Genomic DNA, 144,179 nt, shown 5'->3' with positions numbered 1-144,179 from the left:
GCGGCAGAACACCCGCCGCCATCCGCATCAGATGACGCCGCGAGCGGCAGACACGCCGCCACCCCCGGCACCGCCCAACGCGTCTGCGCGAGCGAGGCCGCTCGCCGCCTCCTGCTGTCTGTGCGGACAGGTCAAACGTTTATGCCCGACATCCCCGCACTCAAAACACTTCATCTGACCTGAGCTCACGTACACCATGTATGAGCCATTCCCGTGTTTGACTCTGAAGGACACCTCCAGCGTTTGAGTCAGAGAGTCCAAGAACATAAATAGCTGCCTTCGCAGCGACTGAACATGCTTCAGTTTAGGATCTTTGCATCCTAAACTCACCGTTTTAATCCCGCTGGCAAATTTGCCAAACCTGCGGAGCTCTTGCTCCAACAGCACAGGTATGAACGGTGGAAGACCAGATATGGTGATTCGCGTGGAGGGCACCGACAGCGGGGACACCTGCACAAACAAATCGCGGATAAACACGCTGCTCTCAATCAGCTGATTCACCTGCAGCTCACCTTTCAAAAACACCACCACAGCCTTATTCATGCGGGAGGCATAGCTTAGCTGTTCGTGACCCACCTGCTCTCCCACAGCCAGCAGGACCTCCTCCACCGACACACTGTTGTCAGGCGGGACTATCCTCACTCCCTGCCGGAGGGACGGAGGTGGCGTCTCGGCGGACGCCATCCCTCCGAAAAAACACTCCCTAACAAGTGATCAAACAAGCAACAGTTCGTCAAAAATAATTCAAAAACCTTACCTGATCAGCACATGCAGTGGAGAGAAAAGACACCTGAGACCCGTGAAAAGGAAACAAATTCAAACTTCCGCGCCACTCGCACTCCGCCACCACCATTGCAACCACTCACACTCACGCTGGAAACGGAAGGAGAGGAGAGGAGAGGAGAGGAGAGGAGAGGAGAGGAGAGGAGAGGAGAGGAGAGGAGAGGAGAGGAAGAGCAGATGAGAAGAGAAGAGAGGAGAGGAGAGGAAGAGCAGATGAGAAGAGAAGAGAGGAGAGGAAGAGCAGATGAGAAGAGAAGAGAGGAAGACAGCAGAGGTGAGGAGATGAAGACAGGAGAGGAAGAGCAGATGAGAAGAGAGGAAGATAAGAGAGAGAGGTGAGAAGGAGCAGAGGTGAGGAGAGGAAGACAGGAGAAGAGAGGAACTAATGTCAGTTATGAGATGTTCATTTGGTTTTGAAGTTACAGAACTGACAATTCTAGCATGACGTTGAACTGATAAAGTTTTCATTTAAAGTTTGATATACATGCATATTTACTGTATTATCAGTTGACAAAGAGAAAATTCTTCAAACTAAAATGCCTAATTTATTCTTCCCTGGTCTATTTTTCCTGCATGTATAAGAATTAGAAAATGTGTATGCATAACTCTTAATAATATTAGCAGGTCCTTTGTGACAAGTATATAAATGTCATATTTAACAAAAATCTCAGCTGCCATGGAGAGCTAAGATTTTCCCCTCGTATAAAATACCTTATTTATTGCATTATCACAATATATCAAACATAACTGGTGATGTTTAGTGACAAAAAAACCCGGTGGTGGTGGAGGGGAGGGCCCATCTAACATTATCTTGTCACGGGCCCAGACAAGACTGTCAGCTGGCCTGCCTGCAACCACCATCAGGTCCTTCTGTAAATATGCAATTAGATTTTGTACATTTGCCAAACTGTCAAGGCTACAAGTACTTGTTGGTAATTGTAGACATGTTTTCCAAATGGGCCGAGGCCTATCCCACATGGAGAGATGATGCAAAAACTGTCGTGAAATGCCTGTTGAAAGATTTGTCTGAGATTCGGAGTGCCACAAGGAATAAATAGTGACAGAGAACCAGCCTTTGTGCCAAAGATAACACAGGGGGCTCTATTTTTGACTCGGCACAGTGGTATTTTTGTGCAGCGCAGGCAGGCGCATGGCTCACTTGGTATTTTGGTAAACCGAGGCGTACAGAGGTGCGCCAGGATGGGCGTTGCAGCGCAGTAGGGGGAGGTGTCGGCATAATGAGCCTGCGCATTAGATTTTTGTCCATTTTGGTCCACACCGGCGGCGCAAAAGTGCACTGAAAGCTCGCCACCCCAGACCTGGTCAACTCTGTGCACCAGTGGCACACCGCTGGGCAACTGGATTTTTGTCAAGTCATGCACTCACGTCACCAATACCTCACAGGTTTCCACAGTGTCTGGCATTTCACTGCGATCAATAATTAGCAACAGCCACAATTGAATGCAACTATCTGAGTCAGCACATACAGTCAGACCTAAATTTATATATTTTGATCCGTATCTCATCTGACCACATCGCAAGTGCGTTCGGCACGCGTAATGGTCACTCACCCTGACCAAATGTAACAGGGAGAAACAGGGATGCAAACTAATCAATTAACGTTGCTGTGCCAACCAGAAACAGCCGTGGCATTCTACAGAGCATATATACTGCACCTATCTCAGAGCACTCGAGAGACAGACACATGGAAAAAACATGAGTGATGATCATTGTACGCTATTACCCACGTCATTTCATTCCAAATACAAATGTTATCATATATATATATATTCAATTCAATTGTTGTGGCCATGGTTTGGTGATCTGCTCTGACTCTGTTTTGTGTGTTTTTTCAGGGCTGGAACAAGGCAGGGGCAGGGCTGATCTTTGCAGGGGTTGAGCAGCTCCTGACACACCTGTCACCTATCTCCCCTAATCAGGACTCTCCTTCCTAAGCATGCTTCTCCCACACTCTGATGCCAGATGGTCACTTTGCTCATGCTTGTGTTTCTCGCCTCAGCATTGATCTCCAGGTTCCTGCCTTGTGTTCTCCAGCCGTCTTGCCTTCACGCACGCTGTGATTTCGTGAGTTTTGTTTTCCTGCCTGTGTGCTAACCCGTTACAGAGTTTTTTGTTCTAAGTGTCTGTCGAGTGGTCCTCCAGCACCTGAGTTTCATCCTACTTGTGAGTTTTTCCCCAAGTGGAGATTTTTGTTTTTGTGTGGTGGCTGTCGAGTTTTCTCCAGCGTTTATTTTTGGACTTTAGCCTGTGTGCTTTCCCTAAACGGAGTTTTGTGTTTTTTCACTAGAAGGTGTTGAGTGTCCTCCAGCAGAGACTGACTTCTCCATTCCCGTTATTTCGGCTCCCTCAGTTGTTACTTCTTTTGTTGTTACTTTTTCTAAATAAACTGTGATTACCGTCTCTGCATCTGAGTCCTACTTCCAGAGTCCGTAACAGAACCATCTGGCCAAGAATGGACTCAGCAGAGACAGATAGGATGAAACAAGCCCTCTCCAGCCAGGGGCTCTTGATCGGTCAGCATGAGACCACGCTGCGCCAAGTCATGGAGCATCTCCAACAGCTCACCACCAGCGTGTCTCAGCTGGGAGGCCAGCTGGGCGACATCCGAGACCGGCTCACGCCTCCCGCGGCACCCGCCGATCCTCCGCTTCCAGCGCCAGCTGCCGACCCTCCGGTGAACACCACCCTTCAGGCTCGAGAACCATACATACCCATCCCGGCCTGGTACTCAGGTGATCTGGGAACGTGTGCACAGTTCCTCCACCAGTGTTCACTGGTTTTCAGCCAGCAGCCTACCACTTACGCCACTCACCAATCCAAAATAGCTTTCGTTATGAGCTTACTGACCGGAGAAGCGGCAGCTTGGTCCCTTGCCGTTTCCAACCAGAATGCTGAGCCGGTAACGAATTATAATCTCTTCTCTGCAGAGATGAAGAGAGTTTTTGACCACCCTGTTAAAGGCAGAGAGGCACTGAGTCGTCTGCTAGACTTACGACAGGGCAATCAGTCAGTTTCCACTTATGCTATTAATTTTCGTATTTTGGCAGCGGAAAGTGGGTGGGGAGAGCCGGCATTGCAAATGATTTTCTACAAGGGTTTAGCGGGGGAAATCAAAGACGAATTGGCAGTTAGAGACGAGTGCAATTCACTAAATGATCTCATCGATTTAGTGATTTCCCTGGATAATTGAATCAGGGAAAGACATAGGGAAGGCTATGATCGCCGGGGATCGCGACCACAAATCTTCCCTCGGGGCGGATCGGGGCAATCAGCGCCTCCCGCTCCCGTCCTTTCCTCCGCAGCCTCTGAAGCACAACCTAGCTCATCGGAGGAGCCCATGCAGCTGGGTCGAGCTCGCCTAACTCCAGCAGAGCGGCAACGGCGCCGCCGAGACCAGCTGTGCCTGTACTGCGGGCAGAAGGGGCATTTCCTCGCCCAGTGTCCGGAGGTGCCAAAAGGCCAGGCTCATCAGCAGGCAGGGGGGTGCTGGTGAGCCGAATCTCTTCTTCCTCCTCCTCGAGATTAACAGTTCAAGGTATGGTACATGGCTCACAACAATCACTCCCTCTAGAGGTGCTAGTGGACTCCGGTGCTGACGATAATTTCATTGACTTTGAATTTGCAAAAACTCACAATCTCCCTCTGAATAGACTTCCCACTCCCAAGGAAGTGGTAGCGATCGACGGGAAGCTGCTGGAGGTGGTCACCCATAAGACTGAACCCATCCACCTAATTCTTTCTAATAATCACCATGAGTACATAGAACTGTTTGTAATCTGTTCACCTATGTCCTCTGTCATATTGGGAATCCCTTGGTTGCAGAAACACAATCCGCTTATTGACTGGTCCACCTCCACCATCCGAAGCTGGAGCAGCGGCTGCCACACACACTGTCTAAAAGCCGCTGTCCCCGCTAAGATCCCTGATGCCGACAATCCTCCTGAAGAGGTGGACATAACCGGCGTTCCCCGTGAGTATCACGACGTCAAGGAGGTTTTTAGCAAAGAACAGGCGTGTGTTCTCCCGCCACACCGCCCTTATGACTGTGCAATAGATCTCCTCCCAGGTGCGCCTCTCCCCACAAAGCGGCTGTACAACCTCACCAGACCCGAGAGAGAGGCGATGGAGAAATACGTCAATGACTCAGTGGCGGCTGGCCTAATCCGTCCATCCTCATCTCCAGTGGGAGCTGGCTTCTTTTTTGTAGAAAAGAAAGATAAAACACTTCGCCCATGTATTGACTACACCGGCCTGAATGAAATTACGGTAAAAAATAAGTATCCTCTTCCCCTCATTGACTCAGCTTTCAGTCCTCTCCATGAGGCTGGGATCTTCTCCAAATTAGATTTAAGAAACGCTTACCACTTAGTAAGGATTCGGGAGGGGGATGAGTGGAAGACAGCATTCAACATGCACCTAGGCCACTTTGAATACTTAGTGATGCCGTTTGGACTAACGAATGCACCGGCTGTCTTCCAAGCCATGGTCAACGATGTGCTCAGAGACCTGCTGAACCGCGTGGTGTTTGTTTATTTAGACGATATCTTGATTTTTTCTCGCACCTATGAGGAACACGTAGGTCATGTCCGGGATGTGTTGCAAAGACTAATGAAAAACAGACTATATGTCAAAGCTGAAAAATGCGAGTTCCATGTAAAGTCTGTAAATTTTTTGGGTTACGTGGTCGAAAAAGGGCAGATCAGAGCAGATCCGGCCAAGGTCGAGGCAGTTAAAGGGTGGCCTGTTCCAACCACCCGGAAGCAGCTACAACAGTTTCTAGGTTTCGCTAATTTCTATCGCAGGTTCATTAGAAATTACAGTCGCTTAGCTGCTCCTCTCACCCAGCTCACCTCCACCAAAATTCAGTTTAAATGGTCACCCGAGGCTCAAGCTGCTTTTGAACGATTAAAACATATGTTCACTAACGCACCTGTTCTGATTCACCCTGATCCAGCCCGTCAATTTGTGGTTGAAGTCGACGCCGCGGATTCGGGGGTCGGGGCCGTCCTCTCCCAGCGCCTGCCTACGGACAATAAGATCCATCCCTGCGCCTTCTTCTCACGCCGTCTCACTCCGGCGGAGCGAAATTACGATGTGGGGAACCGGGAGCTACTGGCGGTGGTCTTGGCTCTCCAAGAGTGGCGGCATTGGTTAGAGGGGACAGTTCAGCCTTTCATAGTGTGGACAGACCACAAGAATTTGTCATACCTGCGTTCAGCCCCTAGGCTGAACTCTCGGCAAGCACGGTGGTCATTATTTTTAGGCAGATTTAACTTTTCGCTCACTTACCGCCCAGGTTTGAAAAACCAAAAGCCAGACGCCCTTTCCCGACAGTTTTCCCCGGTGGATAAAAAGCCTTGCACCGAGACCATCATCGCTCCTTCCTGTGTAGTGGGCGCAGTCCGGTGGAGGGTGGAGCAGGAGGTCCGGTCCGCTTTAAGGGATCACCCCGCACCAGAAGGTTGCCCTCCAGGACGGCTATTTGTTCCACCTGCAGTCAGATCTTCAGTGCTTCAGTGGGGCCACGCTTCCAGAATTGCTTGTCACCCAGGCGCCCACAGGACCCTCTCTCTGATCCGACAACGCTTCTGGTGGCCGTCGATGGCAGCCGACACCCGTGGCTTTGTTTCCGCCTGCACGGTCTGCGCCCAGAACAAACCGTCTCACCGAGCCCCAGCTGGTCTCCTGCAGCCACTGCCCATCCCACCACGTCCCTGGTCCCACATCGCAGTGGATTTTGTCACCGGCCTTCCCCCTTCAGACGGTAACGACACTATATTGACAATAGTTGATCGGTTCTCTAAGGCTGTCCACTTTGTCCCCCTCCCCAAATTGCCCTCAGCCTTAGAGACCGCAAATTAGTTCTGCATGTTTTCCGCCTTCATGGCATTCCGCTAGATATCGTTTCAGATCGGGGACCCCAGTTTACGTCTCAAGTTTGGAAAGCCTTTTGTCTAACGCTGGGAGCGACAGCCAGCCTCACCTCAGGGTATCACCCTCAGTCAAACGGTCAAACGGAACGGGCCAATCAGGCGCTGGAGGCCTCCCTCAGGTGTGTGGCATCCCGTCTCCCTGCCTCCTGGTCCGCACATCTTCCTTGGGTGGAATATGCGCACAACTCTCTGATCAGCTCTGCCACGGGGTTGTCACCTTTTATGGTGATGACGGGTTACCAGCCTCCCTTGTTCCCCGCCCAGGAGGCTGATGTGGCCGTACCGTCCAGGCGCAGTTTCGCCGGGCCAGACGGGTTTGGCAGGAGGCCCGGGCGGCTCTGGAACAAACGGCTGAACGTAACCGGCGGCTCGCAGACCGTCATCGCACGCCGGCTCCGGATTACCAAGTCGGCCAACAGGTGTGGTTGTCGTCCAGGGATCTCCCTCTCCACACAGACTCCAGGAAGATGTCTCCCAAATACATCGGTCCATACACGGTGGAGAGGATAATCAACCCCAGTGCCGTCCGCCTGAAGCTTCCCTCCGCCCTGCGTATCCATCCTGTGTTCCATGTCTCCCTTCTCAAGCCAGTGACCGGCAGTCCCCTGCATCCTCAGGCCGCTCCACCACCGCCCCCCCGCCTCATCGATGGCCATCCTGCCTTTACCGTCTCGCGCATTCTGGATGTCCGCAGGCGTGGCCGTGGTTTTAGGTACCTGGTGGACTGGGAGGGGTACGGCCCTGAAGAACGTTCGTGGATTTCACGCTCCCTGATTTTGGATCCCCAGTTATTACGTGACTTCTATGCTGAGTTCCCTGGTAAACCTGGTAGGGCGCCAGGTGGCGCCCCTTGGGGGGGGGGGGTACTGTTGTGGCCGTGGTTTGGTGATCTGCTCTGACTCTGTTTTGTGTGTTTTTTCAGGGCTGGAACAAGGCAGGGGCAGGGCTGATCTTTGCAGGGGTTGAGCAGCTCCTGACACACCTGTCACCTATCTCCCCTAATCAGGACTCTCCTTCCTAAGCATGCTTCTCCCACACTCTGATGCCAGATGGTCACTTTGCTCATGCTTGTGTTTCTCGCCTCAGCATTGATCTCCAGGTTCCTGCCTTGTGTTCTCCAGCCGTCTTGCCTTCGTGCATGCTGTGATTTCGTGAGTTTTGTTTTCCTGCCTGTGTGCTAACCCGTTACGGAGTTTTTTGTTCTAAGTGTCTGTCGAGTGGTCCTCCAGCACCTGAGTTTCATCCTACTTGTGAGTTTTTCCCTGAGTGGAGATTTTTGTTTTTGTGTGGTGGCTGTCGAGTTTTCTCCAGCGTTTATTTTTGGACTTTAGCCTGTGTGCTTTCCCTAAACGGAGTTTTGTGTTTTTTCACTAGAAGCTGTCGAGTGTCCTCCAGCAGAGACTGACTTCTCCGTTCCTGTTATTTCGGCTCCCTCAGTTGTTACTTCTTTTGTTGTTACTTTTTCTAAATAAACTGTGATTACCGTCTCTGCATCTGAGTCCTACTTCCAGAGTCCGTAACATCAATTTCAATTCAGTTTTATTTGTATAGCCCCAAAGATGACAGCATCATGCCATTCAGGCTATGAAGCAATTATTTTCAATTTTCAATTTCAATTTTATTTGTATAGTGCCAAATCTCCACAAAAGTTGTCTCGGGACACTTTCCATATAGAGCTGGTACAGACCAAGCTCTTTTATCTACAGGGAACCAACAATTCCCCCATGAGCAAGCACTTGGCGACAGTGGCGAGGAAAAACTTCATATATATATATATATATAATGCTTAACGTTATCTACAAAGATGGAGTACATCATTGCTTTTAGGAGGATGAGGAGGACGCCGAGGAATAACCATCTAAGGACCTCACCTCATTAGACATCAGAATCAGAAATCCTTTATTTACCCCCGAGGGGGAAATTGTTTTTGTTGCAGTGCTCCTTACAAGAATAGAATTAGAATAAAATTTAAAAAGAAAGAAAATAGAGAACTATATATATATATATATCAAGCAAATCTAAAAACAAACTATAACTATAAATACACACACACACACACACACACACACACATACATAAATACATATATATATAGAGAGAGAGAGAGAGAGAGAGAGAGAGAGAGAGAGAGAGAGAGAGAGAGAGAGAGATAAACATATATATATAAACGGGTGTGCAAAGTAATACAAACGGCTGTCATGAGACATGAGTGACGTCAGTCTCCTCCTGGGAGAAGTTTGGACGTCGGACACTTTCCTGTGCGGTCTCAGTCATCCGCGAAACTTGCCATGCGCCTTGCCAGCGGCATTCTTAAAGGTGAGGCAAGGAGCTGCTGTGATTGGTGAAAATTTGACTCGGCTGTGTCAACCCCACTCCACGCCTTCCGTTGAAAATAGAGCCCTCTAAGTTAACAGAAGAATGGCTCCTCATCGTGATGTGCATCTAGTCAGAGTACTAGAAGGAAGATGTTTAAGAAGCGCTAAGGGTTGCCCATGTGTTCAAGTTGGGCTTGTGTGTGTTTGGGATGAGAAATCTCTCTCCCTCTCTCTCTCTCTCTCTCTCTCTCTCTCTGGTACCAATTTTACTTAATAGATTCAATGCCTTTTCATCATATTTTCTTAAATATATGGAAAAATAATGACAGATATCTTAATTGAAAGTATTTCATGGAACTGCAGGGGCCTGCACAAACTTATCAAAGGGAAGCAGGTTATGAACAGGATGAAACAGTTAAGAGCCAAGACAGTATTCCTACAGGAAACTCATCTTTTAGCTAATGAGACATCTAAGATAAAGACAAAGTGACACCTAGCGGACAACTTAGTGTCACACACACACACACGTTAACAAAATGGATGCAGGATTCAAAGTTCTTACAATTTCTAGGTGAACAAATTGACATTTATTTTGAGATCCCAAACTTCTGCCACAATTAGGTGGGAGGCCTTTAAGTCATTTATTAGGAGGAGATTATAAGTTATACAAGCAGATGATCAAGAGAAACACAGGCAAAATGTAGGGAGCTGGAACTCCAAATTAAAATTCTTGTGAACACGAGGTTTCAGGAGGGGCAGAATGACAATGATGTGCACAAGCAGTTATTATTACTAAGGACTCAATATAATATCAAGGGGAAAGGTCTGGTAGGCTTCTTGCATGGCGCATTAAACAACAGAGAGGACAATTACAAGGATAGAGGACAAGAATGGGAACATCACTATACCCAGACCAAATTCTTAGACCAACTTAACATTCCAAAGGTTTCCAAGCAAAGTAAGAATGTGTTAGACAAACAATTAAGTACAGCTGAAATTTCTGAAGCTATAGGTACATTGAAGGCAGGAAAAACAGCAGGACCAGACGGTCTTCCAATTGACTTATATTCACATTTCAAAGACAAATTGATAACCCCCTTATATGAGATGTATTTAGAATCCTACTATAATGCTACTTGCCTGATTCTATGAGAGAGGCTCTGATTGTCCTGCTTCCAAAACCAGGGAAAACTAATACTAAATGTGAGAATATGCATCCTATAAGTTTACTAAACACAGGCACAAAAATTCTCAATAAGATTTTGGCAAAGAGGTTGGAGGGAGTACTTTCAAGCATTGTGGGGGGACAATCAAAATGGCTTTATAAAAGGAAGACAAGGGTTTCACAATGTAAGGTGTGTTCTTAACATTCTCTACAGCCAGAAGGAAGAAAGGGATACGGCTCTTCTATCACTTGATGCTGAAAAAGCCTTTGATAGAGTTGAATGGCGTTATCTCTTCGATGTCATCACCCGACTTGGATTTGGAGACTCATTCTGTAGTTGGATTAAACTATTACATCTTAAACTTGTAGCTGAGGTACTAACAAACAATGCGACATCCAAACCTTTCAATATCATAAGAGGTTGTCCACAGGGTTCGCCTCTTTCCCCACTTTTGTTCATACTAGCTATAGAACCATTAGCAATAGCAATTAGGCCTAACAGGCAAATACAAGGAATTACAATTGGTAACAAAGATTACAAAATAGCACTGTTTGCGGATGACGTAATTTTATTTTTAAAACAATTAGACACCTCCATATCTACACTGTTAGATCCTGTTCAGTGATATCTCTGAAAATAAACTGAACGCTTCAAAATCTCCATTTATGTTGCTTAATGAAAATGAGGGACAAAATCCTGATCAACATTTATCTTCTTTTAAGCTCTCAACTGGTTTTACCTATTTGGGCATTAAATTAGTCCCTCAATTACAAAATATATCGCCTATAAATTATGAACCTGTATTAGACTTGGTATATAAATCTTTGGAAGGATGGATGTCGTTGCCTATCTCTCTGATAGACATAATAAATATTTTAAAGATGGACATACTACCGAAATTCTTATATTTATTCCATTATTTATCCCCTTGGCGCCACCTAATGGAATGTTTGAGAAAATGACACCACTCATCAGGAAATTTATATGGAATAAGAAATGCCCCAGAGTTCGCCTATCTCTTTTGTATCTTCCGTTTGATGCAGGGGGGGTTGAAATGTCCAAACCTCTATTGGTACTATCTTGCAGCACAGCTGACCACTTTGAGATTCTATATTTCTGATGTCAACATGACCCCATGGATGGATATAGAAGCACAATATGCTCAGATACCACTTCATTTATATTTGTACTCAGCTGAATTAAAATATCTAAGAGAGAATACAGTACATCCTGTAATATTGAATATGGTTAATGTGTGGTGCGAACCCAATTTGATCCAGGCAAGCTGGATGAACTGTGGGCAAAGAAAAGGCAAAATAAAATATCTGGCCTGTATAAGGGAGATGTTTTATTGTCTTTTGAGGAAATTTCTCACATATTTAATATCCCAAAGAAACACTTCTTCAAATATTTGCAATTATGGAGCTTTATTTCTGCTATGCAAAACAAGTCATTAGCGATTCCAACACTTACACCTTTAGAGGTAATTATTACTAACAACTGTATTAACAGAGGTTGGATTTCATTAATATACAATTGGCTGACATCTGGCTCTAATGAATCATCAGCACCCAAACTTGATACATGGAGGACAGAATTAAAAGCGGACATTTCAAATAATGATTGGTCCACAGCCTGTAAGGAGGCACAATCACAAACAGCCAATACTAATTTAAATTACTCCAATACAAGTGGTTAATGTGGACCTACATAACCCCTGTCAGGCTTCATAGATAAAACAGTGACATGTTTTAAACGCAGTGAAGTTAAAGGAACATTTATGCACTGTATCAGGGAATGCGACAAGATTAAGAAATTCTGGAGGGAGGTGATGGATAAAATTATGGCTATTCTGTTGGTAAATATTTCACTCGACGCCATTACGATGCTGTTACATTTGTATCTACCAGACCTCAATCTGAGAGCTAGAGAATATACATTTATTAATTTTGCTGTATTACAAGCAAAACATCTGATAGGTCTGAACTGGAAAACTGTGGTGCCTACAATAGGAGCTTGGATCAAATGTATGGTACAGTGTATGTCCATCCATCCATCCATTTTCTATACCGCCTATCCCTTTCGGGGGTTGCGGGGCTGGAGCCTATCCCAGCTGTCAACGGGCGAAAGGCAGGGTACACCCTGGACCGTTTGCCAGTTGATCACAGGCAGACACAGACAACCATTCACGCTCACACCTAGGGGCAATTTATAGTCACCAATTAACCTAATGAGCATGTTTTTGGTCTGTGGGAGGAAGCCGGAGTACCCGGAGAGAACCCACGCATTCACAGGAAGAACATACAACTTCACACAGAAAGGCCCCGCCCGGGGATCGAACCGGCAACCTTCTTGCTGTGAGGCACGCACACTACTGCGCCACCGTGCAGCCCACAGTGTATGTCAATGGACAGAATGACATATATTTACAAAAAAATTGGCTGTCTATGAAGGAATTGGGAAACCATTCAGAGCTTCTACAGTTCGAGAATTCAGGTTGATTTTGCTATTTTTTGTTACTATCTGTATTTATTCTTATGTTTATCTTTCTATGTTTATTTTATCTTTGCTAAGGTACCATCAATTTGTATTCTGTATCAACACTGTAATATATTTTTTATAAATTCTAAGCTATAAATATGAGAGAGAACGAGCATGTATGTGTTGGGGCGGGGGGGGGGGGGGGGTGTGTAATGTTACAGTTTCAGTCATTGGATAGTTACTTGCCTTTGTACCTCACCTGCACTGTAATAAGTAATGCAAAATAAAATAAAAACATTAAAAACATTATATGTGTGTGTGTGTGTGTGTGTGTGTGTGTGTGTGTGTGTGTGTGTGTGTGTGTGTGTGTGTGTAGCATAGTGTATAGATATAGATATATTTATGTCTGTAATATACATAGTAATAGATAGATACAATGATGACTAAAAAGTGAATTTCCCAAAGTATTGTAAGGTTCCATTAAAATATTATATCTTAACATAACTTTAGACAGGGTTTTATATAACTCGTTTCATTTGTGAAATTGTTGCTTAAATTGGTTTTAGATACAATACTGCACTTTGATGTTTGTAAATACTGACTTTTGTTAATATTAATTAATATTGTTATGATTATTCATCCATGCAAATGCAGGTATATCTAGTGATGAAGTATCACTTTTACATGTACATGGTTTGGCAAGTAATTCCTTGACAACCTGGGGGGGGGTATTCCTGCACAAAGATGCAATCCAGACATAGTCGCATGTGAAAATGTATGTTCAGCCCACATATAGATGATGATGATGATGATGGAGCATGAAGAGGCATGTCAGAAGTTGTAGTCACTGTTCCTGTTGGATGAAGGCTCTCTGCTGTCACTGACTGCCAGTCGCTCCAGAGCTGATTTGACAACACACAGAAAGAGCAGCCAGATTTAAACCAATAGAGTGACAGCTAGAGGAGCAGTGGGCTAACTATATGACTGCAAGTTTGGTTTAACATTCTGCATGTGTATGCGTGTGTTACCAGGGTAAGACAGTCTCTTCTCTCCGTCATTGTTTTTAAGTGCAGTTTTTCCTCGATGGTAAGACACTGAGAAGGAGACATAAACAGATGAGAAACAAACATTAAAGGGACAATGCTGTTATTCTTGTTATCTTATCTTCTTATTATCAACAAATCTAATGTGCAGACAAATAAGCAATGTGTTGTGTGTCTGTCTGGTCTCAGCTGCAAGCCCATTGGCTCCTACTGAAGAAGTAAATACATTTTTTTTATTTTTTCAAGGTATGTGGGCTTTAAAGGAATCTGTTGGTAGAAATGTTTTCATTAAGGTTGCCAAAAAATAAGAAGTGCCAGAAGTTGCCAGAAAATAAGAAGTGTGTTTTCATAATCTTAGAATGAGCCCTTCATATCAACAGAGAGCAGGTCCTCGTTCACAGAAAACACCATGTTTCTATAGTGGCCCAGAGTGGACAAACTGGACCTTTGTTGTTTGGGACCTTGGTCCTCACATTGTTAATGTTGTGAAATGCAGTTTGTTTAGTTTCAGGCACCAAAACTACTTGGTGAGTTTTGGGGAAAGACCATGGTTTTGGTTAAAATAACTATGTTACTGTCACTGACATGCTTGCACTTTGCTTAGATTTAAGCACCATAACTACTTGGTAAGGTTTAGGCAGCAAAATTACTGGGTTAGGTTAAGGTCATGGGTTAAAATAAGTATGTTGCTGTACTCGATGTAACTTAAGTTATAGGTCAGCATTGACTTTTTTGTTTCACATGGGACACAAACAGCTATCTACTCCATGAAAGTCCTGTGTTTATTTGACCCATTCTCACCACACCACCTTCCTCCAAATGCAAACTTTGTTGCTTTATATGTCACGGGACTTCTTCCTTCACACTCGTAATTACTATGGCCACTCGAGATCTGTGCCTAACAGTAAACATAAATATAATGTTTTTAACATTTATTTATTTTAATATTTTAAAGCAGTCTAAAGCAGCTGATGCAGGAAGACTATTTTTTCAGTGGATGATGGAATGTATCTGGGATTGAGTCAAAGTATCACAGTGTGTGTGTTCATGGTAATTAAGGAATATTTCACCCAGTGCAACATTGTGGCTCAGTGTTGTGCTTTTAATAGTTTTTGGACAACAGTGCAGGTCTATACCTTCTCTATGAGGAAGAAGATATGTCAAAATATAGGAAGAAAAGGTTCAAATAACCACATTTATTCTTGAAGACTGTATGTGTGCATATATATGCTGTTACATGTACCAAATATTCTGCCTTTCAGTAACCCAATGTAAAGTCTGTGTGTCCCAAATGCTACACTGTGAGATGCATGTGTGTGTGTGTGTGTGTGTGTGTGTGTGTGTGTGTGTGTGTGTGTGGTGTGTGTGTGTGTGTGTGTGTGTGTGTGTGTGTGTGTGTGTGTGTGTGTGTGTGAGAGAGAGAGAGAGAGAGAGAGAGAGAGAGAGAGAGAGAGAGAGAGACAGATAATGAGACTCACCACTGTGACTCTGTGTAGGTCCAATCCAGCGATTTTGCCTCCTGTCTGATACTGAAACCAAAAACATAGCAATCAAAACGCTGACTATTCATGTAAATACTACAAAGATAATTCATAGAACCATCAGCCTGATTAATTTATCTTATTGTGAAAGTTGTAATCATTAGCAATAAACTTTGGGGTGCTCTGTTTTTGTGAAATATGGTAAGGCTGTATTTTTTCCATAGTGCAATGATTTGCTGTGAATGTGTACATCTCCTGAAGCCTTTTCTGTCAATGGTATGATAGTTTGTGGTTAATGTAATTAATGTAAAGGGTCAGTTCACTCAATTTAAAATATTTTCTACATACCCTTAGTGCTAAGTGTTTTTTCTGTGTTCATTATAGAGTAGACAGTACAAACAGACAAGAAATCAGGGAAATGATGGAAATGAAGGAGATTAAATGCAACAAAGGTCCCAAGATGGACTTGAAATGGGGCTGTTGCAATTACAGGTCACCCTACCTCTTGTCTATCTGGGCTGGACATATAAAAGCAAAGCTATCTTTGTGGCTTTATATCAGTAGAGGTAAGTGCAAAAATACTTTTCAGATTTCTGTGATTGCCCTGAAAATCTATTTTCTAAGTCATCTGCTTACTTGAATAATGGGTGTCCACATGTACACAACATTTTCTGCCAAACTTCAGATCTCAGTTTTTTTGTGCTCAAACCAGTGAGCACTGGTTTGAGTAGGTAGGGCTCCATTTACCTGTTGGATCACTGTCACTGAAATTTGACCAAGCCACCCTCACACTGATGAAGCGGATTAGCTAATATTTTAAAAGTTAAAATCTTTAGTAAATAATACCTTAATTTTCATTTTTTTTATTAATTTTATTTATTTATTTATTTGGTTTTGATTGCTCCTTATTTTGTGTGTTTTACATAGAAAACAAGGATTTTTCAGTTTGCATAGCTTTAAGCATGAAGATAAAACATTTTTAATTGTAGTTCTTTACATGTGGCATAGAGCTGGCAATGTCCAGTCACCTCTGGACATCGGTGACTGACTGTTTGATACCAGCCGTCCCTGTCAGTTCTGTTAAGCTCTCTGTCCATCATTCAGTCATTTCAGACACTGGGTTATTTTTTTCTGCTTGGACTGAAGAAACACAAAAGTAAATGTGCCATGTCCTTCTGAGCTCGCTGGATTTACAATAGTTCTGCACCTCCCACAAAAGGACATCCTTTTCTCATGGAGAAAGAATCAGACTGTTCTATGGCTCACTGAAAGATCAGAGCACAAGACCCATTGCCACTGACAGGTCAGAATTGATGCCAAAAGGGATGAGTGATACAGACTTGATATAGTGTACATCTGATCTTTTGTAATCAAACCCTAACACTACTTACTGTAAGTCCCTCCCCTTTTTGAAAATAAGTCCTCCAATGTAGATCTGGTTACTGTCGCTTTCAGCACTTTCGCTTTCATTACATCTACTTTCGCTTTCATTACATCTACAATATCTACAATTACATCTACATATATATAATATTTGGAATATTGCCATTATCACAACATGATTTTTAAAATTATATTAAAAATTACAGATATTATGGTGAACACTAATATATGGCACACCCCTAGATGCCAGTCACCACTGAAAATTAACAGACGCTGCACCTGTGCCCAGTGATTTAGATCACACCTACAGAAACTTGACTTCTTTCTTCAAACCAAATTAACATAGATGTACAACGAAAATATGAGACCTGAGAATGAATTCTATTCTATTCTATTCTATTCTATTCTATTCTATTCTATTCTACCCTTTTCGTTATTCTGTTCTGTTCTATTGTGTCAGTCAGGCAGAATCCTTTGGATTTAAGGCATCAGTCTGTTTTAGACATAATCTGTAATCTGATGTGCCTTAATCTAAAAATATCAGAGTTTTTTAGGTCAGTAAATACTGATGATGAAAACAGGTGTGCATGTGCACATATGTGCAATGTGGGTAAGTGACTTTGTGTGTGTGTACTCACGTCTCTTCTGTAGGACTTTGATGGTGGGTCTGGTGAAGCACATCAATACCAGGACCAACAGCACACAGCAAAGCAATGCTGTCACCACTTTGTAGGCCTTCAACTGCCCCTGTACATCTGCAAGGGCCTCAACTGGACACACAAATACACACACATGCACGCATTCACACACCTCTGAGATGAGAAAAGCCAACTTCATCATGATGATAGGTCATTGTTTTCTGTTAACTGATAGGGAATCTTTTCCAAAGGTCATTACCAAAACTTAAAGGACAGTTCCAATGTAATATACAGGATATGCTAATTTCTTCCAACCCCCACTCTTTAATGTTGTGTAGGCTCAATTGTATTCCCAGAGTATATAGCAGGCCATTACATGTCATAAGCAGCACTGCACATGCAGGCCTAGGGTGGTTTTCCTACTTACATTTAAGTTGTCAGCTCTCACATAATGCTTAAAACAAAAGAATTATGTGAGGCCACAAAGGCAGCCATCTTGGCACTGCTGGAAATTGGCATGAGTGAGAGACAGGTAGCCAAAAAACTGAAGATCTCAAAGACAGCCATTCATTACACCAAGAAAAAGCAAGCCGAACATGGTACTACCCAATTGCTAGCTGGTCGAGGCAGGAAACGCCTTTCTACCCCACGAGAGCACCGTGCACTCATCTGTTCATGTGTCAGGAATTGTCGTCAGACCTCCAGGAACCTTAAAAATTAGTGGGCACTGTCGAGAAATGTGACTTGTTCAGCAAGGACAGTTCGAAACCAACTTCTTGAAGCTGGTCTGAAGTCACGCAGGGCACAAATTTTTCCAGATTTGAAATCAGAAAATGAGAAATAATGATCCTGCTTCTGTTCAGTCAGCTAGACATGAAACAATGTCTGCCCACCCTCAAAAAAACAAAAAAGCAAATGCTCATTGAGTGGTGTGTTGACATTGAGAGACTGTCAATTAAATTAGTTTCAGTTTGTGTTAAAGCTTTTGCCACCAGTTGCCTCTCAGTTTGACAACACTAGATTAACAATAGATCAGTCCTGAGTTGTATTTTCAGATGAGAAAAGAAGAAATTAGAAAAGCAGCAGGTAAATTTAAAAAGCCACAGAAGCATGTTGCATGAGGCATGTTCCCAATGAAAAGGATTGGAGACATTCAGAGATCTTTTGTAATTATAATTTTAAGTTCATAATTGTCATCTTATCATTGTAACTGTAGTGTAGTGGTTGGCCAGTTTTGAAGGGGCACACAGAAACAAACGCAGACAGTGTTTCATTGTTTGTAATGTGTTATAAACGTGCCATGAGCCATTGAAAACGCAGATATCTGTTCTCCAGTTTTTTTCAGAGGGATCTACATGCAACAACTCTTCAGACGATACACTATTAGCTACTCTTAGTTATCAGTCTTACTGCTGCTGGTTGGACTGGGTTGCTATGAAAATGGCTTGGTCACAAGTGAACTGTCAGATGTTGACGAACACTGAAAAAGCAAGAACCATCCTAAAGAGTGATATCCAGAGGAGTTGGACTGGACCGACAATAAGTCAATAAGATGTGCTCTGTGCATATGACAGTGAGATAACCATGCTGTCAGTACCTTGTGTTTCATAATTAGAAAATCTTTTATCATAATTATGAGATATGGGAACGTTGTAGGTGAATTTACAGTGGTGTTGCACACTATGAAAAAATCAGGGTGTCTGTTGACAAAATATGTCCTGTGGTTCTGTCATCATGTTAGTCTCTGAAAAGTTTGCTGAGTATAAAATGACAAACAAGTGTTCTCACTGACACACACATCCACACACAAAAAAACAGCACACAGACTATAGACCAACCTGTGCATTGGATCTGCAGTGTCTCACAGTTTCTTCCCTTCTCTGCTCCATTCTCTCTGAAGTAATAACCACTTTGCGTGCGTTTGCCTTTGTCCCACTGTGGTGTGCCTTTACAACCTTTTTTGTTCTGACACACATTACTCAAAAGAGTTTGAACATTTGTCTCACTGTTGTGACACACAGGTGAAGATGAGCTGGAGGGATGGTAGAGCACCAGGTTAATGTCTCCTTCACATTCACTTGTCCATCTGATTGTGAGGAGGCCCAGGGCAGGTGTAGAACTGCTGGGACTGACAGTGGGGGCAACAGTGGCTGCTGAAGCAGCACCTGGGCATGAACAGTTTTTGCTGGTATTGTAGGTCTTTGTGGGGAAGGAAGCCTCTCTGACGTCTGGCCCAAGTGTTGTTTGGTCTGATCCTGGGAGACAGACACCAGTTACTAGGGAGAACACATAGATCAACAGTGCTCACTGTGCTGAGCTTTTGTGAAGCAATGTTGAGTCATTCTGGACTTTTTTACTGTGTTTCTCCACTCAGAGGCTGCATAAACCCCCAGAATGTTCGGAGTTTATGCTGAATAATGTTCCCTTCCTCCTTTCCATTTGCAGTTTAAATAATCTGTATATATTTATTGATAATTCACATAAGATAAAAAGAGGATTGGGTTCTGTGTGATATAGGATGGAAATAAAATATTTATTGAGTTAACAGTGGGTAAACGATCTCAACTTTTTCTTCTCTACTTCTTTCTTCCCCCTGTACAGTCCTCCCTGCTGCAACCCCCATTGTGTACTGCCAGGTACACAACCAGGTGAGGAAAGAGGACTGAGGTGAGTAAGACAGTGGGCTCTATTTTATTTAGCCGCCGGCGCAAAGTCAGGTCTGCTACGCCGATGGGGCGTGGCGACGCAGACTGTGGTATTTTCGTGCACTGCTCCGCCGGCGCATCTACTCCCCCTTCTCATCTCAGTCCTATCCAGCGGCGCAACTCGGAAAGAGGGAGGAGAGAAGGCGTGGAGTGGGTTTGACACAGCCGAGTCCAATCTTCACCAATCACACCAGCGCCTCACTTCACCTTTAAAAAACGCACTTGTGATGTGGTCAGATGAGATACTGATCAAAATATATAAATTTAGGTCTGACTTTATGTGCTGACTCAGATTGTTGCATTGAATCATGGCTGTTGCTACTTATTGATCGCAGTGAAATGCCAGACACTGTGGAAACCTGCCTGTGAGGTATTGGTGATGTGAGTGCACGATTCCACCGGTCCACAGGGTTTTGTGCTTGGACCAATTCTATTCACCTTATACTCATCAGCCTGTAGACCCACTTCGTCAGCTTCACCTCTCCAGCCCCTCTCCTCTGGTGCCGTCTCACCTAAACCACCTTCTGAGAACTGAACAGTTACCTGCTCACGAGTCCCTCTGCATTCCCTGCTTGCCCTGTTGGTCTTGTGGTAACTTGCCTACCTGCCACACGGGAGACCTGGGTTTGAATCCTGCTATACCCACCTGCTCTACTCTTATGCATGTGGTTAACTGTGTTCCTGCATTTACCTGCTGAATAAAGACTGTTGATACTACTACCTGGTTCATTTGTGCTGCAATTGGGTTCACTCTACACCTGTTACACTGGCAAAAGCCATCCATTGTCACCTGGTTTTGACGAGGAGGCAACGGAGAATTCGCATTCGCTGTGTGTTTGGCCATCAAGTGGTATTTCAGACTGGATGTGCTGCGGTGATAATACAGTTCACACCAACAATACACACAGATAACTTTGGTTTTGTCAGTCGAACCATCTGGCAACTTTTTTAAACTAAATTCAGATTCATTTAGAATCTTGTTCGCATCCATTTCGGCGTTTCGCGCTTGACATTCACACAAACCGGTAGCCTATTCTTTCACAACTAGCGAGCAGGCAAAACCAAACACGTGTGTGGGGCGTGCCTATTGTTTTGTTTCTGGTTTACAACCGGATCCTGTAGTTTTTTTAACGTTACTAGCAGTGGCCACAGCTTATAAAAAACTACACGTTCACTAGGTCACAACGAACGTTAATCTCACAATAAAAAAAAAAATGACACCGTTAAAATTGATTTGCGTTAACGCGTTAATAACGCAATATTTTTGACAGCACTATTTAGAATAGAATTTAAAATCCTCCTCCTTACTTACAAAGCCATAAATGGCCAGGCACCTTCTTATTAGACTGTCGGGGGACCTCCAAAGATACACTGAGCTCCTCTGTCTTTCTCTCCCTCTCCATCTGCACGCTTTCATGTCCTATCATGGCGTGTTGATAACTTAGCTCCTTCCCCGGAGTCTCTGCGCTTTGTTGTCTTAGGTTCCCATGGATAGCGGCTGAATCTGGATTGTGGATTACAGCTGCATCTCCTGCCATGGCCCTGCCTGACATCCACTGCAACTGCTAGTACTATTATTACATCCACTGTCAATGTTACTATGATTGCATTTCTGTCTGTTTCTTTTCTTCTGTCTCACTCTCTCTCTCTGGCTGCATTTCTGTCTGTCTGTGTCTGTCTCACTCTCCCTCTCTCACCCAACCGATCGAGGCAGATGGCAGCCCACCCAGAGCCTGGTTCTGCCTGAGGTTTCTGCCTGTTAAAACAAAGTTTTTCCTTGCCACTGTCACCAAGTGCTTGCTCATGAGGAAATTGTTGGGTCTCTGTAGATAAAAGAGCTCGGCCTGTACCAGTTCTATATGGAAAGTGTCCTGAGACAACTTCTGTTGTGATTTGGCGGTATACAAATAAAACTGAATTGAATTGAAATTGAATTTTAGGAAATTACTAAACCTTTTCTTTTAAAAAAAAGAATTAAAAAATTAAAATATCCACTAGTGAGGTGCTTGTAATGATTTACTTTCAATGCTTTACAGTCATTTAGGTGGTCACTGCTGCTTGAGTTCAGCTGCAGAAATTCTGACATCCAGTCTTTGACTGTCCCAATGTCATAAAGTGAGAACTGATCCAGAACCTGATCCTTGAGGCACACCATTTGTTATCTGTAGTGGAAGAACTGAATTAATGGAAACAAAAAATATAGATTGAACAGAAAGGATTTTACCTTACAAATATATGCATTTACGATGGGTAAGTGCAGATAAACTAGTTTTCACCGGGAGATATTTTTTACCAATAAGGTTTTTCAACAAATACAGTCACAGCTCTGTCAGTATGTCACGTTTTGATGCTCTGAGCACCACTAACACATTTCTGTGGCATTGTTTTCAAAGCCTCTGCAAACAGAACTGAAACTGTCTGCATGGCTAGATACAGTGGCTAAAGTGTTATTTCAATTTCGGTGGACAAGTTCTTTGAAAAGCTTTAGAAACTACCAAAGGTTTGCTTTTTTTTAAGAGTTTTTGGCTTGATTAGGTCAGTGAGCTGTTTCTTTGTCTTATTTTCCCTGTGGCTCTCTTCTGTTTCTGTGCCATTAGGCAGCTCTTATTATACACTTTAGATTTTAAGTGTGGTCATTAGTCAGACTGCACACTGCCGATCATTTCATGCCCATCATTTCAGCACAGTATTGATTCAGTGTATCTAACTTCTTTTATTGATTCTTAAAGGAAAACATGAACCTCTCAGCTGCAGTTGAGGCTTCACTTAATGTCAGCAAGCACACACCATTTGGTTTGATGTGTTTAGCTCATAAACTACACTCCTTTACTTTCTCATGCAGCCCCTGGACAAGCAGGAGGAGACTGACACTTGCAGGATGATTTTTTGCCCTTATAATGTACATTTGTACATGTCACATACATTGATATGTGGATGTCAGCATTTCACTGTAATTTATACAGTGGACAGTGTGGCATAGCAATCCACACTTTTCATTTTTGTTTTCATTATAACATATTTTCATATTAACATTTCATCACCTTATTAAAATAATTGCCTAAGTCCATCCATCCATCCATTTTCTATACTGCCTATCCCTTTTGGGGGTTGCGGGGCTGGAGCCTATCCCAGCTGTCAACGAGCGAGAGGCGGGGTACACCCTGGACCGGTCGCCAGTCGATCGCAGGGCAACATACAAGACAAACAGCCATTCACACTCACACCTAGGGTCAATTTTAGAGTCACCAATTAACCTAATGAGCATGTTTTTGGTCTGTGGGAGGAAGCCAGAGTACCTGGAGAGAACCCACGCATGCACGGGAAGAACATGCAAACTTCTCACAGAGAGGCCCCGGGGATTAAACTGGCAACCTTCTTGTTGTGAGGCATGCACACTACCTGCTGTGCCACCGTGCAGCCCTAACACAAACATCCAACAGTAGATCAGTCCTCGTAGTGTAATATAGCATCATTAATGATTGTTTTTGTTTGTTTGTTACAAATCATAATGTCACACTGAATCAATAATGCCTTCAGTGCAGCTGTTAAGTTTCCCCAACTATCAAGGGGCCCTGTGTTCAGCCCTGTACTACAAGAACACAAGTGCAGCAGTGAATGTGTTATTTTAACGGTGAGATGATGAAATATGATCCATTGATGATGCCATTATTAGAACATACCAGTGTATACCAACATTTAAAGCAAAAAGCACAGCATATTTGCCTCAATGAATTCTGTTGAATCTACATTTCCAGAATTGAGCACCATGTGAATCAAGCCCATTTTATATTTAAATGTAGCCCAATTCTTCATTGGACATTGGTCTGTAGAGCTTGGAGGCCACACATGAGAAAACATTTTACTACTACTATGCTATGATCAACATAACAGCCAGCTCAAGCTAGCAGCCCTCAGGCTAATGTCAACACCCAGAATTCATCAGATATTTAGCATAAACTGACAAACAGTTGACAGAGACACATTTTGATTTGCCTGATTCTTCAATTTATTCATTATTCTATATGTCCTGAAAATAATGTGCACTTACCAGAAATCACGAGTAAAAGAGCTGAGATGGTCATAACGGTAATGAAATCCATACCATTAACAATGAACAACCAGTTGTGGAAGACAGAAGGTGAACAGACGACAAATATCAGATCAAGCCGCCAACAACAGAAAAACTGATGAAAAAGGAAACTGTGCAGAGGTGTAAAACTCCTCAACCCCCCCCAACCCCAGAGTGAATCACTTCATCTCCAGGTTGGTGCTGCTGCTACTTGTGCAAAAATGCAGATTTCCTCCCTTCAAAGCAAGCTGGGTGAAGAGAGGCAGAGAGGGGTGGGGAAAATAAGAAATGGTTATAAAAAGGGAGGAAGGAGGAAGAGGTAGGAGGAAGAGGTGAAGGAAAGAGTTATGTGACTCGTATAAATTAACTTTTTTCAACATGTTTGTGAGCCACAAGCCTCTGCTAAGTTACATGAGTACATCCATGCTTTGACAGTAGAGCTGGGTTGAAAAGCAACATGCATGATGGACTTAAAAACTGTGTTAGCGAGTTAACAAATGAATGATTTAGAGATGTTATTGTTCATGTGCAAATCCAGAAATACACTGTTGCCTGCAAATCTACAGAAATTGCTTAAAATTAATTGAGGAGGATCATAAGATGAAATTTAATTTCAAAAGTGTGTATGCATGCACATATATGGACATATCCATGGCATATGAGTATGTATTGTTGAATTTTATGTGAGCTGTGAAAAGAAAAAAGCAGAAAAAAAGAGATGGCCATCTGTATTTATGTTATGTTATTGTTAAGAAAGGGGCAGGTAAGGCTTTTTCTTCTTTCTACCCAATTTTAAGTGAACTATATGGTCAAGGTTGTTGTGTATGTGTTATAATGAAAAGTGGGATTGAGTAGGTAATTTACTGAGGTTGTTTTGAGGGACCTCGACATAGGTGATCCTGAAATTTTACTACAGTCCCACATATAAAGAAACAGAGTTCCTTTACATTCATTACAGTTTGTACATATGTTTGGTATACTGTGATCAAATTTTACAGGTGTTACATACAGTATAAGCACATAAGCCAGGTATATTGCAATATTGTTAAACAAGTGTTCGTAGATAACTTCTGTGCATCTCCACAAACCATATTCTAATCCTTCAATGTTATTTCTTCATTCAAATCTTTCCTTTGTACCTCTAATTTCCTCTCAGAGGGTATCTTTTTTTTTTCTTTTCTTTTTTTTCTTTTCCATTTTTGGATGTCATACCAGACATTTATCATGTTCAGTACAACAGGATTATTTGCTGCTTTCTTCAAAGCCTTCAAAGCCAAATTGTGATTATAATTGCAATTGTAAAACATAATCGTTCACATTTGAGCAGCTCAGTATTGTCACTGCAGATTTGGACATTGAAGTTCGCCTGTATCATATGGGAGGAACAGCAAAGATAATTTGAGCCTTGGGCGTCTGATAATCCAGATAAAATTTGTAAAAGATTATTCAATCTCTTAAAGATGTTTTCTTGCGGGGGCAATGCTATATTCTGTAATATGTAATGGAATTTAGGAAGTATGTTTATTTTTAGAGGATCAATTTTGCCAATTAAGAAAATATATGCTCCAAAATGGGCTGTACTTGATCAAGACATTTTTTTCTATTTCAGTTGTTATTTTTGTACCCAAGTGTGTGAGATTGTTGGATGCTAGTTAGGCTTTCCGCTCTCTTTTTTATTAAGTAGAATAACGACTGATTTTTTTAGCGGTGCAGTATCTGATGCATCCTTCTCAATATATAAGACATTCATTACCATCGTAACGTTATGAAAGCCCTGTCTACAGAATCAGAATCAGAATCAGAATCAGAAAAAGCTTTATTGCCAAGTGCGATTTTACACATACGAGGAATTTGCTTTGGTGGGGTTGGTGCATGCCACATCTATTAAAAAGAAGCTATTATAAAGGTAAAAAATATAACAATATAAATATATATACACAAGTCTGTTTTTGTTTTTGTTTTTTTTCCAGAAACACAGTCTGTTTTTTCAGGAACACAGTCTGTTTTTTCAGAAAGAAGTCCAAGCAGAGCGTTAATGTAACACAGAGGATTATGGCAATGCCAATGTGACAATTAGAGGCAGAGGTGGAGTATGAAGAGTGTCGGGGGGGGGGGGTTCCGGGCCTTGTTGATAAGGCTGACAGCAGATGGGAAAAAACTGTTCTTATGGTGTGAGGTTTTGGTCCTGATGGACCGCAGCCTCCTGCCAGAGGGGAGAGTCTCGAAGAGTTTGTGTCTGGGGTGGGAGGGATTTCCTGTACACCTCAGGGTCCTAGGTGTCAGAAATTTATCCTTAAAATTTCTTACAGATGTATCTATATATATCGCTATCAGTGCCTGCAGCCTTTCCTGCTTTCATCCAAATATTCTTTATTTATTATTCAAAACTAAACAGGCAGGGACTAGAGCTGCAAAAGAGGAAAGAATTAACAAATCACATCAAACCAATAAGGGGGGGTTAGAAATACTTTTATTACTATTTTACCATCTAAAAAAGGCCTTAACAATACAATCTAAAAAACCAATGGATACATGTTAAAATATCTAAAACCCAGTCCAACATAAACTAAGCAAACTGAGAATACAGTGGGCAGAAGCCACTAGTGGAGAGGCAGACTACACTGAGGGGTGCCTAGGGGTGCTACCACTACTCACCTCAGTGAAACACAGCAACACTGCAACCCTCACAGCAGATATAGTATAGTCAAAAACTGTGCCCCAGTGCTTTTACTCACATACATTAGGTGTACTGTAGGAACCTCATCCGGGGTGCCTAGCCTCCCAAACAAAAAATGTGCACTAGGAGCAGGAGTCAAAGGGAGTGATCACCTGCTCACTATATGGTGTGACCCTGATTGGAGGGAGTGGTTTGGGTGGAGTGCAGCCTGGAGGTGCATTCACAAACACTTCTTAAAATGTAATACGTGTATTCCACTACACTCTGTAGGCCTCCTTCTTCAGCCCGATGGCTCTCCTCACCCCTGGTGTCCACCAGCGGGTTCAGGGGTTACTGCCTCGATTTGCCCCAGCAACCTTGCAGCCACAGCTTGCAACAGCCACCTCAACAATGGCAGAGCAGAACAAGGCCCATTTGGACTCAATGTCCTCGACCGCCCCGGAGCAAGTTGAAGACCAACTTAACAGGTTGTTCTGCCAGGCGTTCCCAGCAGACCCTTGTAGGGGAATTAGGTCAGTAAAACTTTGGGTTTAATGTTTGCAGTCATTAATATAGAAAGAGGCACCAACCTTCATCAGATCGGAAGGTTTTTATTTATTCTTTTCTTTTAATGCTTAATTGATAACAATTAATGAATGAATTAATGATAATTAAGATCAGTCTCATCATCTGAAGCATAAGGTCTCGATACAGTGATTGTCTTTTCCCACCTCAAAGGACACTGTCTGACAACGACTTAAGTGAAAAGTATTATTTATCTGGCACAATATTGAGAATGGATATGAAGAATGAATGATACGATGAATAATATGGATTATATGATATAATAATATAATAAAGGGCTGCACGGTGGTGCAGCAGGTAGTGTGCGTGCCTAACAGCAAGAAGGTTGCCGGTTCGATCTCCGGGTCAGGCGGGGCCTTTCTGTGTGAAGTTTGCATGTTCTTCCCGTGCATGCGTGGGTTCTCTCCGGGTACTCCGGCTTCCTCCCACAGACCAAAAACATGCTCATTAGGTTAATTGATGACTCTAAATTGTCTGTAGGTGTGAGTGTGAGTGTGAATGTGTGTTTGTCCTTACATGTGGCCCTGCAATCGGCTGGCGACCGGTTCAGGGTGTACCCCGCCTCTCGCCCATTGTAGCTGGGATAGGCTCCAGCCCCCCGCAACCCCGAAAGGGATAGGCGGTATAGATAATGGATGGATGGAATAATATAATAAAATAATACATAAATATAATGAATGATTTTGGCAATAGTGAGAAGTAGTTTTGAAGATAATGAGGACACAAATGTAATATCAATTTCTTGAATTAATGACTAAGCGAGTCTAATGAGAACTGAGATTGTTATAGCCTCTTATCAACTGCAGCGTGGAGGATGTCTACTTCTGTGCCAGCAGTGCTCCAATGATCTGTCACGAACTGACCCAAATGGACCGCCGCTGTCGCTTGTCGCTCTGATCAGCACTGCAGTCAAATGCAAAGAATCATTCGAGCCGCGGTGTTGAGAGCCAATATTGGACAGAGATGTTTCAGGGGCTGGTCCTTTGACATCGGTAACAGAAGAGGAGTGGCTCTTTCGGTGGCTATTTGACCCAGACAGAAGGGTTGAGGCTGGCTGCAGGACTTTGGCCCAGCACTCTGGTGCATGTCTGTGACAAACAGGCCTTTGCTCACTTTAGAATGATTTACAGGTGAACGCTGTTATTTCATCCTAAAAAAAAACAAAAAAAACCCCATGAACTTATGGTTGCGTGTGATGGACTCATCTGATTCTCACTATGGTCAATCACAGAGTTTAAATGATTAATTTTCAGTGAAACTTCAACATTGTTTACAGCATGCATGTTGACACAAATATGCATACATCAGACACATTTTGCTGATTAATGGCAACATTCTTCAATACTAATGCTAACCTATATGGTAACTAATAGTATAACTAACTAATAGAACAAAGAAACAAGGAAAGGCAGATCATATTTTGTGAATTAAGCATTACTGATTTTTACTGTCTCATGTCGCGTATCTGAAACCTAACCGCTACTAGTCTCTAGATGGCAGTATGGTTCCATGATAGAAACCCGGACAGAAATGGTTATGAGAATTAAGATGATAGTTTTGTCATTTTACAAGGTAGAAACACGGGAAAAGCATTGATACCATACAAATTATGAGTTTAGTGCTGTGGGAACATCCAAAGTTGAATCAAACATATTGTTTGCATTTCCCTGATGTGGTAGAAAAGAAAGCACACATTCCTGCTGCAGGAATGTCTGATTTACAACTTGTCAGTGTTGTCCGGCTCTTGAGACCTGTTAACTGTCCATCCTGATGGTTTTATGCCTTTATCTGGTGTGGAGCTGCAAGAAAGGATTAGCATCTCCATGAAAACAATTTAACTGATAAGTAACCTTTTGTAGTTGAAATGTCTTTCCTCCCCAGCTCTCCTGAAGGAATGCAGGAGGGAAAGGTTAGGTGCAGGTCTCTTGTTCTCCTATACCCTCACTACTCGTTTGGGCGTACCGGGTGTCCTCCCCTGCCATCTGATCCAACTCACTACCAGGTGGTGATCGGCTGACAGCTCTACTCCAGTTGTCCAAAACTTGCGGCACCAGGTCAAATGATATGACTATAAAGTTGATCATTGACCTACAACCTAGGGTGTCCTGGAGCCAAGTGCACTGATGGACATCCTTGTGTTGGTTTTTGACAAACTATGACTCGCAGAGAAGTCCAACAACTGAACACCGCTTGGGTTCAGATCATGCAAGCTCTCCCTTCCAATCACACCCCTCCATGTCACGCTGTCATTGCCCACGTGAACTGCAAATCACCTCTTACCTCGTGCCTCACCTGCTGTTCACTGGATCTCCCTGCTACAAGCTACCACCTTGCACATTCAAATAAATTCCTTTTACACAATTCCCTGTCTGTGTTTCTGCTCTTGAGTTCTATTCCCATCCGAACTATAACAGAACAATCTGGCCTATGTATGGACTCAGTGGGGAGTTCCAATTGGTGAACATGATCAACTGTTATGTGATATTATGGGCACTCTCCAGGAACTTAAAACCAGCATAACTGTCATTAACAGTCAGCTATCTCAGTTCCCCAGGTGGATCATCCCACTGCTTTGGCCTCTCGTAGTGGTCCTGTGCAGCAACTCAGCCACTCTGCTACTCCTCCTACCTCCAGAGAGCCTTTTCTTCCTCCCCCTGAGCACTACTGTGGTGACCTAGGGTCCTGTAGTCACTTTCTTCTCCAGTGTTCGCTCTAGAATTGCTTATATGACAAATTTGTTACGAGGTAAAGCAGGTCAATGGACTACAGTTCTTTGGGAGGCTAAGTCCTGGGTTTTAGACTCATATGACACTGTCTGTAGAATTCAGAAAGGTTTTTGATCACCCTGTGCTGGGTCAGGAAGCTATTATGTCTCCGCCAGGGAGCAGCTTCGGTTGCCTGATTTCCACATTCACACAGCTGGGAGGGGTTGGGATAAGAGAGTGCTGCAGGGAGTCTGAGTGAGAGGTTGAAGAATGAACTAGCTAACCGTGATGAGCCAGGGTCTTTTGAGGAACTTAAATCTAGCACAGAGACAAATAAGATACTCCTGCTTCCTGGAGTGAACCGCTTCCTTGAATAGAATATGCACACAACTCTCTCACTAGCTCGGCCACTGATATCTCCCCGTTTATGGCTGCATATCTGTGGTTCCCTCTGTACAGGCTCATCTCGAACGGGTGCGAAGTGTGTGGAAAGCGGTTAAAGCAGCACTTACTCACTCCTCAAAAAGGAACCAATGTTTGCCTGACAAGCGCCGCTCCCTTTCTCCTCAAAACCAGCCAGGAGCGCAGGTGTGGCTCTGCTCTGCTCCTTTCATCAGGCCATTTGAGGTTGAGAGAGTCATTAATCTCACCGCTGTGAGGTTGAAACGTATTGAATCTATGCATGTACACCCTGTTGAAGCCTGTTTCCTCCACTGTTCCTTCTCACCTGGAACTCATCTTAATCAGCACAGTATAAAGACTGTGGACTGCTGAAGACTCGTCGGCAGATTGTTTCCACTACTCTATAGTATTGCTGGCCACGATTACCAGTGTTTTCCTCTCTAGTCTTCTGTTGCCAGTGATTAATTATTTGCGTCTCAGTTTGCTTCTCCTGGATCAGTGAGTTCACCTGCATCCATCTCCAGTTTCAGCACCTCTGCCACCACACCGCCCAGCCTCATGCCTCCAACCCTCCAGCACCACCCTGCTCCACCTGTGCCTCCATTGCTACGTGCCACGCAAGTACTCTCTCCACCTGAGCGCTGTGTACTCCAGAGTATCTTGGAACTGTGAATTTCCTCTTACCACTCACCTGCTGTTCACTGGTTCTCCCTGCTACAAGCTACCACCTGGCACATTCAAATAAATTCCTTTTATCCAATTCCCATTTCCCCAATTGTCTGCGTGCCTGTTCTTGAGTCCTATTCCCACCTGAACCATAACAGCTTGTCACTTCGTGTACATGTGCAATGTGATAAGAGGGAAAGAAATGTGATTAAAATGTATACATGCCTTCATAATGCAAGTAAAATTGCAGTACTCCAAGCTTTATTTAATCGAATTATTAGCGTCCATGTAAACATAACCACTGACACATTTCCACATGCTGCAGCTGAGCTGTTGCCTTACACCTGCACAGGTGTTACAGGGTCAGTTCACCCAAATTTCAAAAATCATATTTTCTCTGTACCCCCTAGTGTTACCCACAAAGAAATGGTAGTCTGCATTTGCATGGCTAAAGGGAAGTGAGAAAAGATGTTGGGTTTTATCATTTGTGTAAGGTGACCCTTCACTAAGGTACGTCACTGACAGTTGTCTCATTGTACAGATAACACAGATTAGAGTTTGTAAATGCTATACATGGGCTCCCTGAACCTGATATGCTGCCAGAGGTAGAAGAGAATTTTAGGCTGATACACTGAAATGATTTTGATCTATTTCTTTGGGATGTTGTATGCCTTTATTTCAGATTTTGACAGTAGAGAGATGAAGAAGAACAAAGGACAGAGAAAAGCAACAATGCTGCTGCTGTTTGTCACCTTAACCCCAACACCCATTGGCTCTTTTTCTACTTCAAATAAATGTGGCAGCTTGTAAATATGGCATAAATTCTATACAATCTATTTGAAGTTGCTTCTTTCCTCTTGAAAATAGAATACAAGTGAGCAAAAAAGAAGATTCCTAAACATCTTATTGCTCTACTATTGAACACAATTATTTGATGAGAACAAGTTTGATTTGATAGATATCAAGGAAACAAATTTACTTTGACAAGGATAAAATCGAAAATTATCCTGTTTGTACTTAGATTATTAAAATAATATATTCTGATGTTGTATATTATACATATATTTCAATCATATATTAAAAGAATTTGTGATGAAGTAACTGAGAAAACCTGCATCTATATTTAGAAATGAAGACTCACTGTAATCATATAGATCAACTTCTGTTTATTCACAACCCCAAAAAGGGACAGAAAACCAAAATGGCTCTGACAATCCACAGTCATCATTATCATCATTTAATTCACCACATCTCAACGTTATTTTCCTCTGGATAACATTAATGCTAGACTACATTCAAAAATCTTTCTTGTGCTTCTTCTAAAACACTGTACTATTATTAATCATTCTTTCTCTGGGACACAAAAGTCTTTAGTACAAACCAACTAGAATCACCAAATTAAAGTTGGATACGTAAAGCTTGTTGTGCTCAGAGTGTTTCATTATCTTCATATGAAGTGGATTCGCCTTGTTGTCTCTCTCTCACACACAAACACTCACATTAGCCTGTGTGAGAGTGGTGAATAGACTGAACTAAAACACAGGATATATAAGTAGCACCATACAGTAAGTAGTGCAGCAACGCGACATCAACAGGCCCTCTGTCCTTGGCCTTTTATTCTTCATGCACATCATGTCCTGTGAGCAGATACCTAAATGATCTTCACTTAACATGACACAGAGCTTCTCAGACAAGTATACCACATGACTGACTGACAACAGGTGACACTAAATGCTCAAACCAGTTGGTGTCAGTCTGTTTTTGTGTTTTTGTCATGGTGTCGAACTCTGTGGCAGAAGCAGTGAGTTCAGGTGGAGCATGCACCATCACATGCGTGATATTAGTCTGATTATTGGTATGACCAGCTGATAAATAGCATGTTTGGTTGTGTATTGTAGATGGACAAGACTAGTAAAGCACCCCTTCATAAAGGGTTTAAAAACTGTAACTAATGGCTTATTAATGGATAATGAATATTTACTAATGTATATGTATTGGTAATAAGTCATTAATGAGAACACATTTTGGGTTGGCAAGTTGTGAAAAATCCCACTGACCTATATTTATCCATCCATTTGGTAATAATGCAATTATAAATGTTAATCCATTAATAAATGTCCATGGATTTATCACTTTGTACAAAGCCAGGAGGTCTGCAACTGTAAATGTTAATAACTAATTATTAATGGCTTTTGGTCCAGATGGTCAGTGATCAAAGGTGGACTGGTCCCGATAAATTACAGAACAAAGAAGACGAAAAAAGTGTCCTGCTGGGAAAAACACCAGCAGTTCGGCAGAACGTATTTAGTTTTAAGTGGTCATTAAGTGAAGATTTAGGCATCACTAAATGAGAACAGGTTTGCCACACAAACTTGTTCTTATATAAAGATCTTACTAAATATTTATATCCACTAACTGCAGGTGTAACTGTTGTTTAGCTAACTGACAAAAGTAATATTAACCTGCTAACCTATCTGCCATTTGATGAAAGAATAAAGAGGGTATGGACAATATGCCTGACCTGACACTTGATGAAAATGTTGTTAAATAACTATGTAAACAAGGAAGAATTTAAATAACATTTCACAAATATAATGCAATACCTCAAATGAGGAAAAAGAAGTCATCTCACACTAAGGATATTGCCGACGTTAGTAATAATCAGAAATTTCCTGCTCATTCTGAACTGCTGGAATACTACAACTCTGAAACAGACACATTAATTCATGTATGCATGCATAAATAAAAAATAAGAAAGAATTCCTGTTTAATAGCTTTTGATTGGGCAGCATTACAGATCAATTTCCTGGAAACTTATTTACACATTTCCAAAGTCTTTACTAGCTAAGACTCTTATGTTTTACTGGTGCAACCTGATTTAGTTAATCATAAGTTTGAAAGTAGCTAGCAGTTATCAAGTGAGTGAGTGAATGACATCACTGATTGCTGGATTCATGAGGAGGGGTGCAACCCAATCTGGAGTAGCTAGCAACCCCAGAAGTTGTTGTTCTGTATGACTTATAACCCACATTAGGAAATTTTTGACAGTAGGGGTACCTCAATCAAAAGACCGTTTGATGATGTCATGAAATAGCATGGGCTAATGGGAGTTGTCTTCACTGTTAAACAACCACCATTGCTGAAGACAATCTATGTGATATGATTGGGCAAAAACTTTCACAGATGAAGTAACAGGTTAAAGTTTTATTTATGCTATGTTTAGTCGCGTGTACCATCTGGGGTTTCCCTGGACATTACAGTCACTCGAGGGGGTAAAAAAGATATGATGCCATTGACAGGAGACCAAATAAAATGCACCATTACTTTGAATAAAATATTTCAAATAAAATTACAGCTATGTTTCAACACTGTTGGAAACAGTGTAGGTACAGTGTAAGTTCACAACTCAACAAAGCATGTAACATTATGTAATCAATTTTAGATTTTGAATTTATGTTACTATACCTTTAACTATTCATTAAGCCTTTAGTCACTGCATATAATGCTTTCAGTGGCATTGCTAGGGTCTCTTGGGGCTCCAAGCAAGAAATCCCTGGGGCCCCCACCCCACACGTGCACGCCGCAAAAAAATATTTTTTGCATACATAAATGCACAATTTCTAGGATATTTGAGATGAATACTGAAAAAATAGATTAGTGGTTCGCAAAGTGAGGTCCAGGGACCAACAGAGGTCCCTGAGGGCCTATTAATAACCATTGTTGTAAGTAAGTGGCTAGGGCCCCCCTAGTGGCCGGGGGCTCCACGCAACTGCCTGGCTTGCCTGTCAACCGGCCCGCCCCTGAAAGCTTTATATATAGTGCCTTATTTGAAGGTGGTGCCCCTGACATCTGTCCAAAATAACTGTTTGCGCATATGACTAGCCACAGAACACTAGCGTAAAAGCAAACTGGCATCATTCTCGGGCAAAACAATTCTTCTTTTTCTTGAACTTCCAGAGGGTATTGGCCTGAACACATGCTAATGTATCACAGCCTTTATGCTCTGACACTTTATGTAAAAGCAGCATTATAAAGCTGTGGTTATATTATTCTACATTTTATAGCACTTTTTCAAAATACACATTTTGCTCTGAATATAAAGAAAAACATTGTGAACAGAAAGTGGGCCTGAACTTTTTGAAGTGAATGTCTATGAGCCCTTTGTACTGGAGATGTTGCCAATGAAAAACACTTGGGCCAGATGCATAACACTGTACATTCACAACTAAACTGTGTATGCACAAACACAGAAATATGCATGTTTTTTTTCCATCAGATTTATGAAGTTGTATGCACGCCTCATTTTGTTTTAAAAAATCTCAATCATTGGGTGCATGTGCAGTAGCCTCATTTCCACTTGCAGGCTTAACTAAAAATTGACGAAGAAATGCCCTTAGTCATCTGTTTGCCTATATTTGTGACCACCCTACCAAAATCAGAGAACCAATGAGACCCGTTGAACAGCAAAGAAGTGCAGCAGTAAGTATGTACGGCTGTGGCTATTTGTATGGCTGTATTATTAATTCATCACATGTATCAATAAACAAAAGTTATGTTATTGTGCAGTATCTCAATCATCATTATTAAACATAAGAATGAGAAATGATTCCTTTAGAGCTAATATTGAAACAATGTCCTTTAGAATTTAAAATTAAATGTACCATTGTTAGAAATTTTACAGAAAGTTGTGTAGACTGCAAATAATAATAATGATAATAATAATAATAATAACAACACAACACCAGTGAAACTGGCAAAGAACCTTAAAAACAATGATTTACTCAAAGGTTATGTGTCTCACCTCATATTTCATGGCCACCTCAAAAGACCAGTTTGTAAGATTTAGGGGGATCTATTGGTAGAATATGGCAGAAATGGAATATTCATAATTATGCTTCATCTGTATCTTGTTTACATTTTTATTCTGACCTCTTTATGCCACTGTGCTTACTTTTTGCAACTTGCTGGCTGTAACGACTAAATTTCCCCAGTGTGGGATCAAAAAAGTCCTATCTTATTAGTGAGTAATCACCCGATTTGCATTTTCCTCACATTAGAACGAGCTCTTTATATCTACAAAGGCAGTGTGTCTTCTTCCATGTTGTACCAGCATGTTTGTACTGCAGCCCAGAATGCACAAATCAAACAGAGGTTCTAGTGAGTGCTTTTTGCAAACTTCACCTCTACTGTATGTTCTCCTACATGCTTGGAAAGGGACAGGTGAAGCAGGATTATTCAGTTGGCTGCAATTTGCAACCTCACTGCTAGATGCCACTACATGCTACAAATAGGACCTTTAATATTTCACCAGTAATTATTCAAAGAACATCTTGAATGGTGTATGCATTGCTTTTGTGCACATGCATTGTTAATACATCTGGCCCCAGGTCTTTTTTTCATCATGTTGCTGATGATCACATATGGTAACTGCCAAGAATGCCGCTGAGATCTGTGAATGGAAGATCAACTTTTAAAATATAGTCGTTTGAGCCAAACAATAGAGGAGGTTTTAAACAGGAGAAAATAAAAGCAGACACACCTGTGCCCAAAAGGTCAGTTAATACTATTTCATGGATTTTAGGTGATAACTAACAACTGAAACCAGGAAACTAAAGGTAAGATCAGAAATAATTATAAAACAAAATTCAAATACAGAAATTTCCTTTACTAATGGCAACCATGGTGGTATCCTTGGTGCTGAAGTCATCTAGATGTACAGGACACAAAAACAGAAAAGGGGCTATCATTAGATAACTGACTGGCTGCTGATCCGCACTGCAGAGACACACTGTGGGGCTCCTGATGAACTTTCAGCTGTGACAGGGCACTGAAAGATTTCCGTTTTTTACTGAGGCTCAGGCACCAATGACAGCTCTGTTTAAAAAAAACCCAGCAGGTAAAACTTCTTTGACATAAAAAGGAAGAAAAGTGTTCTCTTGGATTCTCTAGGCAACACTTTTGGACATGGAGTGACAAGGAATAAAAATGAACTCCGGATGAAACCTGTGTGTTGTTGCTCTGTCCTTGTGTATACAGTATACAGCCCACCCTTCAATCACACAATTAACTGCTTTAAAAAACTACATTCTAACTTTATTCATCCCACTGCATTTAGACTTTTTAAACTGTATTTTAATGACCAATTCAATTATGACTTTGCAACAGTAATACAATTGAGCTCCCTGCAATGATTCCCTCGGTTTGATTTGGCAGAGTGTTTATAGCAGTACAAAGAGTCTCGTATGTGACAATATTGTCTCTTAAGTTTAGAGACAAATTTCCTGTTTGTTAGTGCACCCCTGAATTCCCTCCAATCTCTAGTCTGCTCACTTGACTGATGATGTTGTGAACTGGGGGAAATTTTACAGTACTATAGCTGCTTTTTAGCTAAAATAATAATACTAATAAAGTGCTCCGAGAGGAGATGTAAAAGATAAAACATGATTAGTTTGATGAAATGTTACATTTCAAGGAAGTAACTTCATGTGATATTCTAGTTTGGGGGTTATTCCAAGGTGTAAAACAAATTTAGATATGTGGTGTCTACCTCTAAACAATACATAAATTATCCTTCATCAATTACCTATGTTGGAATTTCAATTATACAATTTGAATTGATTCAATTGACACAGAGCTGCTTGCCAAACTTTATATTTTCACTCCATTAAATTATACAGACGATATGTTTTCTCAATGATAGCATAAACTTAAAAGAAAGAAAACTTTTCTTTTGATAATCATTGTCAAGCATCAGTTCATGATAAAAGAGCAGATGTGGAGAGGAGGAGGAGGAGAGTGATGGAGAAGAGGTGAGGACAGAGGAGTGCTGATAGGGAGGGTACAGACAAAGCGGGAACAAAGATCTCAAACCACGTTTGGTTCTGTGTTAAATCAAACTGGTCTGTGAATGACAGAGACTCAAGCAAGTATCATTGTCTCAAATCTGGGTGTTGCTATAGGGCTATAGTGCTCCCAACTCCCCCTAAATCTCCATCGAATAATCTGTATTCCATTGCTAGCACCAGTAACCCACATAAGCCTTTCATTTTACTTGCTTGGAACACAAAAACCCAATACGCCTGTCTGTCTCTGTATTTGCTGGAAATGGTCCAATCATCCAAAGACCCCCAAACAAGCTGTTCAAAAAGGGATTTAAGACTGTGAAAAACTGGAAACTTTAAATAGCTTTAAGACTCTGAAAAACTCCTGATGTGGAATATCTGTTGGACAGGTGGGCAATCTGTTACATGACCCATTTAAACCAGCTAGTTTTATGTTGTAGCAAATATCTGTCGTCCACAGTAGCACATTCTGCAACATTTTACAGAATGTAAATACTCCTTTCCTGACTAGTCTTGCAAGTTATTTTTTGTGGAATAAGCTATACACATGAAACCACAAATGTAAGACATGTTACCAAAGCCTGCCCCCATAACCCTCGTGTTGTAAGGCTAAAAAAGAGCTGCATAAATACAGACCATTTATTGAGAGACATTTAACTTAGATATTAAAAAGGGATGGGGGTTTGTTTGGTTGCTTTCATGCAAATTTTCTGCCATGCATTCGTACCATGTGGAAGAACGCCAATTTTTTTCTGAGGAGGGTAAAGGAATGACCCACCTTACTCAGCCTCCAACTGGCTAGTACTCCTTGCCTTTGTTGATGGTTTGGTGCCTTTGTTGATGGCATGATGAGTGATGATTGGTTGGGGTTATGGTAAGAATATCAAGGCAAACAAATCTGAGAGCAGGGTGGGTCATTCCTTTGCCATCCTTGGAAAAACAATATGCTGGAAAAATGCAAAATGTCGTCCAAATGACGAAAAATACTGAAAGAAAGAGTGTGACATGACACAACCAAATAAACAACAGAGCATAATACCAATGGAGAGACATTTTTCTTCCGTCACATAGCATTGTAGATAACATTGCACTGTTAATATGTTTGTTCCCTTTCCTGCAAATCATTTAAAATCCTGAAAACAAAATGCCAGGGGGAATAGACCAGTGGTGAGAAAATAAATCAGAAGCTTGGCTGACAACTACTGTTCCCAACTGCCTGTCCTGCATGTTGTCAATGTGTCACCAAGCTTGAACAAAACACTTTACTGTGCTACTTTCTGGTTTGACCAGGCTCTTACAGTGATGGAAAGGCATGCACAGCTGCTGACACGCATCTGCAGCTAACCTCCCCTTTGAATGTCAACAATAAATTAAAGGAGAAAAACAAAAGTATTGTCATTGTCATAAGGGTCTTTGGTTGAAGAAACCATTTGGTTGGAGTTACTGGTGATTCTTCTACCCACTGCTCATGTGTAATGCACATAAAGAAATGTACCTGCTACTGTTAACACCTGCCATATTTATTGTTTGAAGCAGGAAACTGTCTAGAAGAACTGATAGACCATGCTGCCACAACAAAGAGTAACATTCCCTCATAACTCTGCATCTTGGTCGTGAATAAGAATGTCAACCAGACAGATTCTAGTCAGACAGCTAGCAGACATTTAAGTAGTGTTAGAAGGACAGATTTTTTTCATGTATTTGTCATAGGGGGGAGTGCAGTTGTGTGTTTATAAGGACTTTCTGATTGCCAAAAAGCAACACACACACACACACACACTCACTCACTCACTCACTCACTCACTCACTCTTGAAAAGGAAGAGGAGGAGGAATGGAGCAATGGAGAGAGGGAGGACAGTGATTGTATGATGACACAAGTGTTTCAACACTTAAACACAATGCAACAACCTGAGACTAGTGTAGGGGAATTGGTGGGATGTGGGGTGACAGAGTAAGGGAGAAGGGAGAGGAAAGAGAAAGACTGGGAGATAAACAGATTGACAATTAGTGAAAGAGAGGAAAAAGTGCAACAAAGATAAGTAAAGAGACCTCTTGAATCTATGATGATGAAAGAAATGAAGAGGGAGTGTAGAAAAGGTAAAAAGACAAGAGGATGAGATGGAGGAGAAGAGGAGTTGCGGGGGGGGGGGGGGGGGGGTACTGAGAACTGGGAAGAAAAATTCAGACAGAGGAACAGTAGTGCTTTCAGGAGTACGGCTGTGGAACTCCATATCCTGGTCTGTAGATCGGCCGGCTCGTTGGTGACTGAGAATTGGAATAGGAGGGCCCAGCCGGGTAGCTGTAGCCACCATAGCTATAGGAGGCCGGATATGGTGCAGGGCCACTCTGGGGGTGGCTGGGGGTGTACTGACCGAATGCTGATCCCGGGTGTGGAGTAGGGAAGGAGGACTGGGTTGGGTAAGGGCAGACAACTGATGCTGGAGGCCCAAAAGCAGGCCTGGGGCCAGAGTAACTCCCTGCTGGGGTGAATGGCGACCCAGAAACTGGGTATGAAGGGAACTGTGACAGGGGGTTGGTTGGACCAGAACCTGCTGCCGCCGCAGGGGTAGGATTGGAGGTTGTAGCAGGGTACGGGCTGTAGGGGAGGCCGGACGAGCCCCCTGCAGATGAGGAGGCTGGCTGCGAGGCGTTTTGGTAGCTGGAGGACTGAGATTTGGAGTTCGGCTGCTGCTGATTTGTCGTCGTTGCTGTTGTTGTCTGTTGATTCCATGGCGAGGGCATGACGGCGGGGTCCTGGCTGATGCCTGCTGATGATGTCATGGTGGTGGGCTTTCCCTCGCTCCTCTGTCGCAGTATCTCCTGGAGTTTCTCTATCTGCACCCGTCTTTTGTGAGCAAGAGAGCGGAGGGACAAGAAGCGGTCGAGGAAGGAGTCCAACAGCAGAGAGCCCTCCAGAAACTCATCAGCTAGAGCCTGCAGACAAAGAGACAATCCGTGACAGTGATACCTACTGCTGAGGAGATGATACTATTTCAAGGACTTAACTCCCTATAAAGCAGGCTCTAAAAATAACTCCCTCCAAGCAGAAATGTCTCAGAATGGCCACAAACTGTCGAATGGCCTGCTTACACATAGCTGGGACAGTGATTGGCTGCTATTCATTATGAATAGGACCTAGCATTGCATCCCAGAGCCACCTACTTGGCTACAGAGATTTAAGAAGCATGCAGTGCACTACAGGAAAGTTGAGAAGTCCAACTTTATGTAAAAATACTCAATGTGAGTGACAACCAGACATGAACTAATCAAGCTACTCTGCTATATTAGAGGAGTGGGTGCATCCACGATGGGGATTGCTTCCAGTGCACATACAGGACCACAATGCAGATCAGCCTTATCTGCTTGGGTGTCACTGTTGTTTTAAAATAGCTTCAACAATGCATACAGCATTGAAAAGAACAAAACATTTTTCGGTATTTGAGAAACAAACAAGACGTGAATTACTTGCTTGTGCTTAGTATGGCATCTACATCAAAAAAAATACTGTCCAAATGGAGTGGGGTATGTAAATCAAAGCAAAGACCTACAGCTTCATGAGAGGCCAGAGACTGCATACTACTTAGCGTCGCTGGCTGTAAGAATTTAAAACACTGCTGTAGGTGTACAAACCTGTAAGGGGACCAGCCCAGCACACTACACTACGGTACCTGTATGACCATGTTCTGTTGTAGACTGGAACATCTCTGTAATCAAGACGTTTTTTTTATGCACGTCAAAATGAATTATGCCTCCACAAAATTATAGGTTTTTTTTTTCTTTACTTCCTTCAAGTACTCTTTAAGACCAAAGCATATCCTTTGGGTTGAAGTATGCAAAAGGTTTGAGCAGACTGCTATGTTGTAAAATGTATGACCTAAAATCTTAAACCACGGCGTGTTACTAACTTAGCTCCTTCCCCGGAGTCTCTGTGCTTGGTCGTCTTGCAGGTTCCACAGTGGCTGAATCTGGATTGTGGATTGCAGCTGTGTCTCCTGCCTTGGCCCTGCCTGACATCCACTGCAACTGCTACTACTGTTATTACATCCACTGTCACTGTTACTGTGACTGCATGTCTGTCTGTCTGTCTCTCTCTGAGACTGCATTTCTGTCTGTCTGTCTCTGTCTGTTTGTGTCTGTCTCACTCTCCCTCTATTGCTCTCCCTCTCTCGCCCAACTGGTCGAGGCAGATGGCCGCCCACCCAGAGCCTGGTTCTGCCCGAGGTTTCTGCCTGTTAAAAGGAAGTTTTTCCTCGCCACTGTCGCCAAGTGCTTGCTCATGGGGGAATTGTTGTTTCTCTGTAGATAGAAGAGCTTGGTCTGTACCAGCTCTACATGGAAAGTGTCCTGAGACAACTTCTGTTGTGATTTGGCGCTATACAAATAAAATTGAACTGAATTGAATTGAATTGAATTGAATTGAATTGAACTGTATGGCTTAAGGATTCTTCAGTAAAACAGTGGTGACTGCGCTACAGTTTTTATGCTCTGTGTGTTCTTATTGATAAGATAAGATAAATCTTTATTGTCTCACTTGGGAGAAATTCATCTCGGACAAACAAGAGACTCAAGGCACCACAGCCACACAGCCAACCCAGATCCATGCCCCACATATACAATCAAACCACAATTGTCATACAACACACAATCCACACATTACCCCCAATCCATATTACACACTGCTCTTGATAAATAAATTCAAACAAAATTTTTACACTATATCCTGAAATAAATGAAATGATTTCACAATGCCCTACAAAGAAATTAACCACAGAAGCAATGGCCTATGCCACATTATTGCACATTCCCCTCTTCTCACAGCAGTGCACTAACACACATCCACTTCATTTCCTGCTGTTAAGTAGCTTGACTGATAGTGGGATAAACGAGAGTTTGTACCTGTTCAACTTACAGCTTGGTATCCTGTGCCTTCTGCCTGAAGACATCAGTTCATACTCTTTGTAGAGGATGTGGTTTGGATCTGTGGTGAATTTTTGACCTTGTTTCAGTGTTTGCATGTGTTGTTGTTGCTCTGTGCTGTTTATTTATTCATTTATAGTATACAGTGGAGTCCAAAACTAATCTCCCCATGGCGACAAGGGGACCAGTTGACTTAGTAGTTACCACCAGAAATAGCAGCTGGCTGAACTTATTTTTATTCAGACAACTTTTAAGCTTATACATTAAACTGTTCTAGATTTTGAACATTTTCTGAGTACTGCTGCTAATGTAAAAGGCTACATCATGACATATCATAATAATATCATTACAAGCAGCCAACAACTGACATGGCATTGAGTGTCTAGTTGTTTTAGCACTCAGGGGCTCACATTAATATCAGTGGTCAGGGGTTTGCAATACTTAAACCAGCCATTACCATTTGCGTCTTCATACTTTGAGCACATATTGAACAGTACTGTCATCCCAAAGTGCTAGGACTATAATCTGGTAATTTACTGCTTTCACCTTTGTCCTCCTAACAGCTGTTTGCTCATACAATTCATGGCCTACTAATTGAAGAAATTATGTACGATACAGTAAAGAATGAAAATGTTTAATGTAAATACATTGCTAAAAATTTGTAATCACACCCAAATGGGCCTCTTTTATATTTCCAAACTACTAAACTGTCAAAGTACCTGTATGCCAAATACAAATACACTGAGAATCAATGTTTAACAGGTAAGTTCTGACCTCTGACTCTGCCTCCGTTTTGCTGCCCTCTGTCTGCAGTTTGTAGAACAATGCCTCTGGAGACACCTGGCCCACCATTCCATCTGAGGAGGAGAGCAAGTGAGAGAGAGAGAGAGAGAGAGAGAGAGAGAGAGAGAGAGAGAGAGAGAGAGAGAGAGAGAGAGAGAAGAAAAACTGGTTCTGTTCATTAGGGTGACTGACAATTGTGTACAGTGACATCTTTAAATGGGAAGGGTGACTACAGACAAAGAAGTTGGCAAACTACTGTCAATCTCCATTTGCACATGTGCATGTCATACATTGAGACAATTTGTTTAAATTGTGGAAAAGTCTTTTTTCATACCAATTACTTTCATAGTTTTGGCAGATTGAATACTTTGTTTCAGTAGTCATGGAAACTAAGCACATTTCTTTAAAGACTGGAATGCTGAACACACAAGTGCTTAAAGAGTATCTTGGCAGAATCTGAAAAACCTTTTTATTCTGACCTGCTATGTCTGAAGTTCTTTTATATCTAAGTAGGGTGACCAGATGTCCTGCTTAGCACGGGACAACATGCATTTCCATTACTTTTCACACACCCCTCAAATTGTGACGTTGTCCCGCATTGTTATTGACAGTCAGACTCTACTTTTCAAATGTGTGTTTTACAATCTGGCATTTATCTAATGGCTATGTGGAGAAAGCGGTGAGGGCTGTCATCAGGGGGTGGGGCAGGCTTTTTGATCATGTCAATCAAACTGGGACGCAGACGCAGGTTAAGGGCACGCCCACCAATGAGAAAGAATGCAAATCAGGTCGCAACGGCATGCGGCACGAGACATGGAGGAAAGGGAGGAAAGCACGACCCGTATGGCTAAGAAAAGGAAATGAAACTCCAACAAAGGCTGGGAAACTATCCCTGGGTCCCTGGGTGAAACCAGTGGAAGGCGAGTCTGGTCAAGTTTTGTGTGAAGTTTGATTGAGTCATTTTTCTGTTTCACAAGGAGGTGAATACGACGTGAATCGACACAGACAATTCAAGACTTACAAGAAACATGTTGCTCAAAAGGGTGCTTCCCAGTCTATGCATACGTTCCTGCTAAAACTCAAGATTCAAACAGATAAGGTGACAGCAGCTGAACTAACTAGCGTTTACCACACAGTAAAACACTCCCTATCATGCAGGTCAAAACACAGACAAAACTTTAAAAAAAATTCAGCCAGGTGCTCTCCTTGGTGCTGGAAGAGCATTAATTGTGTTACTATGATGGACAAAACTGAAAAAAATATTATTTTATTTAATATAAGTTTTTGTTTCCTACTGACCAGTTTTGATTTGTATTTCTGGTTTCATTTATTTTCTTTATTATTTTATGTAGTGCCTAATTTTATACCCAGTGGTGCCTTTAGTTGGTATTGTCCAGTAAATGCATTTCATTTGTGCAGTTAATCTATGTGATTCTGAGCTGAGTGAGTTTTGTTTTGTTCAGATAATCAGCCTGTGTAGCCTACTATATGTAGCCTAATCCAGTACATGTTATACTTGAACATGTGGTTCAGTACATTGTTCTACTAGAACAAACACTTTAATGCGGTGTGTGGAGAAAATACAGGCAAGCCATACCCTTTTAAAGTACATTAAAGCACTATAACTGAAAGAACAACTGTAGCCTTGACTGTCTATTCTGTTTAATTGTACACAGTCAGGTTTGTTAACTTGAGAGGCACTATGAAACAGTATGAAAGTTCCAGGCTTACTATGTTTTCTTACATGAGAGAACTTGGGAAAGTTGCATTTAAATAAGATATATTTGTTAAGTTTTTATTTGCAGTCTGTTATGTGCTATTGAAACAACCAGATGGCAAAAAATAGTTATGTTATAAGCTAAGGGGCAGAACAGAAATGTTTGTTTTTTGTTTTTTTTTTAAGTTATTTTAGACTACCTCGTTGCATTGGTATCCCACATTGTCCCACAGAAACATAGTTTTTGTCCCACATCTAGTGAATTGGGATCTGGTCATCCTGTATCTAAGCACTGAATATTTGAACACTTCACCTACATCCACCATAATATGAAATCAAACATAAGACAGCTGAATACGCATCATCATCAAGAATTCATACTAGTTTTCCTATAGACAACCGACCAGTGTGACTTCATATTCATGACCTTGTTTTTTTATTTTTGTCTGTTTGTTTGTTTTTTGTGTAGCTGCATTTCTGAGCTGGTTTATGTGCTAATTAATGCAAAGTCATCCCAAAGCTACAGTATATGAGACCATTTGGTGGCAGCACACTCAATTCACTAAAATCCAATATTACACGAACAATGGATAAATAATAAATTATAAAAACAAATGCATCATACATCATCTCAGAACAGAATGTGATCAGTTCAGGCTGCCTATAATAACATCAGGACAGTCAGGTGTCTGTGGTCAGTTCAGATTGTAAGATTGTAATAACAGCAGAAAAAAGAGGAATGAATGGTGTAGAATAGGGATGTAACAATATATTGAATCTTGTGACACTGCGATACAAATATGGCTCAATGCCATTGTGGGACTGCGACACTATTTACCATTTACGTGGTTATTCACCATTTCTAATTATTTTTTTGAACAGCAGAGGGCACAATGTGTGCAAGCCAAGTACTGCTAGAAATAAATGAAGAGTGAATGTGCTGATAACGAAAAAGCTGCTCTGTCGACTTTTAGAACCGATGTGTGGCAGCATTTTGGTTTTCCTGTTTCAAGAACTGACAATGGCGAAAAGGAAACTAACACAAAACAACTGCCGGATGATGGTCGACTGCATTACGGGAAACACTTCAAAACATGAGAAGCCACCAGACAGAAAAACTCAAATCACAAAAACATATTGTGAGAAAATGCTTGAGCGAAGCCAAAGGAGCTTGAAAGAAGCATTCGGAGCCCCGCTTCCCCATAACAGTCCAAGAGCTGAAGAAATAACAAGATGCATCGGTGAATATATAGCCAAACAGATGGGTGGACTTCACAAGCTACTCAGAGCTATATCACAGTCATAGCTCATGTTATGACCAGCAAATGGGAAATTAAAACTTTTGTCCTCTTTTCCAATCACACACTGGACTCAACATAGCTGAGGCTTTGAAATCTGCTGTTTTGGAGTGGGAGCTCAACATGAAGAATAATAACAATCATCACGGTACTGCTGTCGTCACAGACAATGAATGAAATATGGATGCAGCAGTGAGAGAGGCTGTACTTTCCCCACGTATATAGTGTTGTACACACACTTTAAACCTCGCTGCACACATTTATTTGAATGTAGGCTGCGCCAGCCGTCTGCTTGGTTGAGTGAGGCGTACACCAGCATTTTTTCACCTCAGAAACTGTTGTACCGTGTGTTTTTGGTATCGTTACATCTCTATGGTAGAAGCTTTATGGCAGCAGAGATTTCAGCAAAACAGTTGAAATAATATATATGGAGAAAACCAAGTTAAGGTCATTGAACCTGTATTTTTGTCTGTAATCATTCTTTAACTTGTTAAAATTACAAAGTTGTCAGTGTATTGTTGTAAGTGCTGTAGTGAGCTTAAATCCCAAGAACACCCTGCATTGCATTGAGTTACAAAAGCTAGTGAAATAGATGCTCGACCAGAAGTGACGTCAGTACTCCGGCTTTCTGCTTTAACAATCTCTTGCTGATTTAGTAAGTGTAAAGGACGTTTTAGCATAATACCCACAATAGCAAATGGCTACAAAAATACCAGTGTATCACTGCAAGATTCATTTTTATTTGTTGTGACATTTCCAAAGTCTGCGCAAAGATGCTTAACAGTCCGACACAATCACAGCTCTTGAGAAAGTCTCAGAAGTCGTCCTTCACTACATTTATGCAAGCATCCACCCTTTGCTCCTCCTTCCCTCCTACCTCGTAGGGAGCAGTGTTGCCTGTAGGTTTCTCTGACAGCCTCTAGGTGAGAATATCTCTCTACCAACACCTCCTTCTGTGACTCCAGACGAGGCTTCATGTCAAGGTTTTGCTCAGCCAGGCTGCGATTTGATGCCAGTGCCATCTCTCTCTCCAGCTGAATATTCTGGATCTGAAGGGGAAAAAGACAGACATCAGACTACAGCACGACGGCATTACATTTTAGGCAATTTGTGGAGGGCGTTAAATGCTGAGGACATTAAATGCTGAGGGAATCACCTACTGTTAAGGGCCTAAGGCTGCCATCTGGTCAGATTGGTCAGTACAGGTGACAGTAACGGTCAGATTAGAGTAGCGTATTAGAAAAGGGTATTTTTTACAATCTTTTCTTACAACATTTGAAAACTTTGGGTCATAAGGATATGATACCCAGTAGGTGGAGTAGGTAGAGAGCAAGTTGAAGCACCTCTTAAGAACAGGTGGAGAGTGATTTCACATTAGAAATAAATGTTGGAAAAGATGTAATCATGTGAACACTGCAACTGCAACTATTTGTTTAAGTGGTGGCTTCTGGTCACTCAGACAAAACATGTGTGTCTGTTCCACAAGTTTTCCTCAAGCTTTCATTCAGACATGGCCGGATGTCACAGAAAGTGTAACAACACTTGGTGTCATTTGACACCTGGTGCACAGAGGGAGCAGTACACAAATAGATTTGTATTAAAAATAAACCAACACAAAAACTATAATCCACAAATATTTTACTATCCACACACAAGCACCTCTTAATTTGTTTTTTTGTAAATCATTGTTTGAATGAATGCAAAAAGTTTATTCACGAATGTAAATTGATTTATGAATCAAAAGCTTTGCTAGTGAACTGGAAAAATCCGTATTTGTGGATCAAAGGGCACGCAAGATCCACCTGTGTAATTTTGAGACAAATATTCCATTGTTTTCCCTGTGTAGAATCACATGCAAAGCTACTTCTTCAGTATTACCTAACAGCATGTGCATATCCGGCTCATCAGTGCCACTTTCAGAACTAGTGGTCAAAATTGCACATAGACTGCATGGTTTCTGCTGACACTCCAAAATATGCTACAGAGACATGAAGAGGGAGACACACTGCTAAACGGTTCACAATTGTCAAACATGAATATGAGTGAATTGTGATACTGTAAAAATACAATACAAAGCTTTACAATATATTGATCAAATACTGGCTGTATTTGCCAACTCACATCCTGAGACCCAACAAAATCAAGTCCTGAACAAGGCAAGACGCCAGCCATGGTGCAGAACAACATGAATAGATTTACTCGAGTTTGAATTAACTGCTGATATTCCCTATGTAACCCTATGATGGCGATCTCAGGACTTGGCGTTTGTAGCATCCATTCCAGTTGAAAATGAAATAAATCTTTTTTTGTCTGCTGTAGAATACATATCCATCCATCCATCCATCCATTGTCTTCCGCTTATCCGGGGCCGGGTTGCGGGGGGAGCAGTCTGAGCAGGGACGCCCAGACTTCCCTCTCCCCAGACACTTCCTCCAACTCTTCCGGGGGGATCCCGAGGCGTTCCCAGGCCAGCCGAGTGACGTAGTCACCCCAGCGTGTCCTGGGTCTTCCCCGGGGCCTCCTCCCGGTGGGACATGCCTGGAACACCTCCCTAGGGAGGCGTCCAGGGGGCATCCGATAGAGATGCCCGAGCCACCTCAGCTGACTCCTCTCGATGCGGAGGAGCAGCGACTCTACTCTGAGCTCCTCCCGGGTGACAGAGCTCCTCACCCTATCTCTAAGGGAGCGCCCCGCCACCCTGCGGAGGAAACTCATTTCAGCCGCTTGTATCCGGGACCTCGTTCTTTCGGTCATGACCCAAAGTTCATGACCATAGGTGAGGGTAGGAACGTAGATTGACCGGTAAATCGAGAGCTTCGCCTTTCGGCTCAGCTCCTTCTTTACCACGACAGACCGATACAGCGACCGCATTACTGCAGCCGCTGCACCGATCCGCCTGTCAATCTCACGTTCCATCCTTCCCTCACTCGTGAACAGGATCCCAAGATACTTAAACTCCTCCACTTGAGGCAGGAACTCTCCCCCAACCTGAAGGGAGCAAGCCACCTTTTTCCGGTCGAGAACCATGGCCTCGGACTTGGAGGTGCTAACTCTCATCCCAGCTGCTTCACACTCGGCTGCGAACCGCCCCAGCGCATGCTGAAGGTCCTGGCTCGAGGTAGCCAACAAGACAACATCATCCGCGAAAAGCAGAGACAAAATCTGCCGGCCCCCGAACCGAACCCCCTCCGGCCCCTGGCTGTGCCTAGAAATCCTGTCCATAAAAATGGTGAACAGAACCGGTGACAAAGGGCAGCCCTGCCGGAGTCCAACATGTACCGGGAACAGGTCCAACTTACTGCCGGCAATGCGGACCAAGCTCCTGTTCTGGTTGTACAGGGACTGTACAGCCCTCAACAGAGGGCCTTCAACCCCATACTCCTGGAGCACCTCCCACAGAATGACTTCTCCAAGTCCATGAAGCACACGTGGACTGGTTGGGCAAACTCCCATGAACCCTCAAGCACCCTGTGGAGGGTATAGAGCTGGTCCAGTGTTCCACGGCCAGGACGAAACCCGCATTGTTCCTCTTGAATCCGGGGTTCGACTATCGGCTGGATTCTCCTCTCCAGTACCCTGGAATAGACTTTACCAGGGAGGCTGAGGAGTGTTATCCCCCGATAGTTGGAACACACCCTCCGGTCCCCCTTTTTAAAAAGAGGGACCACCACCCCAGTCTGCCAGTCCAGAGGCACTGTCCCCGTCTGCCACGCGATGCTGCAGAGGCGTGTCAACCAAGACAGTCCTACAACATCCAGAGACTTGAGGTACTCAGGGCGGATCTCATCCACCCCCGGCGCTTTGCCACTGAGGAGCTTGCAAACTGCCTCAGTGACTTCAGCCCTGGTGATGAATGAATCGACCTCCAAGTCCCCAGTCTCTGCTTCCTCTACAGAAGACATGACAGAGGAATTGAGGAGATCCTCGAAGTATTCCTTCCACCGCCCGACAATATCCCCAGTTGAGGTCAACAGCTCCCCACCTCCACTGTAAACAGTGTTGACAGAAAGCTGCTTCCCCCTCCTGAGGCGCCGAACGGTTTGCCAACCTCCCTCGGGATCTGGTTGAAGCTCTCCCGGAGGTGGGAGTTGAAAACTTCCCTGACAGCGGGTTCCGCCAGACGTTCCCAACAGACCCTCACGGTACGTTTGGGTCTGCCAAGTCTGTCCTGCTTCTTCCCCTGCCAGCGAATGTAGAATACATATCTCCTCTGTAAATCACAGCCCTGAGCTCTACGTTAAGAAAACATCAAAAACCAAAAGGGAGAAAGTAATATTATATTCATATTGTGGTTTCATGGAGCCTGGTCTCATTGCCATAATGTCAAATACCAATGCTTTGTTATTTTCCTCGACATTTCATACAGACAGACAAGGTACCGTTTAGCACCTGTGTGAGTCACAACAGCTTTCAACTAACTCCACTGTAAACCCTTCAGCTGCAATATTAAGACACTCAGACGATGGTGACATATTCTAAAGTAAGTCTTAAGAGGGGTGGAGGTCAGGGTACAGTGGTGGGTCATATACACGACTTTGATCCATGTCCCATGAGAAACCCCTCCTTGTTTCCTATACCTCACCAAGCAGTTTTAATGCCTGAAACTAACCAAGTAGTTTTGGTGCCAAAAGCTAACTAAACTTCAACTGTTTCACAACACAACAATGTGTTGGAAAGGCTTTCTGACAGGAAGGCTTTGTTTGTCACTGGGATGAAAATGTGTTAAGCCAAGCAGTTGTTGTGCATGTCGAATATTGCCATGGGTGGGTTAACACTGGAGTTTGCTGAAAGCCTGGTATGTCTCATACACCTGGACCTGGATCCCTTGCTCTGGGAATGACAACTGGTTGCTTCATGATGGCGCCCAATAGTTTTGCATTATTTTGATGAAATATTGTTCTAGTGTCTGTATGATGTTGGAAACTTATTTAAATTCAGACAATCAAACCTTGCATAAAGCAGTAATGTCACTTTCCTATCATATGCAGAGCAGCACAACAACACAAGAGCCACAGACTCTGTACAATAGCACATATTAATACATATCCTGCTAATGTCTCACTCTTATATAACCTACAATTAACAATATATGTAAACTTTACTTTTGACAGCAAAAATTGATGTCTACATGTGATTTCAGTGGGACTCACTGTATGTAGGAGGGATTCTCACACCACTTTTTACAGTAAATCTCATTTTCCCATCAATTGTCAAGACACAAAGTTGGTCCACGTATAGTATGTAAAATATTTTTCTGGATGTTCATAATTTGATGCATTTTGGCATTTATCTCTAAATAGTCATTTAAAACAATTTAAAATTTACCAATTCACAGCATTTCCAAGTTTGTGAACCCCAATTTAGCTTCTTTGTGCAACAGAGACTTGAGTGATAAAGTTAAAGTGTGTTTGTACCACCTATGTCTATGCATAAAACCATGATCTGTTGCAGCCTCTAATGTCACAACATTCAACTCATTCAACATTCAACTGTGCTATGTTGGAAATATAGAAATCTTCCAGGACTGACCTATTCAGCTTGTTGTGCCTTTTACATAAAAGTGCTATGGTTCTTATACGGACACAAGACAAACATGCTTAATTCACATCACATTTATGTAGGGTTGGGTACCGAAATTCGGTTCCAAGAAGGAACCGAATCAAAAACGGCAGGTACCGGGTACCCATAAAAAATATTTACTTTCGGTTCTGCTTATCTGTTCTTGGACGTACTTGTAACCTTTTTTACAATGGCTGCGTGTCTGCCAGGAGTCAGGACCTGTCTGTTACGTGACTATGTCACGCATTAACGCTGACTTCAACAAGTCGGAGGAAAAAAAAAAAAAAAACACTTGAGAAACAAGAGGAAAAAGCTGTGGCTAACTGGGCTAACTATGCATGATGGACCATGGAAAACGCTCTAAAGTGTGGCTTCATTTTGAAAGACAATGAGATGAAAAAGGAAAGTGCAACATATGTCATAAGCTAATTAGCTGCAAGACAGGTTGCACGTCAAATTTGATGAAACATTTACGACTGCATGGCATCGACCTGAAAGACTGTACAGTGCTAATGTTGCTACAAGCAGCATTAGCACCTTGCCAGCAGCCCCAACAGAGACACCGTTCACGTGAAAAAGAGGCTGACAAAAGAGTAAACTGAGGAGTGTCGCCTCAGACATGACTTGTGTGCAGAATGTACAGAGCACCACGGCACGCACTTTAATTTTTATTTCACAGTTTATTTCTCAGGGATATTTACTTTATTCCTTTACCTTTTTCTTAAAATGTAAAGGAATAAAGTTACTTGTGTTAAATAAACATTTGACCTTCTATTTTTTTACTATTTGGAGTCGAAATAAGGAATCGTCAGGAACCGGAATCAATAAGCAGAACCAGAATCGGAATCGGATTCATAAAAATCCTAACAATACCCATCCCTACATTTTTGTATTGAGGTGCTTGTCAGAAAGAGGCTTAGGGCCATGGTACTCCACCAGAACGAGTCTGAAGGAGGTGTTTCTGACCATGCTGGAAATCAAAAATGTCCACACTGGAAGGCGGAGTAAATAGCTGGCCATCATAGAGAGGGAGGAGAGTGATACAGTTTAAATACAGAGATAACAACGCACATTTCCAGACATGTGACATTCATAGTGATGTCTTTTTCAGAAAGTTACAGAACTAGTCAGACACAATAAAAATCAGGCACAGATGGTCTTAAAACAATGCAGGCAAAAGCAGTCCATGTATTTGTTACATCCAATTCTGCAGTTAATTATCATCAGGTAGCAAAAATCCTTCTCCTTACCCACAAAGCCCTAAATGGAAAGGCATGATATTTTAAGAAGCTCAGACTATCCAAATAGAACACTGCATTTCCAGAATGCTAAAGTTTCTCAAACTAGAATGGGAGCCAAAGGCTTCAGCTGCCAAGCTCCTCTACTGAGGACCCATCTTCCAGTCTTTGTCCAGGAGGCAGATACCCTCTCTAGATTTAAGAGAAGGCTCACAACTTTCCTTTTTGATAAAGCTTACAGTAAGGGCTGGCTGAGGCTTGCCTTGACCAGCCCCTTAGATATGCTGCTATAGGACTAGGACTGCAGATAAATTCCCATGGTATACTGATACATACTCCTCTCTCCTCCTTTTCTCTCCATCTGTACACATTCATGACCCATTAATGCATGTTACACACTTGGCTTCCTCCAAGGATGTCTTCATGTTCACTCGCAGGCTCATGGCTAAACCTGGACTGTGTTTGCCATGGTCCTGCTTGGTGCCCACTGCTACAGTTATTATTATTAGTCATACAGCTGTTAGTATCACTGATTATTCTCCCTCTCACTCTCTCTCTGTCTCTCCCAGTTCCACACTGTTTTGTATAGTTGCCTGACAAAAGATCCCCTCAGTTGCTGTTGAAGAGTGGAAGGATATTTACTCACTTCCCCTATCCACACTGTCAAGTCAACTTTAAAGATTAAACTACCTACAGATTTGACTAGCAGGACAGTTTGGCAGGTTTGTGTCAACTGACCTCGCACTTCTCCTGAAAACCTTTCGCCTGAGAGTTCAGACTCTGTGAAAGTAAAGCATCATTTTTACCTCGTCAGACTCCAGAGCCATAGACTCCACCCTCTCCGGGTTGTCCAGGAGCTCCTGTAGCTCTGATTGGCTCAGGTCCTGGAGCTTCTCCATTTGATTTGCCAGGAGGGCTGTTCATCACAAAGGAACCAGGAAATAGGAGTTAAAAACAATGTTTGAAAACAGAAAGTAGACGGTCAGAGGTATTTTAATGTTGCAAACCTTGTTCACCAATTTACCAAGCCATTGTTGACAACTCAAGACAAAACAAACCATATCGCCTGCAGCCCCTCTCTCTATATATAAAATAACCACCATGTCAAACGTGGGCATTTTTTATCAGTAGAAGAGAGTAGCAACACATTCAGAATGTTGTATTTTGTACACAGCTCATTATAGCTAGCTAGCATATTCAAGTCATACTATCGAGGTAAGTGATTGCAGGCCACAACACAAAAAAGCTGTCAAGATGACAAGTGACTGTGAAGAAGGAAAACGGGTGGAGAAGAACTGGTACTTACACGATGCTAGCAAACCAAATTCAGCCTAACACTGACTGGTGGTGACATCCAACACCCCCTATTTATTTCAACAGACAGGTGACGTGACACGTCCTCAGGACCTCCGACCTGCCCTGACGGAATCCAGCTGAACCAAAAGCTGCCGAGTCGCTTTCGACGTACTTTGGCCGGCAAGCTAACTTACTACTCAGCCGACGTCCAATCTCACCTGACGGTTCCGCGTTGAGAAATCTGATGACAACAACAGTTGGAATGATCGCAATGTCAGGCACTTAGCCACCGTCAACTTCGACGGACGCCCAGCGATTCGGCGACCAACAAAGAAGCCCCGAATGACTCCGCTCGGTCCTGACGATCAGCGACAAACGTCGCTGTATCAGGATAATGTTTACTAAAGTAAACAGACGACTGCAATTGACAAAAGATATTAACGACTGACAATTTTTCTTTACCAAAAATAGGAAAGTTTCACTCCATACTGATATAAACCGCCGCCATTTTAGGAACCACCCATGTTCGTGGTTTGCGGGGGCGCTTGGGACAAACTAAAACGTTCTAAAACAGCACCGGTGAACTGTAACGAACTCCTGAGTCATAGTCATAAACGTTTTTAATACGTTCTGGCTGCTGACATATTTGGGTGTAGTTATTCAGACTCGGTCCCTTTTCTTTCCAATCTCCCCTGTATTGCAGGATAATGGTAGGGCCCTGTGCTCAACTGATATAACGGATGAGACGATCATGTTACATGTACTGCTGCCAGTGTCACTCAATTGCAAATTATCAGTTTCCTTACTCTGCTGGAGGATCTACACACTACTGCTTCCTTTAGAAATGAGGACCGCTGAGTCACAACTGGACTAATTACAGGGTTTTCTGTCTAGATACAGATTAAGCTGTAATGTGTGCCTGACATCTAACAAAAAGGAAGGCAGTCAGTATACTAGTGATACTCAGGATGGATACTGATTAGTAAGCAGATTGTTTACACACTAACTTCACGTACTAAGAAATCTTGCGACAGGTGCGTTGATGTCTTCAATGTATTATTACCATAATAGGAGATGCCTAGCCTCTGGCCCCGCAAAGACATTCTCAGGTTTTCATCACACACAGCTTTAATACTAATATTTTTTTTTCTGAACTTTTTCCCCCTTTATCCAGTCTAACAGTCTCTTTAACATTTTTTTCTTTTAACATTTTTTTTAACAATAGGTCATAAATATCCTTTGTTTTCTCTGTCTCCTTCATTGTCAGGAAGAATGACCTCACAAGTCTTATCAAGGTGCTGGTTTACTCATTTGACTTAAGCGAGTGACAGCACTTGTCCTTGTGTACATGTTAGAGTGTATAATGTCAGTGGTGCTTCTCAAAATTTTCAAGCCCAAACAGGAACCAAGTATTCTTTTTATATGAGCATACCTGGTCTTTGCATCCCTTAGTCTCCTGGAGCAGTAGTACAGTTGCAGTTATATCTCAGCTGTTTTCTCTGAATCGGGTTTCGCACCACTCTCATCAAAAATGTGCCCAAAAAGCAAATCTGCTGCTGTTTGAACTTAAAATTGGCTTTGTTCAATTTGAGGCCAGCTGCTTTGAACACTTTCAGTACTAGCTCCAGACCTCTATCATGGGTTTCCTCAGTTTCTCGTGAACTAGCATGTCATTCATGTTCCTTCCTTTTCTGTTGAAAGATTTCTGCCAAATGGGAGTTGGCAGAAGGCATATCTCCCAAAGGGAATGATGAAAGTGCTAATTTGTGGCTATCCCTGTTCAAGGGAATCTGGTAAAATCCACTGGTGGCATTTGACATGAAATAATGACATGATCACTTTAAACCCTGAGAGCTTTGATGTGGACTACAGGAAAACCAAAGGCTGCAGTCACACTCCCATTCACATCGACGGGGCTGAGGTTGAACGTGTCTCCAGCTTCAAGTTCTTGACCGTCCACATCTCTGAGGACCTCTCCTGGACCCTCAACTCATCCACCTTGATAAAGAAAAGTCAAGAACACCTCTACTTCCTGAGGAGACTGAGGAAAGTTAACCTGGCTCATCAGATCCTGGTCAACTTCCACCGCTGCCCCATTGAGAGAGTCCTGACCAACTGCATCTCAGTATGGTACGGCAGCTGCTCAGTCTCCGAGCAGAAGGCCCTGTAACCGGTGGTAAAAACCACCTAGTACATCACCGGTGCTCAGCTAACTGCCATCGAGGACCTCCAGCACAAGCGGTGTCTAAGAAGGGCACACAGTATCAGCAGTGACAGCTCCCACCCAACCATGGACTGTTTGCCCCCCTACCATCTGGTAGGAAGCTCAAGAGTCTCCGTTCCCGCATCAGCACAGGAACAGCACAGGAACAGCTTCTTCCCCAGAGCTGTTACCCTGCTGAACTCTCTGTGTTGCACTCTGACGATGACGATAAAGTTGAATCTAATCTAAAATAGGCATTAATTACCAGGTCAAATGACTCCACAGTAGTCAGGTATATTTATCGGCTCCAGCTCCCTGGGTGGGCACAATAATTTTTACACTTTTGAGTTGTGGACATTGGCACGTAAATAGGTTGTTTGCAGTCATGTCACTTTAAATTCAGACGGAGAGCTGGAAGTGAAAACTGCAATGGACGAGATGAATATACAACATCAGGAAGATAAGAGCCTTACCTGTTTCAGCATACAACACAACTCCTAGTACAAGCGCTGGTGCTATCACACCTTGACTCTTGTAATTCCTTACTGGCAGGGCTCCCAACATGTTTACTAAAACCTTTACAGATGGTACAGAATGCAGCGGCTCGCCTGGTATTTAACCAGTCCAAACAAGCGCATGTCACTCCACTGTTCATATCCCTCCACTGGCTCCCAGTTGCTGCCCGCATCAAGTATAAGTCCTTGATGCTTGCATACAAACTTCCACCAAAATTAAATTATGAGAGAAAGGTACACACTAAAAATCTGACCATATGTTGGATGTGACCCTCATGTTATGAGGAGGAGCGATTTTTCAACTGAACTGAAAGTTCTGCCTGTGACTGAGGCAGTAGATATAACCAAATACCTGATTCTTCAGACATCTGTAGAATCTAGAAAACACATGAAAACATACAAAAGTATGGAGGCACACAACTTTCTTGTTAGCGGTTCGGTCCACAAACTCAGTACCAAAGTGCTCCAGGATGACTGTTGTTTGGATTTTTCAAGGGTGAGTACCTTCTTGTCCTGAAGATTAACCAAGCAGCAAACTTTCAGTGCTGCGGTGCTGAATGTTGACATTTACATTACAGTAGTTTGCCAGGGGGCGGCACGATGTGCCAGCAGGTACTGCGCGTGCCTCACAGCAAGAAGGTCGCCGGTTCGATCCCCAGGTCTGTGCGAAGTTTGCATGTTCTTCCCATGCTTGCGTGGGTTCTCTCTGGGCACTCTGGCTTCCTCCCACAGACCAAAAACATGCTCATTGGGTTAATTGGTGACTGTAAAATTGCCCGTAGGTGTGAGCGTGAGCGTGAATGGTTGTCTGTCTCTATATTGCCCTGCGATCGACTGCCGACCGGTCCAGGGTGTACCCCGGTTGGGGTACAGCTGGGATAGGCTGCAGCCCCCCTGCAACCCCAAAAGGGACAGTCGGGTAGAGAAAATGGATGGCTAAGTTTGCCAGGTTAACCACTCACAAAGGTCCAATGAAATGCCACCAAAGACGTGGATCATCACAAAACAAGATGGGGGCTCTATTTTCGTCCCACCGCTGGCATGGCACAGGGTGCGCACCCCGCGCAGTGGTATTTTTGTACAGTGCAGGTGGGCAGGCGGCCGTGCAGCGCACTTGGTATTTTGGTAAACCGGGGCACACAGAGGTACGCCAGGATGGGTATTGCGGCGCAGTAAGGGGAGTTGTTGGCATAATTAGCCGACGGATTTGTATTTTCGGTCTATTTTGGTCCACGCAGCGTAAAAGTGCGCTGAAAGCTCGCCACCCCAGACCTGGTCTACTCTGTGCGCCAGTGGATTTTTGTAAACCGGCAGAGCCGTGCGTCCACGTCACCAATACCTCACAGACAGGTCTCCAGTGTCTGGCATTTCACTGCGATCAATACTTAGCAACAGCTACGATTCAATGCAACTATCTGAGTCAGTGCAACCGAGAAGTAGAATCACTCAGAGTCCTGATAGCAGTTCACTATCAACCCAGGATTTATCTCTACATTTTCTGGGACTGAAATGCTTATCACCTCATCTTGTCACCATATCAACACACGGTACTCAAAACAACTCCCAAAGTACTCAAATTTCAAAGAGTATTAACGTTTTCTATATATATGAAATCAATTGAACCCAAAATCTCCCACTTTAAAAAGGGGTATTTCTTTCATAAACAAATAAAAGAAAAGGAAAGGGAAAAATCACCTTTCATTCTTTTAGAAAAGTCTCTAAATTGTCTTTGCAAAATACAAAAAAAATAAAGTTCTGGCCAGCGAAAAGAAAAAAAAAATAGAGCGCTCTTTTATTTATGTGCGTGTATGTGTATGTGCAGGGGGCTGGGGTAATGTGTCTGTGTGGTTGCCTGGGCAACAGTCAACGCACGATGGGAAGGGAAGACGACGGGCAGCGAACGTCCTCCTCTGCAAGTCACTCGGCCTCAGCACCTCAGCAGCTCAGCAGTCTCTCTCTCCGTGCCTCCTCAAGTCCACAGTCGCTGATAGAACCCGTTTCCCCTCTGGTGGCTAGCATGGAAAAACATCACTGTATGAGTCACTCTCAGTGGAGCCCCACATGCGGCTGCAGCTACACCCCTCTGAGCCCGCGAATTCCCCACACCCAACATATCACCAAGCTTTTCACATCATATAAAATATTACCCAACAGCACATAAGAAAAGAAAAAATGTACAGAACGACGCAACACTCAGCCTTAAAACATGGCTCGGGTTAGCAAATCAGTTACATTTATAACAGTTAGCAGGCATTTAGCACTGGCGATACACAACGTAAACAAATCAATAATCTCAATTTTGGTCATGTAGCTCAACTTTCATATACACAACACCTCAGTACAACTCCAATAACAGTACACATTAACAGGGCTGCCAACTTTTCAAAAAACCTTGGAGTGAGATTTGGTTGAGCCAACCAAAATTTTGCCGCATACATGATGGGAAGACATAAGACACAGCATAGCTCATTTTGTGCATGTTTAATCAAACAATACAATAATATGATCTAACAGATTAGCCTACACAACAGTATATAAAGTAGTTAAAATTATCTCAACCTTAAACATCTACAATAGTAAAACAAAACATGGACTGCCAGCATTATAGCACCCCCTCCAAGCGCCATGCATCAGCCAGACCATTATACATAATTCCATTGTTTGTGCTCAGCACACCAAGACTGCATTTTTTCATACCAGAAATTATGATAAATCAACAAAATATCACAGCCTAGAGCAGGATCACAAACTTTTCAATGTCTAATGTCAATTTAGTAGTAGGCTTTTTTATTTGTTCATTTTATTTTATTTGTTTACCGCTGCTTCACATCCCCCATTAAAAAGAATTATTTGCTAAAATACACTCTATAATAATAGATAATATGAAACATTTATTCTACTATATCATCATCATATCATAGCATGTGCTATATTAGTCTTAAGATTTAATTTTCATGTGGGAAAAAAAAAAATCATAGCCATTAAAAACAACCCTGCAAAATGTATCATCTTTCAACTGCAGTCTGACGGCTGTGGCGGTCAGAGGTATATGCTCAGAAATCTTTTGTGCTTTATTTAAGCACCTTATAAGCTTAAAAAAAACTACAAAATACATATTTAGGAAAAGTCAGAGAATGACAGGCTTGTAGTTTTTAAAACAAAGTAATTTGGATTATAAAGGCAGTTCTAGTGTTAAAGCAGCAATAATATTAATCCTGTATAATCACAAAGACAGAGAGGGAGCATTTTACTGTACAATGAGTGCTTTTACTTTTGATACTTTTAAGTACATTTTGCTGATACATACTTTTACTTAAGTTTTTCAATGCAGGACTTGTGGACTGTTTTCACAGTGGTATAGTACTTTTATTCATCTAGCTTAAATGAGGGAACGTTTTGGTATCTCCTGCGCTGAGTGCAGTATGTAGCTTTTTTTCTTAATATGGAACTTTAGGGGCTCCTTAAGATGCACATGTACATAGGAAAACAAAGGTTTTACTGTCGTCCATGACTGTTCAACATATCAAAATAGGAGGTGCTATCCAGTGCCGCTTGCTGATTGGACAAAATTAAGCTAGCTGGTGTGGCAATATACTAATTAAACATTTAATCCTCAAAAAAATGTTCATGAAACGCTCGAAATGCCTTTAAATGTTTTCACAGCACACACCGAATCACAAAATGTTATTTAAAGCTTAAGGGTATAAATACTCAACAATACATACGTAGAGTTGGGCGGTATCCAAATTTTGATACTGTCAAACTTTCCCCACATTTTCCCGGTATACGGTATTACCGCGACTAATCAAAAATCACTTTGCAGGGCAGCGTGACATGCGCGCAGTTCAGACGGTCAATGCTCACGTGAAGAAGCACCAGTCCTAACTTGTAGCATACCAGAATGACGGGGAGAAACTCAGTTAAAAGCCTCTACCAAGCGTTGGAACCCAAAGGAAACATAATTCATACCCCACGAAATTATATGTGCAATACGTGTAATTATATGTGCATCATGTAACGAAAGCACGAAAACAGCGCACGTCAAAGGCACTGTATCTGCTGATTTCACCACTTCACGCAGACCACAAAAGCCCGGTATCATATGAAAGCAGACAGTCTGATGATCACGAAGATGTCTGCCTCCACACTGTGCGACGATAACTCGGCGAGCTAGCAGCCAAAGAGTACCAGAAAAAAAACTTCGCTAAATCATAAAGTATGTTTTACCTTTGCTGTTTTGTGGTCAAAAGTTATATTCCAGCCGGAAAAAACGTTGCTAATGTCTCCTCCTATGACTCTGCGTTAGTTTGAGATCAATCACGAAGGTCCTGCTTGTTTACATAAAGAGGAGGTGGTATCTTCATGCAATAACCTATCTCTGGGGTTATTTCCTGCTGGATGGTCATTGGTGTTTCTATGGTGAATGTGGGCGGGTCGCTGAGCTATTGACCAGCGTAACCACGCAGGTAGTTTCAGCGCTCCGTTTCATGAACGGACAGAGCGCTCACAGAGGACTCTGCTGAGCAGCCCGAAGTGTTATTTTACTGTTTTATTTGCATTTCGTCCTTTTACGAGAGCTAGTAACAATAGCAAGCAGATAAAAGGCTGAAAAAGTATTTTCAACAGAGGAGTTTCTCCGTATGCTTGGACGAGATAACGGTACTCTGCTCAGACTCGCCCATATGAGCGCCTGGACATACCTGTGTTAAAACATCTGTAAAACTGCTCAGGTTCTTTTTGTAGCATGTACTTTTGCACAGTCACCTTTTTCTCGAGTAAAAATTCAACCAGATACATTGAACGGAGTGGACTTCATTTTTCTTATGACGATGCTACAATTACGTTAGACCCCTATAGACCTATATGCACAGCATTTTTTTAATGATGGTAATGAAACTGATACCCTTGCTATTTTTAGATACAGCGGGATACCTTATTACCGGATTACCGCCCAATCCTACTGCAAAGGGGTAAATCACGGTCGGACACCTCTCTTGTGGTGATGATGCAATGAACTGGCCAAGAACTGTCGCGGCGGGCACGAGCCCATGACGCGCATGATGACGCCGGCTAAAAATAGTTTGGAAGGCACTCTAATGGGAATGAGTCAGACTAGTAGAGGATCTTTGCGCATATGCTTTCCACAAGCTCAGCCCCCCCACAGTCTCTGCAAGCATAACTAATCGATCACGAGTGGCTTCTCTCAGGCTCAACAGATAGATCACAGATAAACTAAGCTGTCATTTAACTGTTTTTAACCTTAAACATATAAAAAGGCTCTTGATGTGCATTTCAGCGTGAGAAATCGGAGGTGTGGCGTGAGAGCGTGTGACGCCAATCAAATGCGTGAGTCTCACGGCCAATGCGTGAGAGTTGGCAACACTGTAATCATTAAGTGTTAATGCTCAACTAGCATGGAAAAACATCACTGCATGAATCACTCTCGGTGGAGCCTCTGAACCCCACATGCAGCTGCAGCTACACCCCTCTGAGCCCGCAGCTACACCTCACTGAGCCCGCGAATTCCCCACTAGGGGCGGTATCGTAAACCAGTTGACTGTTGTGAGAACTGCCATCATGCGGTGCTTAAAGGGCAATGCACCCAAAACAAACCTGACAGAGGTACATTAAGGCTGAATCCCATTTCACCCCTTGGCCCTCCCCCTTGGCCCTACCCCTCCGTTTTGCGCGTTTACGTGGAGGGGTAGGGGTGTCCCAATTCCCATTATGACGGAGGGGTAGGGGAAGTGGTAGGGCTATGTACCCCTCCAAACGGAGATTTTTCCGAGGCACACTCCAAACGGAGGGGTACGACAAATTTCTCAGAATGCCTTGCAAGACCGGTATTTTCTCCATGAACGAAGTTTTAAAATGTACGAAAACCACTTTATTGTCTATTTTAACGTTGTTTCAATGTGTAGTGGTCATTTTCCTCGTAAAAACCCCCCCCGAAAAAAATCGATAGTAGTCAAGGCTTACGTGGTTACCGTTGCCAGGCTGAATGCCACTAGCGGTGCTCTGTGGGCAGCCCTGATGATAATCTGCAGTGATAACGTTATTAATAATAACTTTGGCAACCTCGCTGCTGGTATTCAGTTACATTGATAGCGTTGTGGGATACAACATGCAGGACTGTCATACACAAATCGAATGTGACGGTAGCATTAGCTTGTCGCATCTGCCTACGTAAGAGGCAGCGGCGACTACTGATGACGTACGCGATTGTCGAAGGGGTGTCCCAATTCGTAGGGGTTGACTTACGGCCCTACCCCTTGGCACTCCGTTTCAAGGGGCAAGGGACAAGGGGTAGGGCTAAGGGGTAGGGGTAGAAAAGAGAAATGGGATTCACGTAACTGCAGTTACTGCTGGGTTACATCCTCCCCCACTTAGACTGTGACGTCCCCGTCACTATTAATTACAGAATGTAGTACCCATGCAACTTGCTGCTGCAAAGACAAAAAAAAAAAAAAACCAATGCAACAGTGTTTGCCATAGACATAATATACGTAGGCTGAATCCCATTTCACCCCTTGGCCCTCCCCCTTGGCCCTACCCCTCCGTTTTGCGCGTTCACGTGGAGGGGTAGGGGTGTCCCAATTCCCATTATGACGGAGGGGTAGGGGGAAGTAGGGCTATGTACCCCTCCAAACGGAGATTTTTCCGAGGCACACTCCAAACAGAGGGGTACGACAGATTTCTCAGAATGCCTTGCAAGACCGGTATTTTCTCCATGAACGAAGTTTTAAAATGTACGAAAACCACTTTATTGTCTATTTTAACGTTGTTTCAATGTGTAGTGGTCATTTTCCTCGTAAAAAAAAACCCCGAAAAAAACCGACAGTAGTCAAGGCTTCAGTTACGTGGTTACCGTTGCCAGGCTGAATGCCACTAGCGGTGCTCTGTGGGCAGCCCTGATGATAATCTGCAGTGATAACGTTATTAATAATAACTTTGGCAACCTCGCTGCTGGTATTCAGTTACATTGATAGCGTTGTGGGATACAACATGCAGGACTGTCATACACAAATCGAATGTGACGGTAGCATTAGCTTGTCGCATCTGCCTACGTAAGAGGCAGCGGCGACTACTGATGACGTACGCGATTGTCGAAGGGGTGTCCCAATTCGTAGGGGTTGACTTTCGGCCCTACCCCTTGGCACTCCATTTCAAGGGGCAAGGGACAAGGGGTAGGGCTAAGGGGTAGGGGTAGAAAAGAGAAATGGGATTTACCCGTAGACGCCTCATTACGTGCTGGAGTGTAATCCAGCGTCGCCGCCATATTGGATGGGTCTCCGCCAGCACCAGAGCCAACTGAAGTCAACGTAAAGAGCGCAACAATGCCCCTATTTTATTTTTTTATTTTATTTTATTTAGCTTCCCAGCCCCACTTACAAGCTTAACAGGGTAGTGTAAGACGCTGGAATGACCTGGACTTTTAAAGCTAACTTTTCCAGGCCTTAAAAAAAAAGAAAGAAGGAAAAAATGTACTGAGCAGGAATATATGGGAGCTTTGTGTGTATGTGTGTGTTAAAATCAGTGTATATCACAAACATCAGCAGTTTCAGTCCAGGCTATTATGGAATCTTTGTCATCCTAAAGCTGTGAACAGTTGTTTAAATTTAGACACGTCAGGCCAGACGGTGTGTGTGTGTGTGTGTGTGTGTGTGTGTGTGTGTGTGTGTGTGTGTGTGTGTGTGTGTGTGTGTGAAAGCAGCAATGGACTGTGGGCTGACACACATGATGAGTTGGCCAAAAAGAAAAAACCTTCCTCATTTCGACAGTTTGTTTTGGTTTTATTCCAACACAAATGAGTATAAAAACTTAAAGTTTAATACGCATGTCAACAGGTTATGCGAGTTTTTGTGCATGTGTTGTGTGCGCGCGCGCATGCATGTGCCTGTGCTTAACTTTACACTAAATAAACTCAGCGCACAAAAACAAATGAAGAAATTCTTGTGTTATTGGTGTGTACAGAAGGGCCATGATTTGTGTGTGTGTGTGTGTGTGTGTGTGTGTGTGTGTGTGTGTGTGTGTGTGAGAGAGAGAGAGAGAGAGAGAGAGAGAGAGAGAGAGAGAGAGAGAGAGAGAGAGAGAAATCAAATGAACAATCAAACTATCTTTATTAAAATCTAAAATTAATTCATTTATACATTTATTAATGTGCCATACCATATGTCTGTATTATGGTATTATGCTCTTTAACAAAGACAAAGTATTTCAGCATGAAAGCATTTGTTTTTAATGTGTGACAGCATCCTGTATCATAGCTACATCTCTGACGTTTGTAACAAACCAAACCGTGTGAAAATCGGGTAAAAATTAGAGGAGTTATGATGATTATAGTAGCTGGACACACACCTTCCTCCGTAGAAATAAATGCACTGGGGACGCATAGAAGACCCATCCAAGATGGCGGCCGCGCTGAACGTCAGCTCCAATAGGAAGCGTCAGTCAATGAGGCGTCTACGTATATTATGTCTATGGTGTTTGCTGTGTGGGGGGACATACCCTGTGATGTTTATAATGTGCTCTAGCTCCTACTTGGTAGTTGCTAAGGTAAGCTGGTGGTACCCTTCGTCTCTGCGGCCTAACTTGTGCAGGAATAGGACTAACCTCTGTATCATTGTCTGATAGCTCTGTTCTGAAATAAATTCAGGGGCTTCAGGATTCAGAGAGTGTTCAACCTGAGATACAGTCTGTTCAAGAAGTTCAGGACTCAGAGTGTGTTCAACCTGAGATATAGTCTGTTCAGGAAGTTCAGGATCCACAAAAAACGAACCATCTGCATCACTCCCCTCATCAGGTGCCACAGCCACCTGCGGCTGAGTGACCTGCACATCTACTCCATCTTCCCGTGTTGCTCCAGGTAAGAACCCACAGGGAAGGAGTATGTCACGATGCAGAACTCGCTCTCTGCCCTCTCCTTTTTCAAGCTTTACAACATAGACAGGGATACTCTCATCAGGCTGTTTGACAACGACATGAACAGTAAATTCCCACTTATTAGGGATTTTGTGCTTCTTTCTGAGACTCAGGTTTCTCACAAGAACTGTGTCTCCTACTTCCAACAGCAGGGCAGTCACTTTAGCATCCCAGCGTCTTTTGTTCAACAACTGCCTTTTTTCTGCATTTCTTGACGCTTGCTTGTATGCATGTCTGAGTCTTTTCTTTAGGTCTCGCACATACTATGAGTGTGTTTTGGAATTGTGGCCGGGAGGGCTGATGCCAAAGGAAAGGTCAAGGCGCGGCTCCCTTCCAAACATTAGAAGAAAAGGGGCTTCTTTAGTCACATCATACTTAGTACAATTATAGGCATGTACGAGGGGCCTGACATATTTCCTCCATTCCTCTTTCTTTTTCTCCTCCAGCCTTCCCAAAAGATCCAGCAACGTTCTATTAAATCTTTCCACTGGATTCCCTCTCGGGTGGTAGGGAGTTGTGCGAGATTTTGAGATTCCAGCGTGCTTACAAAGCTCTGCTACAAGTTCTGACTCAAAGCACGCTCCCTGATCACTATGCAGTCTGCGAGGGAACCTATAATGACTAATAAAGTTCTCCCATAACACTGTGGCAACAGTCTTTGCTGTTTGATCTCTTGTTGGATACACCTGTGCGTATTTTGTATAGTGATCAGTTACTACTAGTATGTTCCTGGTGTCTCTTGCGTCAGGTTCTAGTGTCAAAAAATCAATGCAAACTAATTCTAAGGGACCACTGACCTTGATGTTAACCAGTTTGGACACCTTTTGAACTCTAGCTTTATGTCTCACACATCTTTCACAGTTTTTACACATAGTTTCAATGTACTTTGCCATTTTTGGCCAGAAGAACCGGGCTCTGGCTAGCTCTAGTGTTTTTTTAATGCCCATATGGCCTACTTCATCATGAACGCCTTGAAAAGCTCTATCTCTGTGGCTACTGGGCACGACTTGCTCTTCCTCTCTCACCCAACCGGTCGAGGCAGATGGCCGCCCACCCAGAGTCTGGTTCTGCCCGAGGTTTCTGCCTGTTAAAAAGAAGTTTTTCCTCGCCACTGTCGCCAAGTGCTTGTTCATGGGGGAATTGTTGGTTCTCTGTAGATAAAAGAGCTTGTTCTGTACCAGCTCTATATGGAAAGTGTCCTGAGACAACTTCTGTTGTGATTTGGCGCTATACAAATAAAATTGAATTGAATTGAATTGAATTGAATTGAATTGAATTGAATTGAATTGAATTGAATTGAATTGAATTGAACTGACAAGCTGATGAAACGCTTCACCTCTTTGACTGAAAACTTTACGGAACAATACACCATCTGCCATGGGTTACATCAGCACATACAGTCAGACCTAAATTTATATATTTTGATCAGTATCTCGTCTGACGACATCGCGCAATGGTCACTCACCCTGACCGAATGTACACAGGTGAATCAAGGATGCAAACTGATCAATTAACGTCACTGTGCCAACCAGAAACAGCCGTGGCATCCTATAGAGCATATATATTGCATCTATCTCAGAGCACTCGAGAGACGGAGAGTCAGACACACGGAAAAAAACATAAGTGATGATCGTTGTCCGCTATTGCCCATGTCATTTCATTCCAAATACAAAAGTTATCATTGTAATGCTTAACCTTATCTACAAAGATGGAGTACATCATTGTTTTAAGGAGGATGAGGAGGAGTACAGGTGGGCCACGAGAATAACGCCTTCAACACTGTAGGCTATGCAGTTTTCTTTAATCATCTACTCTTTTACATGTCATAGGAACAAATGACATCTGCCAAGGGAGGTCATCAACGTGGTAGCGCACATCGTGGCCTCCGATGCGCACCCCGGCTGTGCTCTCCCGGTCGCGGTAAGGGTGACAGTGGCTCTGACCTGGTCTTTTCAACATGCTGTGGCCTCAGTGGTGGGGATCAGTCAGTCTGCTGTCTGCTCAGCTATACATGCAGTTTCCTCTAGTCTAGTCCGACATGCAAATGAGCACATCATTTTGGCTGCAACACCTGAGAGCCAGCTGGAAACTGAGCAAGGGTTCTGGTTGAAATTTGGATTCCCCGGGTCCTGGGAGCAATCGACTGCACTTGTGCTTGTATGCATGTCTGCAGCTTTTCCCTTCTCTTCTTATTTTGTCTTTGCGTTTACTTTTCCCTTTGTCTCCTGTCTGCCTCTCCCGTCTTTTGTATGTGTATATTTTACTGAAAGGCATGGCTGGCAGGTCAAGCCTTCTTCTCTTCTGTCCACACCTGACACCAATCATTCAACCAAGACTTTCCTGCTGCCACAGTATATAAGCACCGGCCTTCCACCCAGTATTCGTCAAATTGTCAGGTTATCTTTGTGGTAACAACTAAGACTCCAAAGATCACTTATGCTACCTGCTTTCTTGACTCCTGTCTTTTTGTGCCCAGGCACCTACCTTCATGCTCCAGCTAACGCCCTGTCAGTCTGTGTCGTGAGTAAACCGGAAGTGGACTCTCTCCCTGCCTCTTCACTCTCAGTCGATTCAGTGTGTTAAACTCAAAAACTAGACTTTTGCAAAGTTTTGAACCATTTATTAAACATTTACCCTTTTTCACATATCCCTGCCTCCATGTCTGAGTTTCAGCGTTATGGTCTGTTTGCTCCAGTACAAAAGCGTAACTGTATTTTTCTTTTTATTGAAGAAAATAGGTCCAAGAATATTTCCTTTCTTTACCTTTCCTGAGTTTATTTTATTTATTTGATTCAAAAAGTGAAGAGAGCTGTGAGCCAAATTCACCACTCGCAGACATCTCCGAGCTAAAACCACAGGGGGTAATACCATCAGACTACTTCCTCTTAAGTACAAACAGGTAATATGGGACAGGATCGGCTGCAGCTAGCAGGTTAGCATGCTAACTTTGGACGATATCTCTACAATAAAACACAGACTTTTTTTTTAACATAACATCTGACCTTTTATTGTTCTGTTGATAATTTTACTTAATGTTTAAGCACTTTAAACTATAATTCTGGTCATATCATTACATCTTTAACATGGTGGAGACATGAAACATCAGTCTTACCACTTCTTTTGACCTCATAGCATTGTTAAGTCACAAAGGCAGCAGTAAAATAAGTTACTTACTTTTTTTTCTTTTTTTTTACAAAAAAGATCAAAACATCAAAACATAACTTAAACAAATTATCAAAATGAAACAATAAAAACTGTTTTATTGAGACCCATACTGATTGGGACATTTTACAGTGTACAAATCAACACCAGTGCTCATCCATCTTGGTGGACAAATTCGGCTTCTAAATTACATCAAACTTACTTTCACATTCTGTACTGACAGATATCTGCAGCAAGCTGATATTGGACAATATACCAACTATCAGTTCAGCTCGCATATTGGTAATGATATGAAAAGAACATTATTGTGTATTTTCTATCCATCCATCCATTATCTATACCGCCTATCCCTTTCGGGGTTGCGGGGGGCTGGAGCCTATCCCAGCTACAATGGGCGAGAGGCGGGGTACACCCTGAACCGGTCGCCAGCCGATTGCAGGGCCACATGCAAAGACAGACAAACATTCACACTCACACTCACACCTACGGACAATTTAGAGTCATCAATTAACCTAATGAGCATGTTTTTGGTCTGTGGGAGGAAGCCGGAGTACCCGGAGAGAACCCACGCATGCACGGGAAGAACATGCAAACTTCACACAGAAAGGCCCCGCCTGACCCGGGGATCGAACCGGCAACCTCCTTGCTGTGAGGCACGCGCACTACCTGCTGCGCCACCGTGCAGCCCGTGTATTTTCTAACTTATGCCATTTTTCAAAGTTTGGTGGTTGGTTGTTAAACTGGTGGTTAAATTCATTTATCAATTAAATGAATCAATTTATCTTCTTTTTATTTGTGGTTACAATATTTCATCACATTATTTATTGACTATAAACTCACAGCCATGTCATAGAATCTGTGTGTGTGTATTATTCCGTTTTGAGTGCTTTGAAGGCAGAGATAGACAGGAGGCAGTGCAAGACGACGGCACCACTGTCATAGAGCAGCAGCAGCAGTGTCACACTCCAGCAATAGGCCTGCAGGAGAAGAAAACACATCATACACTTACACTGATTGAAGTGATAAAGCTGCAGCTACAGTCTTCTACAATAAGCTACAATTCATTAAGATACACTGAATCTTCTCATGAGACAGGATTGTTCACTTTTCCTTGTCTGTTATGCCAGAAATCTGATGGTGCTGCAGTCTTTATTCTATTATGCATTTATTTCTCCTTATCATCATCATCATCATCATCATCATCATCATCATCATCATCATCATCATCATCATCACAATTATTCCATGTTTCCCATATCTCCATCCTTCCTAACCAGCACCATTAATCTCACCTCTCAATTCTGTTCTTTTTTTGACTTCACTTAAAAAAAGTTTGATGAAAACAATGCACTGACCGCCAATGCTTCCCCGGGACACCCATAATATGAACGTCTGTAGCCATCATAGTCATGAGGAATGGGCACACACAGCTCATTGCGTGCAATGCTGAGGCTGTAACAGTAGAGGAAGAATGCAAGCATTGCCCCCAGCAGGCCAACCATATTACTGCAGGCACAACCTCGAAGCTGTGGAGGGCAGCAGTCAAGATCCATCACTGTGAAGTTCATTTAAGCCTTGGGGTTGACTGAGGATTATCATATGGCTGTAATACTATTAGTTTGCATGCAGATTATACAGTGTAACACTTGCGTTAACATTTTTTTCCGGAATGTATTGTCTGACTTCCAGGATCTGTGACATTAAAAACCTTTAAGACTACAGTTTTCGGTTGCTGAACCGATCGAACAGTTCTATGGTGTTTGAGATATGTTTGGAGTAAAATCTCCCATGAGCATTTAGATTAGCTTGTTATGTGAATGTACCAGTAGTTTGCTGGGGTTCCTCTTACTGGCCATGGTGAATGATCCTCCTGCCACAATCTGAAACACACAAACAGTTTTGGACTTGAATGAGAGACGCTGCTGTTGTCAGAGCACGTGACATGAAGTCGAGAACCTTGTATTTCACAATGTGATCATTTTGCAGGTTCAAATAACTTCATTTGTTCAAGATCAATTGTCACTATATTTTTACTTATTTATTTTTTGTTGCAAGTCAATGTTGCACTAATAAAACAGTGACATGTACATATTTACACTGAAAGTGTTATTGGTGCCGTGACCCGACCCCTGATAAGCGGTTGAAGATGAGGATGGGGATGAGGAGGTGTTAGTGGTGGTTGTAATCATTCCACTCTTTGTATCTTCCATTGTGATATTGTTTTAGTATGATTACAGCCACCAATAACCCTTTCTTTCAGACTATATTCCAAGTATAGTCAAATAGGTTCCCTTATTTTTAAGTCAAGGATTATTGTCTGTTGTATCTGTACCGGTAGTTTTGTATTGATTGTCTCTCTCTCAGTACCTTGATATGTTGTATTTTGTCCTCAAATTCTATCTCTCCTATGTACTTGTTTTCTGTTTTGTTTTGCTTTTATTATGTATTATGACCCTTGTATGCCTCAGTGGCTCTTAACACCATGCCGGAGGACTACAGTTGGAAACTAGCCTTTGGCTAACACTGGCACATTTACAGTAATGTATGATTGATGTGCGCTGTCCTCTTTAAATAAACTTAAGAAAAGAAAAGAAAAATTATGGGTCATATCTATCATAACCACAATACACAATGTAATTGCTTTCCACATTACACTTGTATCATTATATAACACATTTTCAGATCTTGCATAAGGCCACACTGTAATTCAAAAAGATTGAGGTTAAATTCTGTATAAAAGGGGCTGAGCTGACAGTTACAGGTTGTTTCTTATCAGTCTGCTCAGTTGGAGGATTGAGTGACAAAGGTCTGCCAGATCAAGATCGAAGAATGTGTAAAGCTGTTTCCCTTACATTTAAGAGCTCTTATGGGTACACTGGGGTTAGATAGCACCCAAATTTTGGGTATATTTGGATGTCTTATTCTTTACTGATGATGAATTATGAATGAAAAGTTGTCTTATGCAAATGTAGACAATCTGCAAGAGCTCAGCACCTTTTGACCAGTTTTCATTATAAAAGCATCAGTCAGGCTTTTACTATTCTGTTTTAATAGTAAAAATAGGAATCAAGAGGATACATACTAAAATTCCTGAAACAAGTGGCAGTATGAAGAGTTTTGGCAGAGTTTCATCAGCATAAGCGAGCAGGACAGACAGCAGCACCTGGAACAGCCCCAACAGAATGGTCACCACCTACACAAACACAGAGATTTGGAATTACACTTCACTAAATAATAATTTATTGGAAGTTATACTTAGAATTCAAATTGTTGTCCTGATCTCACCGCAGCTGTTTCAGGGTCAAACCTGGTGGACAGTTGATGTAACCTGGTTTCAACTGCTGGCACCCTCTGAGAGGACATGTTGCTGCAAAACAGGAAACTTAAGTCGTAAATAACAGTAGAATGTATCTGAAGTGAAGAGGGGGTTCCCACTAACCCATTGGTGTTATAATCAAACCAACCTAATACCTCTCTAGATTTTGATCAATCTTAAAGTCACCTTCCACTCAAAAATATGTTTTTTCTTCTTGTTCATACAGTTGAATGTCTGAGCTTTACTGTGCAGAATCTGACACTAGAAGGCTGTTTTCACATTCATCTGCTGAAAGTGGAAGGTTGACTGTGAAATCAGACACTGAGAGATTGTGTGTACAAACTCCTGTAGTAGTGTGGCAAGATAGCAGCAGAGGATGGAGAGGCCTAGTTAGAGTACTACAATGCACATGTGCAGGGTAAATAGTGTATAGTCTACGTTATATAAACAGAGATACAGAGTAAATATTTTTCACAAATGCGGTATCAATGAAGTAGCTACTGAGTACTTACCAGTAGGTAGAAGGGAAGAGGGATGACGAATGGATATAAATGATTGGGTAACAAATTTGCTTTTAGGAGGGACCTGGAAATAAATTACACTGTAAATACTACTGAACCCATATTAAATAATAATAGGGTAATTACATCATAATTACTTAGTAAAACAGCAGCCACAAAAAACTTATTATAAGGGGGATCTAAAATATCTAAAGAAATCTTCTGAGTATTCCTCATTAATAACAATGATAAAGAGTAAATGTTACACCTCCAGTGAAAAAGGGGTCAACAAGCCCATAGACCCAGGACTCTATTTCAATGTTTTGTTCTGATGTTAGGGCACTGTTGAGGAAAGTAGCTGCCATTACCTCAGCTGGAATTCTTTTAGCATTCTTTATATCATTTACATCATGTTACATTGATTTGGCATAAGGTATGCACAAGAGAGTGGCTATAGCACTGATGTCTTAACTACACCGCCATGATTAAGAGTGTGTTGGATAATGTTGCATAGTAATCAGACATAGTGGCATGGATTTGATAGCATTATCTTCTGAGTGGTGGTCTGTACTGATTACCCTATGTAATGTAGGCACTATAACCGTATTGAACGCCTGTCAAAATGTTTACCTAAAGCCTACATTAAGTAGGTCAAGGTTATATGTTCCATCTGATTGTCCATACATTAAAATATGCATGTTAGAAAATGGTTTAGTTAACTTATTTTGACTGTGAGACAAAAGGAGAAATGTTATCATTAGACAATAATGTTTGAAAACTGCAAACCTCAATCAGAGAGAAAGAGGAGCAGACTGTCTAAAAAAAACCCTACTTGAATGGACCCAAAGAACAACAGAGACAGACCACATGATCATGAGACACACAACTGGAGAGGGCAAAAGACAGTGGGGAACCAATAAAGCTAAGTAGAATGTGAGGTGTATTTGTGCCAGTGCACTCATGTGTGTTTTGCTGTGTGCAGCTTATCTGTTTGCACAGGGAAGAAGGGATTGAGAAACAGGGAACAAAATGAGGTAGTGAAAGAGAGAAAAGGGAACAGAGAGAGAGAGAGAGAGAGAGAGAGAGAGAGTGTGTGTGTGTGTGTGTGTGTGTGTGTGTGTGTGTGTGTGTGTGTGTGTGTGTGTGTGTGTGTGTGTGTGTGTGTGTGTGTGTGTAGTTCATCAAAACCACATGTTAGAATCCTCTTAGGAAAGTCAGGAATGCTGCAGGATGAGAAGCAGATGTGGTGACAGGAGGAGGAAGGCAGGAAGAATAAGAAAGAAGTGGGGATGGGATGGGGGTCAGCGAGGGGAAAATTTTGTCTATAGAAACAAAGTAACCTATCTTTCTTTATGCACTAATTTTTCCATGTTTTGGTTAATTTAATGCATTTTCAAATTTTCAGTTACCATGCTGTTATCAATGTGCACGTTTTGATAAGTCAATTTGCTTTTGGATTTACATGGGAAGTGGGTCCCCATGTCCAGCAAAGATATGTATCATGTTTTCCCTATAAAGTGAGAGTATACATACAAGGTAATGGGAGATAGACAAGGAAAACTCTTTGCCTCACAAAGCAGCAGAATTTGTGAGAAATAAAGTTCTACTTTTTTCTGTACTGGTAGAGAAAGGCTCCAGGCATAGGCATTGTGCATTAAGGTACAGAGAGGGTACATAAAATTGCAGACAGGCTATAGACACAGGGCATACAGGTATAGGCCAGCTGAGTTTTGGGTACAGAAAGACAGACAGCACAGACAGAAGGCAGACAGGGTGCATAGAGAAGTTGTTTAATTTAATCAGGTTGTGATTTAATCAGGTTGGTGCGTGGTGCAACTTTTGAAATCAAATTTAAGTTGCTACTGGAGGCAAACACAACCATAATCAATAATACAACACAACTAAGGCAGAAAATCCCAGAAACAAGCAAGAAGTGAACCTGGCTGCAGCACAGGCCTGGCAAAGCTTCACCAGTGAAGGTACTCAGTGTCTTCTGGATACAATATCTGACACCAAAAATTTAATATGACAACTTAAGTTTATTACATTTTATCACCTAAATTGTGGCACAATTTAAAGTGTAATATTTTTATATCTTCTCATCTAATGTTCATGTAAACCCGCTACAATTAAAGGTGAAATTTGGCACTTCAAGTCCATTCCGTCAAAACAATAGAATAGCGTCAGTGTCTTTCTCGTAGGACCACTGATTGTTTTCTGTTTTACCTTATCAATATTTAAATAACAAAATAATGTCATATCGAGAAGTGGATTACTTACCTCGACAAAAGGTTTGCAAGTCCAGAGAAGCTTGAGTTGTCTTTAGATGATTCTCGTGCTGTATGTTACGCCGAGAAAACAATCTTGCCTTCAGACGAACTTTTAACAGTGAGAAATGCCGAGAACCTAATGATTTCTGGAACTGAAACTAAAGGAAATGAAGGAGGAGCTCCACTGGATCACATTCAAAGACAGAGGAGCCCCCCCATGAGCGCATCCACATATACAATCGCCTGCAAAAAGTAGATGTCAGGAAGGCGTATTAATAATCAGGAGTGGTCGAAAGAAGCCCAAGCTTATAAAGGAGGATACATTTATCATTCTGTCTTTCGAGAGAAAAAGGTAGGAATCAGACACGCTTTCTAATGTCTTGACAACAAACGTATCCTGTTACCGTCAAAGTGGTCAGAGTGAGGCCTTTTTGTTTAGATTGTGCTTAATGTCTATAATATATATATATATATATATATATATATATATACAAAAACACTATGGGCTTCAATAGCTCAAGTCAAACAAGCGACACGCTTACGCAATATTGTAATTAATTTGTGCGTAACTTTTGCGTAAACGTAAACGATGTTTTGATCTGACTGATCGCAACACTCATCCCTGCAAGACCACAGTAGCAGTAATAGTGATGTCTTCCGACTGGATTTAAGTCTAGGTGGGAAATAGCGTCGGACCCAAAAATAACTGTGTTCAACTCAGACATCCTCACTATCACACTGTTGCTTCCTCCAACTGTATTTGACGTGATTGTTGTACAATAATGTGTTGTGCTACTGGATCACACCACTGCTAAAACTGGATTTTCAATACAATTACAATGTTTTACATGTGTAACACCACCCACTGGGAACATAAGATTCGGAAAATGAACCTTTAGCCTAGATATCAGAAGGTGGGTACAGCAACACTTTGCCAGCAAAAACAGAAAATGAATTGGTGAATTGGTCCTTTGCTTTTATGAGAAGCAGCCAAAAGCAGCAATACAATACACAACACAAACGTGTTACTACTAACGGTACAGCCTATTATGTTTTTTTTTGTTTGTTTGTTTTTGTTTTTTTTTAAGCTGCTGTTAGCTGTGTCTGCAGATCTCATAACACTGATAATGATGCTTTGTATTTAGTACTGGCAAGTCTATGCTGCCTTCTGCAGGAAAATTCTTAAAAGCACGCATTGCTTTGCTCATTTTCTGTTACAGAGAATAAACTAATGCTAAATAATGATCCTTCTAACATGTTTTTCGTGTAATTATGACAGCAGATGTGTACATATGAACTGATCTATAACATAATCTTGCAGTTTGGAAATTTAGCTCGGCTGTCCTCTCTAAGTAATGGCGGTGGCAGTCTCCAGGGATCTGACGGTGCAGGTTCTAGAGGATGTGAATGCTGTCAAACTGAATGACAGACAGCAGGCTCTGCGCACTGCCATTCAGAGGGGAGAGCCCAAATGCCTGGGGGTAAGTCCAGAATTCATCTCTCTCTATGCAAGTGTAGTTACATTACAGAAACAGAAACCACACAGAGCTGTAGAGATGAAGAGTGGATGTTTTGGGTAGATTGATGAAAGGCACAAGATGAAAGACACACTTCAGCCCTAGCTTAGCACAAACACTGGAAGGAGGGGGAACTGCTAGCCTAGCTCCATGTTACACTGTACACCTTAAGGGTCTAAAGACAGAGGGTGTCATATACTGCACAGATTGTAAAGGCCCCCGAGAAGAAATTTGATTTATGATACTGAGCTATATAAATTTTATTGACTTTACATCCTAAAGGTGCCCTATGGAGTTTTCTTGGAAATAAAATGTTTGTTTGGAATGTTTGTGTGTACCGTAGACTATAAGTCGCACTTTTTTTCATAGTTTGGCTGGTCCCGCAATTTATAGTCAGGTGAGGTCACAGTTTATGGATTACCGTCTACAGCTGCTTGAGGGCGCTCTAGGCTTGTGACAACTATATGCTGCACCTGTACCACTCCTGCACCACAAATTACCTGAAATAAAAGACAACTGAGAAAGACTGAACACAAACAAAATGTCCTCAAAAAGAACATCCTATACTACAGGTTACAAACTGCAGGTAGTAAAATATGCAGCCAAAAACAGTAATCATGCAGCAGAACGAAAGTTTGGAGTGAGTGAGAAACTTATGAGGTACTGGCAAAAAGCAGAGGTTTCTCTTACTGCAAAGAAAAAAAAACAAAGAAAGCTAATCGCGGGCTTAAAGCATGATGGCCAGAGCTGGAGAAACGAGTCCACAGATGGGTGCTTGAACAACGTGCTGCCGGAAGAGGCTTGTCAACGGTGCAGTTACGTGAGGCAGTTGCCAAGGAGATTAATTTAAATGACTGCCACCGATGGTCATTTTCAAACGGAAAACCATGCCAAAACACGAATCCCTCCCCTCCAAAGTTCTCGTGCCCGTGAATGAGAAAGGGTGGATGAATCAAGAAATGATGAACCTTTGGCTTACAAAGTGCTACACTAAGCCTCCTGATGGCTTCTTTAAAACACACAAAACGCTGCTTGTGATGGACAGTTTGTGACGCCACAATTCAAAAATAGAATAAAAGCTCGCAACTCCATAACTGCCATTATCCCTGGAGGCTTAACCAAAGTACTCCAGCCCCTCGACATCTCTCTGAACCGTAGCTTTAAGGCATCCTTGCCTGTGGGAGGAGTGGATGGTGGATGGAGAGCACAGCGTCACGGCAACAGGGAGGATGCGCCATGCAACTTTCCAGCAAGTCCTTGGGTGGATCGACAAAGCATGGACTTCAGTGACAACCGAAAGAGTGAGACTTTGGCGATAGCGGTGACGAGGGGGGGCTGATCTAATAAATACATAAGACAGACACATAAATTCGCAACCAACACATCGCTAAATCCTCTACCTGTTATAAAAAAAAAAATAGTGGCGCAACATGGTGGGCGCTATCCCGGTAATTGATAATTAATTAAATTTAATATTTATAATATTATTTATATAGAATTTCTATTATTAGTATTTGAAATACGTGTGTCTCACGCCCAAAGAGACTTGAGAACCCTGGGCTTTCGTCTTCATGACGCATGGTTTAGGGTTAGGGTTAACATAGCACTGTTTCCCTTATTGCATTTGCCTTTGAATATTGTCCACTTTAGGGCAGTTTGAGTATTAGAAAATGGCATGTCAAACAGCTTTTCCATTTTGATTTTAATATGATAATTGATCACCCACTTATGTGAAAATGAAAATGCAAATTATTGATTTTTCATTTTAATTTTGACCCAAATAACACATTCATAAATGGAAAATTCTAATGGTTTCTTGGAATTACATTTTCAATTTCACATTCATCATTTTTTTTCATTATCCTGTCCCTATGGTCTCCTATATGTATGCCTGTTTCCTTTTTTTGGTACTCTTTTCCTGTTGATGTTGTTTGCACTTTAGGTGTATGCCACACCTCAGCCACAGTGGGGAGTTTGCTGAAAATGTGTTTGCATGTGCAGACCAAGAGCATTGGTGGACACGGGTCAAGACAGGGGAACTCGTGGAATGTCCAGTTGGCGAAGCAGCTCCTTGTCCATTATGCCCCACAAAATAAACACAATAGCTATGTTACTGAGAAAAATACAAAGTCGGGTCATTGAAACTTCAAAAAGAACAATTTTAAAGACATCAAGCTAGGCACATAAAATGTTCCTAACAGGAACTTGCATTCTCAACAGGGCCTCAGTCTTCTCAGCAGATGGAAACAACCTTGGCCCTTCTCATACAGTCCAATCCCTGTATTCCAGTTACTTTATTTTCAATTTAAACTGCAACACCTCTGGCCTTACAATTAAAATCTGAATGGAAAACCTGGTTGATCCATAGATACTAAAAGCCATGATAATCCTTAAATGTGTCTTCTATAAATAAACAATACAGCTCATGTGTCATGAAAAAGAGTCAAAGAAAACAAATATATGAAAATCTAGGAAGGTGTACCTGACATAAACATATGCAGTGTAGAATGTTTTAGTATTTTTTCTTGACAAAGTTTTGAAATTACTTCTGCAGGTGACAAGAATACTTCTTATCACCACTGTAAAATATGCTCAGGCAAACCGGGTGGATTAGTGCATATCTTACTCCCTCCATTCTTGGGAATTGACGTCTGATCTTGTTGAATGCAGGGAGAAGATGGAGATTGTTGTGTCCCTGATGTTAATCTTTTGTTTTCTCATGCCCGGCACAGAAAATTGATGGAGTCAGAGTTGTAGCCCAGTAGGGTTACAATAGGCCAATCACTGGCTCTCGGATTAGGCTGAAGGTTCCTGTGGCATCTGTCCATCAGAGGCTCCTAGTCATGCTGGAGTTATTGCCCACTTCCTCGGGGACCCCCACAATTTATTTTCCAGTTTGGTGATTTTAGATGTGAGATTAGCAATCTTGCTTGGAATTCTGACAATATCCTCATTACATGTTGATAGGGTCTGTTCCATTTCAACCACAGTTCCTTTTAGTGACCCCAATTCTGCTTGAAACAGCTCTGTCAATGGCAAGCTATGCCTGAAGTTAAATTATCACCAGGAGCTTGATGTAGTTCTGTAATGTCTTTACGAAAGTCATTGAGGAGTTCAAGTTTCCGGTCTGAGAATTCCACAAGTGTTTGAGCTGGTATCAAGGCGCACTCAGAGGGCTCTATTTTCGACTCCGCCGCTGGCGCGGCGCAGGCGCGGCGCAAAGTCAGGTCTGCTGCGCCGATGGGGCGTGGCAGCGCAGACTTTGGTATTTTCATGAGCTGCGCCACCGGCGCATCTCCACCTCCTTCTCATTTCAGTCCCACCCAGCGGCGCAACTCGGAAAGAGGGAGGGGAGAAGGCGTGGAGTGGGTTTGGCACAGCCGAGTCAAATCTTCACCAATCACAGCAGCTCCTCGCCTCACCTTTAAGAACACCGCTGGCAGCTCATGGCAAGTTTCCAAGAGACTGACGTCACTCATGTCTCCTGACATCCGTTTGTATTACTTTGCACACCCGTTTGTATATACTGTTCATTTTTCCTCAGTATATATATATTGTTTTATATGATGTTCTATATTTTGTGGTATATTTTGTTGTATGTGTATATATATATATATATATATATATATATATATATATATATATATATATATATATATATATATATATATATATATATATATATATATATATATATATATATATATATATATATATTGTTTTTATACTTGCTTTTTATGTATATAGTTCTCTCTATTTTCTTTCTTTTCTAATTTTTTCTAATTCTATTCTTGTAAGGAGCACTGCAACAAAAACAATTTTCCTTCGGGGATAAATAAAGGATTTCGATTCTGATTCTGATGTCTAAGTATGAGGTCCTTGGATGGTAAATCCTCATCATCATCATCATCATTATCATCATCATCATCATCATCATCATCATCATCAAAGCAATGATGTACTCCATCTTTGTAGATAACGTTAAGCATTACAATGATAACATTTGTATTTGGAATGAAATGACGTGGGTAATAGCGGACAACGATCATCACTTAGGTTTTTTCATGTGTCTGTCTCTCTCTGGCTCTCGAGTGCTCTGAGATAGATGCAGTATATATGCTCTGTAGGATGCCACGGCTGTTTCTGGTTGGCACAGCGACGTTAACCGATTAGTTCTCATTCCTGTTTTACCTGTGTACACTCGGTCAGGGTAAGTGACCATTACGCGTGCCGAACGCGCCTGCGATGTCGTCAGATGATATGCTGATCAAAATATATAAATATAGGTCTGACTGTATGTGCTGACTCAGACAGTTGCATTGAATCGTCGCTGTTGCTAATTATTGATCGCAGTGTGCGTTCGATGACTGACCGAGCACTGCTGAAAACACCGTTAAAACCACGCTGCCGTCTTGTGTGATATATGGCGTCATTACGTTTTCAGTGGATAGCCGTTATCACCTAGCAGCCACACATCCAGAGAGGTGTCCCCCTGAAAGACTGTAGGGATGCTAGAATTCGCCGGATGAACGAGTCATGTGCCGACCCGGGGAAAGTGGCATACACGTTTGTCACCAGGCAATTTGAGTCACAGATCACCAGACATTCTTGTTTCACCTGTGTACATTCAGTCAGGTTGAGTGACCATTACGCTTGCCGAACGCGCTTTCGATGTGGTCAGATGAGATACGGATCAAAATATATAAATTTAGGCCTGACTGTATGTGCTGACTCAGATATTAGCTGTTGCTAATAATTGATCGCAGTGAAATGCCAGACACTGTGGAAACCTGACTGTGAGGTATTGGTGACGTGAGCGCACGACTCCGCCGGTTTCCGAAAATCCACTTGTGCCCCTGGCGCACAGAGTTGACCAGGTCTGAGGTGGCGAGCTTTCAGCGCACTTTTACACCGCCGGTGCAGACCAAAATGGTCGAAAATTCCAATGCGCTGGCACATTATGCCGACACCTCCCCCCTACTGCGCCGCAACGCCCATCCTGGCGCACTTCTGTACACCTCGGTTTACCAAAATACCAAATGCGCCGTGCGCCTGCCTGCGCCGCTCGAAAATACTTTAGAGCCCTTAGTGTTTTTATTCAACATTTTAAGCTCTCTCCGAGATACAAAATCCAGCGGGCAGTAAGGGCAGGTGAAACTAAGGAACATAATGCACAACAGGTGCAGATAATATACAATTTAAAATTAAGTCTATGGGCGCGTCTGCACCCGCGCTGCCAGCAAAAATCCACTTGCGCCAGCGCCAACACAGTTAGGTTTCCACAGTGTCTGGCATTTCACTGCGATCAATTATTAGCAACAGCCGCAGTTCAATGCAACTATCTGAGTCAGCTCATACAGTCAGACCTAAATTTATATTTTGATCAGTATCTCATCTGACCACATCGAAAGCACGTTCAGCACGCGTAATGGTCACTCACCCTGACTGAATGTACACAGCTGAAACAGGGATGTCTGTTGATCTGTGACTCAAATTGCCTGGTGACAAACGTATATGCCACCATCCCTACAGTTTTTCAGGGGGACACCCCTCTGGATGGGTGGCTGCTAGGTGATAACGGCTATCCACTGAAAACGTGGTTGATGACGCCATATATCACACTGTCAACAAGACGGCAGCGTGGTTTTAACGGTGTTTTCAGCAGTGCTCGGTCAGTCATCGAACGCACACTGCGATCAATAATTAGCAACAGCCACGATTCAATGCAACTATCTGAGTCAACACATACAAGCGCGTTAGGCATGCGTAATGGTCACTCACCCTGACCAAATGTGCACAGGTGAAACAGGGATGCGAACTAATCGGTTAACGTCGCTGTGCCAACCAGAAACAGCCGTGGCATCCTACAGAGCATATATGCTGCATCTATCTCAGAGTACTTGAGAGACAGAGAGAGACAGACACATGGGAAAAACGTAAGTGGGTAAGGGTTCGTTGTCCGCTATTACCCACGTCATTTCATTCCAAATACAAAAGTTATCATTGTAATGCTTAATGTTATTTACAGAGATGGAGTACATCATTGCTTTGAGGAGGATGAGGAGGAGGCTGAGGATTTACCATCTAAGGACCTCATATTTAGACATCAGAATCAGAATGAGAAATCCTTTATTTATCTCTGAGGGGAAATTGTTTTTGTTGCAGTGCTCCTTACAACAATAGAATTAGAATAAAATTAGAAAAGAAAGAAAAGAGAGAGAACTATATATATATAAAAAAAAGCAAATATAAAAACAAAATATTTATATTGAGAATATATATATAAACAAAATATACCACAAAATATAGAACAGTAATATATATATACTGAGAAAAAATAAACAGTATATACAAACGGGTGTGCAAACTAATACAAACGGATGTCAGGAGATATGAGTGACGTCAGTCTCCTGGAAACTTGCCATGAGCCACCAGCGGCGTTCTTAAAGGTGAGGTGAAGCGCTGCTGTGATTGGTGAAGATTTGACTCAGCTGTGCCAAACCCACTCCATGCCTTCTCCCCTCCCTATTTCCAAGTTGCGCCACTGGGTGGGACTGAAATGAGAAGGAGGAGGAGATGCGCTAACGGCGCAGCGCACGAAAATACCAAAGTCTGCGCCGCCACGCCCCATCGGCGCAGCGGACCTGACTTTGCACCAGCGGTGGAGTCGAAAATAGAGCCCAATAACTAGCTCAACTGCATGTAAAAAAAATTATTTAAAAAAAAAAATGATGTCACAAAGTTGGTTACAAGTAATGAACTATGGGTATGTTCGTGTGTGTGTGTGTGTGTGTGTGTGTGTGTGTGTGTGTGTGTGTGTGTGCCTACGTGCCAGGTGAGCCAGGTGATGCTGGGGCTGATGGTCATGTCCTACTCCATTCCTCTGCACTTCACTGAGCTCACTGAGGTGGTCAGCCTGGGAGTTCCTTGGTGGAGTGGCCTGATGGTGAGTCTGTGTGTGTATGTGTATGTGTATGTGTATGTGTATGTGTGTGCGTATTTGTGTGCGTCTGAGTGTGAGTGAGTCTTATTCTGCTTTTTCACGTAGTTACATTTTGAAATCTACTGATTTCATGTGTACTCTTAAAAGAAAAAGATCATCACACAACTTTTAAAGGCTTTGGTGAGCTGAACAGAGGGATCTTAATATTGTGATGTAATGTAGTGTTCCTGTGAACTAACTTCCTTCCTTCCTTCCTTCCTTCCTTCCTTCCTTCCTTCCTTCCTTCCTTCCTTCCTTCCTTCCTTCCTGTCTTCCTGTCTTCCTGTCTCCTTGGTGTGTGTCCTTTCAGTTTATTGCAGCAGGAGTGGTCGCTGTCATCTTGGACAAACACTGCACCATGAAGATTGTGAGTCTACAGGCAACTCATACCGAAACATGCAGCTAGATAGTCTGTGTATATGCTTGGTTGTATATAAACCCACTCTTTTCCTCAGTTACAAGGTCCATTTATTTCATACTTTCCGGTGTTCCCCTCTTTTATAATATTACTGCCCCTCGACAGGAGAAACATTTAATTCCAACACATAAAAGATATATTTTTGTATGTTTGGAGATGACTTTCAAAGTCAAAGTAAAACAATGTCCCTTTGTTACATGAAACAAAAACTGACAATGTTTTTAAGCAGTAGCAACTGCTAAGTACAAGTAGGCAGCAGTCATCATACACTACAAACTATGGGGTTGTTGGGGAGAGAAAGATTTTTTTTTTTATCAAATAAGGAAGTTTGGTGATCTTTGAAGCATTTTAGTTATATCATTGAATAATTTGTTTGTGTTTTGTAATCGTTTCCATAAATTGAATTACAGCCTTAAGTTTTATATTGCAGGCATATATCACCTATAAGCAGAGCTGTATTACCTGTCTGGAATCAGTGAACTTCAACTTGCAAGTACTCAACAGAGATTTGGCGGTAGACAAAAAACATTTAGGGGGGCAAGTCCAGGCATGTCACAGCTACAGTTTTACAGTATACCATTGGCTCCTCTAAAAGATTCAGTGTTACGTGTGTTTTTTTTTTCTTTCTCAGCTGCAGGTGTGTTTGATTGTGAGCATAGTGTCCACTGTGCTGTCACTGGTTGCTGTGATCATCTACTCTGTGGACATGGACAAGAATCCTGAGGTGCCCTGCGTCCAGACATTGCATGGCAGCTGTAGCGAGAATCACTACACCACGGTTAGTATCGACTTTGTGTCATTATGCTGTCAATTCAATTCAATTTATTTGTATAGCGCCAAATCACAAGCCAAGCTCTTTTATCTAAAGAGACCCAACAATTCCCTCATGAGCAAGCACTTGGTGACAGCGGCAAAGAAAAATTTCCTTTGAACAGGCAGAAACCTCAGGCAGAACCAGGCTCTGGGTGGGTGGCCATCTGCCTCGACCAGTTGGGTGAGAGAGAGAGCAAGAGAGAGTGAGACAGACAGAGAGATAGACAGACACATGTAACACAGTAACAGTGACAGTGGATGTAATAACAGCAGTAGCAGTTGCAGTGGATGTCAGGCAGGGCCATGGCAGGAGATGTAGTTGTAATCCACAATCTATTTTCAGCCACTGTCCACGGGAACCTGCAAGACGACAAAGCACAGAGACTCTGGGGAAGGAGCTAAGTCAGTAACGCTGTGGTAGGACATGAAAGCATGCAGATGGAGAGGGAGAGAAGGACAGAGGAGCTCGGTGTATCTTTGGAGGTCCCCCGACAGTCTAATCCTATAGCAGCATAACCAGGGGCTGGTCCAGGACAAGCCTGAGCCAGCCCTAACCATAAGTGGAATGTAAAGGCCAAATGAATGATCCACAACAGGCCAGAAATAGTCGGATTCAGCTGTCTGAGATAAGTGCTCAAAAAGGATCTGCAGGAGTCAGAGTCCGAGAAGCAAACACCTTATTGCCGCGACAACAAAGGGAGAGATATCCAGAAACACACAGGGTGTAAATCTGAAGAAGTCTCTAATTACAATGGTCAGTGCTCCGTCTTTTATACAGTTCTGCTCAAGGTATTCCCCGCCCTTGGGGCATCTTTTTTTTTTTCTAGGCTCTTCTATTTTTTTACACCATTAGGTACTTTTTGGCTGCTGTCTCCTCTCTTCTCCTCTCTATTCCTCTAATTTTACACCATTAGTTTTGACTTGTCATGGGCTCTGTTTTTTAAAAACAACATCAAATTACAGTTTATCATCATAATTGCATGCAAGCATAAGAACATATCACATAGAGAACGTATTAAAATATAGCAAAGTATATTAAATCATCCCAAACCATCATTCGTTAAAGCACAGTAAATCATAGTTATGATTATAAGACCGTTCAGTTCTTTTATGATTATAACAAACATCAAACATAGATTAAATACAGTAAGGTTATGTAAGGACACGTAGGGTTATATCAGGTCACAACCATCCTGGTCTGAAACTAGTCAGAACCGGCGAAGACGGGCGAAAGCCCCAAAGATTCATGATACCGGTGCCCTGCCCTCGTAATGTTAGCTGCACAGTGTCACTGCTGCACATCATCATTGCTGCACAGCAACCTCTCTGCTTATCTTTGCACCATATCGTCTTGACCTTTTATGTGCTCCTTCTTTACTCAAGCAATCAAGCAATCAATTTCTACTATCATATCAAGCTCCACAGAGCTGCTACTATTGTCTACCATTAGTTACAGTGTTGTACTTAATTATTCACATGTTCTTCACATATCTGTTAGAAAAAATTATACTACAATAGCTAAATGCTCTGGCTCCTGTTTTGCTTTTGGAGACTTTAGGAACCATAAGTAGACCTGCATTCTGGGGATGCAGTGTTCGAGTGGGGTAATAAGGTACTATGAGCTCTTTAAGATAAGAAGGTGCCTGGCCATTTATGGCTTTGTAACTGAGGAGGAGAATTTTAATTAATTAATTTTTATTCTAAACTTTACAGGGAGCCAGTGCAGAGTGGCTAATATTGGAGAAATATGATCTCTCTTTCTTATTTTTGTCAGAACATGTGCTGCAGTGTTCTGGATCAACTGGAGAATATTCAGCAATGAAGTTTAAAGCTTAATATACTTCCATGGTGTGGAATGGTTGTGATCCTGTGGACACTCTGTACTGCAGCACACTGGCTGTCCAAAAAAAATAATGATGATAAAGTGCTGACTCTCAGCTTTATTCTGAGGGCGTTTACGTCCTCATCAGCACTTTTTATACCATATCTACTGTAGTCCCACAATTTTAGAGAACAGAAAGCAATTCACCCAGTTAACATAAACTTGAATATAATTATCATATTGTCTTGTGTATACTGTTTTTGCTTGAAAACTGCTAGCGCTACATATACTGTTAATATGTAGCTGTGTAAATATGCAATTTCCTGTGTTTTTGTGCAACTGACCGCGTGACCGGAAGGTTGTCTGGTCAGTTCCCTGCATTGGCAGGATATATCTGTCGGTGAGGAAAGTGAAAAGGGAGCACTTGGCCCTCCCTCATTATCAAGCAAGCAACAAGGACCCAAATCCCACCCGCTCCAATGGAGCTGCTCAGTGGCCAGCAGATCAGACTGAATCAATCAAGGTTAAAAAATTGCACACACTTCCATGTTTAATAATCCCTGAAGACTGTTTAAGACACGGCACAGTGACGCAGCAAGTAGTACGCGTGCCTCACAGCAAGAAGGTCGTCGGTTCGATCTCCAGGTCAGGCAGGGCCTTTCTGTGCGAAGTTTGCATGTTCTTACCGTGCTTGCGTGGGTTCTCTGCGGGCACTCCAGCTTCCTCCCACAGACCAAAAGCATGCACATTAGGTTAATTGGTGACTCTAAAGTTGCCCATAGGTGTGAGCGTGAATGGTTGTCTGTCTCTATATGTTGCCCTGCGATGGACTGGTGACCGGTCCAGGGCGTACCCCGCCTCTCGCCCGTTGACAGCTGGGATAGGCTCCAGCCCCCCCCGCAATCCGAAAAGGTATAGTCCGGTATAGAAAAAGGATGGATGGACTGTTTAAGACAAGTTTTAGTTTTGGAATGCAGTTCTCCAGCTTTAATGTTGTTTAAAGCTGGAGACAAATGATGTTTCAAATTCTCTCTCTCTCTCTCTCTCTCTCTCTCTCTCTCTCTCTCTCTCTCTATATATATATATATATATATATATATATATATATATATATATATATATATATATATATATATATATATATATAATATTTATTTATTTATTCTTTGTTGATGTAAATGAAATGAAAATGTAAAATTTAAAAAGTAGAGACACACACTGATCAAGTGGACAAAAGCTTGTTATAATAAAAGTTACAGTTTTTGAGTTACATATATTAAAGTCCATGGATCTACCCACACTGTATTTATATTGTTTTATCTCTCACCATAATTAATGCAACTCAATTGAAATTTCACACTACTCAGTACTGTATACAGCACAAACTGTTTTAAAAATTTGTAATGCTCAGTATTGAACACTGATAGACTGTGAATAAGATCATTACAAGTATTAGTTATATAAAGTAATGCTTTAAGCCTAATGCTAGTGTCCCATTGGATCTATGACATATCTATTACAGCCACATTAATACTGATAGTATTTCTTATTACACATGTATTTCCTTCAGGAAATGATTTACTGACTATGTGAGGTCACAGATGTTAGTAATCTTTGCTCAAGCTCTGACAGATCTTTACTGACATTCCCATTTCTTGCTTGTCTTTTTATGCTTTCTGTACACATGTTTAATTGGATTAAAACTCCTGACTTAGCCAGTCAGGAAAATTCCACTGTTTGGCTCTTAGTTACCTTGTCTATATCACTGCTGTTGGAAATTAGAATCAGAATCAAAAATACTTTATTGATCCCTGAGGGGAAATTGTTTTTGTTACAGGTGCTCCTTAAGGGTGACATATTATGAAGCTTTTTCAATAAGTTAGGTCTATGATTTCCATAAAACATGTTTCTAAAGCTGTTTGCTGGAAATAGCTTTCAGGAAAAGATTCTTGCCTCCCTGCTACACTTGATCAACAGCAGGTAACTGTAATGATGCATTGGCCTATATAAAAAGAGAGATGTGACATCAACTTTATCTTACATGTATAGCTATGCCAACAGCTGCATGCAGCGTAAAAAAGGATCACTCATAAATAAACTCCAGAGAAAAAAACGCTTGAAGTGTGAATTATGCTGGGATGTAGCCGTCTCAACCATACACTCGTTTTGCCCTGGGCTTTTCTAACATATTCCAGTTTTGAAAACATTTCCAAATGCATTATTTTCTCAAATACCCGAAGCTCAGACCCTGCGGAGTGTCTGTGTATGTATCGCTTGACCGACCAGTTCGCTGGGTTTGCATATGGAGACCGTGCTGATTGCTAACTGGAAGCTAGTGGTTAATGTTAGCACAGGTTAATGAACACAGCTTTATATTTGTGAATGCTGGCATCTCCCTGGAACATGTATTAAATCATGTGCAAGATCAGAAACGCGATGTGATGTACCAAAAGCTTCAGTAGCAGTGAGCTAACATTTGATGGCTGAAGTCGTAGTCTCGAAGCTAGGGTTAGCCTTACATCATTCTCAATGGCAAAACACACACACTACAACATGCAAGAGTTCGCGCTCATCTACATCAGAAACACACAGCTAATTATTTGTATACTTACATGTCCCTCCTCTGCACGTATTCCACGCAAAATTGGAAGTGAGAGAAAATCTCCCGGCTAATCCTGCCTCGTACTGACCGAGGTTAGAGAAATAGTCTGCCTCAAAGTGGTTAGCACACACCAACAGGTTTTTGCCAACTGTAGTGGGGACATTGCCTTAAAAAATTCAATTGACACCGCTCTTCTGTCCTCTGTGGCCGGGAGCCAATGGAGCAATTTGTGCTCGTATTTACAGCCAACAACAGAACACTGGGTGTGGTGGTTCGACATGTTGAATCCTGACACAGTGCTTTCGACAGCGACGTGGCGGATCTGTGAGAAGGTGGCGCTATATCTGGTGGGTGGAGAGACACCGGGGAGAGCTGACATTGAACTGTTATCTGTGTCTGTCCGTCCTTTTTATATCCCCAGGGAGTTTCCCCACTTATTTCTGACAGTGGTGTACATACATCCTAAAGCGAACACCCAAAATGCTGCTCATACTATTGAGAGAGTGATCCAAAAACTCCAGTCTGTCAGTCTCCTGATGCACCCTGTTTGTTAATGGGAGATTTTAATAATTGCAAACTTCATAAATCTCTGAATCTTCATCAGTATGTCATCTGTCCAACCAGGAAAAATAAGACTCTGGACTTATGTTATGGCTCTATTAAAGGAGCATATAAGGCTTCTCCTATGCCCCCGTTTGGTTCCTCTGATTCACCTCATACCTGTATACAGGCCAACACTCAAGAGGGTCAAGGTGAAGTCCAGAGAGGTCAAGGTCTGGAGCGAAAACGCTGTCACTAAATTACAAGGATGCTTGGACTGTACCGATTGGTCTGTGTTTATGGACTCTACCCAAGATATTGATGAACTTACTGACACTGTATGCAGTTATATCACATTTTGCGAGGATACTGTTATTCCCAAAAGATATGTTAGAGAGTACCCAAATAACAAGCCATGGGTTACTAAATCCCTGAAAGAGGCGTTGAATAAAAAGCATAGGGCCTTCTTAAACGGGGATGAAATAGTGAAAAGAGAGTCCAGGAGAGAGGTCAGAGCTGAAATAATGAGGGCGAAATTAAATTACAAAAATAAGCTGGAGGAAGATCTAAGTAGCAATAATTTGAAAGCAGCATGGGATGGAATGAGAAAAATGACAGGCCAACAAAAAAATGATCAAAACTCATTTAGGCTCACAGGTTATGACAGTAAGAGAGACTTAGCTGAAGCTCTAAATTCTTTTTATTTAAGATTTGACACCCATGACTTTACAGATGATCTCAAGGAAATCGGCAAAATGTCTGCCCCACTCACTGAACCAACCCAAATGTTTGTAGCTAAGGATGTAAAAGCAGTATTTCAGAAAATTAAGACTAACAAGAGCCCTGGGCCGGACTGTATTACAGGGAGGCTGCTTAGGTGTTGTGCAGAACAGCTCTGCGAAGTGTTCTGTCACATATTCTGGATGTCTCTAGATCAGTGTAAAGTTCCAAAGTTATGGAAAGAGTCCATTGTGGTACCGGTGGCAAAAACTAGGACCCCTAGGGAGTTAAATGACTTCAGACCGGTGGCATTAACGTCACTGGTTATGAAGTCATTTGAAAGGCTGATTAAGAGAGAACTGTTGCAAAGGGTGGGGGAGGCATTCGACCCCATGCAGTTCGCCTATAGATCCAGGATGGGAGTGGAGGATGCGCAAATTACTTTGCTCAACCTCTTGTATAAACACCTTGAGGGTCCTGGTACCCATGCCAGACTCCTGTTTATGGATTTCTCATCAGCATTTAACACTATCCAGCCACATGTCTTAGCAAGGAAACTGCTCAATTATTTTAGTCTTGATGTAAACTTTGTGGCCTGGATTTTGATTTTTTAACATGTAGGTCTCAGAGGGTGAGAGTAAATGGTTTCCTGTCAGAACAGCGCTCATCCTCCACTGGCTCTCCTCAGGGTTGTGTCCTGTCCCCTCTGCTTTATATTCTCTACACCAATGACTGTAGAAGTCAGCACAAGGACAGGCACATACTAAAATTCGCGGATTACACAGTCATCATTAGCCTGCTCCAAAATGATGAATCTGAGCATGGGCCAGTGGTGAACGAATTTGTCAATTGGTGTGATGAGGCCTTCCTCCAGTTAAATACTTGGCAAAGACATGGCTATTGATTTCAGGAGGAAAGTCCTGTACAAACCTCCATCAAAGGAAGTAGTATTGAAATCGTAGAACAGTACAAATATTTAGGGACAGTCATTGATAATGACCCAAAATTTAATCTAAATTCTGATATGGTCTGCAAGAAGGGACAGCACCGGTTGTACTTTCTGAGAAAGTTGAATTCTTTCAATGTTGAGAGGAAAATGATGTCTTTGTTTTACAAGTCTTTTATTGAATCTGTTCTTACCTTTTCCCTAATCGCCTGGTTCACCAACCTGAACACCAGGGACAAAAACAACGCAAACAGCATAGTGAAGGCAGCGGGTAAGGTGATGGGCATGCCACAGACCCAACTAGCTGTGATTTATGACAGGTAAGTCCTTTGTAAAGCCAGGGCGATATTGGCAAACACAGGTCATCCTCTTCACAGGGAAATTGAGTCCCTTCCCTCAGGTCGCAGTTTTAGAGTGCCCCGGGCTAAGTGCAATACGAGTAGAAACTCCTTCATTTCCCGTGCAATAACACTTTTAAATTATGACAAATAGGCACATTTAATTTGCACTTTATAGGATGGTTCTATTGTTGTTTTTATTTTTTATTTTTACAGCCGTGTGTATCGTGTTTGCATTTTGTGTTTTGTGTTGTCCTTATGTCCTTATATGGTCTGCCCTGACTGTAAAACAAGTTTCCCATTTGGGACAATAAAGTTAAACTGAAACTTCCACAGCGTGGGGACCCTCTGGAGACTTAGGCTCATGTTGAAGACATGGTGAATAACTCCACACAGCTGGGGGGCACAGGCTTTGGGGATGAGCCAGGCCTGCAGTGTCAAATCTATTAAAAAACCAATTCAGATCATTGGCCCTGTCAACGGTGCCTTCAACTCCTCTGTTGTTGGTTGTTCTGAAGCCAGTGATGGTCCTCATTCCACTCCAGACCTCTCTTAAGTTGTTCTGCTGGAGTTTCCACTCCAGCTTCCTCCTGTATTTCTCCTTAGCCTCCTTGATTTTCACCTTCAGTTCCCTCTGTATCATTCTCACCTCCTCCCTGTTACCAGCTCTGAAAGCCCTCTTCTTCTCATTGAGGATGACTTTGATGTCCTTTGTTACTGACGGCTTGTTATTTGGATAACAATGGACAGTCCTGGCTGGGACAGTGGAGTCCACACAGAAAGTGATATAGTCCGTGATGCCCATCAATGTCCTCCCCATGTGGCTCACAGAGTGCCTGCCAGTCTGTCACCTCAAAACAGCCCAGCAGTGTCTCGTACGTCTCCTCTGACCATCTCCTCACTGTCCTTGTAGTCCTTGAGGTGCACAAGGTTGTAGTCTGACCTACCCAGAGGGGGAGAGAAGCTGTATGCATCCTTGGCGTAAGCATACAGCAAGTCCAGGGCTCTCTCCTCTCTTGTAGGACAGCTCACATACTGAGTGAAGTTGGGCAGTGTTGTTGCCATGGTGACATGGCTGAAGTCACCTGAGATAGCGATGAATGCACTTGGGTGGTGAGTTTGCAGACGTCACATGCCTATGTCGGGTTGGCGGGGGGGGGGTGTAAACAGCTACGATAATGGAATGTGAAAACTCCCTGGGCAAATAATATGGCCTAAGCCCAACAGCCAACAGTTCAATGTCTGGGCAACAGATATGTTCCTTGATGGATATATGACCAGGATTACGCCATCAGTTGTTGACTACAAAGGCAAGCCCCCCTCCTTTCCGCTTTCTGCTCTCGGTGCAATCCATGTCAGCCCAAACAGTCTGAAAGCCACTGATGGAGACGTTGTCGTCGGGTATGTCCTGGTGCAACCATGTCTCCATAAAACACATCAGATTACACTCCTGGTACGCCCTCAGACTCCTGGTGAGTGCTGTTAGCTCACCCGCCTTATTTGCCAGCGACCTCACGTTCCCCATGATGAGAGAGGGGAGACACAGCTTATATCTCCTCTTCTCCATAAACCTCTGTGTGTTTTCCTCCAGATTTCAGCAGGGATCTCTGATGTTTTGGCTGACAAGCCGGCCGGTCTTAGCGCGATCAGCTGATCTCTGGAGTAATCAATGCCACCATGAAGTCGCTACACATCGGTGCTGTGTCCCAGTGAGGGTAGCAATTCCAAAGCGAAGAAAGAGACCAGAACTCTCTTGACCAATATGTTTAGAGAGAGCACAGCTTCAAAATTTCAGTCATAAAAATACACATGGTATTGTAAACAATAAAGCAAAAAAGTTTAGAAAACTAAGAAAACAAACAGGAGCAACAGGCTGCACGCATGGTCGGTGCACGCGCACTTAACTATATAATTAGTTAACATATTTAACATAATTTCTAGGAGAGAGGGCTGGTGATGGAAGATGTGTGGAGTTTCTGCTTTCTTGATGTCAGTTGGATGCTTGGTGCTGACTAGGGCTGTCCTGCCTGCTTTACATGTCTGCTGCAGCTAAGATTGCATACATGCTCTGGAGTCAAGTGTGTGTCAGAAAGAGGCTCATAAGAGTGGAAGAATTTTAAATAGACATTTCCAAAGAATCACACCTCTGTTCACAGAGCAAATGTATGTGGCTTATTGGACGTTTAAGACTCACAGTGCTTTGGTCCATTTATTTCAACATACATGCAAAAATGAGAGGTTTACGTTAAAGCAACAAAGCCTCACCTTGTCATATTTACTTCTATCACAGCAGTGCATGATCACTGCATTTCACAAAATGTGCTGGGGGGGAGTCAAGGAAGGAGGATAAAGAGTTTCCACAACCTACAACAAACATCATTTCCTTTTATGAAAAGCTACCTCATTTTTGTGAGTAATTTCCTGCTCTTAATTTTTAAGGATAGACTTAAAGGGCTCTATTTTCGACTCCGCCACCGGCGCGGTGCAGGCGTGGCGCAAAGTCAGGTCCGCTGCGCCAATGGGGCGTGGCGGCACAGACTTTGGTATTTTTGTGAGCTGTGCCGCCGGCGCATCTCCACCTCCTTCTCATTTCAGTCCCACCCAGCGGTGCAACTCGGAAAGAGGGAGGGGAGAAGGCGTGGAGTGTGTGAGTCAAATCTTCACCAATCACAGCAGCTCCTCGCCTCACCTTTAAGAACGCTGCTGGCAAGGCACATGGCAAGTGCAGGAGACTGATGTCACTCATGTCTCCTGACATCTGTATATATATATATATATATATATATATATATATATATATATATATATATATATATATATATATATATATATATATATATATATATATATATATATATATATATATATATATATATATATCAGGTAGTGCGCGTGCCTCACAGCAAGAAGGTTGCCGGTTCGATCCCCAGGTGAGGCGGGGCCTTTCTGTGTGAAGTTTGCATGTTCTTCCCGTGCATGCGTGGGTTCTCTCCGGGTACTCCGGCTTCCTCTCACAGACCAAAAACATGCTCATTATGTTAATTGATGACTCTAAATTGTCTGTAGGTGTGAGTGTGAGTGTGAGTGTTGTTTGTCCTTGCATGTGGCCCTGTAATCAGCTGGCGACTGGTTCAGGGTGTACCCCGCCTCTCGCCCATTGTAGCTGGGATAAGCTCCAGCCCCCCGCAACCCCGAAAGGGAATTCTTTTCTTGTAAGGAGCACTGCAACAAAAACAATTTCCCCTCAGAGATAAATAAAGGATTTCTGATTCTGATTCTGATGTCTAAATATAATACCTTTGATGGTAAATCCTCCTCCTCCTACTCCTCATCCTCCTCAAAGCAATGATGTACTCCATCTTTGTAGATAAAGTTAAGCATTACAATCATAACATTTGTATTTGGAATGAAATGACGTGGGTAATAGCGGACAACGATCATCACTTACGTTTTTTTCACGTGTCTGTCTCTCTCTGTCTCTCGAGTGCTCTGAGATAGATGCAGTATATATGCTCTGTAGGATGCCACGGCTGTTTCTGGTTGGCACAGAGACGTTCACCGATTAGTTCTCATCCCTGTTTCACCTGTGTACATTCGGTGAGTGACAATTATGCACGCCGAACGTGCTTGCGATGTCGTTAGATGAGATACTGATCAAAATATATAAATTTAGGTCTGACTGTATGTGCTGACTCAGACAGTTGCATTGAATCGTCGCTGTTGCTAATTATTGATCGCAGTGTGCATTCGATGACTGACCGAGCACTGCTGAAAACACCATTAAAACCACGCTGCCGTCTTGTTGACGGTGTGATATATGGCGTCATCACATTTTCAGTGGATAGCCGTTATTACCTAGCAGCCACACATCCAGAGGGGTGTCCCCCTGAAAGACTGTAGGGATGCTAGAATTCGCCGGATGAACGAGTCATGTGCCGACCCGGGGAAAGTGGCTTATACGTTTGTCACCAGGCAATTTGAGTCACAGATCATCAGACATCCCCGTTTCACTTGTGTACATTCAGTCAGGTTGAGTGACCATTACGCGTGCCAAACGTGCTTGCGATGTGGTCAGATGAGATACGGATCAAAATATACAAATTTAGGTCTGACTGTATGTGCTGACACAGATAGCTGCATTGAATTGCGGCTGTTGCTAATAATTGATCGCAGTGAAATGCCAGACACTGTGGAAACCTGACTTTGAGGTGTTGGTGACGTGAGCGCACGACTCTGCCGGTTTACAAAAATCCACCTGCGCCCCCGGCGCACAGTGTTGGCCACTCTGGTCACCTCCCCCCTACTGCGCCGCAACGCCCATCCTGGTGCACCTCTGTACGCCTCGGTTTACCAAAATTCCAAATGCACCGTGCGCCTGCCTGCGCCGCTTGAAAATATGCGGCCAGCGGCGGAGTCAAAAATAGAGCCCCATGTCTGAAAATGTTGTCCGGGACTGTCAAGTAGAAGTTGAAAATTATCGTGACTTAAAAAAAGCATGTGTGGGATTTGTGGTGTCATGCCAGAATAGGTTTATAGATAAATTAATAAAATGAACTTCACTGGCCACAAGTGTGGCAGACATTTACATGAAACTGAGGATCAGATACAGTACATTCATTAAATTGCTAAAAATCAATGCATGAATTCTCCTTCCTCTCTGATGTCACTCCCAGCTGCTGGTAGAATGAGCCTGCTGTCATACCTTATGCATGTCTTGTTTGTGTTGCAATGACAGAGGTTGTGCTGTGTGTCCTTTACAACAGAGGCTGAGCAGAGGAGTGAAGTCATCCCTCCTTCTCTTCACCCTGGCCCAGACAGTGATCTCTGCCATTCTGTGCTTCCTACTCTTCAGACAGAGACGCAGCTTTGGACAGTACACAGTAAGACTACATTAATTTCTTTTATTCACCGATGACGTGATTAACTTGACTCATAGTCCATCAAAATAACATTAGTAGTAAACAGTGGCATTAGCAGTTTCCATACAAATGCATATCTCTGGAATACACAAAGTTATTGTGCTGTAAGACAAGTAGTGCTGACATGTTGGCCCTTAATTAGTATACAGTAAAGGTTCTGCCTGCCTTAAGGCTAGAGTTGCTAAAGTATTTTAGAAGCATTTTTGTTATATTTGTTGAAATTCAATCCTGACAACAATCAATAAATCAAATGTTCTGATGACAAAAAAGAAGAAATCGGGTATCTGTTGCGGGCTGCACGGTGGCGCAGCAGGTAGTGCATGTGCCTCACAGCAAGAAGGTCGCTGATTGCCGGGTCGGGCCTTTTTGTGTGAAGTTTGCATGTTCTTCCCGTGCATGCGTGGGTTCTCTCTGGGTACTCCAGCTTCCTCCCACAGACCAAAAACATGCTCATTAGGTTAATTGGTGACTCTAAATTGCCCCGAGATGTGAGTGTGAGCACGAATGGTTGTTTGTGTATATATGTTGCCCTGCGATCGGCTGGTGACCGGTCCAGGGTGTACCCCACCTCCCGCCCGTTGACAGCTAGATAGGCTCCAGCCCCCCCGCGACCCCAAAAGGTGTCTAAACTGGGAACACACACAGGTGTAAGCCCATGCATATCTTGTCTACTTTTCTATGTTATTTTGATCTCTTTATTCTACTGTGCTTGCTTTTTATTACTTGCTGGCTGCAACAACTAAATTTCCCTGGGGTAGGATCAGTAAAGTCATATCTTATCTTATCTTATCTTATCTTATCTTATCTTATCTTATCTTATCTTATCTTATCACACAGACATGGATGAACATACATACATGTTTTTTGTTGTTGTTTGTTTGATTTTGTTGCCATATTGGCTTTGGAGCAGTGAGAGTAGAGAACGCAGCTTATTGCATATTTAGCAACTGACCTTAATGTTTGCCTGTGTGAGGCGCAGGGAATAACAGGCGGTTCTTAACTTTAAAATCAATTTCTTTATTGTCTACAAAAAGGTTAAAAACTTTGGGGGAAATGGAAGGGGGCAGAAAGCTTCTCCTGGAGCTTAAAGCGCGCCTCCGCGGTGTTCTCAGCTGGGCCTTAATCACTTGGGGAACACCCCCCTCCCAATCAGGGTGACGTCACACACACTCAGGTGAGGGTGATTCCCTCATCAGGCTGCCATGGCAATTGGACACAACAAACTCCGGCCCGATGAATTTGCATCTTCAGGTCAACGTTCATCCACCTCCAACTGATAGAGTAGCTGGACAGGTCTCGCAATGCGCGGAACGAAGCTCCATCAGATAATCCTTCCTCCAACAATTCCAGAAATTATTAGTCAACCTCTGACGATACTGCCATCTCCTGTTGAGCTGGAAGGCGCTCGTTTTATCCATGCTGGAGTTGTGAACAGGCTGCACGGTGGTGCAGCAGGTAGTGCGCGTGCCTCACAGCAAGAAGGTCGCAGATTCGATTCAGGGTCGGGCCTTTCTGTGTGAAGTTTGCATGTTCTTCCCGTGCATGTGTGGGTTCTCTCCGGGCACTCCGGCTTCCTCCCACAGACCAAAAACATGCTCATTAGGTTGACTGGTGACTCTACATTGCCCCTAGGTGTGAGTCTGAGTGTGAATGGTTGCGTGTATGTGCCCTGCGATCGGCTGGCGACCAGTCCAGGGTGTACCCTGCCTCTCGCCCGTTGACAGCCGAGATAGCCTCCGGCCCCCCCGCGAACCGAAAGGGATAAGCGGCATAGAAAATGGATGGATGGATGGATGGATGGATGGATGGATGGATGGATGGATGGATGGATGGATGGAGTCGTGAGCCGGGCAGGAAGGAAGAGTGGTAATCCTCTGTCCAGTCAGGAAATGAGCTGGGGTTAGAGGTGAGGGTTCGCTGCTTTCTGTGTGAAGGGACAAGAGTTTATCACAGCTTCAATTTCACAAAGCAATGCCTTGAGCTCCTCACGCTCAAGGTGAGACCTCCCAAGCACCTTCCGGAGGCACGTCTTGACGGATCTCACCAAGCGCTCCCACATACCGCCCCACCAGGCGGCCCGCTCCACAATGTATCTCCAAGAAATCCTCTTCTCTGTGAACAACTCCTGCATTTCCTTAGCTTTCATCAGATCCCATAAACACTTTAAATCTTGTTCAGCTCTCTTAAATGTTCTTGCATTATCAGAGTAAATTACATTACAGATGCCACGTCTGGAAATAAATCTTCTGAAAGCAAGCAAGAAAGCATCAGTAGATAGATCTGTCACAAGTTCCAGGTGTACAGCTCGTGTTACAGCACATGTGAATAAGGTTATGTATACCTTCTTGTTGTCCGGCTTCACGTACAATGGTCGTCGTCTCAAAGGGCTGCGCTGTGGTGCTAAGGCGTTCCCTTGGCAACAGCGCACTGACCTGCTGTCCAGCCTTGACACGAGCTCGTTTAATTCAATTCAATTCATCCATCCATCCATTATCTATACCGCCTATCCCTTTCGGGGTTGCGGGGGGCTGGAGCCTATCCCAGCTACAATGGGCGAGAGGCGGGGTACACCCTGAACCGGTCGCCAGCCGATTGCAGGGCCACATGTAAGGACAAACAAACATTCACACTCACACTCACACCTACGGACAATTTAGAGTCATCAATTAACCTAATGAGCATGTTTTTGGTCTGTGGGAGGAAGCCGGAGTACCCGGAGAGAACCCACGCATGCACGGGAAGAACATGCAAACTTCACACAGAAAGGCCCCGCCTGACCCGGGGATCGAACCGGCAACCTTCTTGCTGTGAGGCACGCGCACTACCTGCTGCGCCACTGTGCAGCTCAATTCAATTCAATTCAATTTTATTTGTATAGCGCCAAATCACAACAGAAGTTGTCTCAGGACACTTTCCATATAGAGCTGGTACAGACCAAGCTCTTTTATCTACAAAGAAACCAACAATTCCCCCATGAGCAAGCACTTGGCGACAGTGGCGAGGAAAAACTTCCTTTTAACAGGCAGAAACCTCGGGCAGAACCAGGCTCTGGGTGGGCGGCCATCTGCCTCGACCAGTTGGGCGAGAGAGGGAGAGCAATAGAGGGAGAGTGAGACAGACACAAACAGACAGAGACAGACAGACAGAAATGCAGTCTCAGAGAGAGACAGACAGACAGACATGCAGTCACAGTAACAGTGACAGTGGATGTAATAACAGCAGTAGCAGTTTACAGATCAAACAACATTTCACACATCTCTTCGTCATCTGTCTTGCTCGAAGAATCCAATAAGCTTCTCTGAGCTGATTAAGAGTAGCTTGTAAGCCCAAATGCATCGCAGCTCTATGGGCTCTTTGTATCAAAAGTTCAGAAAATTTATCAGTACCTGGCAAGATGTATGGATGCTTCTGGGAGTAAGACCAGTTCGCCTCCTGTAATCTGCCTCCCACACGTAGCAATCCAAGCTCATCCAAAAATGGCCTTAATGTAATGATTTTTGATTGTCTGTCCAAACTTGTACCTTTTAAGAGATGTTCCATCTCCTTTGAAAAGCTGGCATGTTGAGTCTGCCAATTTCAAAAACTCCATTAATTTTTTTGCTTTGAGTACGTTGTCTGCTTCCTTTCGAGTGAATTCAAGAGCAATTTCTTCTAGAATCATTTTTAGTAGGATGGGGCATAAGAGACTCCCATAGGTGTCAGCTACAACACCCATGGCATCAAGGCTGCGCACCTGTGCCTCACAATCATCATACAGTCTGCGTAAAGACACTACATCCGTTGCTCTTCTCACCGGGGTTATATTCAGCAACTTATTCATGTGTGCATTTATCACTAGGTCTTTGCGGCCAAATCTTCCGTTAAGCATGTCGATTGCACTATCATAATTATCACTAGATAATGCAAGACCCGCAACTGCGCTCGCTGCAGTGCCGGTTAGAAATGACTTTAAGTAACTAAATTTATCTGTCTTGCTTAGACCTTCATTATCATGTATGGCTGTTTTATACTGACCCCAGAACCCTTGTCACTCACTTATTTCTCCGGAGAACTTCTGCATGCTTAATTTTGGGAGTTTACTGTATGATTTCTTTGTACATAATTTCTTTGACTGGAGTTACTTGTGCTGCCTGCTTCTTCATCCATGCGCATTGCGCGTTTGATTCTCGTCTTCCGTGCGATTATGCGATCCATATACTCCATTGCTGAGTTTATCTCTTCATCTAAATCATTTTCCTCAGTTGCTGCTTCAATGTCTCTGTCGTAATCATCTAAATTTTGTTCTTTGTGGATTAACTGTTCCATAAGTTCTTCCAGAGCATCGCAGTCCAATTCTTCCTTCCGTAGTTCCTCATCAATCTTGTTCATCAGCCGGGTCGTGGCAGCTCTAACGACCCCTCTGATCCTTTTTATTCGCGCACCTTCAGCCATGCTTCTCCCTTTGTTTATCCCTGCAGCTTCAGTTGAATTTCTGATCCAACACAGTCTTGATCATCTTCTGTTGGATTGCGTTCCCCGGTTTCAGCACCAGTTTGTGAGGTGCAAGGAATAACAGGTGGTTCTTAACTTTAAAATCAATTTCTTTATTGTCTACAAAAAGGTTAAAAACTTTGGGGAAAACGGAAGGGGGCAGAAAGCTTCTCCTCAAGCTTGAAGCGTTCCTCTGGCGTCCTCAACTGGGCCTTAATAACTTGGGGAACACCCCCCTCCCCATCAGGGTGACATCACACACACTCAGGTGAGGGTGATTCCCTCATCAGGCTGCCATGGCAATTGGACACAACAGCCTGCCTATGTGATTGAATGCCTTTTTTATTGATCACTGAGATGGCACTGACCTTGAATGAAGTTGATTAATTGTAAACAAAAAATGTCTTTGATTTAGTCAACCGCTGCCATGTTGTTGTAGCTGAGCTTGCTACATTTCTCTGGGGGTAGCTTTTTGTAGTCAAGCTTAATTTAATGTACTAGTAGCTTAGTCACTACACTTTCCAAGTAGTTTTCCCAACACTGTATACACAGTATATACGCTGATTTAATCGCAAACAATCAGAAAAATTAATATTTCCTTGGAAAAGCCCCCAGCCCTCACATATTTTAATTAAAAAACATTATATTATTGTGGCACATGAATGTATTAAATATAAATATCCAAATGTGACATTAGAAATCAATAAATTGTTGTTTTTGTAAATCTTCAGTCATTTTTCCAAATACAAAGAAACAGTTAATCTAAAATCTGGCCATAATAGAGCATTCATATCATTTCAATCATTTCATCATATCAAAATATTATATGTGCTATTTTATGTTTTTAACACATTTATAAAATAAATCTAAATTAAAGCTTTAGTTTTTGTGTGTGCGTGTGTGTGTGTGTGTGTGTGTGTGTGTGTGTGTGTGTGTGTGTGTGTGTTTGTGTGTGTGATAGATGTGTGTAATAGATGGATTAAATTCCTTTTTTGTCACATCAATCTACATACAATAACCCATAATGACAAAGTGAAAAAGGTTTTTTTAGAAGTTTTTGCAAATTTATTGAAAATAAAAAACTGAAATATTGCATGCACAAAGGGTGTGAATACTTATGTACATACGATGTATGGGGTATGGTGTGTAGATTGAGAAGACAAAAAAGGATTAATCCATTCAATCCATTTTGGAAAAAGGCTGCAACATAACAAAATGTGGGGAAAGTGAAGGGGTGTTTCTGAATGCACTGTACATCTTGCTTTTGCTGGTCTGCAAGATATTTGAGCATGCATGACAAACTTTTAATCAATACTATCGAGCTTTCGGCCTCATTTGCTAGCTAAACACCCCAAACACTGTAGATGGACTCCACTAGCTTTGCACTTTTCTCATTATTCTAATTTCTTCATAGATTAACAGGTAACAATTTGACTTCTGATATTATGAACTCTCTCAGAAAACCATCCATCCACCCATCCATTATCCATACCGCCTATCCCTTTCTGGGTTGCGGGGGGCTGGAGCCTATTCCAGCTACAATGGGCGGGAGGCGGGGTACACCCTGAACCGGTCGCCAGCCGATTGCAGGGCCACATGCAAGGACAAACAAACATTCACACTCACACTCACACTCACACCTACAGACAATTTAGAGTCATCAATTAACCTAATGAGCATGTTTTTGGTCTGTGGGAGGAAGCCAGAGTACCCAGAGAGAACCCACGCATGCACGGGAAGAACATGCAAACTTCACACAGAAAGGCCCCGCCTGACCCGGGGATCGAACCAGCAACCTTCTTGCTGTGAGGCACACTCTCCCCTCTCAGAAAACATCAGCCATTTTTCACAATCAGTGATTTGAATGTTCCTCAAGAGCAGGTGAAGGAGTATCAAAAGATAGTTTGGAATATTGCTATTTTGGGAGTTCTCAGGAATAATTGTACAAAATTTACCTACCTGCCCACTCATTCAGTGCCAGACTGTCTCCAGCATTTACTATTGGACTGATCTCTTGTTGCTGCCTGCCTTTGACCACTTCTGTTCTCCTGTTCTGTCTTTGGTAAATGTAAAAACACCAGCCTTCCTTCTGTCTCTGACTAGGAGTTTTGCCCTGTTTTCTGTCTGTCTGTTCTTGTTTGGTGTGTGCTTCACCAAATGTAAGAGACTTAGAAATGTATGGTTTTTGCAATTGTTTTTCCTGCATCTTTGCCTGCCTGTGACTGTTTGGTATTTGGTTCACCAAACACTTCAAGAGACTCATTAAAAGATACTTTATTGTTACTTTTCTGTTTCTGCAAAGTTTGAGATTAAAGTTAGTGTAAGTTATATCCATGTTGTGGTGTCACTGCATTTGGGTCCATACACCCCCAGTGTTTCCTGGTGTTATTATTGTATTGCCCCATTGTCGCAAAGACAACCAGGCCACCTTCCTCAGAGCTCCTCAACTACCAAAAACACAGCATCCACGGCATTTGTTTTCAACTATCTAAAAAGAAGCAATTGCCACCACTGGAAATGAAAGAGAAGAAAGCAAGTTCACTGAAGAGGTGAAGTTTAATTTTCAGGATTTTATACAAAGTATTAAATAATTTGACGGTTGTTTTACTCAATAAACTACAGCAGGGGTTGGGGAGTAGAAAAAAATGTTAGTTTATTTATTCATTTAGTCTATAATGGAGACATAAAAGCAGATAGAAATGGTTCCAGCCAGACTGGATCACCAAGCAGCCTTCATTTTCCTAGGAGATCTGACCTGGTGGAAGACAAAATTGCAGCATGATAGCAAGGTTTATAGGGAACCAATAACGCTGATGATGTCATTACTCTATAGCTATTACATCATGCAGTCAACATTTACTTCATAATGGTAAGTTATAGCAAAAACCCTCTTTATATCAATCATTTAAAAGCCCAGATTTAATATTGTCAGGAATGGTAAGGCTATATCTAGTCTGTTTGAACAAAGTATCTTGCACTTGTCTTAATTCTGTACAATCTATTCCATATAAACAATGGTATGTTACATATAGTATATACTAGGATGAATTTCAGGGTACAGACTTAAGGCACAATTCTCGCAGTATGCTGGTAATTGTCAGCACTATGATCTTGTCAAGTCAGTGCAGTCAGAGATTTGTCCCCTTTGGGATGAATACTGTTTTTTGTAAAGGTGCCCAGTGGGCCAGAATGAATCAAAGGTGCTGATAAAGCCATATCCTGTTGCGCGAAAGTTCTTTAAAGGCAAAGGCAAATTTATTTGTATAGCACAATTCATTCACCAGGCTATTCAAAGTGATTTACAGAAGCATAAAAATACATTAAAATCATAAATAGAAAATACATTTCAAAGAAAGAAAGAAAGAAATTAGAAGAGAATAGAAAAATAAAAGTAAAATACATTTATAGGGAAATTAAAAACAGAAGCCAGTAAAATTATTTAAAATAATTTAGCATTTAGAATGATTGAAATCATTGAGCAGATATATTTACTTCAAGTAAAAGCTCTAGCAAATAATAATGTTTTCAACCCTGATTTAAATGAGCTGACAGTTGGCGCAGACCTCAGGTGTGCAGAGAGAATGTTCCACAGGTGAGGTTCTCATTCTGGGAACACACAATAGACCTGTCCCTGATGACCTGAGAGGCCTGGATACTTCATATGGGGTTAATAAATCTAGAATATATTTTAGTCCTAGACCTTTTAATGCTTTATAGACCAACAGTAAGATTTTAAAGTCTATGACTCACAGGAAGCCAATGTAGTGATCTGAGGACTGGTGTGATATGGTCCATTTTTCTGGTGTTTGTAAGGACTCATGCAGCAGCATTTGAATCAGCTGCACTTGCATAATTTTTTTTTATTTATTTTTTTTTATTTAGGCCAGTAAAGACTCCATTGCAATAGTCCAACCAACTGAAAATGAATGCATTAACAAGTTTTTCCATGTCGTCTTTGGACAGACATCCCTTGATTCTGGTTATATTTTTCAGGTGGTATTACTGATTTGGTAATAAGCTTTAAATGGTTGTTAAAATCAGGTCAGAATCAATAATTACACCAAGATTTCTGGCTTTATCTGTTGTTGTCAGTGACATGGAGTTAAGGTGAGCACTGATCTTTGACCTTTCATTTTTGGGGCCAAATACAATCACTTCTGTCTTTTCTGCATGAAGCTGAAGAAAATTCTGACACATCCACACACTGATTTGATGAATACACTCATTCAGTGAATGTAAGGGACTGTAGTCATGTGATGACAAAGAAATATAGTTGTGTATCATCTGCATAAATATGATAAGAAATATTATGATGCTCCATAATCTGAGCTAGGGGCAACTGTAGATATTGAAAAGAAGTGGTCTGAGAATGGACCCTTGTGGCAACCCACATATTATCTTTTTTCGTTCAGACACACGCTCACCAATTGACACAAAGTAGTCTCAATCTTGTAAATAGGATTTGAACCAGTGTAGTACGGTGCCAGTAAGTCCCACGCACTTTTCCAGTCTGTCAAGAGGTATGTCATGATCAACTGTATCAAAGGCAGCACTGAGATCTAATAATACTAAGACTGAGGTTTTGGAAGCATCATGAAAGCATGCGTTTGTTGAAAAACAACCCTTTCAATAATTTTTCCTAGAAAGGGAAGATTTGATATTGGCCTGTTGTTACTTATTACTTGTTACTTATTACTGATGCATCCAAATTAGTCCTTTTTAGGAGAGGTTTTAGTACTGCAGTTTTCAAGGCATGGGGAAACTGACCAGACTGAAGAGAATTATTTATTATCTGCAACACATCTGGAGCTATGCAATGAAAAACATTTTTTTAAAAGTTTGTTGGCAGAGTATCAAGGCAGCATGTTGTGGATTTTAACTGTGATACAGTTTCTGTCAGCCTTGTATGATCTAGAAGGTTAAAATGTGCTAGATTAAGTGGAGAACAAGAAGGCACAGGTGGACTTATCATTTTGCCTAAGCTGAAGCTGCGCACTGTTTGTCTTATCCTTGAAATTTTATCTGTAAAAAAGGCTGCAAAATCATTGTTGATGGATAGCAGTGCAGGAGGGACTGATGCTGTGGGGTTTCAGTCTATTCACAACAGAAAACAAAGTGCAGGCATTATTATAGTTTCTGATGATAATCTCTGAGAAGAATGCTTACCTTGCCTTCTTTAGTTCATGGTTATAGATGTGGAAACTGTTTTTGTAAATCTCAAAATGAACCTGGAATTTGTTTTTATAGCCACCTGCGCGCTGCCCTTCTGCAGACTCTTTTCTAGACTTTGACCAGTGTTGTGTTTCTCCAAGGTGCCTTTTCTCTTCCTGCCAAAACTTTGGTCCTAATTGGGGCGATGGAGTCAACAATAGTCACAACCAGCCAGTGATGCAAACTGAAAAGACAGCTAAAATGTTCTCTACCTAGGCATAGGCATAGGCATAGGCAGAGTAGGGCCAGATAAAATTTAGATTTTGCCAAGGCTCTCAATGGTTGAAGTTAAAGACTCACATTCATACTGATGTTAAGTTGATTGCCTTTATTGCCATCATTTGCAGTTGGGTGCACAACAAGTGTTGACAGGAGGGTAAAGATCAATTATGGCATTAATGATGTACACAATTTTAAGACCAAAGAAGCAGTGGGTAACAGCTGCCACTTTCCCTTGTGACACCCCCCATCATATGCAGCCAGGTTATGACCAAAGGTAATTAGTTTATCTGTAGAACAAGCCTCTCACAGACAGCCGCAGTAATGCCACAACAAGCTGGTGAGAGTTTGGCAGATAAGATGAAACTTGGCACAAAGTCTATATCTATCTGTGTATTCAAAGACCCATTTAAACCCTGGTTTAGAAGGAACCATAAATCCCCACATTAGTCAGTTACCCTCCATATACAGAACAGAAAGATTTCAATGGTTTAAATGTGTATTGAATACATCTACTTATTCTAACACCAACACACAACACACACACACACACACACACACACACACACACACACACACACACACACACACACATTTTGCACTTTGAAACTGTAGTGAAACTTGAGTTAAAGCAGCCACAATAAAAGTTTCGTTAAAGTGGTCAAAATTTCATTGCTTGGGTAAAACAAAACATTATTTTGCGTGGCATCATCTCAAAGTAGCCCTCCCAATTTCAGTGTTTCTTTTTGTGACAGTTTAATATTGCGTCAAAGTTAAATGTGAAATGTAGCACTTTGGAGAGCTGGTTTCAGTGCTCAGTTGAAACAGCTGCCACATGAAAAACAGCTGAGGCTCCCACACAGTACTGAAGCCAGGAGAAAGCCAAATCAGTGCTCTCTGTGCAAAAATGTTACTAATTGATCCATCTATAAACTCTGTGCTAAGTGCTGCTGCCCTGAGTGACTGTTGCTACACCTGTCAATCTTAATTGACAGTTGAGGGGAAAAGTGGGAGGAGTTGTTGGTTCCAGTACATTTTCACTCGATTTTGTATGGAGAAGACAGGAAAATAAAGTGTTTTTGTAATGCGGGGCAAAGCTAGTAAGCTCTTGATAAGTATACTTGGGAAAGAAAGAGAGGTTAGCTGTGTCCCTTATTTTTTGCTTATTTATCCACAATATGTTTCACTTATACAACAGGAAATACTTTTAGAATGAGGCCTAATGTGTTTGGTTAATGTAACAGTAGATCAGCCAACGAGTTAGACTGGGAGGAAGAAGAAGAAATCCTTTATTCGTCACAATTTACACACAACATGCAGGTTTGAGGGGGAAACTGCACACGCCCAACTTCTTGCATTTTTTTAGTGGGGGTATTTTTAAGGAGGATACCCCAGGTGAACACGGGGAGAGCATACAAACTCCACACAGAAAGACCCCTTATTTTTCCTCAAGGAGCAGGGTGGAGGACACGCCCAGCGCCCACAGCAGGATTCAAACCAGCGAGCCACCGTACCACCGAAATGCTACCACACAATCTTTACAGTCCAGAAAGAGGTTTTTAATATCTTAACCTGTAACCTAACATAATGATATATTTACCTAATAATATGTTCCCTGGTCACAGAAGCAACACAATGTTAGTACTGTCAGAAGCAAGCTATTTACTCAGCCATGCTCACATGCTTATGAGAGCAGGCACGAGAGACATTGAGCTGCTAGCCATTAGCATTCGGCTAAACAGTATGACCTTCCGAGGGAGTTCTCGCATGTCACCGCAATAGTGGACTGCTTTGAAACCAGTGACAGGGAAGTGTTATGCAGTCCATGCTGGGAGGACATTGGCTGTTCAATAACTCACATTCCCGACTACATCATCTTCTGTGTGGAAAAACACTGTGCCTACCAGGAAGGTACGGTGTTTCCCAGACAGCAAATACTGGGTGTCCCTGGAACGTGCCTACTGAATGAGAAGAGAAGGGTCTTTACATCAGAGGAGAAAGATGCACTGAGAATGGTGCAGAGGGAGCTGAAAGGGGAGATAAGTAGAGGCAAAGACAGCCACAAGAGGAAGCTGGAGGAGCAGCTTCAGGGAAACAACACCAGAGAGGGTTGGAGAGGCCTGAAAGCTGTCTCAGGCCACAGCAGTGACAGCAGGAGGTGAGAGGAGGATGTTAGCCAAGCTAACATTGATCATGGACAACCCATCCCACCCTGCACCCCCTGAAACAGTGAAAGGCTTAAGCAGCTCCTTCAGTAACAGACTGCTGCATCCATTGTGTAAGAAAGACAGCTGTTTATGTAGCACTGTGTTGATGCTGTTTTTCCAATTTCTACATCATAAACCTTATGTTTTGCACTACTGTTATCTATGTTAAAATTGTATATCAGGGGTGTCCAAACTACAGCCTACGGGCCAAGTGTGCCCTTTGATCCATTTTTGATTGGCCCGCAGCTAATTTTAAAAATATACTGGAATATGGCGCACACATTAAACTTGGCTTGGCAGTATTGCATTTCTTAGTTTTAACACTGGGCGGAGCTACTCTGTTGAACAAGACAGCTCCTCCACTAAACAAAGTTTATAAAAGAAAGATTTTGCCACGGGGTCCAAAAATGGCAGAACCAAAGAAACACAAGATAGCAAGTGAGTGCAGAAAAATCCAAATTTCCTCTAATGAGACATCATGCAAAATGAATGATCATTCTGTTCGGCTCAACTTATGTAAGCAAACATTTTCTCTGATGACGCTTAACAAGAGCAGATTGAGAACCAAAATGACAGACGACCATCTCTGTGATGTCCTTCGAAACTCTACCATCAAACTGACTCTCGACCTGCCAGTCATCATGCAGGCCAGTAATAAATGCAGTCATTTTATGTTGGTGGCATTTTTAAACAAATATTAGTTGATCTGTTAACAAGCCAAACAACTTATTTGCATATATATATGTATATATGTACACACACACACACACACACACACGTATGTATGTATGTATGTATGTGTGTGTGTGTGTGTGTGTGTGCGTGTATATATATATATATATATATATATATATATATATATATATATATATATATATATATATATATATATATATATATGAACTGGCAACCATTTTTGTTCTAAAAATAACCCATTCATGAGAAGCTGCGGTATAGGCTGATTGATTTTGCTAACTTAAATAAACTAGGTGAGGCAATATGCACCTCACATCCAGTGAGTGGCCCAGCTGTTTGTTTATTTTTTCATATGTGGCCCTCAGTGAAAAAGGTTTGGACACTCCTGCTGTATATGCTCACATTGCGCTCACATTATATCTTCAAATTTTTGGGTAGCACAGCTTGAGGAAATAGGGAGCCTTTCTGTGTGGAGTTTGCATGTTCTCCCCGTGGTCACCCAGGGTTTCCTCTTTAAATAACCCCCATTAAAAACATGCAAGAAGATCACCACCTGATGACCAGACCAATGGTGACAAAAAAAGGATGGGTCCCTGGGCATCGGAGGAACGATGGACCAAGATGGGTCAAAAGCAGAGAAAATAATTTCACGAAGCATGGCGTGTGTGCAGTCCCCCCTGTAGCATGTGTGTGCAATGATCAATAAAGTAAATCTTAATCTTAATCCACTATATTTTGTGCAGTCTTTTCAACTGTGCAATGTTACACTATATAGCTTTTGAAAGGTGGCTCAGCCCACAGCCCAGGTGAACTACTTCTTCCTGATGACAGTCACTCCGCTTCCTGCTTACTTCCTGAAATGGGGAGGAGGAGAAACAAAACAAGCAGGAACACCAGACAGAGCAGATAAGGAGCAGTCATCACAATATACATTGCTGATTTTTTAAATTCTTTATTCTGTATCCTCCTAATCTTGACCCTTCTATGCACTGTCTTTGCTATTTTTGCTTTTTAATACTTTGCGTGGGATCAATTAAGTTTTTAATCTTATCTTATCAAACACACTGTACAAATAAAGGCAGTGTTCAAGAGCTGAACATGCAATGGGAAATAAATCTTCTTCATATATGGAGTATGAAGTCAGTAATAATAAATAAATAAGGAATAAACATTGATATGGATTTAAATTGATCTTTCAGGAAAATTTCTTTTTCTCCTATAATATGAAATTACATAGCTCCTTCCAGGAAATTAAATACCCAACTTCTTTCCAAACCTGTTAGTTACCTAACCTACCAAAATTCCAATAGTTTTGGCCAATATCAGCCTTAATTATCAATAAAAATTAATCATCCACTGAGATGTGTTCCATTTAATAGATTGTCTCCTCCAGTGTCCACATTTCAAGACTGAATACAGTTCATCATTATGAGCAGACATGGGTGTCCTATGCTTAAAATGAGCCTTTTTTCAGTGTACCTAAATGCATCTTACTGCTGACAAACATCTGATATAAAATGAAGAGTAAGATGCCCAAAGTGTTGACATGAATGATGATCATCTGTTTTTGTTTTTTACAGTCTCTTACTGAAGCTGCTCCATCAACCCCCGCAACACTCATAGCCCCTGACCTGAACTGATGAATCACTGGACCAGTAGTCATTGAGGTGATGGTGTAGATTATCATCGTTCATCATCTGACTGATTTACCTGTTCAAATTGAATCTGTGTATCTACTTGTATGTATGTCTTACCCACTGTACTACCTGACATGTCACCAGCTGAGGAGCATCTGCTTTCAAATTATTATTTTTTGAATGTCAGCCAACTTTAATAAACATGGAGCTATAATAGAAGAAAAAAGAAAAGAATGAATGGAGGAAATAACTCTTAAACATTGGCTTAATAATTCAAATATGACAAACTTACAAAGGAATTACAGGAGACGAAGGAAAGGCAGAACAAAGAAATTCTGATACATCAATAGAGAAAGAGATTGTTCTCTTCTTTATTGAAACCATCAGAAGATGCTTTTCTAGCCATGAGATATGAAAATGAGAAGGCTGCTTATACAGTCAGTTATTCTGTGTTTTCAACTTGTACTTAATCTTGACCAGAATTGCACCAATTGAGCATCAGTGGCACTGCAGTGCACAGACTTGTCAAAACACCGACCAAGTGCATATGAGAATGAAACTTCACTGTGGATGAGGAGGAAACCTAACTGCATGTGAAGAACTCTAAATGCAGGTGAGGAAGAAGAAGAAGAGGAGGAAACCTCACTTCACTGACACTGCGGCACTTTGCTGCATGTTCTTACACAGAGTCCTCTGACTTCTCCCTCTTGATTTGAAAATGTTTTCATGTTGTTGTTGCAGTCTTCTTCAGTCTATAAGTTTTAGAACAGATGTGTGTATGGCACGAAGTACATATTATCATATGCACTATTTTTCTTTTACTAGATTGTTGACAGAATGTTATAAAAGAATGCGTTCATTTATTTTTAACTCTTTGATATATATTTGTTTATTTTATACAAAATAAAATATGCGCATAAATATTAATTAAACTTGTGGTTCAGTGGGATAAATATTGTCAAATTACATTGTGAGTGTGTGAAAGTTTGTGGTTTAGGTTTGCTGATGTGGGGGAAAAGATATTGTTTGTTTTTGGAATGTATGCTTTTATGCAAAAAGACAATAAGACAATTTTCAAGTATTCTTACAATTTGACCATTTTCTGCTGAAATATTGCAAAGATTGGGCAAGATTACAAGCTTTCAAAATAATGCAAGGTCTGGCATAACAGTCATTCTTGTGATTACACCATCACAAATTCCTGTAAAGACTGAATTTACGAAACTGTTCCCAAACAGCACTGCAGATAAGCTGATGACACAGCAACTGTCTTGCCTATTTTTCAGCCATGCTTGCAGCGTGGTTCAAAAGCAATGTAGTCTGTCAGTCTTCCACTTTGGTCTAAACCAAAGCATCTGAAGAGCAATTGGATGGATTACAATGTTTTCTAGACATTCATGGTGCCCAGACAACACATCCTACTGACACCATTCACAGGACAAACACAGGACATGCTCTAAGAATAGTAAAAATCTAGTGGCTATACTATGTTTCTATTTCCTTTTTCTCTCTTGCTCCCTCTCTGTTGAGGGACCTGGTTCTGGCCTTGTCCCTCTGATGGCCTCGCCTTGCCTTTTGTCTACTTTGATGAGAAGGAAGTTGATCTGCATGAAAAGGCTCAGTACTGTTATGTTGATTGTCATCAGCCTGCTTGAAAAAAGATGAATCAGTATTGGGTGTTGAGTTTTACCCTCAACAGTATCCCATGAAGCAATGTGTAGTGGCTGTACCATGCTCCAGGTCCCTGGGCCAGTGCAGAGTATCTTCTTTTGACTTGTGTAACTAAATCAAGACCAAATGTACTCACAATTCAAGGTGGCAGGGAACATTGAATGAGGACTTATTTGAATATTAATATACCTCTCTTCTTGGTCCATGACCGATTTGTTGTTCTTTTCATACTTATGGCACTGTTATCTGATACACATTCTCATCGCACAGTCAAAAATGTAGTTTATTGATCCAAACTTCCGCAGACTTCTCTGCATCTTATTAGCACCATGTTGTCCAACTTCTGACACTAAAACAGTAAATAGAAATGTAACCTAAGCATAGTTCATAAAATACAAATAGAATAAAATAAAATGTAGAGATTTTATTTATAAATTAAAAGCTGAAATATAGACTTAAAAAATATTAGAATGTAAATAACTAGGGCTGTCAGTTTAACGCGTTAATTAGATTAATTAATTAATTACGCTGCAAATTAACGCGCTATAAAAATTAACGCAATTAATCATGAGTGGCAAGTCAATGCGCAAGCATTTTAAATTTGGCCCTTTGAGTGACCCGTAGGCTGCATCCTACCTGCGCCACTAGTCAAAAGCAGGGTGACAACAGACATGGATGCGACACCGGAGAGCGAGGCAAGCCTACTTGGACCTTTGAACAGCAAGTTTATTTATAAAAAGAATAAAGACGGGACTATTAACAAGAACGCAGTGATTTGTACCTTGTGTAAAAAAGAATTTTCCTATCACCGTAGCAGCTCCAGCCTGGATTATCATTTAAATGCTAAACATGTAGTTGCTGCTAGTGCCGCTCCGCCAACCCACCCAGGAAAACGAATGAGCAAAGCCACGACAGAAAAACTGACAAACTCAATCGCAAAGTGGGTTGCTGCTGATTGCAGGCCGATTTCAATCGTGGAAGACGAGGGCCTAAAAGAGGCGTTTCGGATAGCGTCATCTGACTCTAATTTCCAGCTACCGTCGAGAACTACAGTGATGAAAAGAATTCACCAGCTGTAATGTGAATGTCAGTGAATTGTAATGTCCTAGAATTCAAATTCTTTATTTGGGGACCTTTAGCAGATATGAGATTAAAATGCGATTAATTAGATTAATTAATTACAAATCCTGTAATTAATTAGATTAATTTTTTAATCGCCTGACAGCACTATAAATAACATATAAAGGTAAATATGGATGAGGTCAGGTCCACACACGTGGTACGTCTGTGATGAACTATGCTCATCACATTCTCAGTGGAACTGTTGGGAGGTCATCATAGGCAGGGATGGTTAGACAGTCTGTGTATCTACAATCCACATTTCAAACCCTAGAGTCTCATTTGAATCTGGAGTGTATTATGAATTGGCCAATGTTGCCACCTGCTGGATGTTTTTTGAAACCTCCTGTCACAAGAACAACAGAGCAAACCTTCAGATGTCAACAGCAGTACCTCCGTGGCCTCTGGAGTCGCTGTTATTTTTCTCAGCTTGACAGACTAAAGTAAAATTCTTATCCATCTCTTGGGCTTATACTGGAGTAAACAAGCAGACATATGAATACATTTCCTAACCAAAGAGGGCAGGTGCTGCGCTGAAAGTGAGTAAATCATAAAATCACAAAAACAGCTTGCACACTGCATGGCTCCAAAGTGCACATTTTATTGCACCAAGGTGACATTTTGAGAAAAACATGTATTATGTGCCTACAGTATGCAAGCTGTGTATTTGTTTTTTCATCTGAGCACTATCAAATCAAATTCAGATATGGGTGAATTTACCTGTTCGACGGCCTTGGGGTAAAAATGAACTAAAAACTACCGTTTTAATCACTTTTCTGGTGGCTGGTATACTTTAGACTAAGACTTACTTTCTCTGATTTTCAAGCCACCATTGCACTACAACACTGCGGCACTGCTATTGTTTACAGCCGGGATTAATTGATGGTGCTGCAATTTACTGAAAATCCCAGAGGAGTGTGGACGTAAGTTTTGTGGGCTACAAGTGTGGCAAGTTGGAAACGGCAAATATACCAAGGGATGGAAGTGTATTGTCGACAACGCCACCGAGGGGAATGTCACCCCCAGAGAGTAGTGATTTCACCCTTAACAGGGACACCAAGAATAAGGCTCACAGGTCCGCTAACACATTGACAGAGACAAATCCAATCCAAAATAGACGTACCAAGGTTTATTGCCAACAAAATAAATATTATAAACAATTCTTAATTCTAAAATGACCAAACAACTATGATCCAACTTTGATCTACTGTGTGTAGGGGCCTGAGTAGCACGGTGGCACAAGTGGTAACACTGTCGCCTCACAGCTAGAAGGTCCCCGTTTTGAATCCCGCTGTGGGCGCTGGTGGCGTGTCCTCCACCATGCCTTCGGTGCCTGCTGCTCGAGGAAAAAAGTGGGCCTTTCTGTGTGGAATTTGCATGTTCTCCCCATGTTCACCCAGGGTTTGCTTAAATAACTCCCACTAAAAACATGCAAGAAGACCTCCTGACCAATGGTGACGAAGGTGAACTGGTCCCGGGGCACCAGCATCGGCTGGCAGCTGGCAGCCCACTGCTCCTGGTCTGCCATGGAGGATCGACAGACCGAGAATGGGGTAAATGCAGAGAAAATTTCACGGGAAGCATGGCGTGTAGTGTGCATCTTACTCTATGTGATATGATAATAAAAAGTACGTTTCTTTTTCTTCAGCAGCCACACTGCAGAGCGAGGACAACAGCCAATATTACACCAGTTACACACGCAATAGATGTGCGGCACCAGAAAGTGCCATGAGTGCAGCCAGCATGTCAAAACGCCGGAGGGCACACCAAACACACCAAGTTAGGAAGAGGAACCAGAGCAGCATTAACACACCTTGATATAAAGGTGAGCGGTCCCGCCTTGCAATCAGTGCACTGATGGCTGATTGAGCTCAGCCCGCGGCCAGTTAATTCCACTGGAAGGAAGGAGGGGACTCAATCTGCCACTCAAGGGAAGGGAAGGAGGTCAAGGCAACACAAGGCTGAGGCAGCTGAAGCAACTTCACTCATGTCAGCCCTCTGGTGCTTAAAGCCTGTGCCCCCCATCTATTTGGGGTGCTTCACCGATCTTCACTATGAGCAACTATGAGTTTTTGAAGGATTCCCGGGCTATGGAAGATGTCCTGCTTCATTCCTGTGTCAAAGACATTGTGTCCCAGCTCCAGCTCCAAGGAATACAGAACAGTGGCACTGACCTCCCACATAATGAGGACCCTGGAGAGAATCATCATGGAGCAACTCCAACCCAAGGCCACTCTTACACTCTTACTTGGGAGCCTCTCCAAAGGTGGAGAGAGATGTGGAGGAAAAGGCAGGATGGGCAGATGAGCAGATCCAAGAAGTTTGTGAACGAGCACTACAATAATGTGGATGATTAAGCATAATTATATTTAAAAAACTGCACAGGGTGCTCTACTAGACAAGCAGTTTTTCTTACAGCGGTGGAGGCTATGTGCAGATCCAATGAACGACTCAGCAAAGCTGACACGGTAATAATGACTGCTCCTCCTGGTGGACTGATCGAGCGAGTGCAGGTAGTTTCCGCAAATGGAGCTTAGGGGCGTTACGAGTTGGCCCCGCGCCAATGACGTCATCGCGGGGGATCTCATTACAGTCACGAACCCGCCTACTGCAGAGCAGGGACCGGTCACGGACCCGCCAGGGCCCCAGCATGAAATTAGGAGAATTTCGAGGCCGCTCCATCTCCATCTATACCCCCTCCAGTTCACCTACTAGCCCAGACTGACAGCTGAGGATGTCATCATTTACCTTCTCAACCATGCCTATGCCCACCTGGTCCAGTCAGCAAGCACTGTGAGGGTCATGTTTTTTTTTTGTTTTTTTTTATTTCTTCAGTGCTTCCAGCTGGCTCTAATGGGTGAGAAGCTGAAAGCGATACAGGTGGATACCCTTTTGTCCTGGATTGTTGACCACCTGACTGGCAGACCACAATATGTGCACCTGCAAGACTGTCCATCAGACAGAGTGGTCAGCAACATTGGAGCCTTGCAGGGGACAGTCCTGTCTCCCTTCCATTTCACCATCTATTCCACAGACTTCAACTACCACTAAGAGCCCTGCCATCTTCAAAGGATCTCTGTCTCTCTGACTCTGCTATAGGTGGGTTCATCAGCAAGGGCAAGGAGGCTGAGCACAGCTTTGTAGTGGGGAATTTGTCACATGGTGTGAGCAGAACCACCAGCTGAATGTGGCAAAGACAAAGGAGCTGGTTGTGGACCAAGGCACCTGTGACCCTTGTTTCCATCCAGGGGGACAGTGTGGAAATTGTAGAGGACTACGGGTACTTGGGTGTGTATACAGACGATAAACTGGACTGGGCTAAGAACACTGAAGCCCTTTACAAGATGGACCAGAGCATTCTCTACTTCCTGAGATGGCTGAGGTCCTTCAACATCATCTGGACAGGTGTGAGTGTGAGTGTGAATGGTTGTGTGTATGTGCCCTGCGATCGGCTGGCGACCAGTCCAGGGTGTACCCCGCCTCCCGCCCGTTGACAGCCGAGATAGGCTCCGGCCCCCCCGCGACCCCAAAAGGGATAAGCGGCATAGAAAATGGATGGATGGATGGATGGATGGATGGAAATGTTAATGAGAAGAGTTATGAGTGGGTCGCTGTACTTTTTTAAACTGCTGACTTGTTCAATTAACAGCATATTGCACTTTTGAAGCTAGTTAGTCAACCTCTGTAGTTTGGTATAGTTTGATGTTTTTTTTTTGTAGTGTACTGTGGGTAAGCTACCTGTTGTGAGCCAACTGACCAGTGCATATTCTGTTCCTGTTAGACAAAAAACTGATGCATACAGTACAAAGACAAACAATCCTTCCAGTCCTCATTGTACACACAACGCAGAGTCGAGGGATTGCTCGAACTAGCCAGTTACAGTAAAGTTCAACTGAGCGCACATGATACACAGTGACAAAGCTAAGATATAGATGTTTAGTTTGTATAATGTTGACTATGTTCAGGATCTTATGTTGGTGTGCTAAACCATTTGCTAACTAACACACAAAGTACAGCTAAAGCTGCGGACACACAGTTAAAATGTCTACATGTTGAAGGGACTAGATGAAAAGTCAGGTGGCCACCAAAGGTATTGTAGTTCATCTTGATGGGAGCATTGATGTATGAACCAAATTTTGTGACAAGCTATCCAACAGTTTAGAGTTTTAGAAGATAGCCAGTACGATTCGTCCTCTAGACCTACTCTGCGATGGAGAGTAAGAGGCATTTATCCTCTTGCATGATAGTCATTGAGGTCACATGTGAGTCATTGACCCACCCAGCCATCATGTGAGTCATTAGGGTCATGTAAGTCATGGTGTGAATGGGTGATAAGCAATGTACAAATCAGGTGTACAAGTGCCAAAGTACATTTGGGAAACAAAACAATTGCTTCGCAAGCGCATTTCAAACCACAAGAGAGCCAACTCAGGTCAAGATTCAGCAGTCCACCTACATCTTAGGGACAACAGACACTCGTTTGAGGACAATAATGTAAATATTCTTTAGGAACAAGTTGGAACTATCAGATCCCCTACCTACTTAGCATGGCCTTGAGGAACACAGAACTCTAAACTCCTCCAAATTCTTGTGCACGTGGAGGAAAAGTATACATTTCTTTGGACAAAAGCATCTGCCAAAAAGAATTAAATTAATGCAAGACTTATTATGATATGGGAATCCTAGATGTTTGACTTATATCACATGAATCCAAAGTGTGTGAAGGAGCGGTATCGCAGGTCATTCCTTCCTGCAGCTGTCAGACTACACAACAAAAACTGCTCCAAGTAAACTGCAAATTATCTGTAAATTATCTGTGCAATAATCTGGGCAATAATTGGTGCAATAATCTGTTCAATCCATCCTGTATGTAACAGTCCACAAATACAATTTATAATTTAAGATAATGTTTATTTTTATTACACTCTTTTGTATATACTTATTGTTTTTACTCTGTCTATCTATCTAATCTATGTTTCACTGATGCTGCTGAATTGAATTGGAATTTTCTCTTTGTGACCTAGTGAACTTGCAGTTTTTTATAAGCTGTGGCCACTGCTAGTAATGTAAGAAAAACTACAGGATCCAATTATAAACCAGAAACAAAACAATAGGCACATGCACGTGTTTGGCCTTGCCTGCTCGCTAGCAGTAAAAAAGTAGGCCACAGGTTTGTGTGGATGTCAAACGTGAAACACCGAAATGGATGCAAACAAGATTCTGAATGGAAAATCTAGTTTCAAAAAGTTGCCAGATGGGTCGACTGACCAGACCAAAGTTATCTGTGTGTATTGTCGGTGTGAATTAAATTTTCACCGTAGCACATCCAGTCTGAAATACCACTTGATGGCCAAACACACGGCTAATGCAAATTCTCTGCTGCCTCCTTGTCAAAACCAGGCGACAATGGATGACTTTCAACAGAGGCATATGGATGCTTTTATGTTGAAGGGTTTTTTTTTTTGTAACTAAGTTTTTAGCAAGTTATCAGAGACACTTTAATTCTGTTTAAGACCCACAACCTACTTGAAAAATGGGGAGAAATAATCGAAGTGATGAGGTTGGTTCCTCAGTAAGAACTTCCCCTCTATCATATCTCAGTTGGTACATCCTCAATTCCTTTCCTCGACTCTTTTCCTCATGTCTTAGTCCAGCGCTTCTCAATCTTTTTTCAGTCATGGCACCTTTCAAAAGTGCATAAAATCTCACAGCATCCCAATGTAAAATCCAATTTAAAACCACACTGCATAGCCTAAATGTAAATGCAAATGTCTTGTTTATTTAGATGGGACAGTATTAATGTAAATGCACCAGAGATAAGCAAGAATGTTTCTTTCCATCCGTAGTGCTTGTTTCCATCCATGCCTCTGTAGCCTACATACATGCATGCACACACCCACACACCCACACCCACACACCCACACCCCCACAGACACACAAAGTATAATCCCCAATGAGAGAGGAAGAGAGATAGGCCTACATGCGTGCAGCGTGATGGCACACTGGATGAAAAGTCACATTTCCGTCAATTTCCGTCACTGTAAATTGCCGTGGAAGTTCTCTCTCAGCCACTGTGACCATGAGGTGTTAAAATGCAAATGTAAATGCTGCAAAGCTATACAAATGCAAATTGGGATTTTGTGTGTGTGTGTGTGTGTGTGTGTGTTTGTGTGAACAGGTATTTATCACGTTGTGGGGACAAAAATCTGTTTACACAGTCACATTGTGGGGACTGACCTCCCTTATGGGGACAAAATGCAGGTCCCCTTAAAGTAAATCATTAAATTTCAGGGTGCAGACTGAGGATAGGGTTACGGGTTAGGTAAGGTTAGGTTAGGTACAGGGTTAGGAATAGGCAGATAGTGGTTATGGTTAGGGTTAGGGTAAGGGTAAGGCTCCAGGAAATGAATGTGTCTATGTAATGTCCCCACAAGTGATATAAACACAGCACGTGTGTGTGTGTGTGTGTGTGTGTGTGTGTGTGTGTGTGTGTGTGTGTGTGTGTGTGTGTGTGTGTGTGTGTGTGTGTGTGTGTGTGTTCTGTGCCTACAGAATACAAAGATTTTTTTTTCCTAAGGATTTAAAAGTGTGTTTAAATAATTTTATAGGTTACAGACAGGATAAGTGTCCTGACTCTCAAAGGTCTTTAATTTTCCACTTAAATTGCTAAATCAAAATTCTGAAAATTAAAGCATCTACAGTTCTTAGACACTGGTCACAATTTTTCGCATTTTGCCACCACAACACCAGATGAACAATGCTTGTGTGATTAGCTTGCAAAATTTCAGCAGAGTAAGTCCACTGATGATTCTTTAAGTAGGGATAAAAAGGGAACACACCAAAGTAACTTTTCTTTTTTTTATTTTTGATGATGTCACTTTAAAGAAGTTTACATGTTTTATAAAATATTCAGGTACAAAAATAGAAAATCAAAGTACTTTACAAAATCACAGCATGTTTTTCATTCTACGCAACAAAACTGGTCTCGCGAGAAATTCCGCATATGATTGGACGCCTCCTCTGACGCAATCACGTCTGCAGAAAACGACCTCGGCGCGTCTGTGAACGCAAATCGAGCTTGGATTACAACAGTTACGTTTCGGATCCTGCTAAACTTTAACTCTGTTCATACAATGGCCGGACGTCGTCTTCAGTTCATCCCAGAAGGCACTCCTCTGCGACGAGTGGACGGCCTGGCTGCGGAGCGACCATATCCAGAAAGTCCAAACAATTTAGAGAAGAAACTGCTCAGCGCCTTCAGTGGATTGTCTCGGCTGCTAACGCAGCTGATGGCGCAGTTGGCGAGGAGAATGACCGTGATAAAAGCCAGACTGCTCGCTCTGGAGGAGCAGCCTCGACCGAACTGCAGCTGCGGAGACGAAGAGACGGGTGCGTAAGTTACGTAAGTAACGTTAGCATTTAGTACCACATTGTGCAGTTTTTAGGGCACCAAACCGTTATTACTCTTATTGCACTACGTTCCGAACGTTTGGTAATTGTTCACGTTACATTTAACATTACAATGTATTTTGTATTTTAAAGGAAAAGGTGCGACGTCTGCACAATAGTGACGGACACGACAGGCGATATGAACCTGAGCAGGGGTAAGTTAATAAAATGCACAGTAAATATTCTGCAGAATATAAGTAAACGTAAACGTTGCATGACCTGTTTGTACTTTTTGCGTTTTACAGACTAAACTCGCCCCACAACGAAACGGTGACGTCATATTTGATGGCGACTTTAACTGGGAGTCCAGACATGGATGGTGTGGACAGCAGTCTTTTAAACCCTTTCTGTTGTTTCTTGTTGTTGTTTTTACTGAAGCCTGTCTTAATTATTTCAAACCAATATATATTTTCTTCCAGCGGCATATGATGAGATGGTGTGGAGGAGCTTCAGGTATGCCCAGCCAGCTCTTTCAGTTCAGGCAGCAGCTGTGAAGATTTCAGCTCGCAGCAGACAAAGAAGGAAGCAGGTAAGAGTCCCATGAATGCCGCTTTATTTTCACAACAATGTAAAAATGGGCTGAATTTTATTTATTAGCTGCATTGTTTTTGACAAATATGCTCACATATGTTATCATGTGTTATTGTTTCTTAGCAGTACTAATATTATATTAATACCTGTATTTACAGCTGCTGGAAGTGTGAAAATGTGGTTTTTCATGCAGTGGCAGGCGCTCACACTCACACAAATTGAGAGAGAGAGAGGGGGAGAGAGGAGGGGGTGTGACTCACCCTCAATGGGAGACGTGAGCCTGGTGCGATGCACACAACCGCCCTATCCTGGTAGGGATGGATGAGAGGCAGACACAGAGCTCCTGGTCCACAGTCCTCAGTCGCCCCCCTGTACTTGTTCTTGATGTATGTCAGGCTTGAAAAGCTCAGTTCGCACAGGTAAGTTAGCAGGGTAGCAGAATAGCAACAGTGCTACTTGACGCCACTGGGTACTCTTTTCCCACTGATATCCAAAACCTGTCCAATTCCATGTCACCAAATCTCATTTTCAATGTGCAGTCTTCCCTGATCTCCATCAGTTGCTCCTGTGTGGGCAGGGAGCAGTCCTTTACGCTCTCCAGTGCACTTGAACTCCAAGGATCACAGACCCAGTCAGACTGTGCATAAGACTCAGAAAACAATGCATGATGCTGTTGTTTGTTCCTTGCTCTTTGTGAAATCAAATGTATTTTGGCGGTTAAATGATAAAACGATGTGCTGCGCAGTCACGCTGACCTTGCGCTGACCCAGGTGGGCTATTGACGCTGTGACACGTCATATTGACAATGGGCACGTGAGACAGATTTTGATGATTAATTTTATGTATTTATTTATCTAAAATGAATTTACTTATTTATTTATTCATACATATATGTAAAAAGAATGTATTTATGCATTCATATATTTATATATGAAATGTCAGAATAGGTCATTTTTTTGACGGCACCCCTGACGCAGTCAGACGCCACCCCATGTTGAGAAACGCTGTCTTAGTCCCCTGTTTTTGTACTTAAATCTTTACTGTAAATGAAGAATAAAATGGCACAAAATCTAAAAGACTCAGCAAATGAATAGAAAATTTCATTCATCATATGTATATAGATTTATTTTTGAAATTGAAATTGAAATGAAGTTGTACATACCTTTGTTTTCTTTATTTTTTAATATGACCCCCCCCCCCCCCCCCCCCCGTGTATAACAGATGATATATGTTAAATTTGTTTACTACAATTGTTCCCATGCATTTTAATTTATGAAATGAAATGTGCCAGGTTTGTGTGCAAGATTTGGGCAGTGTACAAAAGAAAGGAAAAGGAGAAAAAAAAAGAAAAAGAAAAGAAAAGAAAAGAAAAGAAAAGAAAAGAACAAAGAAAACACTGACAGGAAGAAGGAGAAGAGAGGAGACGAGGAGGCACAAAATAGAGAAATGAGAGGAGCCCAAGAGGCACAGAGGGAAGGAAAGTAAAACCGTCATGGAAAGTTGTTGCACACTCTGCCCAGTGGGTGGCAGACATCTGTTTTTGGTCGTATTAAAAAGTTTTTCCACATCGGATATCCTCTGTGCCACCTGTAGATGTAACTTTTAGCCGCTCATTGTGTGTTTTCAGATGTTGTCAATATGATAGACACAGTGTTATACACTTTCAGTGGGTCTATCCTTTCAAAAGAAAGAGCCTTTAGCGGCGTGTGCGTGCTTAACGCGTTGTTATTGTCTGTTTCGGGGGAGAAAGTGTTCGAGAGTCGCCCCGGAATGATCCACGATCTCCGGACAACACTGGCTGACCTGGCCGGGGAGGGAAGGGCATACTTGTGCTGGCTGGCTGGGGAGCAGACAGTGCTGACGGTACAGAAGGTGAGAGATAGAAATAATGGAGTTTGACGCCAGTTGAGTGCGGCTCAGTGAAGAAGGTTACTACGTATATGGGTTTGCATATGTCTTCGTCAGACAAGGAAACATAAAGATACATTTTTTTTAATTTAATATCAGCGTGCTTCATTTACACTTGGTAGCCCAGGAAGACTTGAATTGCAAAATATATTATCTTAGCACGATATACATTGTTATTTCCTGGTTCGATTCTTTGCAGTCAGTGTGAGATAACTATGGTAACACCCCCCAACAGGCTTTCTCTCAGACTCTGGCTGTGGTGGCAGAGAGTTTGGCTGGGAGTCTGACTGTGCTCCTACAATGCATTTCACAATTCCTGCAGGGTGCTGGAATCCTCCAAGGTAAACATCACACACAAGACTGTACTGTCCATCACCAGCATGTTTTAGTGCTTTCCATCACGTTATCAGTAATAATAACACTGTCCTCAACAAATTTAATAACTGATATCCTGCAAGTATGGGTCAGAAACCTGCAGAGTCACAGGATCAGACAGGGTAGAAACAAACCAATCTTATTTAGAAGAAAAAACTAAGACGAAGAATAAAATTAGCCCAACTATATATAAAGACCTACTTCCTGCTCCAACCTTGACAGACTGTACTGTGTCTGTAGACATGCTCTCTCTCTCTCTCTGCACAATGCAGGATCATTTGTGACATTTCAGGTGTGCTCATGTTACGTTTGACCCTAAGAGAAAATGGTTTTGATCATCTGGGTAAAATTGTCTTGTTTCTAACCTGTCTGTCTACTAGTTGTTGCATGTTTCTTGACTTCTTGGACGTTTTTGTAGTGATGCTGTTCTCAGGTTTCAGCATTAATTTGGTGAGTACCATGAAGCCCCTTTCACACATGCAGTCTATTTCTGAAACGTAAAGGCTAGTGAAAGGATATCTGTACTCTGATTTTACGGCAGCAGATACCTCTGCATTACTTGCCAGATGGCAGCAGGGTGAACAGGCTATGGCAGGGGTGGATATTGTCTTTTATTATCCTTCGGGCTCTGTGCAGGTACCTCACATCACCAATATCACTAATGCTCAGTAGGTTGTACCAGTGATGATCTGTGTGGTTTTAATCACCCGCTACAGAGCCTTCTTGTCCTGTGCTGTGCACATCCCATGCCAGTTTGTAATGTTTGAAGTCAGGATGTGTTCTATTGCTCCTCTGTAAAGCTGACAACTAGGCATGGGAGTTTTGCCTTCTTAAGTTTCCTAAGAAATGCAGTCACTTCTGAGCTTTCTTTACCAGGGTGGAGATGTGTGGGATCCATGACAAGTTTTTGATTTCCAGGAACCTAAACCTTGAAATGTAATTTCTTTGCAATCCTCATTGAATTAAAATGAAATATAATTAGAGTATAGTAGAACTAAAATAATCTCTTTGCTCTTTTGGTGCTGTCTTTGTGTTCCTTCTTTCCACAGTTGGCTTTCACATCAACAAAGTGACCCCAGAGGGTGTGATCTTTGTTTCGCTGTGGGTTCTCGTGGCTCTCATTGGCTACTGGCTGCTCTCTCTTGCCTTCCGATTGGTTGCCTCCACTCTGAGGCAGGCTCTGTGGCTGCTGAAAGTGAGCATAGCTTTGGTCTGTTTTGGACTGATCCTGAGAGACCATAGCGTCAATACAGAAACCATAGTCATCAGATTGACTGTCCTGGTGTCTGTCTGCATCCTGCTGGGCGTTGGGACTTCAAGGGACTCTAATGCAGCTGATAAAACCGCTCGCCTCGAGGAGCAGGTGAAGATCTTGGAGAGACGGCTGAGAGAGATGGAAAGGTGGAGGGGGACAGAGGAGTGAAGAAGGGATTGAGAGTCAAGTGTTTGTCTTTTATCTTCTATTATCTTTTATTATCTTATCTACCTGATTCAACATGTACAGATGATGGGGCACTGCTGTCCATTCTACACTTTTGATGTTTTCTGTAATGCGTTCAGAAAGTAATTCATTCCTTGTGATTTATTACTAACACAATATAATTACATAGTTAATTCCTTAAAGCAGTGTTTTGTTAGTCCACACTAGTCTGTTATGTTTTTTGTTTTTTTGTTTTTTTTACAGCTTTTCCCTTTACAACGGCAAACTGGTTCTAAGAATGTGCTACATTATGAAGGAACAGGGTATAAAAAGCTCTCAGGTTTAGTACTCTAACTACATAAAATGATTTTTTGGAAATAATAACGATAAGATAAACAGAAATGAAAGATTTTTAAAGAAGCTTTATTTATATAAATATAAATGAAATGCTTTACAATTAAAACACGTTATATTCACAGCAAAAAAAAATCATACTAAAAGTGATACAAACTAAGCATTCTTACATTATAAAGCAGTAAAACAAATGAAATCACAGATAAGCATTTTTTAAAAGGTGTTTTTTTTTGTTTGTGTGTGTGTGTTTTTTTTTTAAGTTATTTAAACAATGAGGCACAGTTTGCAGGCAGATCTTCTGAAGCAGGTCATTCAAAAGTCTAGGAGCCCTGGTTACAAAGACTCAATCACTTCTATGTATTAATGTGGGCCTTGGAACAATAAGGATGTGATTATGTTTCCTAGCCTGCATCAAAATCCTGGCAGCAGTTTTGGTGGAGCTGGAGGCAGGAGGGGGATTTTTAATAAATGTCAGAGAGCAAGGAATTGCTTTGTCTGATGGACTGGTTATGAGGGTGTGAATAACAGTCTCCAGATTATTTGTAGAAAGAAATTGTCTAATCCTTCACTGTAAACCCTAATAAGTTCACAGAACTCAAAACTTATTTTGTAACAGATTACACAAAAATATTTTAGTGATGTTTTTAAATGTTTTAAGTTTACATAAAATAAAAATTACATTTGCAGCTGCCTTAAATTAACTCAGTGTTATCTTAGAAATATTGAAATTCCACAACTTATAATTAGGAAGCAATTCACTAAAATTTTTCAATATTTTTCAACTCATACAATGTGGGAAATACACTCAAAATTGTCATCATTAAGTAATGTTATTTTAGCATGGTGTTATGCTGACGGAGCCTAATGCTTTTTGGATATCAAATGGCGTGTAGAACTCCAGAACAGAAGGAGGCAGTAGTGTGCGAGCAGGGAGTGCATTTACAATCTTTACTTCCGGAAGTTGCAGAAGATGACAGCACCACACGAAGGGGACGGGAGGGCGGACATGTTGCGGAAAGGGGTAAGTTTACCATCCATCGACTTGAAAAGTAAACCACTGCACAGAAATGTCACAATGTCTCTTTGGGGCTGGTGGCGTTGCCCTGCATGTTTGCGTGTGGGGCATGCGCATGCGCAGTTGGAAGAATCGCCGATCGATTACTTTCTCCTGCGACAACTTCCGGGCAATGAACTGTCACTCAAAAACTCACTAGCCAATGTCGACGCATCCCTGAAAAAAGCCCGCCCACGTGAGAGGTTTGCGTCAGTATTGCGCGGAATGTTCGTGCTAGAGTGGAGGGGAGCTTTGAAAAGTGTCAGAAATTTTTTCTTTCCACGCTCCTCCAAACCACAAATTTCGCTCTACGCGCGTGAAACTCTCCAAGGTTGTAGTGCCGCTTGCGCTGATTCTCACGATGTGCCTGGCTAAGCGATAGGACTTACGGTTTTTGAGTTCTCAGCCTCCGAGCGAGGAGAGCGCCTCTAACCTGGCCCATAAGGTCCAATACAAATGAAAAACAGGAGAAACAGAAACCGACCATGTTTTTAACTCGCTGTAAAATCCGCTTTTTTGACCCCAGCGGAAAAACAAAGTGATCAGTGTGTACAGTAAAGCCTTGTGGCTCTCACGGTGAAGAAATCTCGGCAATAGGACTTTCGGTCTTCGTGTGAGAAGCGTTTGTTCGAGGGGTGCGCAGAGGCCAAACTCAGACATTTCTGTGTCTGCTCCTCATTGACTCCAATCAAATGCATGTGTGTCTGCACCTGTGTCTGAGTGGGTGACATCATGGATCAGGCCACCTCAAGTTTCCATGGCAACCTCTGAGCCTGATTGCCTCTCCCATACACGCACATATGTAGCTTTAGCTGCAGCTGTGCAGCTCAGTCAAATGATCAGTTCTCCATTAAGCTCTATAGTGATTTGGTAACCAGCCACAGCCAAGCTACCTACTGGTGACTTGCATATGTTAGTGAGGTAATGAGTGATGTTGGCCTGTTAGCATTAGCCACAATGCTAACATGCTAATTCTAACATGAGGTCCTATGAACTTGTTGGTGCCTGGAGGTATACCTGTTGATGTCGGTTTGGTGTGCTAACATGCTAATGTTAGCATGCTAATGCTAATGTGCTAACTTAGGCTAAAATGATTGTTGAAGGCATTCTAATGGTGGTTCAGAGGTGGTTCTCAATGTGTTTGCTGACATGCTAATGTCAGCTTTGCAATGTGTTTTTAGGACTGGACACTGACCTCTGTCAGCAACACGGCCCGGCGTTTGCGCACTGTATCACTCTCCAAATTTCCCGCCGAGGGGAATTTGTCTAGTTTAGCTTTTATTCTCCAGTCCTTATATTTACATCTTACAAAAGAAAATGCAATTATTGGTCACACATTATGTTAATTAAATAGCTTTTTTGTCATTTGTCATTTTTTTAGTCATTTGTCCCTTGAAGCAAAAAAAAAAAAAAAAAAAAAAAAAAATCCATTGTTTAATCTGTATGATATTTATGTTTTTATTTACTTTTTTCAGGACTCTGATGTTGACAACAGTCAAGCTGAAATGGAAACGGAGTATTTGTGATTCGTAGAGAAGGTGCAGAGCGTGACGATGGTCCAGAGGACGTGGGCATCATTTTGGAGGGGGTAGAAGTCCTCAATGAGCTGTGCAATGTACCAGTAGCAGTTGCAATGCTGTTCGCTTTAGTTTATTCACTCAATCTCAGCTGCCCCCCCATTGGAAATACACTTTCGAAGCTCATGTTGGGGAAGGACGGAGGGAGCCGTTCAGTCTATAGTAGTGTTTTAAAATGACAATCTGTTTTTATGTTCCAATGCTCCCAATTGTTGCAGAAATGTGGAGAAGCCTTTTGTTCCTCCATTTCTGTGTTAACAATGCTTCAAATCATTGCCTTGTTTGAATTTCAAGGACATGTGTATGAGTATTTCAGACTATTTTTCCATACAAAAGCAAAGATGACAAGAGGTAAATCTGTTTCATCTGATTTTGAATTTAAAATGAGACTGAATTTTTAGCATTGCATATTTATGCATTGAAATTGTGTATCTGAATTTTTTTACTCTGAAATTAAAGCTTCATATGTTTAGTGAATTTTCACCTTTATTTCTCAATCTTTTCATATTCCAAATCAAAATTTCATGTTTAAAAAATTAAATTGAAATAAATTAAATTTGTCAAAATACAAAGTTTAGAATTCAGTTGATAGATTTTCAAGCTGCCAAATTCAACCAGCAAAATTCAGCATCACAATACGCCATCTGAAATTCATTGAAAACAGCTGAGATTCTAGATCAAGTCAAACCAACATCCAGCCTGTTCATTAGGTCTTTATGTAAAACAAACTGAAATTGTGTCAGCATTGCTGGAGATGATAGCTGACTAACAGAAATAACAGCTGGACAGATGAGTTACCAGCTGTTCACCTTATAGAAAACAGTTTTATGTGAAGCCCTAACGAACAGGCTGGATGTTGGTTTGACTTGATCTATAATCCGTTGCTTTTCCCTGGGATCTCAGCTGTTTCAAATTGAATTTCAGACTGCATATTTTGACACTGAATTTTGCCGGTTGAATTTGGCTGCTGAAAATTTATCAATTGAATTTTAAACTTTATATTTTGACTATGACTATATTCTGAATATGAAAATAGTGAAAATTGCTATTGAAAATTTGAAGCAGTAAATTCAGGTTAAAAAGCAATTCAGGTACTCAATTTCAATGCATTAATATTCAATGGTAACAATTCTACTTCTATTTTAATTTTAAATCAGATGAAACAGATTTACTCCATAAATAGAGGGACAGTGTACAGTGTACAGATACATTTTGAGAATTTTATTATTCATTTATTTTTATTTCAAATTCATGGATGCACAAGAATGCACTTTTATTTTTATTGTATTTAAATTTTCTGCAGAGCCAGATGTTTTTCTATGTTTGCCTCTTCATTGGCAATAAAGTTCAATCTCAAGATATTCTTTGCTTTTAGGTGTTTTTTTTCCCCCTAACTTGATATCAACTGTCGTAAACTAGGATGACAAATGTTTACATTGTTTAAAATAAATATTGATGTCAGAATTGATTTTTATTGAATTATTACTATTGATTTTCATATGACTGAAAGGACTCTCAACTAAAGTATTTGTGATTGTCAAACATACATAAGTCTTGTCTGATCAGCACAATTAATTAGTTGTGTTGTTAATAAATTAGTAGTTGTTCCTGCCCCATTAAATTGGGTCACCCACACTTAAATCAAACATGGGTAAATATGTTGAACTAACCTTTAAAAGTTATGTTGGATTTACCCCTTGTAATTAAGTAACAGTAACGCCGACACATTATGTTTATTCTACGTGTTTACATTAATTTCACTCAACAAAACTGTCTCTTGCTAAATGAGCGTATTATACTTGGGTGGAAATACCTTCCATAATTTCTGTATGTTCACCCAACAAATGATTATTATGTTGGATTTACCCCTTGTAATTGAGTAATGGTTACACCAACACCTTATGTTGAACCAGCATATTTACATTTATGTCACTCAATAAAACAATTTCTTGCTAAATTAGCGTATTATGATTGGGTGGAAATACTTTCCAGAATTTTTATGTTCATCCAACAAATTATTTTTTTGAGTGTTAGAAAACATGAAAGTGACACCACAGTGACACAAGACAGTGTGCTTTTTAAAAGGCACGAATTACAGGAGCTCAGTCAAAACAAATTGCTTGTCGTGAATTAAAATAGAAGGAAAAGGAAGACTCCAGATTAAGATTAAGATTTACTTTATTAATCACAGCACACACATGCCACAGGGAGGAGGAGACTGTACACACGCCATGCTTTATGTGAAATTATTTTTTCCGCGTTTGACCCATCCTTGGTCTGTCCCGCGCCCGGGGACCCATCCTTCTTCGTCACCGTTGGTCAGGCGGTGATCTTCTTGCATGTTTTTAGTGGGGTTATTTAAGGAGGAAACCCCGGGTGAACACGGGGAGAACATGCAAACTCCACACAGAAAGGCCCCCTTTTTCCTCGAGCAGCAGGCACTGAAGACATGGTGGAGGACACGCCACCAGCGCCCACAGTGGGATTCGAACAGGGGACCTTCTAGCTGTGAGGCGACAGTGTTACCACTTGTGCCACCGTGCTACCCAAGATGCGTTTTAAAGTACAATAAGTGTTAATAATTCCATTTGCTGATAGTGGTCATTGCTACAGAGGGTATATTCAGTATTTTGGGTCTACATCTCACATTATTCAGTAAACACTATGATAAAAACTCACAAAGGATTCAGGATAAAATTCAATAAGATTTTAAGTATAATCCATCCGCTACAGTAAGGACAACTATTAGAATGTGGAGCCATTTAACACTGTTGAAAAATGTTTTGGCACTCACTGAACCTTGAAGGCTAAGGCATTTTCCACAAGTTATTCAGTGCATAAACTTTGGCTAGGCAATATGTCAATGCTGTGATATTTATGTTTAAAAATCAATGTATTGAATCTGAGGTAGAAGAGACAAATAGTGTCACATTCAGGATCGTTATTTAGGCTATGTACTGAGTAGAAATCTGAGGTAGAAGAGGCAAATTATTACATTTGTAAAGGGGAAAACAGCAAAAAACTTCCTCAATACTCAGCTCAACAAATCTTCAAGTCTTCAGACGGGCCTGAATGAAAATCATTTAATACGTCTTTCCTGGACGTTTTTAAGATGTCATCTCCGAACCTCCAGAAGACGTCTTCAGAGGGGCCAGAATGAAAGTGTGTCTTTCCTGGATGCTGTTAATACGTCTTTTTTGGACGTCATATAGATGTCATTACTACACATTTTAAATACACATTCAGACATCCAGAAGATGTCCTACGTGAGGTAAATAATGCCACTTTCAGGACACTGAATATTAAAAATTAAAATTAAGTAAGCAGCTTGTAAAAGTAGTTCTCTTTACTGACACATCTAATGCTTTGACTAACTTGTAATACAAGCAGCAATAAACCACTGTCCTGTGCTAATTAGGTAAGTGAATGATCCAGAGTTGCTGTTCAGAAATTAAAGATCAATTGAAATGCTCAAGATAATGTGTATGTCACTGTCCTCAAACTAAAACAAACATACAAAAATGAAGAATGCATGTTTCAAGAAATGTAGGGAGAAATGAGTACAAATGTAGTAAACAACTTGGATCCGTGTGTGTGATAGTAAGTTATCCAACCTTACAGTTACAGAAGACCCCTGAAAGGAAGGATGAGCTAGGTGTACAAGTGGTGCATTTTTAAACAATACAACTTTTGTTCTTTTATTCTTTTGTTACAACCTACCCCACTAATGTTAAAAACATGACTAGGGTTGACAACATTCCTCCAACTCTCCATGGGGCATGTTTAAGATGGTCAGCGGCAGCACTCTTTATCTGGGCCTCTGTTGCTGACCCGTCCCACATGACATGACATGACATGACATGACATGACATGACATGACATGACATGACATGACATGACATGACAGCATCTAAAACAAAACAAAAAAACAAACAAAATAAATACACAAATCATGTACAATAAATACAAAAACATGATACTGTGTAGGGCCTGGTCTCAGCTGCAGTTCTCTTCCAACGACACTTCTCTCTCCTTTGTCAAAGCCATATTACATTTTACTAAAAATATGTTCAGAATTTTCTGTTACTTAACTCGTTTAAAATTTCGAATTCCAAAGGGGTAAAGCAGGTAGGACTCTTCTTGTCCACTGTTGCCGTGGTAAATTATATCAGGCCTCCATTAATGTTGGCTTACTGATTTAAGATCCACATGTTGTTAGGATGCTAAGATTCCTATTTTGTTAGGGCTAAGATTTCTATCTGTCAGGTTTTTGTAATTTCTGATAATCCTATCTACTCTGCTGCTGTGTCACCTTGAATTTCCCTTACGAGGGATCAGTAAAGGTCTACTCTACTCCACTTTTCCATATTTAAGAACTTAATTGAATAATGCAATAGTCTGAAATTATCATTGACGTGCTGCAAGAACTTAACTCAGACTGAACATACTTAAAGTTGATAAGCTCTTCTGTAACTGAAAACTGTAACAATTCCCATCTGAGAATAAATCAACTCTGAGTTTATGGTTATGATTAGAGTTTGTTTAATTTTCTTTCTGAAGTGGGCTCCAGGCCAAAAGCCAAACACACATGCAAACATAAAAGTTATCAAAGCATTTTTCAATCCAAGCCAATCTGAGAACAAAAATGGTTGCCACCACCATGCCACACTACTGTAAAATCTCTAAAATGTCCGAATTCAGACATTCTGAATACAGAAAACAGTTCTGTAATGCAGAAAAAAAACAGACAAAAAGTTTTGAGCTGGATTGAGAAGTGTTGCTTTTAACAGGGAAGCTGGATGTGTTCCCTTTCAGTCGATTCACTCGGTACAACACATATTGTATGGGATATCACGCCCCCGCGTGGCCTGACTGAAGACACCTCTATTCACGCCTTTACGGCAGATGACCTGTGGTGACGTATGTGAAGCCCTCCCTGCACATATATACGTGCACTACCACAGTCTTCCCTCAGTTCTTACGCTCTTCACCTCGCTGAGAACACCTGTACCGAGTCAAGCTAACAAGCTGCTGCTGGTTAGCTTGGCCTTGTGGCTTCTGCTGTATCGAAATTAGCTTAACTGCCCCTGTTGGTGTTAGCTGCTGCTACCCACAGAGCGCTGAATTCGCTGTTTTCTTGCTCTGGCTCATTGTGTCTCATTATGAGCGCGCAGCCTAAGCAGGTGAAGGGGAAGTCTTCCGTTCGCCCCTGTCCTCAGGGGTGCAGCTTCTCCCTTCACGAGAAGGACTTCCACGACGCATGTCCCGTCTGCCTGGGGATTGTCCACGCCAGGAGGGCGTTGACTGAGCCCGAGTCTTGTGAGTCCTGTCACCAGCTCCGGAGCTCAACCCTGGAAAGGCGGGTCAAGTTTGTGGAGAGAGTCCTGGGAAAGACGGCCATTGCACGTCTTGACCCCCTCCTCTCCGAGTCCAAGGACCCGGCTTCGTCCGAATCCGGCGACAAGGAGCTCTTGGTCGGAGATCCCATTAAAAGCTGGGCGGACCACATGGAGTGTGCTGACGGGTTAGCGGGGTCTGAGCCGGGCCCCTCTGAGGGCGCTAGCCAGCCGCTACCCGATCTAGCCTGCTACCATGACGAGGAGGACGTGCTGGATGTTGGGTTAGATGTGCATGGCTTGTCGGAGGACGAACAGGAGCCGCTGTCGTCGGGTCATTACGCCGCCGCTGCTGCGCCGGTTGACCAGGTCGACACGTCCTTCCTCTCACTGTACTGTCGTGCAGCTGAGAAATTGGAAGTGGCTTGGCCCTCTCCTCCACCGGCTCAGAAACCGTCACGGTTTTCAGGGTTTTTTCTTCCCCCCGAACCGATGACCGTGAAGAACAGCCTGCCCATGTTCCCTGATTTTGTCGCAGAGCTCACCTTGACATGGAACAAACCGCTGTCCACCCGCGCCATGGTGCCCGGCTGTGGTCAGTTTTTGGATCTGGATGGAGCTGAGAAGGCTGGTTTGGTCAACCTCCCGCCCATGGAGGCGTCCCTGGCAGCCTATCTGCCCTGGCCCAGAACCACGGTGTCGGCGGTCCCACCACGCTCCCGTCCAAACACTGTAGGTTCTCCGCGTCACAGCTGGAGAAAATCTACCATTCGCAGGCGAACACGGCCCGTGCACTGAGCTCCGCCACAATGCTCCAGACATATCAGGCTATGTGTCTGGCGGAATTCAGATTGCTTATGCCTCCCGACAGTCCACTGTCCCCGCTCTTGAACGAGGTTCGAGTCGCCACGGATTACATCCTCCGTGTGTCCCGCTGTGGGAGAGCGCTGGGAAGGGAGAGCGGGAAGGGAGAGCACTGGGCTTCTACGGTGGTGGCACAGAGGCACCTGTGGCTGACTCTCTCTGATGTTTCGGACCGGGACAGAGCGGTCTATCTGGACGAGCCAGTGTCGGCTGAGGGTCTGTTTGGTCAGTCGCTCGACACCATCCAGGCTAAGTTCGAGCTGAGGATGAAGCAGACCGCATCATCCCCAGACGGGATACTAAACTTAAGCAGCCAGCCAGTCTGCACAAACCAGCACCGCCGCCTCCTACCAAGAGGACGGCGCCGCCCGTGACTTCGGCGCCACAACTGGTGAAGCAGCAGACAACCAGCCAGAACCCACGCCCATCAGCCTGGAGCAAGGGTCCGCCCCCAGGCCTCAAGAAGGGCTCAGCGCCCTGGAGGAAGTCGAAGCAGTCATCCTAACGTCAGGATCGACTCTGGAGGGGCTTCAGAAGCAGGGAGACACTGCCGCCCCTCAGTTGTTGCCACCAAAGAGGCCGCGTTTATGTTCCGTTCAGGGGTCCGGTCCCGTGAGGCGCTGCCACCCCCAAACACAGTCTCCCAAGCACAACACCCCCTCACACACAAGTGCCCCAAATATGCTGCCTGTTGTTCACTGTGTGAATGTAAATGTGCATTTATTGAATTCAATAAAGACTTCGTTTTGTTCTCAAAACATTGCAAATCAAATGAGCCAGAGCAGACCAGTGTTGCTGTTCCCCTCCGGCACGCCAGAGGGCGACAGCCCCTCCCCCACAGTGCTGCAGGTCAGTCGGCTGGCGGTTCACCTCCCTTGGTGGCGCGCATGCGCAGTCTCACCTTGAGTAGAGCGGACCGTTGCCATGGGTTACCGTCTACAGTTGTTGATGCGAGCGTTTCAACGGTGGACTCTGTCTCACCGGCTCTGCGCGCCACGTCACCTCCAGAGGAGGCTGACGATAACTCTGTCTTGCATGTCGGCTCTTCTCCCGTGGAGAGAACCCGGTTTACTACAACGAGGGTCTCCTATAGGGAGGGTGTTTTTCCGCAAGGTGGTGTCCACAGACGCATCCCTGAGGGGGTGGGGAGCACTGTGCGAGGGCGCAGCAGTGAGAGGGGTTTGGACGCCAGCACAGTGCAGGCTCCACATCAACCACCTGGAGCTATTAGCGACCCTTTTAGCTCTGAAGCATTTTCGTCCCATTCTGACAGGCCATCATGTCCTGATCAGGACGGACAACACAACGGTGGTTTCCTACATAAACAAGCAGGGAGGGACACGCTCCCTTCCCCTGTTGAAACTGGCTCACTCTCTGTTGCTCTGGTGCAGTACTCATTTTCTGTCTCTCAGAGCCACGCATGTTCCAGGGCACTTGAACCTGGGACCAGACCTTCTCTCCAGGGGAGGTCCTCTGGTGAGGGAGTGGAGATTGCACCCACTGGTGGTGTCTCAGATATGGGATCGCTTCGGCAGGGCAGAAGTGGATCTTTTTGCCTCCAGAGCAAATACCCACTGTCCCCTGTTCTTCTCCATAACAGACCGCAGTGCTCCCCTGGGAACAGATGCGCTGGCGCACACATGGCCCAACACGCTGCTGTATGCATTTCCCCCAGTGGAAATGATTGTGTCTGTTCTGGAGAGGGTGCACCGGCAGGGGCTCTCCCTGATCCTGGTGGCCCCCCGCTGGCCGGCGAAGTCGTGGTATGCGGAGATAATCAGTCTGCTAGCTGCAAGGCCCTGGCAGCTCCCTCTTTGCAGGGACCTCCTTTCCCAGGCGGGAGGAGAGGTGATTCACCCACGCCCAGATCTGTGGCGACTACATGCTTACCTGTTGAGAGGTCCAATTTAATGACTCAGGGTCTGCCCCCAAATGTGGTGGCAATGATCTAGAGTGTGAGGGCATCATCTACTAGGGGCCTATATGCCTACAAATGGCAGGCATTTGAGCAGTGGTGTCAGGACCGAAATGTGCTCCCATTTCAGTGCTCTATTGTGGATGTTTTGACATTCCTTCCGGAGCTGCTGGATAGGGGTCTCTCTTTCTCAACGATTAAGGTCTATTTGGCAGCTATATCTGCATGCCACGTTGGTTTTGAGGGAGTGACACCAGGCGCTCACCCTCTTGCTATGCGCTTCCTGAAGGGAGTTCGCAGGCTGAGGCCTGTGTTTAAACCCACGCACTTACATAGACCGCACCCAGTGTGTGCGTTTATGTGACCAGTTGTTTGTCTGTTTTGCTAATCCAGCCAAGGGCAAAGCGCTGTCAACAGCGGCTTTCCCACTGGATTGTGGAGGCTATCTCCCAAGCATACAGCAGCAGGGGTCCTCCGTTGCCCCAAGGTGTGAGGGCGCATTCAACCAGGGGCATGGCGGCCTCATGGGCCTTGTTTAAAGGGGTTTCTGTGAGTGATATCTGCACTGCAGCCAGTTGGTCATCACCGCACACTTTTGCTCGGTTTTATCGTTTGGACGTGACAGCCCCTTCAGTGGCTCACTCTGTCCTTTCTGCTGGGTCTACGATGCACTAGAGTATTGGAGGTTCAGCTCCGGTTCGGTGGCTGCTCTGCGGGGCGTGTATACATGTCCCATATAATATGTGTTGTAACGAGTGAATCGACTGAAAGGGAACGAAATGTTATGAATATAACTTCTGTTCCCTGAAGGAGAGGAACGAGGTACAACACTATGTTGCCCCGCTGCGCAGCTGGGCTTGGTGAAGAGCGGCTATCGAACTGAGGGTGACTGTGGTAGTGCACTTATATATGTGCAGGCAGGGCTTCACATACGTCACCACAGGTCATCTGCCGTAAAGGCGTGAACAGAGGTGTCTTCAGTCAGGCCACGCGGGGGCATGATATCCCATACAATATGTGTTGTACCTCGTTCCTCTCCTTCAGGGAACAGAAGTTATATTCATAACATTTCGTTTCTGTATGTCTGTGCATTGGGGAGTACTCATGCATCACTGCAAAATAATCTGAGAACTAAAACAGCAACATTTCTGCCAAATACTGTTGTTGGTCTTTTACAGAGAGTTAAAGACAGTATGAGGTTAATAGTGAGGTTTTCCTAAACACTCCAGGTTTTTGGTGTTGACAATTTAAATTTGATGCCCACTGTGTGCCATAGGATAATTAAATGATGCTATAATTATACAGCTTGCAGTGCATTAGGAACTTCACTTTAAGATAATAATCACAATACATATGAAGTGTAACATTCAAGACCCCCTCAAATGCTTTTTTTAGTCCAAGTTGCAAGTGCTGCAGCCTCTCCTCTCATCTAGGTTGAGCACACAGATGCAGATAAAGTGAGGCAGACCAAGAGCAATGCCCAATTGATCACTTCAAAACACTTAGACAATCAAAATCAATGTTCATCTCTACCATTTATTGATGTTAGTGAGAAAACTTCTGTATCGTTGAGAACAAACACAATCATGGCAGACTCCTACTACAAGTAGGAATCTGCCATGTTTGTCACAGTGACAGCTTTCCACTGACTCACTGAAAGGCTAAGGGAGGAGGAAGCGGGCACTGACATTCAGGAAAAATAAACTTATTGGTACAGTTACAGGTTGACCATCATGTTGATTGATAGCACGGCATCAGGTTACCAGAGGAAAAATAATTGCGTCATGTGAGGCTTCAACTCACGACCTTCGGCTGTCACACTGCCTAATGTGCCATCAAGGCACATACCAGAGTGAAAACTAGAAATGAATTTTGATGACATGGGTGACTTGTTACCACAATGTCCAGCCCAATCCCATATAGGATTGGCTCTCAGTTGCCCCCCAGAAATAGAAATTGTGTTTACTGCTAACTTTTCACCCGATGTCTCATAACATGAGGGAAATGCAATATGAACATGTAAACAGGGTGAAAAACATGATTTTTTGCTGGAGGTGGTCTTTTAAATCTGTTTCATTCAGAGCCGTGTTTGCCAGAAAAAGGATATTTAAGCTTACCTTTTATAGCAGAAAACACTTTTGTGTCTTCCAATCCATTTTTTTTTCTTTTTCCCCTTTCCTTTCATATTAAACTGGGTCATGAGCTGGTTGGTGAAGAGCCTAATCCAAGAGAAATTGAAGTCAGTTAACATGCTCATTGGTGACAGATATCAAAAGCAGAGAAAGACTCCCTTAGTCAACTGTTCTGCTCCACTGTCTAAAGAAATGTGTAAATGCATAAATAAATACCTGTCCAGCACTTGCCTGTCCGATGAACCTATGAATAAAAGCATTGTATGGTCATACTGTTCATATATTAAACTATACTAGCCAATAAAGTTTAAAAAAATCTGTTTCTTTGTATTTTCTAAATCAAAATAAATTCAATCACATTTTCTTCCTGTTCACAATACGATAAGTTAGATACTCAACAATATTTGTTTCAGGTGGACTTTAAATTACTGAAGCCTAAACTGTTATGGCAGTGTGACAGAGTTAGTAGCTTACATTTACTCTTGTACAAGCAACTTTTGAGTAACAGTACTTGTCACAGTTTTGCTGCATTTTACTGTAGATTTTAAGAAAAAAATACTTTCATTTATGCATTGATTTATGCACAGGCTGCGCACCCCGCGCAGTGGTATTTTCATGCAGCGCAGGCAGCCACACGGTGCACTTGGTATTTTGGTATACCAAGGCACACAGAGATGCGCTAGGATAGGCGTTGCAGTGCAGTAGGGGGAGGTGTCGGCATAATCAGCCGGCGGATTTGGATTTTCGTCCCGTTTCGGTCTGCGCCGGTGACGCAAAAGTGTGCTGAAAGCTCACCACCCCAGACCTGGGGCCTCATGTACAAAGGGTGCGTACGCACAAAAAACGTGGCGTACACTCTTTATCACGGCAAAGTTCAGATGTATCAAGAGTGAAATGACCGTGGAAATGTGCAGTGCCTCACGCCAACTTCATGGCTGGCGTCCGCACGTTTCTACAGCTGTTGATCCTTTGGCGACATTAGAGGTGATGCTAGGATGTGCACATCAGAGACACATGAGCAATTAACACTGATAAACAACTAACACACACGTGTCTGCAATTACATGAGTGGATATAAAAGCGTGCGCAAAGTGGTGCAAAAATACCGTTAAAAACAATGGCTGGCAGTATTAGAAGATATTGCAAATGGTGCAATAAGAAGAGAGCGTTTGTTCAGAGACAGAGACGATTTACTGGCGCATGATGACAACTGGCTCATCAGCCGTTTTAGGTTCCTGAGGGCAATCCCTCTGGAACTGTGCACAGAGCTGCGGCCAGCCTTGGAGCGCAACACAGCGAGGAGCCATGCGCTGCCTGTGCCAATACAGGTGCTGACCACACTGGGGTTCCTAGCAACCGGGGCATTCCAGAGGGAGCTGGCCGACCGATCGGGACTGTGCCAGTCGACCCTGAGCCGAGCCATGCCAGCTGTGTGGGACGGAATTATCCGCATGTCAGCCAGGTATATAAAATTCCCATGCAATGCAGCTTCCAAATGTAATCAGAGCTATCAACTGCACACACATTTCTATAACAACGCTATCACTGATGAATTTGTATGTGTCAACAGGAAACATTTTCATGCGATGCAATGTACAGATCATATGTGATGCACAAATGCAGTTAACCAACATTGTGGCAAGGTGGCCTGGTTCAACGCACGACTCATACATTCTGAGTAACAGCATGGTTGGGTGGCTTCTTGATGAGTAAATTTAGTTGTGTAATTGTCCTAATATTAATCCCGGAGATGCGCATCCAGCATGTGCGCCCCCAAATTTTATCCCATCTTCACAGCATCATTACTAGTCAGTGGTTAAAGTTAGTGACCTGCTGTTTCTTGCTGGTTAAACTACAGCTTAAGATCTTTCTAATAAGCCCCTGACTGTCTCTGTGTGCAAAGTACTTATGTTAATAACCCTGTGCGTAAAGTGTGGAATGTCTTAATCAGCCTCACCTTTTCCCCAGCGCACCTCTGCACTAATTTGCAACAATAATGTGTGATCCATGTAAGTACTGTATAAAATTAACGAATGGAAACTGTAAATCCAGTTTACTTTGTCTGCCTTCAGTTGACCCCAGGCGACCGTGGCTACCCACTTAAGAGCTGGCTGATGACCCCTCTCACCAACCCTCAGACTGACCAAGAGCGGAGGTACAATGAACTCCATTCCCGCACTTGGTCAGTCGTTGAGAGGACAATCGGTCTGCTGAAGGGACAGTAGCGCTGCCTGGACGGGACTGGGAGTATGCTGCTGTCACGACAAGGTGTGCCGCATTGTGATGGTGTGCGGCGTCCTCCACAATGTGGCACACCGGCACGTCATACCACTGCCAGAGCAGCATATCCCAGCAGCATATCCCCCCACCAGATGAACCAGAAGCTGGTTCATCTAGTGAACTCTTGGTGAACATTCATCCTATCCTCTTGGGTAGGATGAATGTGCATCCTACCCAAGAGGCCATTCGGGCCCGGCAACACTTGATTTCAACCATGTAAAAGAGGCAAGGATGCAGAATTCACTTATTCACCAATGCATTTATTGCTTCACCAATATTTGTGAGGACACCTATTAGTTGATCAAAGCCATCATTTATGCCACCTATTGCTCTGACGATTTCTTGTTGTGACTCCAGCACAGCACGGGTGAGGACATGGCCAGTGGGACGAGCAGCAGCAGCAGCAGCAGCAGCAGCAGCAGCCGCCGCCGGTGGATGCGGTGTACTGGTGCCAGAGATGCTGGGGATGCTGGAGGAATCCCCCAAGTCTGTGACGCCGGAGATGCCAGGGACGGTGGAGCAATCCACTGAGTCTGTGGCACATGGCTGCGACTGCATGTCCTCTTCTGTGTTTCAAAATAATAAATTGAGTAATCAAACATGAGTCAAAGTCTTTGGTATCCTCTTTGATATGCTGCCATGTTTAAATTTAAATTAAAAAGTTTTCAAACCAAATAATACCATACATACAGCATTTACGCATGAACCTCTATCTTACAGGGCTGTGAGCAGGCTACCATATGAACACATTTGTTGTGAGTTACAAAAATACATAGGCATTTACCTTGGGGGTAATCAGAGTCACCCACATGTGCTCCCACCACCCCTGAGAGAGCAGTGTCACCCACAATTGCGGCGACTCTCACCTCTACTTCAGCGAGTAGCGCCTCCAATTCACTTTCAGTGAAATTCTTTTTCTTTCCCATCTTACTCATTCTTTTTTGATTTTCTGATCATGCAGAGAGGGGAATCCCAGGTGCAGGGCTCATTTAAATATGATTTGTGTATTTAAATAGGGGCGTGGACAGGGAGGGGTTAGGTACTCTAACATGTGCGCTCAATTCCACGTTGATTGGGATGTACAAAGGAAATGTGCTTGGATTCGTGCATGCACACAGATTCATACATCTGGATATTTTTGTGTGTACGTTTTCTGGATTTGAGCGTACGCTATGTCTCAGTGGGAAATCCACGCAAGTCTTTGTACATGAGGCCCCTGGTCAACTCTGTGCGCCAGTGGCACACCGCCGGGCAAGCAGATTTTCGGAAACCGGCGGAGTTGTGCGCTCACGTCACCAATACCTCACAGACAGGTTTCCACAGTGTCTGGCATTTCACTGCAATCAATAATTAGCGAGAGCCATGATTCAATGCAACTATCTGAGTGAGAACATACAGTCAGACCTAAATTTAAATATTTTAATCAGTATCTCATTTGACCACATCGCAAGCACATTCGGCACACGTAATGGTCACTCACCCTGGCCGAATGTACACAGGTGAAACAGAGATGCAAGCTAATCAATGAACATCGCTGTGCCAACCAGAAACAGCTGTGGCATCCTACAGAGCATATATAGTGCATCTATCTCAGAGCACTCGAGAGACAGAGAGAGACAGCCACAAGTGATGATTTTTTGTCCGCTATTACCCACGTCATTTCATTCCAAATACAAATGTAATCATAGTAATGCTTAACGTTATCTGCAAAGATGGAGTACATCATTGCTTTGAGGAAGATGAGGAGGAGGAGGAGGAGGAGGAGGAGGAGGAGGAGGAGGAGGAGGAGGAGGAGGAGGCCAAGGACTTACCATCTAAGGACCTCATATTTAGACATGAGTGACATCAGTCTCCTCCTGGGAGAAGTTTGGGTGTTGGACACTTTCTTGCGCAGGCTCAGTCATCCTCGAAACTTGCCATGTGCCTCGCCAGCGGCATTTTTAAAGGTGAGGTGAGGAGCTGGTGTGATTGGTGAAGATTTGACTCGGCTGTGTCAAACCCACTCCATGCCGTCCCCCCTCCCTTTTTCCAAGTTGCGCTGCTGGGTGGGATTGAGATGAGAAGGGGGAGGAGATGCGTTGGCGGCACAGTGCACGAAAATACCAAAGTCTGCGCCGCCACGCCCCATCGGCGAAGCGGACCTGACTTTGAGTCGAAAATAGAGCCCAAGTAGTCATCTTGTCCTATTCAAGATAGAAAACCTTAAATGTTGGACTGACAATGAAGAGCAAGCTTAGCTCAGCATTTATGCTGAGAAAATTAGACATGGAACTAAAAGATTTATGCGGAGATTTGCCAGACTGAGCATTTTATACAGTACAAAACAAGTCAGGGACAGGGAGAAGTTAATGAAACTGAAAAAGGAAGGAAGATACGAAATATTTGAGGAAGAAACTGTATTTCTCCAGAGGGGAAGAACACATGAATAAAGTGATTACAATACTTAGAATAATGATTTTCTAAGGATTTGACAAAGTCTTGAAATTCCAGAAAATACTTACTATCAAGGGCAGGATATTCCTGATCTTGAAAACAGTTGACTAATATGAATCGGTCCAGCACAAAT

General features: G+C 42.6%; 5 protein-coding genes across 11 annotated transcripts; 2 read left to right on the top strand and 3 right to left on the bottom strand.

Annotated features, from left to right (window-relative positions):
• Window positions 1-13,494: 13,494 nt before the first annotated feature.
• LOC139348304 (T-cell surface glycoprotein CD5) lies at window positions 13,495-24,163 on the bottom strand. The gene is made up of 6 exons (XM_070988255.1): window positions 23,998-24,163; window positions 19,083-19,499; window positions 17,245-17,376; window positions 15,221-15,271; window positions 13,728-13,793; window positions 13,495-13,601 (listed from the first exon to the last, which is right to left on the bottom strand). The coding sequence occupies exons 1-6, from the start codon at window positions 24,047-24,049 to the stop codon at window positions 13,531-13,533; spliced, it is 789 nt and encodes a 262-aa protein (XP_070844356.1). The 5' UTR covers window positions 24,050-24,163; the 3' UTR covers window positions 13,495-13,530.
• Window positions 24,164-37,667: 13,504 nt separating this feature from the next.
• vps37c (VPS37C subunit of ESCRT-I) lies at window positions 37,668-55,211 on the bottom strand. Of its 2 annotated transcripts, none has more exons than XM_070980343.1 (5): window positions 54,694-55,211; window positions 54,194-54,303; window positions 47,468-47,639; window positions 43,567-43,649; window positions 37,668-40,809 (listed from the first exon to the last, which is right to left on the bottom strand). In XM_070980343.1, exons 2-5 carry the CDS (start codon window positions 54,284-54,286, stop codon window positions 40,081-40,083), a joined length of 1,077 nt encoding a protein of 358 aa, XP_070836444.1. In that variant the 5' UTR covers window positions 54,287-54,303; window positions 54,694-55,211; the 3' UTR covers window positions 37,668-40,080. The 2 variants fall into 2 exon arrangements, with proteins under 2 accessions (XP_070836444.1, XP_070836452.1); XM_070980351.1 differs by having other exon boundaries at window positions 54,902-55,204.
• A 14,350-nt stretch (window positions 55,212-69,561) lies between these two features.
• Window positions 69,562-75,675, bottom strand: LOC139345449 (uncharacterized). 2 transcript variants are annotated; one of them, XM_070984034.1, is made up of 6 exons: window positions 75,582-75,675; window positions 72,771-72,852; window positions 72,568-72,678; window positions 71,309-71,365; window positions 70,841-71,011; window positions 69,562-70,462 (listed from the first exon to the last, which is right to left on the bottom strand). In XM_070984034.1, exons 2-6 carry the CDS (start codon window positions 72,846-72,848, stop codon window positions 70,355-70,357), a joined length of 525 nt encoding a protein of 174 aa, XP_070840135.1. In that variant the 5' UTR covers window positions 72,849-72,852; window positions 75,582-75,675; the 3' UTR covers window positions 69,562-70,354. The 2 variants fall into 2 exon arrangements, with proteins under 2 accessions (XP_070840135.1, XP_070840144.1); XM_070984043.1 differs by lacking the exon at window positions 75,582-75,675 and adding an exon at window positions 73,314-73,386.
• Window positions 75,676-75,768: 93 nt separating this feature from the next.
• On the top strand, window positions 75,769-112,553 carry tmem176 (transmembrane protein 176). 2 transcript variants are annotated; one of them, XM_070984787.1, is made up of 7 exons: window positions 75,769-75,923; window positions 76,893-77,052; window positions 83,924-84,034; window positions 84,381-84,437; window positions 85,120-85,266; window positions 97,033-97,149; window positions 111,572-112,553. In XM_070984787.1, the coding sequence occupies exons 2-7, from the start codon at window positions 76,927-76,929 to the stop codon at window positions 111,629-111,631; spliced, it is 618 nt and encodes a 205-aa protein (XP_070840888.1). In that variant the 5' UTR covers window positions 75,769-75,923; window positions 76,893-76,926; the 3' UTR covers window positions 111,632-112,553. The 2 variants fall into 2 exon arrangements, with proteins under 2 accessions (XP_070840888.1, XP_070840895.1); XM_070984794.1 differs by lacking the exons at window positions 75,769-75,923; window positions 97,033-97,149 and having other exon boundaries at window positions 76,908-77,052; window positions 111,572-111,768.
• Window positions 112,554-121,451: 8,898 nt separating this feature from the next.
• Window positions 121,452-127,149, top strand: tmem109 (transmembrane protein 109). 4 transcript variants are annotated; one of them, XM_070989745.1, is made up of 8 exons: window positions 121,452-121,820; window positions 121,961-122,022; window positions 122,113-122,186; window positions 122,287-122,396; window positions 122,592-122,817; window positions 124,149-124,270; window positions 124,542-124,647; window positions 125,731-127,143. In XM_070989745.1, exons 5-8 carry the CDS (start codon window positions 122,787-122,789, stop codon window positions 126,102-126,104), a joined length of 633 nt encoding a protein of 210 aa, XP_070845846.1. In that variant the 5' UTR covers window positions 121,452-121,820; window positions 121,961-122,022; window positions 122,113-122,186; window positions 122,287-122,396; window positions 122,592-122,786; the 3' UTR covers window positions 126,105-127,143. The 4 variants fall into 4 exon arrangements, with proteins under 4 accessions (XP_070845846.1, XP_070845854.1, XP_070845863.1 ...); XM_070989753.1 differs by having other exon boundaries at window positions 122,557-122,817; XM_070989762.1 differs by having other exon boundaries at window positions 121,456-121,807; window positions 122,557-122,817.
• Window positions 127,150-144,179: the final 17,030 nt, after the last annotated feature.

This window comes from Chaetodon trifascialis, chromosome 2 (genome assembly GCF_039877785.1).
Source record: "Chaetodon trifascialis isolate fChaTrf1 chromosome 2, fChaTrf1.hap1, whole genome shotgun sequence".
Taxonomy (NCBI): domain Eukaryota; kingdom Metazoa; phylum Chordata; class Actinopteri; order Chaetodontiformes; family Chaetodontidae; genus Chaetodon; species Chaetodon trifascialis.
This window is presented reverse-complemented; position numbering and strand designations above follow the sequence as displayed.

Coding starts and splice junctions, on each gene's coding strand:
- vps37c (XM_070980343.1), bottom strand. CDS start 54,286: ATGGAGAAGCTCCAGGACCTGAGCCAATCAGAGCTACAGGAGCTCCTG. Junction 47,640..54,193: donor TGGCTCTGGAGTCTGACGAG/GTAAAAATGATG, acceptor TTTCCCCTTCAG/ATCCAGAATATTCAGCTGGA. Junction 40,810..43,566: donor AAACGGAGGCAGAGTCAGAG/GTCAGAACTTAC, acceptor CTTTGTCTGCAG/GCTCTAGCTGATGAGTTTCT.
- tmem109 (XM_070989771.1), top strand. CDS start 124,037: ATGATAGACACAGTGTTATACACTTTCAGTGGGTCTATCCTTTCAAAA. Junction 124,271..124,541: donor CAGTGCTGACGGTACAGAAG/GTGAGAGATAGA, acceptor ACCCCCCAACAG/GCTTTCTCTCAGACTCTGGC. Junction 124,648..125,730: donor GGGTGCTGGAATCCTCCAAG/GTAAACATCACA, acceptor TTCTTTCCACAG/TTGGCTTTCACATCAACAAA.
- LOC139348304 (XM_070988255.1), bottom strand. CDS start 24,049: ATGGATTTCATTACCGTTATGACCATCTCAGCTCTTTTACTCGTGATT. Junction 19,500..23,997: donor TCTTTTACTCGTGATTTCTG/GTAAGTGCACAT, acceptor TCTGTCTCCCAG/GATCAGACCAAACAACACTT. Junction 13,794..15,220: donor ACCTACACAGAGTCACAGTG/GTGAGTCTCATT, acceptor TCTCCTTCTCAG/TGTCTTACCATCGAGGAAAA.
- tmem176 (XM_070984787.1), top strand. CDS start 76,927: ATGGCGGTGGCAGTCTCCAGGGATCTGACGGTGCAGGTTCTAGAGGAT. Junction 84,438..85,119: donor AACACTGCACCATGAAGATT/GTGAGTCTACAG, acceptor TTTCTTTCTCAG/CTGCAGGTGTGTTTGATTGT. Junction 85,267..97,032: donor GCGAGAATCACTACACCACG/GTTAGTATCGAC, acceptor CCTTTACAACAG/AGGCTGAGCAGAGGAGTGAA.
- LOC139345449 (XM_070984034.1), bottom strand. CDS start 72,848: ATGTCCTCTCAGAGGGTGCCAGCAGTTGAAACCAGGTTACATCAACTG. Junction 72,679..72,770: donor TTGACCCTGAAACAGCTGCG/GTGAGATCAGGA, acceptor GTGTTTGTGTAG/GTGGTGACCATTCTGTTGGG. Junction 71,012..71,308: donor GGAACCCCAGCAAACTACTG/GTACATTCACAT, acceptor TGCCCTCCACAG/CTTCGAGGTTGTGCCTGCAG.